This window comes from Malus sylvestris, chromosome 16 (genome assembly GCF_916048215.2).
Source record: "Malus sylvestris chromosome 16, drMalSylv7.2, whole genome shotgun sequence".
NCBI lineage: Eukaryota > Viridiplantae > Streptophyta > Magnoliopsida > Rosales > Rosaceae > Malus > Malus sylvestris.
The window spans coordinates 36,719,824-36,842,850 of record NC_062275.1 but is presented as its reverse complement, the minus strand read 5'-3'; the positions used below and the strand labels follow the sequence as shown (position 1 = coordinate 36,842,850).

General features: G+C 38.5%; 2 protein-coding genes, 5 long non-coding RNA genes and 1 pseudogene across 8 annotated transcripts in view; 5 read left to right on the top strand and 3 right to left on the bottom strand.

The window, feature by feature from the left end:
* Positions 1 to 9,688: 9,688 nt before the first annotated feature.
* LOC126606225 (protein ALP1-like) lies at positions 9,689 to 10,883 on the bottom strand. Its single transcript, XM_050273581.1, has 3 exons — positions 10,553 to 10,883; positions 10,234 to 10,459; positions 9,689 to 10,145 (listed from the first exon to the last, which is right to left on the bottom strand). The coding sequence occupies exons 1-3, from the start codon at positions 10,838 to 10,840 to the stop codon at positions 9,700 to 9,702; spliced, it is 960 nt and encodes a 319-aa protein (XP_050129538.1). The 5' UTR covers positions 10,841 to 10,883; the 3' UTR covers positions 9,689 to 9,699.
* Positions 10,884 to 31,889: 21,006 nt separating this feature from the next.
* LOC126609341 (uncharacterized) lies at positions 31,890 to 53,652 on the top strand (annotated as a pseudogene).
* Positions 53,653 to 65,630: 11,978 nt separating this feature from the next.
* Positions 65,631 to 66,918, bottom strand: LOC126609398 (uncharacterized). Its single transcript, XR_007618138.1, has 3 exons — positions 66,849 to 66,918; positions 66,099 to 66,161; positions 65,631 to 65,791 (listed from the first exon to the last, which is right to left on the bottom strand). It is a non-coding gene; the product is annotated as an uncharacterized LOC126609398 (long non-coding RNA).
* Positions 66,919 to 73,876: 6,958 nt separating this feature from the next.
* Positions 73,877 to 80,791, top strand: LOC126608057 (MOB kinase activator-like 1B). The gene is made up of 7 exons (XM_050275818.1): positions 73,877 to 74,041; positions 75,327 to 75,375; positions 75,866 to 75,974; positions 76,821 to 76,914; positions 78,017 to 78,150; positions 78,246 to 78,409; positions 80,287 to 80,791. Exons 1-7 carry the CDS (start codon positions 74,019 to 74,021, stop codon positions 80,359 to 80,361), a joined length of 648 nt encoding a protein of 215 aa, XP_050131775.1. The 5' UTR covers positions 73,877 to 74,018; the 3' UTR covers positions 80,362 to 80,791.
* Positions 73,996 to 75,055, bottom strand: LOC126608058 (uncharacterized). Its single transcript, XR_007617743.1, has 2 exons — positions 74,973 to 75,055; positions 73,996 to 74,256 (listed from the first exon to the last, which is right to left on the bottom strand). It is a non-coding gene; the product is annotated as an uncharacterized LOC126608058 (long non-coding RNA).
* Positions 80,792 to 93,628: 12,837 nt separating the features above from the next.
* LOC126607892 (uncharacterized) lies at positions 93,629 to 100,442 on the top strand. Its single transcript, XR_007617725.1, has 2 exons — positions 93,629 to 93,677; positions 100,356 to 100,442. It is a non-coding gene; the product is annotated as an uncharacterized LOC126607892 (long non-coding RNA).
* A 20,155-nt stretch (positions 100,443 to 120,597) lies between these two features.
* Positions 120,598 to 123,027, top strand: part of LOC126607890 (uncharacterized) — a 5,458-nt gene continuing 3,028 nt past the window's right edge. Inside the window, exons 1-2 of one of the 2 annotated variants that reach the window (XR_007617723.1) lie at positions 120,640 to 120,806; positions 121,169 to 121,357. This is a non-coding gene — a long non-coding RNA (uncharacterized LOC126607890). Of the gene's footprint in view, positions 121,358 to 123,027 lie in introns of both variants that reach the window. The other variant, XR_007617722.1, reaches the window with a different exon arrangement.
* The window catches only part of LOC126607891 (uncharacterized), a 2,506-nt gene continuing 2,450 nt past the window's right edge, over positions 122,972 to 123,027 (top strand). Inside the window, exon 1 of the long non-coding RNA XR_007617724.1 lies at positions 122,972 to 123,027. This exon is cut by the window's right edge and continues 182 nt beyond it. This is a non-coding gene — a long non-coding RNA (uncharacterized LOC126607891).

Here is a 123,027-nt window from a genome sequence, read left to right as displayed (position 1 = left end):
ACAAACTCCTAGTTAACATTAGCCAAAATACTTCATAGTGGAAAGCTAAGTTATAAGTCATAACCTAAGATTGTACAACAACAACAACAACAACAACAAAGCCTTTTCCCACTAAGTGGGGTCGGCTATATGAATCCTAGAACGCCATTGCGCTCGGTTTTGTGTCATGTCCTCCGTTAGATCCAAGTACTCTAAGTCTTTTCTTAGAGTCTCTTCCAAAGTTTTCCTAGGTCTTCCCCTACCCCTTCGGCCCTGAACCTCTGTCCCGTAGTCACATCTTCGAACCGGAGCGTCAGTCGGCCTTCTTTGCACATGTCCAAATCACCGGAGCCGATTTTCTCTCATATTTCCTACAATTTCGGCTACTCCTACTTTACCTCGGATATCCTCATTCCCAATCTTATCCTTTCTCGTGTGCCCACACATCCCACGAAGCATCCTCATCTCCGCTACACCCATTTTGTGTACGTGTTGATGCTTCACCGCCCAACATTCTGTGCCATACAACATCGCTAGCCTTATTGCCGTCCTATAAAATTTTCCCTTGAGCTTCAGTGGCCTACGACGGTCACACAACACGCCGGATGCATTCTTACACTTCATCCATCCAGCTCGTATTCTATGGTTGAGATCTCCATCTAATTCTCCGTTCTCTTGCAAGATAGATCCTAGGTAGCGAAAACGGTCGCTTTTTGTGATCTTCGCTAGATTGCTCCGGTCATTAGTGTGGATAAGTATATAAATGGATAGAGATAGGAAAGCAAACACAAGATGTACGTGGTTCACCCAGATTGGCTACGTCCACGGAATAGAAGAGTTCTCATTAATTGTGAAGGGTTTACACAAGTACATAGGTTCAAGCTCTCCTTTAGTGAGTACAAGTGAATGATTTAGTACAAATGACATTAGGAAATATTGTGGGAGAATGATCTCGTAATCACGAAACTTCTAAGTATCGGAGTGTGGTGTCGTCTTGACTTGCCTTATCTGTCTCATAGGTAGATGTGGCATCTTCTCTGGAAGTACTCTTCCTCCATCCAGGGGTGGTATCTTTAACTGGTGGAGATGCACAAGGTAATGTATCAATTTCACTTGAAGCTTACTTGTAGTTTCAGGCTTGGTCAAGCGCGATACAAACCATGTAGTAGGAGTCCCCCAAGTCACCGAGCTAGGGGGTCTGCTGAAAGAGGTGACAGACAAGGTAAGCAATCAGAGCTCCGACTGATTGTTCACCTTCTCCCCATCTTGCTGCAGCATGAAGGATAAAGAGAAGAAAAACGAGAAGAGATGATATGAGATACTTTTGCTTTTGAAGAAGTAACTTTCCACAGGCTTATTCTTGAACTGAGCTGGAGGGTTTTCTGGTTTCCTCCAGAGTATAAGGCCGACTGAAGAATTTGAGGGTCAAAACAAGTCCATCAAATCTAGAGTACGTTCCACCCTGCTGATATGGGATACTTTTGCTTTTGACAGAGTAATGGATGTATCGGCACGTGTGCTGTTACGCTTGTCTCCACATACTTCCTTGTATCCTTCGCACTTGCCCTATCTGTTCCTCAAGCAGATGCGGAATCTTCCCTGGAAACATAAGATGTTGAAGATGAGTACTCGAGAGCAATGCCAGGTAAGTAATCAGGTAAGGGGTTCCAGGCAGTCAGTTCCTGGCTGGAAGCTTGATTCCAAGTGCTGACTGATTGCTCTCTTTCTCCTTGTCTTGCAGGTAAAAACAAGGCCAAAGGAAAAGACAGGGAAAAAGCATGATATGGGATACTCTTGCTTTTAACCCTGATGATATGAGATATTCTTGCTCTAGTATAGCTTGTTTGCAGAGGTATTATCGGGGGGAAAGAAAGTTGAATATTTCGAAAGGCTTCGTTGGGAGTGCCCTCTCAGATATGATGAAGGGTTGAGCATTTTTGCAGGTATGCCTGTCTATTGGGGATGGAGGTCGACATATATAGGAGTCTCCCTAACAACAAGTAGTAATGCTATTCCTTTACCCTGCTTGGTCATAGCACGGTAGTGGGAGCTGCCAGTTTCACATGTTTTAACTCTGTCAGAGCACTTTGAAAAAGTGGTCTGTGGTATCTGGCTCTCGAGATTCGGAGAACGATGCCTCTTCGATTTTTGAGAAAGCAATCATGCTGGGGGTCTGGCTCTCGAGATTCGGAGAGCAGTGTCTCTTCGATTTTTGAGGAAGTAATCATGTTGGGAGTCTGGCTCTCGAGATTCGGAGGGCGGTGCCTCTTCGATTTTGGAGCAAGCAATCTTGTTGGGAGTGTTGTCTCGAATGTGAGTAAAGGTTGGGCATGTTTGCTAGTCTACCTTGCCACGAAGCACAAAGGTTGACACACAGGGACTTTCCAATTATCCAGCAATGGTACTGTTCCTTTACCCTCTCTTCGATTTTGAGAAAGTAGTCATGTTGGGAGTCTGGCTCTCGAGATTTGGAGGACGGTGCCTCTTCGATTTTGGAGCAAGCAATCTTGTTGGGAGTGTTTTCTCGAATGTGAGTAAAGGTTGGGCATGTTTGCTAGTCTACCTTGCCACGAAGCACAGAGGTTGACACACAGGGACTTTCCAATTATCCAGCAGTGGTACTGTTCCTTTACCCTTGTGGGTAATAATATGGTAGCTAGACCTTCAAAATTTATGTGTCTAAACATTGTTAGTGCTGTTTCTTTGCTATTCTTTTACCTTTCTTGGTCAGAGCGATGTAGTGGGAGCTGCAAGCTTCACGTGCTCAACTTTGGCAGAGAACTTTGGCAAAGTTATCTGTGGTACCCATGAGCTATTGTTGCGTGTGGGAAGTGGGTGATTGAACAGTAAGATTCATGTGCTTTCTACTTCACCAGAAGTCTTCGACAGAATGCCCATAATTTCTGCAAAGCTGAGTGTGCGTGTGACAGGTGCTGACAAGGCTAGAAAAGTAGGTGCCTCTTCGATTTCTGAGATCGGCCCTCGTGGTCTCTGAGCAGCCCAGCTTTTGAGAAAACGAGCGCCTCTTCGATTGATTTGGAGAACGATGCCTCATCGATTTTTGAGAAAACAATCATGCTGGGGGTCTGGCTCTCGAAGATTCGGGGAGCAGTGTCTCTTCGATTTTTGAGAAAGTAATCATGTTGGGAGTCTGGCTCTCGAGATTCGGAGGGCGGTGCCTCTTCGATTTTGGAGCAAGCAATCTTGTTGGGAGTGTTTTCTCGAATGTGAGTAAAGGTTGGGCATGTTTGCTAGTCTACCTTGCCACGAAGCACAGAGGTTGACACACAGGGACTTTCCAATTATCCAGCAATGGTAATGTTCCTTTACCCTCTCTTCGATTTTTAAGAAAGTAGTCATGTTGGGAGTCTGGCTCTCGAGATTCGGAGGACGGTGCCTCTTCGATTTTGGAGCAAGCAATCTTATTGGGAGTGTTTTCTCGAATGTGAGTAAAGGTTGGGCATGTTTGCTAGTCTACCTTGCCACGAAGCACAGAGGTTGACACACAGGGACTTTCCAATTATCCAGCAGTGGTACTGTTCCTTTACCCTTGTGGGTAATAATATGGTAGCTAGACCTTCAAAATTTATGGGTCTAAACTTTGTTAGTGCTGTTTCTTTGCTATTCTTTTACCCTTCTTGGTCAGAGCGATGTAGTGGGAGCTGCAAGCTTCACATGCTCAACTTTGGCAGAGAACTTTGGCAAAGTTTTCTGTGGTACCCATGAGCTATTGTTGCGTGTGGGAAGTGGGTGATTGAACAGTAAGATTCATGTGTTTTCTTCTTCCCCAGAAGTCTTCGACAGAATGCCCATAATTTCCGCAAAGTTGAGTGCGTGTGACAGGTGCTGACAAGGCTGGAAAAGTAGGTGCCTCTTCGATTTCTGAGATCGGCCCTCGTGGTCTCTGGGGAGCCTAGCTTTTGAGAAAGCGAGCGCCTCTTCGATTTCTGAGATCGGCCTTCGTGGTCTTTGAGCAGCCCAACTTTTGAGAAAGCAAACGCCTCTTCGATTTCTGAGATCAACCCTCGTGATCTCTAAGCAGCCCAGCTTTTGAGAAAGCAAACGCCTCTTCGATTTCTGAGCAGGCGCCTCTTCGATTTCTGAAGCTCCGTCGAGTGCAGATTTTTATAGGGGTTGGCATTAAGTTCCAAAGCACACTTGAATCTCCACCAGTAGAAGCTTCATTCTTGCATTTCTAAGATCTTGATTTGTCCGACCTCTTCTCTCTTCAACACCTTTGAAAATGTCTGGCCCCTCCGACCGTCGTTTTGACTTGAACCTTGTTGAAGAGGCAGCCCCGCCTTCTCCAGACAACATATGGCGCCCATCCTTCGTCTCCCCTACTGGTCCTCTTACCGTTGGGGATTCCGTGATGAAGAATGATATGACCGCTGCAGTGGTGGCCAGGAACCTTCTCACTCCCAAAGATAACAGACTACTTTCCAAACGGTCTGATGAGTTAGCTGTTAAGGATTCGCTGGCTCTCAGTGTTCAGTGTGCCGGTTCTGTGTCTAATATGGCCCAACGCTTATTTGCTCGAACCCGCCAAGTTGAATCATTGGCGGCTGAAGTGATGAGTCTCAAACAGGAGATTAGAGGGCTCAAGCATGAGAATAAACAGTTGCACCGGCTCGCACATGACTATGCTACAAACATGAAGAGGAAGCTTGACCAGATGAAGGAAACTGATGGTCAGGTTTTACTTGATCATCAGAGATTTGTGGGTTTGTTCCAAAGGCATTTATTGCCTTCGTCTTCTGGGGCTGTACCGCGTAATGAAGCTCCAAATGATCAACCTCTGATGCCTCCTCCTTCTAGGGTTCTGTCCAGTACTGAGGCTCCAAATGATCCCCCTCCGGTGCCTTCTCTTTCTGGGGCTCTACCGACTGCTGAGACTTCTCCTAAGCAACCTTTGTGAAGGCTCCCTCTTGTGTGTTTATTTTGACTCATGTATATGTATATATTTGTAGCTTATCGGGGATATCAATAAATAAGCTTTCCTTCATTTCAACGTATTGTGTTAAATACACCAAAGCCTTATTCGCTAAGTTCTTTGAATTTTCTTTTGTTGAAGCTTGTATGTTGAAGCTTTCTGAGTGGAGCATGTAGGTTGGGGTAGTGTTCCCTTAATTTTCCGAGTGAGGAAAACTTCTCGGTTGGAGACTTGGAAAATCCAAGTCACTGGGTGGGATCGGCTATATGAATCTTAGAACGCCATTGTGCTCGATCCTGTGTCATGTCCTTCGTTAGATCCAAGTACTCTAAGTCTTTTCTTAGAGTCTCTTCCAAAGTTTTCCTAGGTCTTCCTCTACCCCTTCGGCCCTGAACCTCTGTTCCATAGTCGCATCTTCTAATCGGAGCGTCAGTAGGCCTTCTTTGCACATGTCCAAACCACCGTAACCGATTTTCTCTCATCTTTCCTTCAATTTCGGCTACTCCTACTTTACCCCGGATATCCTCATTCCTAATCTTATCCTTTCTCGTGTGCCCACACATCCAACGAAGCATCCTCATCTCCGCTACACCCATTTTGTGTACGTGTTGATGTTTCACCGCCCAACATTCTGTGCCATACAGCATCGCCGGCCTTATTGCCGTCCTATAAAATTTTCCCTTGAGCTTCAGTGGCATACGGTGGTCACATAACACGCCGGATGCACTCTTCCACTTCATCCATCCAGCTTGTATTCTATGGTTGAGATCTCCATCTAATTCTCCGTTCTTTTGCAAGATAGATCCTAGGTAACGAAAACGGTCGCTCTTTGGTATTTCTTGATCTCCGATCCTCACCCCTAACTCGTTTTGGCCTCCATTTGCACTGAACTTGCACTCCATATATTCTGTCTTTGATCGGCTTAGGCGAAGACCTTTAGATTCCAACACTTCTCTCCAAAGGTTAAGCTTTGCATTTACCCCTTCCTGAGTTACATCTATCAACACTATATCGTCTGCGAAAAGCATACACCAAGGAATATCATCTTGAATATGTCCTGTTAACTCATCCATTACCAACGCAAAAGGTAAGGACTTAAGGATGAGCCTTGATGTAATCCTACAGTTATGGGAAAGCTTTCGGTTTGTCCTTCATGAGTTCTTACGGCAGTCTTTGCTCCTTCATACATATCCTTTATAGCTTGGATATATGCTACTCGTACTCCTTTCTTCTCTAAAATCCTCCAAAGAATGTCTCTTGGGACCCTATCATACGCTTTTTCCAAATCTATAAAGACCATGTGTAAATCCTTTTTCCCAACTCTATATCTTTCCATCAATCTTCGTAAGAGATAGATTGCCTCCATGGTTGAGCGCCCTGGCATGAACCCGAATTGGTTGTCCGAAACCCGTGTCTCTTGCCTCAATCTATGCTCAATGACTCTCTCCCAGAGCTTCATTGTATGACTCATTAGCTTAATACCCCTATAGTTCATGCAATTTTGTACGTCGCCCTTATTCTTGTAGATAGGCACCAAAGTGCTCGTTCGCCACTCATTTGGCATCTTCTTCGTTTTCAAAATCCTATTGAAAAGGTCAGTGAGCCATGTTATACCTGTCTCTCCTAAAAGTTTCCACACTTCGATTGGTATATCGTCTGGGCCTATTGCTTTTTTATGCTTCATCTTCTTCAAAGCTACAACCACTTCTTCCTTCCGGATTCGACGATAAAAAGAGTAGTTTCTACACTCTTCTGAGTTACTCAACTCCCCTAAAGAAGCACTCATTTCATGTCCTTCATTGAAAAGATTATGAAAATAACCTCTCCATCTGTCTTTAACCGCGTTCTCTGTAGCAAGAACCTTTCCATCCTCATCCTTGATGCACCTCACTTGGTTTAGGTCCCTTGTCTTCTTTTCCATTGCTCTAGATAGTTTATAGATATCCAACTCTCCTTCTTTGGTATCTAGTCGTTTATACATATCGTCGTAAGCCGCTAACTTAGCTTCTCTGACAGCTTTCTTCGCCTCTTGCTTCGCTTTTCTATACCTTTCACCATTTTCATCGGTCCTCTCCTTGTATAAGGCTTTACAACATTCCTTCTTAGCCTTCACCTTTGTTTGTACCTTCTCATTCCACCACCAAGATTCCTTTTGGTGTGGGGCAAAGCCCTTGGACTCTCCTAATACCTCTTTTGCTACTTTTCGGATACAACTAGCCATGGAATCCCACATTTGGCTAGCTTCCCCCTCTCTATCCCACACACATTGGGTGATTACCTTCTCTTTGAAAATGGCTTGTTTTTCTTCTTTTAGATTCCACCATCTAGTCCTTGGGCACTTCCAAGTCTTGTTCTTTTGTCTTACTCTTTTGATATGTACATCCATCACCAACAAGCGATGTTGATTAGCCACGCTCTCTCCTGGTATAACTTTGCAATCCTTACAAGTTATACGATCCCCTTTCCTCATTAGAAGAAAATCTATTTGTGTTTTTGACGACCCACTCTTGTAGGTGATCACATGTTCTTCTCTCTTCTTAAAGATTGGCTAAGAAGAGATCATATGCCATTGCAAAATCCAAGATAGCTTCCCCATCCTCGTTTCTCTCCCCAAAACCATGGCCACCATGAAAACCTCCATAATTGCCTGTCTCCCTGCCCACGTGTCCATTTAAATCTTCTCCTATAAATAACTTCTCCGTCTGAGCAATTCCTTGCACCAAGTCTCCAAGATCTTCCCAAAATTTCTCCTTCGAACTCGTATCCAACCCTACTTGAGGTGCGTACGCACTAATCACATTGATAAGTTCTTGTCCTATTACAATCTTGATTGCCATGATTCTATCTCCTACCCTCTTGACATCTACAACATCTTGTACCAAGGTCTTGTCCACGATGATGCCAACACCGTTTCTCGTTCTATTTGTGCCCGAATACCAAAGTTTAAACCCTGAGTTTTCTAGATCCTTTGCCTTACTACCAACCCACTTAGTTTCTTGTAGGCACATAATATTTATCCTTCTCCTCACCATAACTTCCACTACTTCCATAGATTTTCCCGTTAAGGTTCCTATATTCCACGTTCCTAAACGCATTTTGCTCTCTTGAACTCTACCCTTCTGTCCTAGCTTCTTCACCCTCCCCCGTCTAATAGGATCAAAGTACTTCTTTTGTGTGTCCCGGGTAAAGTTGATAGGAGCATATGCTCCCAAACAACTTTGAGTGGAGTCGTTCGAAAAGAAGTTTCTATGGCCCCCTTGCTCATTTAACACTGCATCCGGGTGCCGATGGAGATACAGCGACCCTTGCTCACTTATCACTGTGCTCGGGCCACACAGCGCGCCACTTACGGGTGACGCCCTAGCTTTAGCGCGATTTTGTTCTGGATTCATTTTCATAAGGATTCGACGTGATCATGGAGTGCCGGCTGTCGACTACCTGACGCCCTCCCCCTCCTCCTTTATCCGAGCTTGGGACCGGCCATGTAAGACATAGGCGGAGTTATAACCTAAGATTGTACGATTAATAAAATACATCCATATCAAAAGACACCACATAATATACTCATCCGCTTGCTTTGTCGCTTAAAAGCCTTTGGACAAACACTTTCTTGAGTTCCGGTTTGATTGCCCTGAACACTCCCACATTTTTTGGTTTATCCAAAATAAGAGACAATGCATCAATTTGATCCATAGGAGAAAGTCCCATTTCTTCAAGTTCGTTAGCTATGTCACTATGATCTGCAGTACCTTGAACTAAAGCTTCAGTTACCATTTGCATCCTCTTCCCACTTTCAACATAAAATTCTTTCAGTCCACTGATAATTGCCTCGGTTCCATCACTTGAACTTCCCACACCTCTTTTCCTCTTTCGTTGGCTATTTTCAGATGGGATGCTTTGTTGGCTTTGTTCGTTCATTGAAGAAACAACATTTTCACCTCCAATAACAATTGCACCAACCTGATCATGACTTTGTTCCTCCACCATTTCAGCAGGGGTTTCGGCTACATTACCCGTAGCCCGATCTTTTCCAAATATATATGCAAATCTATCATACAGTGGAAAAGGTTTGCTTCTCCATCCATCGGCTTCTTTATTTTTCTAAGATTATATCAACATAGCAAAACTAAAATTTAGCATGCGTAACAAATATAGCAGCAAGAACAAAACTAATGTATAAATAAAATAGGATATGAACCTGCACATAAGTTTGCCATGCGTCATCACTGTCAACTTCAACGCAGTTTTTGACATCATTCCATGCAAATCCACTTGTGTTTATCATGTCAACGACCATACTATATGTTTTTTCCCATTTCTTCAACTTTGACTCAATATGTGGAGTTGCCTTTATATTGGAATGAGGACATAAAACATTGACAGCTTTCGCTATTTCAATCAAAATACCTTGTTTGAAAGCACCGGTGTCGCACTGTTGCTTCCGAGCAACAAAATCCTCAAGAACGGATAGTAATACTTCTTCCTCAAATGCTTCCCATTTACGCCTTCTTCCTTTTGGCTCTTGAGTAGCATTCAAAATATTGTCTTTATCCATACCTAAACAAAAAATATTTGAATGTACTAAAATACAATACAAATAATCAATTTACATAATATCCAATCAATTTGCATAATATCCAAATAATTTGCATACCATCCAATCAATAAAAAAGTTTTAACATTCACTGATGAGCAATCTAATAATTATGCTAATATCCAACAAATGCATGATAAAAAGGAATACTAAAATAAAATGTTATCATTAACACATATAGCTAGTTCGGTTGCTAGTTCCTAATTGCTCTCCACTCATTATACATTTCCTGAGCCATGGCATTTCTCTTTGCAGTCCACTGGTCAGATGTTTCAACACTACCAACATATTCACCTTCTTCTGTATTTTGTCCATCTTGTATTATTGGCAAATTTTCCAGTGGATCTACAGACATCTCTTGCCTAATAAGATTGTGTAGTAGGCAACAAGCGGTAATTATTCGACCTTGTGTCCTTATCGGATAGAAAGATAGACTTCTTAGTATCGACCACCTTCCTTTTAGCAAGCCAAAACAACGTTCAATTACATTCCTTGCCTTAGAATGCTTCATGTTAAAATACTCTTCCTTATTAGAAGGCGTTCGTCCCTCCCATTCAGATAAATGATAAGGTATTCCTCTATAGGGTGCAAGGAATCCTTCACCATTTGTATAACCACCATCTACAAGGTAATAATAACCTAATAAAAAAAAACGTTATTAGTGTTTTGTCGTTGACAAACAAAACTAGACCTAACTTACAAAGTTGAGACTAACTAATACTCTTACCCGTTGGTACCTTAAAACCATTAGGCCTAGTAATTGCATCATGTAGCACTCTAGAGTCTGATGCGGAACCCTCCCACCCCGGAAACACATATATGAACTGCATATTTCCTGAACACACACCTAACACATTAGTTGCGACTCGACCCTTTCTTGTTCGGTATCTTGGTTTGTCAATTTCATGTACATGCACATCAATGTGTGTTCCATCTATTGTTCCCAAGCAATTCTAAAAAAAATTAAAAAAAATTAAGCTTTTGTTAATTTATACAAAGGGAATGAAGAGTTAAAGCTTAGGGAAAATGAAAAAAAATTATCATACCTTAAAACATCGCCACCTAGGATCTGTAGAATCAATAGGCACATGCTGAGGGACTTTTAGTAGGATAACTTGTAATCGCAAAATTCCTTGCAATACGCTATTGAAATACCTACTTATAGTCTCTCCCGACCTATAAAATCTACCGCCAACACTACGATTCTTAGTATGATGTGCTAGTATTTGTAAAGTCATACACACCTGCTCCTCTACAGACACCAAACCATCAGTTTTTACCCTCCCATCTTGACGAAGTAAGTCACATAATATGGCAAAAGTCCTTCTATCCATTCTCAATTCGTTGACACATTCAATATCAGTATTCCCTATTATACCATTTAAATAACACAAACTAATCTCTTGTCTAACAAGTGAACGGTTAGTCAAAGTGGGTCGTTCAACATGTCTCTGTTTGGCCCTTACCAACATCAACACAAGAATCGTACAAATGCAAATGGTCTCTAAATGAGACATCTCTAACAATAAGATCAATAAAAGCTTCCTTCGATCCATATCTATCCAAACAAAAAAAAAGGAAAATTAAATAAGGACATTATATATGTAATATTTACTGTTATTAAGGGTGATGGAAATGAAGTGATTATGATACGAAATGAACTAGATAAAAATAAACGGTATACAAAGAATTCTGAAACAAGTAACTGCATTAACAGCCCAAAAAATAACCAGCCAAGTCACAATTAATGTTGGATCAACAAAAAAAAATAACCAGTCAAGTCACAATTGCTAGGCATTGCATGTTAAGAGGGAAATTAAAGGACACCTGTAATGCAGTAGCCTTAGCCTTATCCTTCCGTTTATGCTCCTCTTCTCTGCAACCAACAACCACAGAATATTGCAGTTCAGCATACAAAACATTCACATTGTAATATCATGGTTATAAACTAAATACACACACACGCAGACACACACACTTACAGAGCACACACACACACTTCCAGTGCAGAATACACACACACACACACACTCACAGACCAACTAAAGATACACACACACAGAAACACACCAACTAAACACACCAACTAAACTCACAGACCACAAAAAAAACATCCATTCTAGTTCAAGATCAAAAGATGAGCAATTAAGTAAGGACAAAAATAGTTCAAACCGGACACTAATCTTTTGAATGAAACTCAACCGCAACATGAGGAGAAAAGCAGAGAGATTGTTGCAAGGAGGACTTCCAGTTGGAACAAAAATTCTAGACCAACCCTACCCCCTTCCCTGCCTCATCCTCTCTCGCTCCCCCCCCCCCCCCACGTTAATGAGTACACACAGTACATAAACACACACACACACACACACACCCCCCCACGCTAATGAGTACACACAAACACACACACACACACACAGTACATAAACACACACACACACACACACACCCCCCCACGCTAATGAGTACACACAAACACACACACACACACAGAGTACACAAATACATATACACACAGTAATGAGTACACACACACACACCCCCCCCCCCAACGTTAATGAGTACACACAAACACACACACACACACACACACACACAGAAATTACACACACACACACAGACAGTACACAAACACACACACACACACACCCCCACGTTAATGAGTACACACAAACACACACACACACACACACACACAGAAATTACACACACACACACATACAAATTACACACACAGTACACACACACACACACAAACAGTACACAAACACACACACACACACACACACACACCCCCCACGTTAATGAGTACACACAAACACACACACACAGACAGTACAAAAACACACACACCCCCCCCCACGTTAATGAGTACACAAAAACACACACATACACACAGAAATTACACACACACAGAGAGTACACAAACACACACACACACACACACACACCCCCCCCCCACGTTAATGAGTACACACAAAGACACACACACACAGAGTAATGAGTACACACACACACACACACACACCCCACGTTAATGAGTACACAAACACACACACAGAAATTACACACACACACACACAGTACACACACACAGAGAGAGAAATTACACACACACACACACAGTACACAAACACACACACACACACACACCCCCCCACGTTAATGAGTACACACAAACACACACACACACTGAGAAATTATACACACACACACACACACACACACACACACCCCCACGTTAATGAGTACACACATAAATTACACACACACACAGAGTACACAAACACACACAGTAATGAGTACACACACCCCCCCCATGTTAATGAGTACACAACCAGACACACACACACACAGAAATTACACAAACACAGAGTACACACACACAGAGTACACAAACACACACACACAGTACACAAAAACTTAAGAGAAAAGAGAAATGCACAATCAAGTTATCCATGCTCAGTGACATTAGAATATGCAAACAGAATAATTGACCTCATCATCCAGAAAAGTTAAGCTAAAGAAATGCAAATGTTTCGATATGAGCTAAAGCATACCAAAACAACTATGCCTAGTTATGTTCGATTAACCTAATTTGGCAGTGAAAGGCCTTCTAGTGAATGACATGACTTTAACACTAAATCGAGAAGAGGAAACTCTTCTACACTAACTCATCAATTCATCCTAATTTGGTAGATAGAAACATACAGTGAAAGAGGTGCTTGGAGAGAGTATGCTTGGAGACGAGGATTTTTGGTAATGACATACACATAAATTACACACACACACACACACACACACACACACACACACACACACACACACACACACACACACAGAGTACACTAACACACACACACACACACACACACGCAGACACACACACGCACAGAGTACTCCCATTGTTGAAACCCCAATTTTTTAAAATCGAAAACAACATGTGGGTAGGACTTCCAAGTTTTACAACTTTGACATCCTAAATTCCCAAGTTCCATCTCATCTTATGAAAAGCCCAAATTCTAATTTCAATTTCACCTAAATATCAAAACCCTAATTTATTCAAGTGCAGATCTCTATGATTCAAAAATTATCAAACCCAAAACAACAAAATCAAATAAAGCTCAGTAAAATTACCATCTGCAACACAAATACATGAAATTAATAGAAGAATCGAAGTTTACCATACAACTCAGATGAGGGCGAGCAGATGCAGAGATCGGAAGACGCAGAGATGAGGGTGAGGAGGACGAAGATGAGGGAGCACGACAAGGACGACGTTGAGGGAACATAGAGATAAGGACGAAGGGAAGACAAGACGAGGGAAGACAGGACGAAGGGAAGACGCAGAAAATCTCTCGGTTTGCTCTGGCTTACGAATCCGTCCAATTTTGGGGTTGCTCGTTAAGAACGGCTAAGGAGGCACTTAGTCCAAGCGAGTTCGGGTTAAGCTCATTAAAGCTAATCCGGATGCACACCAAACGTCGGACTATAGTCTAGTCCAGTCCAAGCCCTCTTAATCCTGTCAAACAAACATGCCCTACTAGACTTCAAAATCTAGGTGTAGTCCTTTAGATTTTAAAAGAGGTTGAAATCATGGTGTAGTCAAATTAGGATTTTAAAGGATTCTAAATAATACATTCAAATCCATGGGTAGTCAATTATGATTTTAAAAAGTCCACAAGAGTCTAGGTGTAGTGATAATATCCAATATTTGCTAGGATTTCAATGAACAAGGGATTTTGAGGGATTTGAGGGTCGGTGGTATAAATACCAATGACCTTAAACAATCCAATCTCCACCCCTAGGATTTCATTTCTTCTCTCTGGAGAGGAAGATGAACCATTTCTCAGCAAAGAAGACGACGACATACAAAGCTCCTTTCTCAAAAGGATGTCCACCCAATCCAAGAACCCATCACAAAATCCCCATTCCCAATTTTGCTGTGTATTACTTCTCTACTTTTTTTTGTCATTTTTTGTTTAGTCGGGTGTCTTAATTCTATTTGGTAGCCTAGAAAATGTAGGAACCTGTGGGAAAATGGAGAGTATTAGAGGGATTGGACTATGGGATTTTGGGGTTTTGAGTAACTTGGGAGTTGAGGTGAAAAATGGTGAATTGGGTTCCAAGTTTTTTAGTTCCGGGAGCTAAAACGGCAAATAGATGTAAGCTTTAGGATGATATTATTTTTGTCTTGTACTTGGAGTTGTTAGCTATTAAGAACAAATCCACCATTGCAAAGGCCCCTAAGGCAAGTCACTATTGAATAGCCTCTAATGAACAGTAACTGCCTTAATGAACAATAACTTTCTTTTGCATCTCCACCTCTACATTGAATAGCCATGGCAGTAGGTAATAAAATATTAGTATTTTTTATTTTATAAAATAATACAAAATAATTACTTGTGGGATTTCTTTTACTTTGACCGGCTCCCTCACCTAGCCCTCTTTCTCTCACTCTCCCTCTACCGACGCAACCCTTTCCCCTCATTTCTGAAACCTCTCTCTCTCTTCACAATAATTCCCTACCATTTCTTCACATCGTGAACTTAGAACTTGTATATTTGGACTCCTGGCAACTTTAGGAACATAACCGGGTCCTTGCATGCACCATCGGTGCACTGGGAAGTGCAGTGATCCTAGACCTGAAAGCTTCAAGCTCTAGCTTGTAGTTTCAGGTGAGATTTCCTTGTTCATTTGAATATTTGGGATTTTCTTGTTGGTGTTGTGATTATGAGTGAAGACTTGATGGTTAAATTTTGTTCTTTTTGCTGTGCATGCTTTCTGTTTCGTTTTTCCAGAATCTGGCGAGCTCCGTGACCAAACCTGGCCAATCTTGACCACGATTGTTACTCACAGTGGTAGAATCTTGCTCCTTTTAATTTTACCATCATTTTTGTGCTTAAATTACAGTTTTTTATAGAGTTTTAAGTCGAGATCGGAATCAAGATAAATCCCTGCCAAATATTCTGGTGTTCTCCCTCGAGGGGTCCGATGACCCATGTTTTAAATCGTGGCTGATGTCACCCTTGCATCATCTCCATCTTGGGCTCTCGGTCCAGCGATTCGTGTCGGGCCTATCGCTCGAGCCCTCTCCGGCGCTGAAGCCCACATGGGCTGGACTTGATTGCCCTATCGATTTGGTCCTGTTTTGTCCATGGTCTATCGGACTAAAGGCCCTGCTGGATTTGCTCTAAAGCAAAGATTTAATTTTGTATGCTTGGGTTACGTTCGAATAGTAGGGATTTAGCTTGGTCTAGATGTCATCTGAAACCAAGTTGGCAACAAAACAATCCCCAACCGTTGATCATGAATCATCTTTAGATGTGTACAAAAAGAAATTCATTTTATATTGTAGGAGTCCAATAAAAATCCTAAGAAATCCATGAAAAAAAAGGTAAATTACACAAAACTACCTCAACTATGGGTCGAACCACGATTTTATATCTCATGTTTTAAACATTGTAATGTCATATCTCAACTTATGAATTCGTTGCAATTTCAAACCTCCGTTAAATTTTATGTCAATTTAGCTGTTAAATGATAATGTGGCAGGAGCAGGTTCCACTTCTTTGCCAACTGGAATAAAAAATTAATTAATTAATAACAAACTATTAATTTTTATTGAACAATTAAATTTAGGGTTTAGGTCCTCGGGATTGTTCAATCTCTACCGTTCAACCCCAAATGAACGGTCTAGATTAATCCCCTAGAAAAGTTCTTTGCTTCCAACACCAAACCTCTTTCTCCGTGATTCTGGGGAGTTTTAACGAAAAGCCCCCGTACTGTTCACTTTAACGAAAAACCACATTTTTACACTAAAAAGTCAAACCTTGTACTATTCATTTTACCCTTTATTTTGTCCTTATCATTAAAACTCAAAATTTTCAAACCCTTTTCATTAGTTTTCCTTTGATTCTGATGACATTTCAGTCCCTTTTTCTCTCCATTATTTTTCTTTTGTCAAAATTTCTCTCAAAGATATCAATTGAATTGCCCCATTTTCTCTCCATTATTTTTCTTTTGTCAAAATTTCTCTCAAAGATATCAATTGAATTGCCCCATTTTCTTCGGGTTAGATTTGATGTGCTCGACGGTGGCGTTGCAAGCGCAAGGCAAGCTAGCTGCAACCTCTAGTGCTTCCATGGCAGAGAAGAAGACAGAGACACTGGGGACTAGCCCAGAATCCTTCCCCGACCTCCAGCGCTGCCTCTCCCTTAGATCGCCACTGACCTCGCCCACGGCCTCGATTACATCCACCACTGCTTCGGCCTCAACTCCACCTTCGTCCATAACCACATCAAGAGCTCCAGCATCTTCGTCTGCGCCAAAATATGCCATTTCGGCATGGCATAACTCTGGGGCGTACCCAAATCTGGAAGGTGGAGTCCAGTCGTTTTCCCCGCTTAGATCCGTTTCGGGTGTACTCCACTTAGATCCAATATTCCAAATTTGGCCGTGTTTAAGGAGAACAAGGAAGGAGGGGACACGGGAGGGAGTGAGGTGAGAACGAAGGGGGACGATTCTGGGGAGAAAGGAACATATAGTTTTTTTTGTAATTCATTTAAATTGTTTAATTGTTAAATAAAAATTTAATTTAATTTATAATTAAATTTAATTGTTAAATAAAAAATTAATAATTAAGTAATTTTTTGTTTTAGTTGACAAAGGAGTGAGCCTACTTTTGCCACATCATCATTTAACAGTCAAATTGATGAAAATTTAACGGAGGTTTGATATTGCAACGAAATCATAAGTTGAGCTATAACATTACAATGTTTAAAACATGTGGTATGAGATTGTGGTTCGACCTATAGTTGGGGTAGTTTTATTTAATTTACCCAAAAAAAATCTATACAAATCTAGAGAAACCTATAAAATAAAGGAAACTTTACCGAAAAGCTTCTGGTACTATTCACTTTAACGAAAAACCATATTTTTACACTAAAAAGTCAATCATGGTATTATTCACTTTACTATTTTGTCTTTATCGTTAAAACTCAAAGTTCTCAAGGCTCTTTTCATTAGTTTTTTTTTTTTTAAATAAACCCATATAAATCTACCAAAATTCATATAGAATTATAAAGTCCATTAAAGTCCTTTAAAATCTGTCACTTAAAACAATCCATTAAAATCCTTTGAAATCCAAATTGACTACATCCTAAATAATTTTGTTTCCTACAACCCAACTTGGTATTACTTTAGTCTAAAGTAGAAGGGGAGCGGCACTGTGCAATTTTGCCTCGATTTCATTTTATTTACGAAAGTGCCACTGAGTCTCTCTACCTCCTGATTTTATGTTATTTGCAAAATTGCCATTGGGCTTCAGAAAAAGGGTTTTAGGTCTTTTTGACGTTGGGCTTCAGAAAGGCTTTTGGGTCTTTGGGCTGGATGTGGCCTTTCAATTGGGGAGAGAGACGGAAAGTGAACAAGAAGGTTGACGTGTTGGAGGGAGAGGATCACCAAGAATTTTGGCTCGAGGGCTGGTGGGTGTGGCTGTAGGTGATGCATTCGTCAAAGGGTCGTTAGGGGATAAGAGGAGGGGGACAAAGGGACTGACAGGTTGGAGAGAGATGGGAGCTAGGGGTTTTGACTGGGTGGGAGAGAGATTTAGGGATTTTGTTGAATTTTTTAGACAAGGATGGAGAGTGAAAGAGAGAGCGAGGGCAAAAAGCATGATTTCGACTGAGTGGTAGAGATATTTAGAGATTTTTTTCATATTTTTTGAGAAAGATGGATTGGAAGAGAGAGAGAGAGGGCAGAGAGCATGTTGTGGAGCCTAAAATAATCCTGAATATTCTAGAGGCGACACGTGGACTTTTATTCAAGAAAGACAAGATTGCCCTCAATAAATGGGCAGTCTTCTCAAATGCTCCGACACGCAGCTCACACCCCTGGAGGTCTCAGTAAGTAATCCTAATTGAAGATTGACTCCAATCAAGTAAGTAATCCTAATTTAAATCAATTAGGTATAATTATCCCATTATCTCAAGATATTATCTCTTATTAAATATCTTGGGAATATTTAGAGAATATCTCTCCATTAAACACTATATGGCCGGCCTAGCACTATAAATACCCCATATTCTACAAAATGTTCAAAACTTTTGCAACCCTAAAAAAGCCCTAAAAACTTTACTCTCTCAGAGAAACTAACTTAGGCAACGGATATCCGTTGACCTAACCTCCCCCTCCTCACCTCGTGGGTTCGTTAGGCTTAGGTCTTTGATCAAAGATGTTGATTGTTTTGCAAGTGCATTTTCGTCAATATTGAAGACAGCAGAAATTTGCATCGACAAATTGGTGCTTTCATTGAGAGCTGATTCAAAATAATCGAAGAAGCCTCTTGCATTAGTTTTTTGAATTTTCTGTTACGTTGAATTTCTCACACGTCGTATCAATTATTTTTTCCATCAATCCCTGAAGAAAGGATAAAATGGTAGGAAATTCAGAAACTACGACGAATAGAACCTCCTATGTGTAAGGATTTGGACCGGAGAGTGGAGACGAGGACATAGCCTTACGACGGAGGTCTTCAAGGCCCAACACTGGAGGAGCCCTACCACCACGGAGCCGCGCCACCACAATCACCACCGTGACCCAGTAGCCATGGCAAGGCTATTAGGCCACGACGCCATTCCTACCACCGCTGCATCTGCAGCTTCACACCCTACCAAACCCTAGGCAAGAGGCCAAGGTCCATTTCTAAGCCCACGAGCAATAGGCCCAAAACTTGGCAGCTGCCACAGTAGGCCCAGGGCAAGAGGCCTAGCCTAATGTAGCAGCAGGCCATGATGTGGCAGCCTAACGACCATGTAGGCCCAAGGCGAGCAGGCGTCGGTCCAATGCTCCTCGCAACCCGCTTCAACGACCCGGCTCGCGACCCAATCCATTCCAAGGCCACCTCCAACGATCCAGATTTCGACCACAAGAATGCCCACTTTGGGCTCAAACTTTGTACCTGCAGTCCACTATACTTCCACCACACATGGAGAAGCCTATCATCTAGACTTTTCCAATTCAAAAAGCAAACACCACCTGCCATAGCAGGCCGCCAATTTGATGAAAGCCCTCGCGCAACAGACCACCTTGGTGAACCAACTTCTCAAGCACATCAAGATGCAGCATGCCCCAAATGAGGTGTCCTGAAGCAAGACAAAGGAGGAAGAACGTGACTCATTCCAGCGACGTCCCGGTAAAAAGCCGCTCAGCCCGCCATGAACCGTGCGTTCAGGTAGTGTGCGCTTTCGTTTGGGCTTTCGGGGAAACGTCTTCTGCTACCTAAATGCACAGAGAATCGTTCATTCCCGACTTAGCTCATAAGTCAATGTGTATTTGAGGTTGGGTTCGTACTCCAATGAGCACATAGGACATTCTGGGAGAAGCATCCACATGAGGCTAGGCCCACAAAGAGATCATCTTACGAGGCAACGGAGTAGGCTGCCGCATAATGCTCAGTGAAGAGCACGTGAGCAGTCCAGAGCGACAGCGAACAGCACAGGGTGAACCGCGTGCATTGCAACCGAGACACAGAAGAGCATGACGAGCGGAAGAGCAACATGGACCTGCAAATCTACACTGGGGGTAGCTGGAGGCTCCGCTGCCCCACCAGGCGTAAATCCAGGAAGAAGTACGAAGGCTTGTAGTAGAGCAGCTGCACGGATTCTAGCGCAGTGACACTACTGACGATGCCCTTCGTAGAGATATGGCCAATATGAGCAAGTCACCCTTTATAGACGAGATCGAGTAGTCGGATCTACCACGGAAGTTCAGCCCACCACATTTCACCTTATTCAAGGGAGATGAAGATCCGGATAGGCACTTGATGCACTACTGAAGTGCCATGACACTCTACACCAACGATGATGCTCTCATATGCAAGATCTTTGCCACGACGCTCGAAGGCGAGGCGTAAGACTGGTTCTACACCCTGCCGCCATGTTCAATCTGGAACTTCAACGAACTTTCTTTGGTTTTCACTAAGGAATATTCATCCTATCGCTCGATCAAGAAGAAGTTTGACCAACTCTTTTGCATGAAGAAGGACCCGAAGGAGTCACTGTGCACTTACGTTAAGAGATTCAAGGCGGAGAAAGCAAAGATAGTCGGATGTGATGACCGCATCGCATGCTCAGCTTTTCAAAAAGGGTTTCCAGCAGATCATCCATTTTTTGGGGAACTGATTATGGGCAAAAACCTATCCTTGGAAAACTCTTATGCTTTGGCAGAAAATCACTCCCTCTGGGATGAGGAAAAATGCTCCCAGAAGCTGCTTGAGCAAACGCACAAAGACGCGGAACAAACTCAGAAGAAGGCGAGTGATAAACCGCTCAACAACAAAAGCAAGCCAGGAGAAAAACGCAGAGACTGGTCCCTAGGAAAGGGAGGCACGACACCTAAGTCGTACACCAAGTTCTCAAATAGTAAAAGAATAAGTCTTTCGCCTCAGCAGTAGCAGCTGAAGTGCAGAAAGACGATTTTACCTCCACCAAATAGCAATCATAGTAGGCAGGTCAAGAAGATGGCGTCAAGGTTGACAATGCCCTAGCAGATGAATTAGGATAGAAACCCAAAGAAAACACTGAGCACATCTTCCTTGTCCCTAAGCAGCGGTCAGACCACGCTGAACATACATCCAAAAAAGATCTTAGTGATCCCGGATATGAAATCCCCCACTATTCTAAAGGAGATCTAAGGTCTGACCTGATGAGCAGCTGCATTCAGCCGATTCCTCTCGCTACCTACCTCCCCAACTATCCAAGCTAGAGGCAACGGAGGATCTATGTATCTATATAGCAGTATCTAAAGCAGCAATAAGCTCTACCCTCATACGATAAAAGTTGGGGGCGGGCCCAACCACCTGTATTCTACAGTTCAAAAGCTCTCCTCGATACGGAAGCCAGATACCCAAAAATCAAAACTTTGATTTTGATGCTAGTTGTTGCAACTCGAAAGCTCAAGCGTACCTTCAGACGTACACAGTCATCATTATGACACGATATTCCTCACAGCCCAGACGCACGATCTTAAAGGCGTGAAAATTGGCGGACATTCCGACGAGCGCAGCAACTCAACCCAAAAATGCTCTAGAAGCAGCCGAGCACACCGTAGCCGCACCAGCCCCACTTGCAAGAAATTTCTGACGTATCATCCAACTACCAGGGATCAGGAGCAGGCTTAGTTCTCACTACCCTGGACAGTTCAATGCTCGAGTAGGCGATCACTTTAAGCTTCAAGGCGTCAAACAACGAAGCAGAGTAGGAAGCCCTTCTAGCAGGACTTCGATTGGCGAAAGACCTAGCAGTGAAAAAGCTCGCGATCTATTCCGATTCCCAACTAATCACCAACTAAACCTCAAATGAGTACACAAAAAAGCATCCAAGGATGGCCTGATACATTGAGAATGTACGATAGTAGCTAGCTACGTTTTAGGCATACACACTCACTCAGGTTCCACAAGCAGAAAATACCCATACAGACGCACTAGCAAGCCTAGGCTCCACACTGGACCATCAGCTCAGGCGCTCTATTCCAGTCAAGTACTTGGAAATGCCAAGCATAGAAGATGAACCAGTAGTTAAGATGGCACATATCAGTACAACCCCAAGTTGGCAAAATCCAATCATCGACTACATAGTCAATGAAACGCTTACAGTAGACAGACTGGAGTTCAGGAAGCTCCAGATGAAGGCAACATGCTACTACATGTGGAACGACATACTCTTTCGAAGATTATTCTTAAGACCACATCTCCACTGCCTATCGCTTTCCGACGACCTGAAGATTCTTAGGTTAATCCATGAAGGCGTCTTTGGAAACCACTCTAGAGGCCACTCCCTGGCACAAAAAGCTCTCAACGCTGGCTATTACTAGCCAACCATGCATCAAGATGCCAAAGAGTATGTACAAAAGTGCGGCAGCTGCCAGCACTTTAAACCCATACCTGCACTACCTACCAATGAACTTCACCGAGCCCTTGACCATTCATGCAGTGGGCGATCGACTTGGTAGGACCAATGTCGCTTGCCATTGGGGGCAGAGGCATGATGATTGTAACAACCAACTATTTCACAAAATGGATCGAAGCCGAACCCATGACTACAATTACCCAAACGGACATATAACGCTTCATATGGAATAACATCATATGCTGCTTCAAAAAATATGGCATCAAGCAGCATATGTCCATGCCCTGGTATTCGCAGGGCAACGAACTGGGCGAGGCGTCCAACAAGACCATCATTGACTGCCTTAAGAAGACCCTCTCAAAAAAGAAGGGCAAGTGGTCAGACGAGCAACCGGTGAAACTCCATTCTCCCTAGCGTATGGTTCTGAGGTGATCATCCCTCCCAACGTCATGGTGCCAAGCATCAACACTATACTGCCTAATTTTGAGTAGAACAAAAAGGAGATGGCCACCAACTTAGACTTGGCAGAGGAAGAGCGCAAGAATGTTATCAACCACATTGTGGCCTATTAAGAGCAACTCCTCTCCAGCTACAACAAGAGGGCAAAAATCTGGTAGTTCCAGCCAAGAGACTTAGTCCTTAGAAAAGCCTTCATGACCACCCGACGGGAAGGCTCCAAAAAGATGGCTCCCATCTGGGAAGGTCCGTACAAAATCAGCCAAGTAGGCGGAAAGGGCAGCTACACCCTCACCACTACGAGAGACAAAGAAATCAACAAGCAGTGGAATGCCTACAACCTGAGAAAGTACTACGTGTGACCTCCCACCATTCCTTGGACCCTGTTCAAGACAAAAAAAGTTTGAAGACTCAAACAGCTCGATGAACAAGACCTCGCATGCCGAGAATTATCTGTTGTTATGCCATTACTGCCAAAGCTAATGAAAGCCTCTATTTTCAATGAAGATTGAAGGAATTATTCCCAAGCCTAGGCCAATGCATAAACAAATTGACCAACCCTGTGACAAGCAGAAGATGCCCATTGCCCCGCAGACATGGCGTAAGCTATCCAGCGCATGAGGGTAAACTAATTCCCCGATACTCATTTGGGTAATCTTTCCAACGCAAGAGGGTAAACTAATTCCCCGACACGCATCTGGGTAAGCTCTCCAGCACGAAAGAGTAAACTAATTCCCCAACACCCATCTAAGGTATGCTCTCCAGTGCGAAAAGGTAAACTATTCCAGAATATCCAGACGTGGATGGGTTGTACGACTGCTCAGTTCCCCCTGAATGCATTGACTATCTACGACAGACGACTCCCAGAATTGGCCATGATAGTCCTTCCCCTATAATAGACTTAGCCAACAGAAGGATTTAATTCTGCAGGATCCCAGGTCTCAAACTGGAAGAAATGTTTAGTGTAAGACCCTTGCCCATGAAAGAATTCGCATGATAAAATGGTCCATCCTAGATGTGCAAATCTTCATGAAGCGGCTTGGTTTTAAAGTATTGCAATACTAGTTAAGTGACCTATAGGATCAAAGTTGTGACTCGGAAGGATATAGCCTCTAATGAGCGACTTCACCTACACCTCACGCCAGAAAACTCCTCCGAGAGCCAGGGATGACGCCTGAAGTGGTTACCCAGGTTGTTTGCTTCTGTAAGTAAGACACCTAGTCGACAACCCGACAACTAAAAGCCCAAGGCAGCCCGTAAGCCTAAACTTACACCTGCTATGACTACGCGGACCTCCTCTGTTTCTTACGAGAAGCACAAGTCCGACCGACGACTCTATAAGTAAAAAATCTCGCAACATGCCTTAGGATGGCCAAAGCTCAAGAAGCCACTAAAGTCAAGTGTCACGACTATAACAACTAGGCAGACCTCCTCTTATTCCTACTAGAAGCATGAGTCCGATCGATGGCTCTATAAGTAAAAAATCTTGAAACATGCCCCGGAAGGGCCAAAGCTCAAGAAACAACTAAAGTCAAATGTCAAAACTATAGCAACTATGCAGACCTCCTCTACTTCCTATGAAAAGCATGAGTCTAGCCGACGGCTCTATAAATTAAAAATCCCGCAACATGCCTTGGGAGGGTCTAAGCTCAAGAAGCCACTGAAGTCGAGTGTCACGACTATAGCAGCTACGCGGATCTCCTCTGCTTCCTACGGAAGCATGAGTCTGGCCGACGCTCTATAAGTAAAAAATCTCGCAACAAGCCCATGAGGGCCAAAGCTCAAGAAGCCACTTGAAAGCCGGAATACAACCATAGTGGCCAAAAGAACTCCTCTGCTTTCTACGCGAAACACGTGTTCGAACGCTAGCCCTATAGGTTAAAAAATTTTGCAATACGCCCCAGAAAGGCTAAAGCTCACGAAGCTACCTAAAGTTAAGATTCATAGCTATAGTAGCTACGCGAACTCGTCTGCCTTCTATGGAGACAACGAGTTCGGCCACCGACTTTATAAGTTAGATATCTCGCATTTCTTCCTTTTGCAAGTAAAGCTCTAGAAGCCCCAAAGCCAAAACTGAAGCCTAAAGTGACCACATGAGTTAACTGCTTCATCAAAGTAGCCAACTCAACTGCCCGTCCTACGACAAAGTTTTGCAAGACGCCTCAAGCAGGCAAGGCTCTCGAAGCCCCGAAGCCGAAACAAAAACCTAAGTGACGACATGGGATCAACTGCTTCGTTGAAACAGTTCACCTAGCCGCTCGTCATACGGTAAAGTTTTGCAAAAGACATGGCGAATAGAAGGATGAAGCAAAAACAAGGAAAGTTATTTATTAAATTTCTAGCAAATTGATAAACCGACTTGAAGGCCAGCAAAGTTCAAATAAAGCAGAACAAAAAGGAAAAGAAGAAAACTCCTAAGTCTAAGTAAAAAGACTACTCCTTAGCAACTCGTACAACCACTGGTTCCTCGACTGCTACGCCTTCAGCAGCCATGCCATTCCCAGTAGCCAAAGCTTCCATCAGCTCATCCTCAGCCACCCCTGCCTGGACTGCCTGACCATCAGCTGCTCCACCAAAGGTAGCCTCAAACGAGAAATCAAGCAAATAAACTGGAGAAATGGAAAAAGTCTCGAAGTCCTTCTCGAAAAACTCATAATCCAACGGCCTACCCTGAAGATGGTCTATATAGCCAAGCTTGTAGAAATCGGCCTGACAAGAATTAAGTGGCACTTCGTGACCAGCTTTCTCATTCTTCAGATGCGCATTCTTATCAACAAGCCTAGTGTGAGCACCCTGCAGCTCATCCAGTTCCTTTTTCAGGTTCTCGCTAGCAGACAGCACACCTTGCAGATCTATCTCCTTGGACTCAAGCTTACTGGCAACCTCATTAAGACAAGACACTTCAGCATGCATGAAGATAAGTTCCTTGTCCTTGGCAAATCAAGCAAATCGTAGCTTCGAATTAACAAGCTCAAAGTCCTCGACCACCGGAGAAACACGACTGATTTCCTTTTCTGCAACTTCCAACATAGCTTGAGTCGCACTAAACCTAGCATTCAAATGGGCAACCTTTTGATAAGCTATCTTTAGCTGCAAATAAGTGGGGGCAGAGACATCAGACCCCTTTAAAACGGCGAGTTCAGATTTGAGCTTCTCAATATTTTCAGCAGCCGAGCAAAGCTGAGCCACCAACGCCACTTCGGCCTCCTTAGCACACTTGACAGCATCCTGATCAACACACATAGCCTCAGTTGCCAAGATCAAAGTCTTATGCATTATATCAATCAGGGAAGTCCTCATCGAGTAGGCAGGAAGCTTCGCAAAAGAGTCTGAGCAAACGACAACTTTCCTAACACTGTCAACAAACTTGGTACATGCATCGATGTCCTCAACTAGGTCAGCCTTCAACAGCGCACAAACCTCGGGAAATTCTCCAACCTCATGCTCAGTGGATCTCTCATAACTACCCGTGCAAGCAGATTTCCCCATTTCAGCAAACGAGTCAGTCATGGCAGAATGAGGAACATGCCTCGGCACCACCTTAATAGCATAATCCACCTTCCCGCTTTTCATAACAACGAGCCTCTCAGAAGCCGATCCAGACTTAGCTTCCGATGGACGCTTCGATACAAACCCGTACACCTAAGGCCCCACCAAACCCTTCTGTTGGGCAAGTCTCTCAGTGATGGAGGAAGTCACCTTCAAAGCACCAAGTTTTATAGGCTCAATTTCAACGGTCTTCTTCACCCCCTTGGGGGAAGTTAGATTAATAACAAGCTTTGCGGCAATAGACGAGCTCCCACGAGCAACAAAAGAAGTATTTGGCTTCTTCTCAGCTGAAGGCTCACAAGCAGGTAAGGAAGACCTTTTCTTTCCACCATCATTGGCAGCAGGCTTTATAGCAGCAATCAGGCGAGCACCTCGTCCTTTATCCGCTTTATCTCTTCCTTCGAAGGCAGGCCACTTTTCTCTAAACGAAGAGGGATGAGCAGCCAACCCCACTCACAGTACTCAGCAGGAATGCCTAAGGCAACGTGCACTTTCTTTACATCTGCCAAAGTCCTTGAAGTTGAGCCAAACTCCAAATCTACGCAAAGTAAGAAAAAATATCAATAAATTGAAGTCATGAAGGAACTCAACAAAAATTTAAGCAGGACAAGAATGAAGCAGTTCACTTACCATTGATAAAGGTAGTTGGGACATGCAACTCAGCAGAAGATTTAGACTCCTACTCTCCGCTCACCTCCAAGGTATCTCTCGCCCACTCATGGTCACTTTTGCTAGAAGCATCGAGCAGCCTATACCGAGAGCTCAGCTGCCCCACACCTTCCTTGTAGCCAATCTCAAAGAAGTACCAGAACTCATTTATGGTCAAGCCAAGATCAAAGAACCTGCTCAAGTTCGAGAACTCCATCATCGCACGAACTGCATTTAGGGAACATTGAGCAGGAGCGCATTTCAAGGAGCAAATCGCGCCTCCTGGAAAAGACGCGGCATGGAGGGAGGCCTGCTTCTCCTTCCCTTCTTTCTTCCGTGCTCAACGCGCCCCAAGGCAAGCCCAGGCCTCTTGGCCTAGGTTATGCACGCAAGAGAGTCGACCCATGTTGATCTTTCTCCTTCTCTTCTCGCTTGCATGGCCCAATGTCCAACAGCCTTGAAGAACCGGCCCAAGCCGGTCTCTCCACGCCCCAGTGCGCCGATCCCCTCAGCCTTAGCCGAGCCGTCCACCTGGCCCAAGTTAGCCGACCCATGCCGCACCACCATGCAGCCTTGAGGCATCCATGCCTTATGTTACCCACACCCACGACACTCGCCAAGCCAACTTTTCAAGTCCCAAGACTCCCAAAAAATTCAAGAAGAAGAAAATTCAAATTTTTCTTACCTTGGTGCGGCAAGGAGAAGAAGAACTACAACAAGAGACGACTCTTTGCAAGGGAAAGAGAAGAAGAACGCTAGGGGAGGGGGAATAAAAATTTCCTCTAGCTTCTCTTCCTTGTCGGAATAATTATTGTTTTCCAAATTTATTTAATCCGCTGCTTAAGGCAAAATTAAATAGGAATTGAGGGCAATTATATCAAGAATTCAAATTGGGAAGCAATTCTACAAGCCTAAGCAGCTTGGGATTCCTACACTTACTATCTTTTTCCTACATGCAGCACAGTAGGTGTAAGGGCTTTTGTGGAGCCTAAAATAATCCCAAATATTTTAGAGGTGAGACGTGGACTTTTATTCGAGAAAGACAAGATTGCCCTCAATAAATTGGCAGGCTTTTCAGATGCTCCCACGTGTAGCTCACACCCCTTGAGGTCTCAGCATCTGAACACAACTGCCCACAGCTCACCTGCCCTTGGCAAGGAATTAAAGATAAGGATTAATTACCCAAATCCTATCTTTAATACATTCCTAATTGAAGATTGACTCCAATCAAGTAAGTAATCCTAATTTAAATCAATTAGGGATAATTACCCCATTATCTCAAGATATTATCTCTTATTAAATATCTTGGGAATATTTAGAGAATATCTCTCCATTAAACACTATATGGCCGGCCCTAACCCTATATATACCCCATATTCTACCAAATTTTTAGAACTTTCGCAACCTTAAAAAAGCCCCAAACACTTTACTCTCTCAGAGAAACTAACTTAGGCATCAGAGATTCGTTGACCTAACCCCCCCCCCCCCACCTCGTGGGCATGTGAGGCTTAGGTCTTTGATCAAAGGTGTTGATTGTTTTGCAAGTGTATTTTCGTTAAGATTGAAGACGGCAGAAATTTGCATCGACACATGCCATGCATTTTTGGGGGTTAATGGGTTACCTCACGAGGTTGGTAAGGAGAGGATGTCTGAGGGGGGTATGGGAGATGAGAGGGTTTTCAATTTTGTCCTCTGATTCAACAGGTAAAACACTGTTAATAAATCATTGTTTATTGTTTGGTTTCCCATTTGCTTTGTTAAAACTGTGATTGACATTTTTTTTTGTTTCAATAAAATTGTAATGGATGTTTATAGCCTATTTAGTTGGGTATTAGGAAGATTGATCTGTTTAGTGCACTGTTTCCTACACTATTAAAGTCGGGTTTGTGTGTTTTTAACTTAGGGGGTTGCACTGTGCTCATTTATGTGTTTCTTCATGCTTTGCTGCTGTTTCCTTCTTAACAAATCGAATTGAGGTTCCTTTTCTGCTTTACATCCTTTGAATATCCCTCTGTTGCTAGATTGTTTCTCCATGCTTTGTTGCTTCTGTATTAGTGTGATAAGGGTGTTAGAAGCCTGTTTTACTTATTGTTTTGCTCCTTTGTTGATGGATTGTTTTTGCAATTCTTGCTTCCTTATGTATTTCTATGATAAATTTTTTATTTTTTTTCTTGACATGTATGTAGATCAAACACAAGTCTTGACAATTGGTTGCAGGAAGCCCTATATGCTCAAGGTAAACAATTTCAACCTTTTACTTCTAAACCATAGCTCTTAGGGTTTATTCACCCATGTAATTTTCAATCAAATGAAATAATTGGCACTGCAAGCTTTTAAGTTTGGAGGGATGTTTGATTATATGATGCAATGTGATGAACAAATCTTACGAAAGAAAAACTAACATTGAATAACTTATCACATACTGTCTACAACTACAAGGAAAATAATTTTGTGTTCTTAATTTATTTGATGGATTATCAAGTCCCTCCTACCATTGTTCCATGAGAAAAGAAAAGTACAACCCTAATTGAAACATGAATAGGCCAGTGTTTTTTTCCTTAATGAGCTCTTTTGTAGTTGCATCTAGGTTTCCCCTTGAGAACTCATCAATCTTGAGTCCTGATTCTTGCAAAAGAGTTGTAAATATGTTGTAAATATGTGTGAGTGGAGTTGTAAAACAGAGAGAGGAAATTAACTTTAAACAGGTGAAGGAAACAAAATTAGAGCAAAAACTTCCAATCTTTACAAATGTGAGATTTTTCAGTAGGTGTCTTTTGTAAAAAGGTTTTAATTTTTCTTAGAAATATAGCTTTCTCAGTTATGCAATACTTTGAATAGGCGTATTTTTATTTTTCCTGATTGCTTATTTGATTTGGGTTTTATTAAGAGTTTAATTTGGAGTTTCATTGAAGGTTTAATTTGGGTTTGTGGTTGGGGTTTAATTGGTTTTACTTTACTTAGTTATATGGAATTTTCACTACGAAGAAATGGCATTGAACACATTTAATTGACTGAATGCTGAAATTCTTCCTTAGGCACCAAATTGGATTAGAAAACAGAATCTGATTTTTGATGTTCTATTTTCATTTAGTCAATAGGGGAACTGCAATTTCAACGGATATCATTTTTGTTGCTCTTCCATGTATTTTATTTGTCTTTTTAATCTACCTCTTGAAATGCATTATTTCATGTGGTGGTGTTCTTTTCTTCCGTTCACATTTAGATGTTTGCACATTTTTTAGCTTTCAGTCTTTATGATGCCCTATCTTAATGTTTATGTTTGTGGCTTATGTGGTTTATGAGAGCTCAACGAGTCTATGTTTTTCCAAAAGGTCGATATTATACTATATATTTTACCTTATTTTTAGTATTAATTTATTGATTATTTTGGTAGAACTTTGATATTTTGTTATATATTTTCAATGTAGGACATTCGACTTCCTTTGGAGCAAAAAGTAACCAAACGGATGAATTTTGGAATGATTCCAATTGAAAGATGTTCGTGAGTCTTTCAAGAATTCCAAATTTTTCTATCAAGCCTTTTGACCGTGGTGAAGAAATAAAGGCCCAACGCGCAGTTTTCCCATATTGATGTTTCTGAACGTTTTGAGTATTTTGAAGGTCAAGATGACATATTTTGAGGAAGATTCCTTCTGAATATTTGTAGGGGACGTCTCCAGCTTTCAAAAGAGACTTTTTGGTACCAAATCGGAGTTGATTTGGTTAGTCAAAAGTCTGATTTTCTGAGAACTCCAAATTTTAGTTCAAATAGGAAACCTTTTATTTTCTCTTTTATTATTTTATCTGGTTAGTCAAAAGTAATTTGATGCAATTTTGGCGGAGGGTTGTCCTTGAAATTGGCGCTGGCTTCTTGTGGTTAATATGTGTAACTTCTTAGGATGGACGACATGTCTTAAGGGTTATATGGTTTTTCAAAAGGATTTCACAAAACTAAATGAGTCTTACATGTTCACATTTGATCTGGATGCCACGAACATGTTGCATGTTAGATATACATTCTATGTTGGAGGTTCCAAGTAGGCCATACTTTAGGAAAACCTAACCTTCAAATATGCATGTGTAATTCATAAGTAATTGGAAGAACTACGTAGGATTGTTAAGGTGACGGCGGAACCCTAGTGCTCAAATTTATTTTCAAAACTATTTTCTTTTGTTTTTTATTATGTTGCTAATTTATTTAATTGTTTTTAATTAAATTCATTTTTAATATTTTAGGTCATAAAATCAACCTCTTCCAAACTTTGTTTTCAAATAATTAATTAATATTTGGTATTTACATAAATTATTCATTAAATTCCTGTGGAGATCGACTTTACTTGAGCTGCTATACTACGATAACCTTTTACTCTTGCAAGTATTTTTAAGTGTTTTTATCCCTATTTTTGCAAGTGGTAAAATCCCTATCAAGAAATTGGTCAACTCTTAGTTAATTATTTTTGTATGTATATATTTTTTTATTTACTTGATTTTGATTTTCTTTTTTAGGTAGCAATTTGTTGATTTTGAGAGCATTGCAACAATGGATTGGTTTGGTTCCTCACAAGGAGCACCTACAATTTGTGGTATTTGCAATTTGAATACCCATGATATTATGTATTGTCCTCAAAGGCAGTATTTTCCAGAGTTTGTGCGGCGCCATATTAATATGAGGAACAATCTTCAAAGGCCTAGGTGCAATCCCTACTCAAATTTTTATAATCCATCATGGCCAGAGCATCAAAATCCTATGTGGGAACCTAGTCATCAGCTTTTTGGACAGCCTATTGTGCCAACAAAAGCTGATTGGGAGATTGCAATCTAAAACATGCCTAAATCCTCTGAATGCAACCTCCGTGAGATTCAAGATACCCACCGTATGATTCAAGATACCCAGGCTTCATTAGATAATCTGGTGCAACAAGTTAGGCAGCTCATGCATCAATGGGACGAACACGAGGAAGACGAGTTTCCTTGTCAACAAATTGATGGCCCACAAGATTCAGAGGGATGGTGTGTAATTCAAACACCCCAATGTGTAGAGAGTTATGACTACATGCAGAAAGACACCAGAATTGAAGAGCCCCCAGGCGAGGACTATAGCCTAATGGAGGAAACTGCTAATCTTGTAATTCCACCAGAACCTACTGATCCTAACATATCCCCAGAACTCATTCCTACCGAGACCTATATGCCACACGTCTAAATATCCCGAGGCTGCAAGGCAACCAACAAAGCTGCATGAATGCATTAAAATTGACATGTTCGAAAGGGTTATTCATATAAATTTAGATGTTGATCCAACACACGACCAACACTTGACACATCTACCAGATTTAGATACAGGGCAAACAACTCAAGATAAAACAATTTTTGCTGCTATAACAGACAGTGAACCAGCAAAGCCAATCATAATTGCATAAATTGAGGGCATGTCCATCAAGAAGGCTAAGACATACAAGGAAAATAAGACATTTTGTGGCAGCCAAATTCCTCATAGACAAATTCGGCCAATGCAAAAATTATGGGTATTAAATACAAAATTAAAGTCAATTCAACGGAGGCCAAAACATCGCTGAAAGGAACCTTATTTGCTTACAAAAATTCATTCACACGGAAGGGTGGACATCAAGGCCTCAACCAGTGAATTCAGATGCACAGTTGTTCACCATCTAGTCACTCGGTACCTACTATTAGAGCCCTTGATGTTGTCAAAGAGTGGTTGACTATAAAAGAACAAATCACGTGGTCACCAATTTCATTCCAATATGTCTAGTTGTAGACGTTAACTAAAGCGCTAATTGGGAGGCAACCCAATTTTTTAACTCTTTTCTTTTTATTTTCGTTTATTTAAGTTTCTTGCTTTTATTTCAATTACACAAATCATGAAGAAAAAAAAAGTCAGAAAATTGAAAATAATTAATTAATTATTGTTACTTTTCTTTACTAATCTAATTACGTTTCTGATTTGTGAATGTAGCTCAAGCAAGGTCGATCTCCATAAGGATTGAATGAATAATTTATGTAAATACCAAATATTAATTAATTATTTGAAAACAAAGTTTGAAAGAGGTTGAGTTTATGACCTAAAATATTAAAAATGAATTTAATTAAAAATAATTAAATAAATTAGCAACGTAATAAAAAAAACAAAAGAAAATAGTTTTGAAAATAAATTTGAGCACTAGGGTTCTGCCGTCACCTTAACAATCCTACGTTGTTCTTCCAATTACTTATGAATTACACATGCATATTTGAAGGTTAGGTTTCCCTAAAGTATGGCCTACTCGGACCCTCCAACATAGAACATATATCTAACATGCAACATGTTTGTAGCATCTAGATCAAATGTGAACATGCAAGACTCATTAAGTTTTGTGAAATCCTTTTGAAAAACCATATAACCCTTAAGACATGTCGCCCATCCTAAGAAGTTACACATATTAACCACAAGAAGCCAGCGTCAATTTCAGGGACAACCCTCCACCAAAATTGCATCAAATTACTTTTCTAAATATCCTAATGGTGGCCAATCATTAAGACAATTAGATAGTTTAAAGCACAGTGATTAATAATTCAAAACTTGCATGCATAATTTCATAAGCAAATTGAAAAGAAACTACATATTTTTGCTAAGACTCATGGCCTCGCCCTAACAAACGAAACTAGTTACGCATAATCATAAAACAAAATATTATTAAAAACATAGATATAAAATACCTTGAAAATAAACTTGAATCGTCAAAATGTCTCTAAAGCCAAAATGTGTGCGTTCTCTCCCCTTTCACCCTAATAGCTAAATATCTTATTTATACTAATACAAAATAAAATCCTAAAAGTTATTAGAGTAAAACTAGGAAACATGATAAAATAATAAAACAGAAAATAAAAGGTTTCCTATTTGAACTAAAATTTGGAGTTCTCAAAAAATCAGACTTTTGACTAACCAAATCAACCCCGATTTGGTCCAAAAATATCTCTTTTGAAAGCTGGAGACGTCACCTACAAATATTCAGAAGGAATCTTCCTCAAAATATGCCATCTTGACCTTCAAAATATCCAAAATGTCTAGAAACGTCAATCTGGGAAAGCTGCGCGCTGGGCCTTTATTTCTTCACCACGATCAAACGGCTTGGTAGAAAAATCTAGAAATTTGATACAATCATCTTGAAAGAATCATGAACATTCTCCAATTGAAATCACTCCAAAATTCATCCGTTTGTCTACTTTTTGCTCCAAAGGAAATCGAATGTCCTACATTGAAAATATATAACAAAGTATCAAAGTTCTACCAAAATAATCAATAAATTAATACTAAGAATATGGTAAAATATATAGTATAATATTGAAACCACAAAGAACTCTGAATCCTCAAATCTGGTTCTGCTCTTCGACTCTTTGCCCTACAATATAAAGTTTCAAGGTTTGATTTTTATTTTTGGAACTTTGATTTTATACGTATGTTAACAATTGATCGCCTTCTTTTGCATTTTGAGTTTGGTTAATTTGATGGGTTTGATGTGTACTTATATGAATTTATTAGTTAATTAAGGTGCTTCATTTCAAATTAACTCTGAGACTCTCTAGATTTCGAATCTAAAACTGTGCTTGGTTCATGAAGGAATAAGCTGCATTTTGAGTTGCTTGCTGCACATGCCCTCTCTGATCCTGGGCCTAGATTTGTCGTCGCATAGGCTCTCTCCTTTCAACCTGCATTGTTTCATGCATTTTGTAATTCTAAGTCTGCATTTGGATGCTTTACGTTAATTAGATATGGGTATTTGTGATTTTGAACGACAGGTGTGTAGAAACTTTCATGTTAGGTCTGTTTTATTGGGTTTGTTTTGTTTATGTCGTTTGAGTGAAGTATGTGATCTGTATTGATGTAAATAATTAACAGTTGCAAGGAAATGAGATATCAATGCAGATACTTTGGAATTTAATCTATTTGTGTTAATGTACGAATAGAGAATTACTGTAATTTGTAGTTTTCATGTTTAACATCTTTTCTTTATGCATTTGATTCAAGTGTTATTCATATTTTTACCCCATTTCCAATTTTGGGTAGCATTTTGTGGTTCATAATTGGATTTAAAACGAGAATTTTGAAGCTACTAAACTGCATTAGGATTTATATTTGATTTAGTTGGTTAACTTTTTATTAGTTGCTGATAATATATTACTGTGGAACTTTGAATCTTTGCGGTTGTTTCAGTGGTAGTTCTTGGGTATCTTGACATTTATGCATAATTAAGTTAATGACATTGGTCATGAAACAATTTTTTGTTTAGTTTAGGAGAATGGGGTTGGTTCAATGAGATTTGTATTCATGAGCTATGGACACAGATTCATGAATCGTATCTATTGTCTTGATATGTATAAGTGTGCGATGGAGATGTAAACAGATAGAATGAATGAGAGGGTTGAAATGGAATCAACCCCGTGGATGGAGACTGAACAGATGTAAAATGTTGGATCTGGTATAAATTGGATAATGGAGCATCCCAGTGTGGTTCTCTCTTTGGTTTTTCCGACAGAGCATATCTGTTGTGAGTGTGCTGTACTAATTGCTTTAATTTTTGACGACCCTTAACGATGGAGATTAAGCTACAGTGTTTTGGGATGAAAAGTTATCTGAAAATAATGAAAAGAAAATTTTCTGCATCGTGATTCTTAAATTGTATGATAATGTTTCTAATGTTTAAGATTACATTGATTTGTATTATTTTAAAGTATATATAAAGATTAGTTTTATAGGTGGAAGCATTAGGTATTAATTCATATATGTATTGGGTGGGTTGGTCGGGTTGGATTTCAGCAAGAGAAGAATTTTAAATTGTAATATGTAAACTTGGTTATTTACTTCTCATGCCTTTGAGCCACAGAAGTTGTTCCTGCACTCAGTTCTTTATGACAAGATCAAACAAATTTAATTTTCCTTTATAACCAAATGTGTCGAAGTGATTGTGGATTGTATGACATTAATTATGGCCTTGGCCGAGGCCTCTTGCTATTTACTCAACATTTCACCTAGGCCTTAAGCTTTTATATTCTTCGTTGAACCAAATTAGTTGTGTTGGATTCAAAATATTTCTTTTTTTTTTTTTTTGTTGTGTCTTTGGTCATTTAGCTAACTCCGTCTGTGAAAGTTTATCTTACATTGCCGGTACCAAGCCCAGATAAAGGAGGAGGGGGAGGACGTCAGGTAGTCGACAACCGGCACTCCTAGTCTACGTCGAATCCTTATGAAAATGAATCCAGAACAAACCGAGCGCAATGGCGTTCTAGGATTCACATAGCCGACCCCACTTAGTGAGAAAAGGCTTTGTTGTTGTTGTTGTTGTCTTTGGTCATTTAGCTAAAATTTCATTAGATTTGGTTTTTAAATTTGAAAGTCTACGAGTTGCTAACGGATTTACTTTGTTTGCAGATTTCAGAAATTTGGATGGTTGGAGGAAGAAGTTGGTTCCATGCCGTTTTGAGGTATATAATTATATGCCATCACTTTTATTCAAAGCCTAATTAGCTATCTACCTTTTTTATTTATATTTGTGAAGCTTTCATGCTTGGATTTTAAATATATAATTCAAATTTTGTCGTTTGAGCTTATATTGGAACTGAGTTTCTTTCTATTTAGTGTGCGTATCTATATTTGTGCATTTATGTCAAGGTTGAGATAACTAAGCATCCATTTGGTCGTTTGAGTTTAGAATGGAACTGGCCTGTATCTCTCTATTTATGTAAAGCTTGAGATAACTGAGCATGTATTTGTACCAAACCCCTTTCCAATTGAATGGTTGGTGTCTTTGTTCCAAACGCCATTCAAATTGGATGATTTGTTTATTTGTTCTAAACCCCATTAGAATTGTATTTGCTTGGATGGGCTGTTAGTATATGGATAGTTAGATTAGGAATTTTGTTTTGGCATTTTGTGATTGGGACTAATTACAGGTTCTGTGTTGCATGTCTCCATGTTTCAGTGTCTATCTTGTCTGTGTAGTTAGTTTAGGCTGTTTTTAGATTCTTAAATAGTGCTGCTTAATATTGTTTGTAAGGTTATTTTTACGACTTGGGGAGCAGGGGTACTGTAGTAACTGAACTTAGAGTTGTGAAGATAACTGAATTGAAAAGTAAGAAAATGAGTGGGAGTACTTTCATGGGTAAGAATAAGATCGCCATTTTTTGCATCCTTCTAGCTCAATTTGGTAGTTAGATGTCCCGTGAAGACACAGTCAAGGTTCAGATTCGATGTGTTTTCTATAATTTTGTTTTTCGGTATTAAACAAGCAAGGAGCCACCTTTCAAGGACTGAAACATATGTAAGAGAATACGTAAGACTGAAAGCCATTTATACAACAACAACAACAACAAAGCCTTTTCCCACTAAGTGGGGTCGGCTATATGAATCCTAGAACGCCATTGCGCTCGGTTTTGTGTCATGTCCTCCGTTAGATCCAAGTACTCAAGTCTTTTCTTAGGGTCTCTTCCAAAGTTTTCCTAGGTCTTCCTCTACCCCTTCGGCCCTGAACCTCTGTCCCGTAGTCACATTTTCGAACCGGAGCGTCAGTAGGCCTTCTTTGCACATGTCCAAACCACCGGAACCGATTTTCTCTCATATTTCCTTCAATTTTGGCTACTCCTACTTTACCTCGGATATCCTCATTCCCAATCTTATCCTTTCTCGTGTGCCCATACATCCCACGAAGCATCCTCATCTCCGCTACACCCATTTTGTGTACGTGTTGATGCTTCACCGCCCAACATTCTGTGCCATACAACATCGCTGGCCTTATTGCCGTCCTATAAAATTTTCCCTTGAGCTTCAGTGGCCTACGACGGTCACACAACACGCCGGATGCACTCTTACACTTCATCCATCCAGCTTGTATTCTATGGTTGAGATCTCCATCTAATTCTCCGTTCTCTTGCAAGATAGATCCTAGGTAGCGAAAACGGTCACTTTTTGTGATCTTCACTAGATTGCTCCGGTCATTAGTGTTGATAAGTATATAAATGGATAAAGATAGGAAAGCAAACACAAGATGTACGTGGTTCACCCAGATTGGCTACGTCCACGGAATAGAGGAGTTCTCATTAATTGTGAAGGGTTTACACAAGTACATAGGTTCAAGCTCTCCTTTAGTGAGTACAAGTGAATGATTTAGTACAAATGACATTAGGAAATATTGTGGGAGAACGATCTCGTAACCACGAAACTTCTAAGTACCGGAGTGTGGTATCGTCTTGACTTGCCTTATCTGTCTCATAGGTAGATGTGGCATCTTCTCTGGAAGTACTCTTCCTCCATCCAGGGGTGGTATCTGTAACTGGTGGAGATGCACAAGGTAATGTATCAATTTCACTTGAAGCTTACTTGTAGTTTCAGGCTTGGTCAAGCGCGATACAAACCATGTAGTATGAGTCCCCCAAGTCGCCGAGCTAGGGGATCTGCTGAAAGAGGTGACAGACAAGGTAAGCAATCAGAGCTCCGGCTGATTGTTCACATTCTCCCTATCTTGCAGGCAGCATGAAGGATAAAGAGAAGAAAAATGAGAAGAGATGATATGGGATACTTTTGCTTTTGAAGAAGTAACTTTCCACAGGCTTATTCTTGAACTGGGCTGGAGGGTTTTCTGGTTTCCTCCAGAGTATAAGGCCGACTGAAGAATTTGAGGGTCAAAACAAGTCCATCAAATCTAGAGTACGTTCGACCCTGCTGATATGGGATACTTTTGCTTTTGACAGAGTAGTGGATGTATCGGCACGTGTGCTGTTACGCTTGTCTCCACATGCTTCCTTGTATCCTTCTCACTTGCCCTATTTGTTCCTCAGGCAGATGCGGTATCTTCCCTGGAAGTATAAGATGTTGAAGATGAGTACTCGAGAGCAATGCTAGGTAAGTAATCAGGTAAGGGGTTCCAGGCAGTCAGTTCCTGGCTGGAAGCTTGATTCCAAGTGCTGACTGATTGCTCTCTTTCTCCTTGTCTTGCAGGTAAGAACAAGGTCAAGGGAAAAGACAGGGAAAAAGCATGATATGGGATACTCTTGCTTTTAACCCTGATGATATGAGATATTCTTGCTCTAGTATAGCTTGTTTACAGAGGTATTATCGGGGGGAAAGAAAGCTGAATATTTCGAAAGGCTTCGTTGGGAGTGCCCTCTTAGATAAGAGGAAGGGTTGAGCATTTTTGCAGGTCTGCCTGTCCGTTGGGGATGGAGGTCGACATATATAGGAGTCTCCCTAACATCAAGTAATAATGCTATTCATTTACCCTGCTTGGTCATAGCACGGTAGTGGGCGCTGCCAGCTTCACATGTTTTAACTCTGTCAGAGCACTTTGAAAAAGTGGTCTGTGGTATCTGGAAAGCTGATGTTGCGTGTGAAGATTACAGACAAGCTTTATCCAAGGAGATCCAGCTCTTGAAGTTGGGAAAGTGGTGCCTCTTCGGTTTTCGAACAAGCAATTTTGTCGGGGATCTGGCTCTCGAGATTCGGAGAACGATGCCTCTTCGATTTTTGAGAAAGCAATCCTGCTGGGGGTCTGGCTCTCGAGATTCGGAGAGCGGTGTCTCTTCGATTTTTTAGAAAGTAATCATGTTGGGAGTCTGGCTCTCGAGATTCGGAGGGCGGTGCCTCTTCGATTTTGGAGCAAGCAATTTTGTTGGGAGTGTTTTCTCGAATGTGAGTAAAGGTTGGGCATGTTTGCTAGTCTACCTTGCCACGAAGCACAGAGGTTGACACACAGGGACTTTCCAATTATCCAGCAGTGGTACTGTTCCTTTACCCTCTCTTCGATTTTTGAGAAAGTAATCATGTTGGGAGTCTGGCTCTCGAGATTCGGAGGGCGGTGCCTCTTCGATTTTGGAGCAAGCAATCTTGTTGGGAGTGTTTTCTCGAATGCGAGTAAAGGTTGGGCATGTTTGCTAGTCTACCTTGCCACGAAGCACAGAGGTTGACACAGGGACTTTCCAATTATCCAGCAGTGGTACTGTTCCTTTACCCTCTCTTCGATTTTTGAGAAAGTAATCATGTTGGGAGTCTGGCTCTCGAGATTCGGAGGGTGGTGCCTCTTCGATTTTGGAGCAAGCAATCTTGTTGGGAGTGTTTTCTCGAATGTGAGTAAAGGTTGGGCATGTTTGCTAGTCTACCTTGCCACGAAGCACAGAGGTTGACACATCGGGACTTTCCAATTATCCAGCAGTGGTACTGTTCCTTTACCCTTGTGGGTAATAATATGGTAGCTAGACCTTCAAAATTTATGTGTCTAAACTTTGTTAGTGTTGTTTCTTTGCTATTCTTTTACCCTTCTTGGTCAGAGCGATGTAGTGGGAGCTGCAAGCTTCACGTGTCTCAACTTTGTCAGAGAACTTTGGCAAAGTTATATGTGGTACCCATGAGCTACTGTTGCGTGTGGGAAGTGGGTGATTGAACAGTACGATTCATGTGCTTTCTACTTCGTCAGAAATCTTCGACAGAATGCCTATAATTTCCGCAAAGCTAAGTGTGCGTGTGACAGGTGCTGACAAGGCTGGAAAAGTAGGTGCCTCTTCGATTTCTGAGATGGCCCTCGTGGTCTCTGAGCAGCCCAGCTTTTAAGAAAGCAAGCCTCTTCGATTTCTGAGATCGGCCTTCGTGGTCTTTGAGCAGCCCAGCTTTTGAGAAAGCAAACGCCTCTTCGATTTCTGGGATCGACCCTCGTGGTCTCTGAGCAGCCCAGTTTTTGAGAAAGCAAACGCCTCTTCGATTTCTGAGCAGACGCCTCTTCGATTTCTGAAGCTTCGTCGAGTGCAGATTTTTATAGGGGCTGACATTAAGTTTCAAAGCACACTTGAATATCCACCAGTAGAAGCTCCATTCTTGCACTTCTAAGATCTTGATTTGTTCGACCTTTTCTCTCTTCAACACCTTTGAAAATGTCTGGCCCCTCCGACCGTCGTTTTGACTTGAACCTTATTGAAGAGGCAGCCCCGCCTTCTCCAGACAACATATGGCGCCCATCCTTCGTCTCCCCTACTGGTCCTCTTACCGTTGGGGATTCCGTGATGAAGAATGATATGACCGCTGCGGTAGTGGCCAGGAACCTTCTCACTCCCAAAGATAACAGACTACTTTCCAAACGGTCTGATGAGTTGGCTGTTAAGGATTCTCTGGCTCTCAGTGTTCAGTGTGCAGGTTCTGTGTCTAATATGGCCCAACGCCTATTTGCTCGAACCCGCCAAGTTGAATCATTGGCGGCTGAAGTGATGAGTCTCAAACAGGAGATTAGAGGGCTCAAGCATGAGAATAAACAGTTGCACCGGCTCGCACATGACTATGCTACAAACATGAAGAGGAAGCTTGACCAGATGAAGGAATTTGATGGTCAGGTTTTACTTGATCATCAGAGATTTGTGGGTTTGTTCCAAAGGCATTTATTGCCTTCATCTTCTGGGGCTGTACCGCGTAATGAAGCTCCAAATGATCAACCTCTGATGCCTCCTCATTCTAGGGTTCTGTCCAGTACTGAGGCTCCGACTGATCCCCCTCCGATGCCTTCTCTTTCTGGGGCTCTACCGACTGCTGAGACTTCTCCTAAGCAACCTTTGTGAAGGCTCCCTCTTGTTTGTTTATTTTGACTCAAGTATATGTACATATTTGTAACTTATCGGGGATATCAATAAATAAGCTTTCCTTTATTTCAACGTATTGTGTTAAATACACCAAAGCCTTCTTCGCTAAGTTCTTGAATTTTCTTTTGTTGAAGCTTGTATGTTGAAGCTTTGTGAGTGGAGCATGTAGGTTGAGGTAGTGTTCCCTTAATTTCCCAAGTGAGGAAAACTTCTCGGTTGGAGACTTGGAAAATCCAAGTCACTGAGTGGGATCGGCTATATGGATCTTAGAACGCCATTGTGTTCTGTCCTGTGTCATGTCCTCTGTTAGATCCAAGTACTCTAAGTCTTTTCTTAAGGTCTCTTCCAAAGTTTTCCTAGGTCTTCCTCTACCCCTTCGGCCCTGAACCTCTGTCCCATAGTCGCATCTTCTAATCGGAGCGTCAGTAGGCCTTCTTTGCACATGTCCAAACCACCGTAACCGATTTTCTCTCATCTTTCCTTCAATTTCGGCTACTCCTACTTTACCCCGGATATCCTCATTCCTAATCTTATCCTTTCTCGTGTGCCCACACATCCAACGAAGCATCCTCATCTCCGCTACACCCATTTTGTGTACGTGTTGATGCTTCACCGTCCAACATTCTGTGCCATACAGCATCGCCGGCCTTATTGCCGTCCTATAAAATTTTCCCTTGAGCTTCAGTGGCATACGGCGGTCACACAACACGCCGGATGCACTCTTCCACTTCATCCATCCAGCTTGTATTCTATGGTTGAGATCTCCATCTAATTCTCCGTTCTTTATAATTAAAAAAAAAGGGACGGATTTACGGGCCACATGAGATTTTGACATTCTGATCAAATATGTCATTAGTTGTAAATTCATACAAAGGGTAACGTTTATAATTAGGTTTAACTCAAATGTAAAGAGAAGGAAAAGGATATGTACCTGTGAGTTTGAATATCTTTTTCTTGAGTTGCTCTTTACAGGGCTCACAGTGCATGTTAACTTCGAGTTCTACAGTTACAATTCCACTAACCTGAAGCAAAAATAAACCACCTTTATAAGTCCACTGTTTTAACAAATGTAATTTTCTTGCCTCAGCCACTTGAATTGTGTTCATTTTGTGTAATTTGTAGTCTTCTTTTGTTCACCATAGAGTATTAATTTCACGGATACTTTCTTATCAAACAAGGCACAAGAATACTCTCAACATATATGAAGTTTAGCACTTTTTATAATCCAGCATCATTTTCCACTGCATAAAGTCCATTGTTAATATGTGCGTGCATGGGTAAATGGAATGGAAATGCATTTTCAAATTAGCTAGATTTGTATGCAAAAGAAAAATGTTTCAGTTAGTCTTAAGAACTATTCTCATGATGCCCTGAGAAAGCACGGTAGCATTTGTTTGTTTTATTGCCATTCGTACATTTTTTTGGGAAATGAGTGTTTAACTCTGCATGCACAGGGCTCTGTTCAACCAAGGGCTGAAGGGATTCTTGCCAAATGACATATCCAAATTACGTCATCTTCAAAGCATGTGAGTTCCTCTCTAAGACTTGCTTTGAACAAAGATAAAGTTTGTTAGCTTATGTTTGGCATCTTCGTTTTTTATTCAATGTGACTTGCTAAACGAAATGGTACTCATTGCATAAAAGAGATTAGAATGAAATCATTCCAATTTTTTGTGTATTTTTAAGTGAGGTTTGGGATATGGTATATATTTGGCCTGTGTGGGTGACACTCTGCCTAAGGTTTAATTAGCTTATAAATCTCTTTAACTGCCTTACTCTGTATAAATTTTGATTCAAATAAGCCATTTAGAATTGTTTTTAATATTTTTGAAAAAGAATTTAGCATGTTACTTGTTGTGCCCAAAACTTCTTTATTCCAAGTTGTTTGCTCTCAAAGAATCTGTAGTTGAACCAGCTACCAAGAAAAAGTATGAAGCAGTATCTATAAACTCATTAGTACCTAAACGAGAAAATAAGTAATCCATCACCAAAGAGTATAATTGCATTCACCCGTAACTTGGTTAACTGTATTGCATTCACGTGTAATTGAATCGTCTCAGCATAAATTTCCCTTTACCCTACGGAGGCGACAGTTCCCTCTCAAAATTTGTTATGCGATGACGATCAACAAAAGCCAAGGACAATCCTTGAAAATTGTCGGTTTGTATCTATCGCAGCCTGTTTTTTCTCATGGGTAACTATATGTTGCGGTGTCCAAAGTCATCTCAAAAAAGGGTCTAAAAATTGTTATTGCTCATGATTCCGACATGCCTTATGGTTATACAAAAAACCTAGTTTATAAAGATGTTTTAAAACATTACATGAAGGTATAAGTTTGCGTTATTATTTTGTGGTTTTGTTTATTTTTCTAAATATGACTCCAACATTACTTTGATAAATCAGATTATTCAGTTTTCATTTTAATTTGCGTCTCAATTTTTTATCTATCTAGATTGATGGAGGTGATGCCAGTTCATTGTCTGAGGCCAAACCAGCCAGTAAACAAAATCCAAATCAGGGTTTGCAGGATGTGGATCACAAAAACCATCGGAGATGATCCTCAGCCTCAAAGTCTTGATTGTGTGTTTGTCGATAAACATGTGAGAATTTTGCACCTTTTTCGTTATTGTAAGATGTTTACCATTTTATGTATCCAAGTGTGCACGGTGTGTTCTTAGTACGACAAATTTTTTGGTCAAACATTCTCTAAAGTTCATGAACTAATTGTTCTATGCATTTTGTTGCCCAATTATACATCGCTTCCACATGATTAACGTTTGTCTGATTAATTGTTTTATTGGATTCAATGATGGGCCTTAATATTAATTTTTATATTGGGCCAATAAATTCAAGAAATCAAAATTTCATCTTCTCCATATAATGGTATGGGTTACGATGCATTTTGTTCTTGCAAAAACAAATTTCAGAGTGTGTCGTTGGCACTTTTGCTCTCTTTGCATTTTATTGGAGAGATTATATTTTATTCTAGTTGAACAAGATTTTTTTTAATGTGCAAACGAAACTAAGTAGAAACCATCAATTCTTCTTTTTCTTAATTTATTTTGTTTGTTTTTTGACCCATGAAAATATAATTAAAACTTCTTTTACAAGGTTGCTTCGGTTGATTCTTAAAGCAATCTTTCCTATTATGGTGCATTTTATCTTAAATGTTGTCTCTATGGTCACTAGGCCTGGCAATTTCTGACACGACTCGATAACCCAACGCGACACGACACGAAATTAACAGGTGTTCGGGTCGACACGATAATGAATCGGGTCGTTATCAGGTAACCCGATAAGCACCTGTTAAGATAACGGGTTGGTTCGGGTATACACGTGGGTAACACGATACACGATAAGCAGAATATTAATTTAATAATTTTATAACCCTAAAAAATACTATAATTATATATATATATATATATATATTAAATTAACTATAATAATTATAATAATTATATATACTATAATAATTATACCCCCAAAATATTAACTATAATAATTATATATATAATTTTAAATTAAATATTATACCCTTAAAAACTATAATAATTATACGTACATAATAAATAGATTTAAATCTACTTAATAAATAAATATATATATATATATATATATATATATATATATATATATATATACCATTGAACTTGATGGGATATGAATTATACAAAACTAATTTTAACGATCCAACCGTCAAACTTGTTTGCATCATTAAAAAATCGCAAAAAACAAACATTCAGAGATCAAGTAATCGAACAAAACTTTTCAACGGTTATAAAACGAAAAATCATGATTTAACTGTTATTAATGATTTTTTACAGCTAAACTCCTTAACCCTATATGTCACAGCCCGTTCCAAAATATTACATTCGTGGCTGTGAATGGACGAAATTGCCCTTAAGAAATACTAAGTATGAGAAGCTCAAGTTGTTAATTATCTAGGTTCCTAAGTTTTGAAAATAAAATGGAATTTATTAAGGATGGAACTTAGATTTTTAGGTTAAAATTTTGTGGTTTGGAGTTGGGGATTGGAAAAGGACCACGAGGGATCCCCACATCCCTCAATCCTCTCCCTATTTTCTGCATACTGTCTCTCTCTCCTCCCTCACGAAACTCTCAGTTCTCTCTCCCTCTCCTTCGAACTCACACGGACCACCACAAAACCACCTTAAACTTCCACCAACGTCGGAGTTAAGACCACCATCAAACTCCTGGAACCTCCACGATCACGATGGTATCCATTTCAGGTAAGTTTTGCTTCGGAAAACCCTAGTTTCAAAGTTCCCGTGAAGAACACTGTTCATGATCTTCGAATTGACTTTGTTTTAGGTGAAACCAAGCTCACAGTGAGCTTAAGGAAGTCCCAAGGAAGCTCGGAGTGCTTCGTTGGCATGAATTGGACGTCGAGATCACCTAGTTCGAAGGTAGGCCGATTTCTTGAATTTTTGAAAGTTTGATCCCGTTGTTTTTAGACCCTAAAACTAGTCCAACGTGATAGTAGATGTTTAGGGCTTCAATTTGGTATAATCTACGTGAAAAATGGATGAAAAACGAAGGAGAATAGCAAGTTTGAAATTTTTCCAGAAACCGGCGAACAGTCGCCGGCGACCGGCGAATCGCCGGAGAAGACAGGGAATATTCCGTCAGTTTTGACGGAATATGCTAACGGCGTTGACTGACGCCGTTAATTATTAACGGAATATGCTAGGATTTAACGGAATATTCCCTAACTGCCGTTTACTGTGCCGTCAGTGTACACGACACGTGGCCGCGCGTGGGGGCGCGTAGGTCCGTGCCACGTCAGGCGCGTGGGGGCGCGTGAGGACTCCAAAAAATTATTTTAAAAATATGGGGATGATCCTGAGGTTGTGTAGGTCACGGTGGTATATTCATATACCCAATTTGAGCAATATATGAGGAGTTATTAACTAAGATTTGGGTTAGGCGTTAAATAACGTCAAATTGGTTACTCTTGTATAGGTGAGGTTTATGCGGGCATCGGGCATGGCCAAGGGATGCTCAGGGACTTACGAGACGTCGATGTATTCTGTGAGTGGGCAGTTTTGTTTTCCGTATATATATATACTTGACGTTTCCCAGAAATTGAATTGAAATGAAAATATGTTTAAAATGAAATGCATATGAGTTATGTGGAAAAACGGGAAGTGAAATACCATGCATAGAATTGATATGAAAAGTATATAGAAATGTGAGTTGAAATGCCATGCATGAATTAATATATGATGCATATGTATGAATTAGTGCGGTGGACGCACAGGTAAGAATTGATTTATGATGCATATGCATGAATTGGTGCGGTGGACGCACGGGTAAGAATTGATTTATGATGCATATGTATGAAATGGTGCGGTGGACGCACATGTGAGTATTTATTTCTGTTATGATGATGTTGATGTATATTGAGCTCAAATCCTGCACCATAGTTTAGTGCTTATAGTATTCACCGCATCGCACGCTCGTCTTGGATCCAAGTAGATGCTAGTCGTACAGTCCACGCGGAATGGGTACGACAGGCCAGTCGCGAGAGTGTTAGTGAGATTCCGACTGGTGGGTGACCTTAGATTATGTGCACAGATGATTTATGAGAAGCACTAGAGCGTAACTTATGTGCAGAAGGCCGGACAGGTCACGCGGAGTGACTCCGGCAGAGTGTGAGAGTGATAGATTTTGAGCTCTAGGTTCAACCGTGCAGGGCTATTAGAGGGCCTCCGGTTGATTACTTTCTTGCACCTGATATGATTATTGTTGATGCATCCATACTTAACTGTTGAATTAGACATGGCATGGCATGATGGATAAAGAAAAATGTTGAGATAGTAAAAAATGAAGTTTGAGAATATATATGTATATTTATATTTTACATTTCTGGGAAAGTATACAGGTTTTACGGAGAGGGGTTACAACGTTTTGAGAAATGTTTGGATTTGGAAAAGAATTGTTTTACTGACCCACTCAATTTTGGTTTTGCGCCCCTCCAGGTTCAGGAATCACAAAGGTGTGGTGACTACGAGGAATTCGACGGTGTTCTGACAGATTGGACAAAATTAGGACTCACCTTCGGGTGTATCAAATTATAAATTGTATCTTTAAAGCTTCCGTACTGTGCAAATGGTTACGTCACTCTCACGTGACGGCCAGCATGCCCTCCTTCGGGACGGGGTGTGTCACTATATGAATACAATGAATGAATTCGATCTTCAATTTAAAATATTTACACTAGTGGATATCTTATATTATACTTAATGAAAGTATGAATAAACTCTTAAGTGTTAGTGAATCTATTGTTTTGATGGGATACGCATTCTACGAAACTGGTTTCAATGATCCAACCCTCAAACATATTTGTATATACTTCGAGATCGCATACGTCAAAAATTGCAAACAAAGAAACATTCAGAGATTAAGTAACCGAACAAAACTTTTCGACGGTTATAAAACGAAAAATCACGATTTAACGGTTATTTTAACTTCGATTTTTATGATTTTTTTACAGCTACACTCCTTGACCCTATATGAATACAATGAATAAATTCGATCTTCAATTTAAAATATTACACTAGTGGATACCACAAAATCTTATGTTATACTTAATGAAAGTATAAATAAACTCTTAAATGTTAGTGAATCTATTGTTTTGATGGGATACGCATTCTACAAAACTACTTTCAACGATCCAACCATCAAACATGTTTGTATATACTTCGAGATCGCATACAGCAAAAATTGCAAAAAAAAACATTCAGAGATCAAGTAACGGGACAAAACCTTTCGACGGTTATAAAAAGAAAAATCACGATTTAACGGTTATTTTAACTCTGATTTTGATGATTCTTTACAGCTACACTCCTTGACCCTATATGAATACAATGAATGAATTCGATCTTCAATTTAAAATATTTACACTAGTGGATACCACAAAATCTTATGTTATACTTAATGAAAGTATAAATAAACTTTTAAGTGTTAGTGAATCTATTATTTTGATGGGATACACATTCTACAAAACTAGTTTCAACAATCCAACCGTCAAACATGTTTGTATATACTTTGAGATCGCATACGCCAAAAATTGCAAAAAACAAACATTCATAGATTAAGTAACGGGACAAAACTTTTCGACGTAAAAAGAAAAATCACGATTTAACGGTTATTTTAACTCCGATTTTGATGATTTTTTACAACTACACTCCTTGACCCTATATGAATACGATGAATAAATTCAATCTTCAATTTAAAATATTTACACTAGTGGATACCACAAAATCTTATTATACTTGATCAAAGTATGAATTAACTCCTAAGTGTTAGTGAATCTATTGTTTTGATGGGATATGCATTCTACAAAACTAGTTTCAACGATCCAACCGTTAAACATGTTTGTATATACTTCGAGATCACATACGCCAAAAATTGCAAAAAGAAAAACATATAGAGATCAAGTAACGGGACAAAACCTTTCAACGGTTATAAAAAGAAAAATCACGATTTAACGGTTATTTTAACTCTGATTTTGATGATTCTTTACAGCTACACTCCTTGACCCTATATGAATACAATGAATGAATTCGATCTTCAATTTAAAATATTTACACTAGTGGATACCACAAATCTTATGTTATACTTAATGAAAGTATGAATAAACTCTTAAGTGTTGTTGAATCTATTGTTTTAATGGGATACGCATTCTACGAAACTAGTTTCAACGATCCAACCGTCAAACATGTTTGTATATACTTTGAGATCGCATACGCCAAAAATTGCAAAAAACAAACATTCAAAGATCAAGTAACAGGACAAAACTTTTCGGCGGTTATAAAAAGAAAAATCATGATTTAATAGTTATTTTAACTCCAATTTTGATGATTTTTTACATCTACACTCATTAACCCTATATGAATACAATGAATGAATTCGTTCTTCAATTTAAAAAATTACACTAGTGGATACCACAAAATCTAATGTTATACTTAATGAGTATGAATAAACTATAATAATTATATACATTAATTTAACAATTTTATACCCCTAAAAACTAAAATAATTATATAATATAATTATATATATATATATATATATATATATATTAAATTATGTGTTTTAATGTTTTGAAGTAATATTTATGTGGCAAAGTGTGGTATGTGCAAATTTAAGAAAAAAATATATTTTTCTTAACAGGTCATAACGGGTTATAATGGGTCGGGTCACTTTACCCGTGACCCGACCTGTTAAGGACCTGTTAAGATAACAGGTGTGGCACGACACGACCCGTTAAGATAACAGGTGTTACACGAAAACGATACGAACATGACAGACACGATCCGTTTGCCAAACCTAATGACCACAATTGTGTTATCCTCACTGTTTTCGAGCTTCTTAAACCACATACATTATATGTTCTCCCACTAATTTAATAATCTGTCTTATTTTAATTTTCTCCTTCTAAAAGGGGGATGCAGTTCACGCGACCATGAACGCTCGAGACATCCAATTTTTTTTGGACCATTTGAGAGTCGGCAATGCATACGAGATCAGCAAATTTCATGTTGTTCACAATTGGACATCAAGCAAAGTTGTCCCAAAGCAGTGGTTCAATTTGATTGATCTTGATCAGCTTCGTAGGAGAATCAACAATGATGCTGAGCTTACAGGTAATAAATTTATTTTTCCGAGCTACACTAAAATCTAAAATCATTATTATAATTTTTTCATTGACTTCGATGTGCAATCATTTCCACCACAAAATATCATTCGCAAATGTATTTGGTTGCTTGACGGTTGTGCAATCGATTGAAGATGTCACTATCCAAAACTCACAAATTGCAAAGAAACGGAATCTTAGTCTACAAAATATCAAGTCATTCCTGTTTGCATTAATTTCTAATTGATTTACACATAGCACCATATTTATAATGTACAATAAAACATCACATTTTTTTTTAACTTACAGGGGGAAACAGTTAGGATCACCTTATGGAGAGAAGCTGCAACGAGTTTTGAGGACAGCAGAATGCAATCACTTCTACCACCCTTATTCAAGCCTCAAAGTCAAAGAATACAAAGGTTATACCTCAACATGCTTTATTTAATTGCTTAAACCTTTAATTTGTTGATTGTTATATTTTATCTATAGGAAACCCTGTACTTGGAAGCACGGGATCAACTATTTGTGTTTTCAATCCGGACATTCCACAGCTCTCCCAATACAAACAAAAGTAAATTGACAACCCTTCTTTTATAACTTTGGCGTTTATATTTCTTCGATTGATGTTTCTCAACCTAAACATGCACGACACAAGTTTGAGCATCTAAGATCACCTGTTCGAATCATGCGCACCTCAGCTTAGATGTATGCAGACCATGTTGTTGGTCCTAATTATGAGTCCAAAACGATCGATGAGTTGCTTCTACTTGATTCTGCTTTACACAAAGTTAGTCTTTTATCACCAACCTGTTAAAAAAAAATGACATCTTTTTAATAATAAAATTTTTGTAGTGCTTCTTCCTTGGTTATCTCTTGCTTTGGTTTTCTTTTATCATTTATATTCCATGTTTACAAGCTGATGGATAAATGTATTTCATTATTTAAAAACGGTCTAATTCCATAACATGATGCAAGTTTTGCATGCGAAGCGACTGTCGTTGGATTTGATTTGACAAGGGGTTGGTGGTACAAGTCATGCCCATCTTGCCATAAAGCTGTCAAGAAAACGTCTGGATCGTTTAAGTGCAATGAACATGGTTTGTTAAACAAACTACCCGAACCATGGTAATTTTCTTTTGCACCTATTTTACATCTAGCTTTTATATTAAGTTGCTTGGTCATTTTTAAATTTCTTGCAAATAAAATTGATGATTGATGATTGATGATGTTTTATACGTATCATCTTTTGTGCAATAAGATTTAATGCATCACAAAGGTTGCGTCACATATGTCTTTGCACTTAATAAAGAGATTGGTGTGCAAGTGTTATTAAACTACATTTTTTGTGTTTATGAATCATTAATCTTGCTACACCGAATAATGTCTTTCGGTTTATGTTTATACTTTATGACTCAATCTACAACCTCTTGAATTAACTCCGATATACATATGGATGGGAGTGTCTTTGATTGATAAAAGTTTTGGAATACTTATGGACTTTTATTCGAAGTTGTTTTTGTAAGCGTCTTTGTATTTGGAGTTCAAATTGTTGGACTTGCCATAGATGTCGGGCTATCAAATCCTCATCATAGCATGCAAAATTAAAGCAAAAATTTAATTTAATTGCATTTTAATAGTGCATCCCATCTGGAAAGTAAGTGCATTTAATGATTTTAAAGGGGTTGGGCCATCAAACCCTCATCACTCATGTATTTGATTCGAGCACAGGTTCTGCCAAGGTTTTGCATTTAGTGTGCATCCTTGAACTACGAATAAGAAATTTAGCTTATGAAAGTTAACATAATTACTCATATTTCATTTTCCAGAGTAAAAGATGATTATGGGTTTGCTTTTTTTTGGTTTGCATTTATTGTAAAACTTGCAATGTTTCAGTTGAGTAATCCTGAGTTTGTGCTCCATCTCATTGTAAATCTAAGATTAAGTGGTATCAGTTCATTCATTTTTTTTTCGATTTTTCTTGATGGATTACAATGCAAATCAGTTAGTTAAATGAGATGAAAAGGGGGCCTAATCTAAAAAACACTTGAAAGAGGTAATGATTTCCTATCTAAGAGGATGTAATAAAATATGAAAGTTCACTAAGTTTTCTAACTATGCTCTTAAGTAAGTTTTGTAGTAAGAACATCACCTATCAACTTGGTTTTGTGAAGTTTGATAACCTCCCCATAGATTGGTTTAGGAACAAATATATCAGATGTAACCCTCACTCTTCTACCGTTTAGGTAAACTTTGTTTTCATTTGTTGTGATGTCTATAGGGACATTGGTTTTTTGTCTTAATTTTTTATTGACATGCTTTTAGCAATCTGTAGTTTCATAATGTTATTAGTTGTAAGGTTTGCCTAACATGAAAATATCCAATCCTTGCGTATGTTCAAAATCAATCTTATTGTGGAAAATAGCACCAATAAGCACAACTTCCTCATGTTAGGAAGGCACGCCGAAAAGATACTTCGTGTTTCTTGCCACACTTTGGTAATAGAGGGTGGATATGACGATCCCTTTGTGGAGCCGCCTGCTCTGAAAAAATTGGTGGGTGAGACAAAAAGAGATTTCAACTGTTTTTTGGAAATCGAAACAGTGACTTCGTTTGATTTCCGAAAGACGAACTTCATCATTTATAGACTGCTTCAAGATCAGCTGCCCTTGAACCCAGCCATTGCCTCAATCGACCCACAAACACCTTCTATCACCGCAGGAAAACAAATTATAATTGAAGCGACCCCCACCCCAATGACACCTTCCTAGCAGCAAGATCAACAACCCCAATTAGTAGCACTTGCCAAGACTTCAAAAGGAGCGTTATTCATTGATCAAGCAAACAAATCCGACAGGTTAAGTTTTCCTCTCAAGTATCATCTCATGTGTAAATTTTAATGAATATGTTTGCTTATCTTGGGTATACATATGTGTTACGCCACTTATCAAAAGCTGTTATCCGATCTTTTTTGCACCACTCTTCACACTCTTTTCCATGCCTTGCACGATTCTCTCTAACCTTATAAATTTTACCTTCATTCAGCAAAACAACTCGCATCGGGCAAACAGAGACAACTGATTCAGCTAGAATTGCTAGAGAATTCCACAAACTGGTTGTCCCTAAAATTGAGCCCGTGGACAAAGAGCCGATAGTTGCACTCAAAACAAAATCTCAAGCAAAAAAAACCAAAGATAGGTAAATTACAATTTCTTTTTCGCATGCATGCTTGCATAACATCTGTTATACCAGTGTTTACTAAACTATTATTCATGTTTTTTACTATAGTGCTGAAGATGTCCACCCACCAAAAAAATGAATGATCGCAGTCTTTGTTATCAGCTGCTACAAAACCGCTCTCTATTTTTTTGGCTTTAAACATGTGTTGTTGAAAACTTACTTTTGAAACAACAACAGAACATGTTTTTTGGTTTTTTTTTAATTGCTTAAACAGGTCCCTGGCTTGTGAGGCATGTATTTTGCCACCTTAACTGCAAGGGCAAAATATGTGTGGACTGCATCTTCCTTCTGTAACTTATGGAAACAAGCATCCTGCATCTTTATTGCCTTGAACATTAGTACTTGAAAGGTTAGATGCTGAAACAAGAACGACCCACTTTTTTTGCTTTTTTGTTTAACTGTTAAAACACGTGCCTAGCCTTTCAGAACATATATTTTGTCATCTTAACTTCAAGGCCAATATAAGTGTTAAATGAATGTTGCTCTTGTTTATTTCTTAGAGAAATAAACCATTTTTTTCTAGTTGTATCTTTTGTAATTAGCTTAGTTGAATGTATGTAAAAGCCGAACTACTTATCCTACTAACACTGTTCACTCATCCATCCTTTTTGTTCTTTCATGATTTTTTGATTTTTTCAAGTTACATGTGTCTAATTCATGTGGTTAAAATTGGTGTATTCAAGTCCCGCAACAACACGCAAGCCTTTTATCTAGTTTGATCTAAATTTCCTATTTAAGTTAAAATTAGGGTATAATTGGAAAATTCAAGGACAAAAAGTTAGGAGTGGTGAATTCAATAGAATGGGGATTAGGGGTGGGCACTTTAAAACTGAAAACCGAAATACGAACTGGATCACACCAAACAACTTGGTTTTTGCGGTCTTGAACGGTTTTGATTTGAAGACGAATCGCAGCAAAGGAAATGGTTTGGTTTTGATTTTGATTTTGTCCTTTTGAAACCGAACCACACTGCAAAAATTGAAAAAATATTTAATTAAATACTCATGTTAGATGTTGTGTGATAATTAGTTGTTTGTTAGAGTCCATATATTTAATATATGTATTTGTTAATTGGCAGCCTCTGCCAATTTACGCCCTGAACATAATTTTAGCCGATTATCCCTTGACCTTTTATAATTAGCCAATTTTCCCTTGAACTTTAATTTTAACCAATTACCCTGCTAAACTTTTATAAATAGCCATCCCCCCCCCCCCCCACACCCCGGGAGACATTAGATTTTAAAAACCTTCATTCAATTTTTCATCCATCCAATTTTCTATCCCTTTTGCCCTCATATAGTTGTGATGTGTTGTTTCATGATTAAGATGGATGAAAAATTTTAAAATCTAACAAGAAACTACGTTTTCCAACCCAATTTGGAACTTATATTGCTAGTTAATAATAATCCCTTTTTCATGATTTGACGATATTTTTATGAAACAACATTGAAAGAGTATGGAAAGTTGGCAAGTAACTTAAGAAGAGGTGACGTTATTCTTTCATTTTGTTTGCAAATGGTTTGAAATCAAACCGAAACTGTTTGAAACCAAATTGAACCGAACTAAAGCAAAAAATAATTTGGTTCTGTTTCAATTTTAGCTTCAAAATCGTACTGAACTAAACTGCAAAAATTTTCAGTTTCAATTTCATTCAAAATTGCATGACTAGAACCGTGCCCACCGTTAATGGGGATGTGTATAAAAGACACCCTTCAATTTAGTCATTCCGTTAGAATTTCATCCATATTTTTCATGCTTACTACCAAATGTTTGAACTAAAATTTGAAATTCTAAATTAAACTTATGATTGTATTTATCAGAAACTTTACCAATATACATTAAGCTAATACACAAATTTTTATGTTCTCCTTTCATATTATAATTTTTTGTTCTTATGCTTATTTTAATATATTTACTAAATTCATTAATTGTCATAACATAATTAGGAATACAGCCTATGACTACTAAATTTGAACTTAAATCTACTTCAGTTGTTGCTATTGTTGTTTGCTTGTGATTATCCCATCTATCATCGTATATGTATACTAAAGTTTTTGTGCCTACTTGTGCTCTAGTTAATCCTGCTATTCCAATTAAGATTGTTCCTATGTGAATCTCACTAAAATGTGATTTTCTCAAATAGGTAAATGCTTTTTTACTAAGCAAATTAAGTTTAACTTCTTTATCAATACAACTAACTTCAGGTTGACTAATGCTACTTATAATTCTACTTCTATTTTCAAATAGACCTAATTGATACAAATTATATTTATTTTTTTGTGTACTTTCAAAACCTCTTCTAATAAATTGTTGTGCTTCTTCTTCGTTTGGATAAACATCTTTAGCTCTAACTACATCTTTTCCTTTTCTTCTAAAGAGTTCTATTTTCTGTTATCAAAATGATTTATCTTAGGTCTTCTAATATGATTATTTGTACCTACAGTTAAATTTTCTAATTTTTCTAACAAAGATGGTGGAAGTAATGAAGATGTGTTATGTAAAACTTGATTAATTTTTGCTATTTGTTCTTCAACATGATCTAATTTTTCAGCTAAATTTAAAACTAATTGGATAATTAAATTATTTTGTCTAATAGGGATATTACTACTAGTTACTGGTGTTGAAAAATGACACACCCCAACCCGGAATGTCCACTTGGACTCTGAATCGAGTTGTGCTGGCCATCACTCGAAGGTGACAAAGCAATAAAATGTAGTGATGTTTAAGATGTGAATTAATTTAAACTTAAAAGTACCTAAGTATAAGAGTGTGCTAGTGCGCGAGAATGAACCCATTTCACACGTTATGTCAGAGCATAAGTAAAGTACAGTAACGAAGGATGAGAATTATACCATCGAAGGTAATTTCCAATGCCAAGATTTGCCAAGAATCCTCGTCGATACGAAAGCTCAGTTACGAAAACCTGGAGGGGTGAAAAATAAAGGTGAGTGGGCCTAAAAATAAAGCTTTGTAAAAACATTTTCAAAAACATAATAACCCCTTACCGTAAAACAAGTATAGTTTCCAAAATATACATAATACGTATAGTAAGAAAATAGTTACCGTAGCTTGCAAAATCTCAAGAATTCAACATGGCACAATATTTCGTAAGTAGACACATGACGTCCGTAGTCGCATAATCTCGTATAAGCAAACATATCATATCAAGTGCTCATCGACACATATTGACACACAAGTTCATGTAGAGATATTCTGACATGAACATGACTAGGTGTAATAATGATTTATGCTCTAGTCCTACAATCATGTGAAGACTGGCGTTAAGTGCAGCATATACGAGTCCTAATTGCCTATAGTAATCTAGGACATGACTAGCACCTACAATGGATCCAAAGTGACGTATGGTGCGATGTGCACATACACGTGAAAGACTAGCCTTGGCTCGGGCGAGTACTAACACCAATGTAGCAAATAATGAGTAGATAACATAAATATAATCATGCCACAATGATTCGATAACTTTAGTCTACATAACATTATTCATAGCCGTAAATATAATTATGGAATCAATAATAATACGCATACCTATGCATCCTGTAGAACATAGCATAACTTCATAATTTCTATCAATGTGCTAAATCTTATAATCATCACGCTAATCTAGGCGTATTGTAGAAACTCTTTATGAAATGTATAAATGGAAACTAACAATTATATATATATATATATATATATATATACTATATAAAAAAAACGACCCACTCACAATTACTTGCGGTGTCACATTCGTTCGAGCTAGGAAGCTGGAGTCTCCGATAGTAAATCGCAGCTAGGCATAATATTAGGACCCATTAGTAAAACTCAATTAAAATGCTTGAATTTGAAGAAACGGATGGCGAATTCGGAATCAGTAAGTCAAAATACGCTAAGGAGGGTCCCATGCAATTTTCATAAAAAGTCAACGAAAAGTCAATGGTCAATTCTAAAAAGTTAACCGAGACGCACAGTGGTCAACTATGTTAAAACTTTCAAATTTCACAAAATGGATGTCAAAAACAGACTCAGAATGTCGAAATTAGCCTAGGAGGGTTCCCAAAAAAATTCTGAAAAGTCAACACAGAATATTTTAAAGAATATTCCAAGAATATTCTAAGCCCATTTGGTAATTGGGCCAATTGGGTTTAATGGGTTATGGGTTAATGGCCCAAAGGTTTGGGTCAGGCCGATTGGTTTGGATCCAGGCTTAGGCCTCTTTTTTTTTCCTTCTTCTTCTCCGGCCGATTGCTGCTACAACCGCCAGGATTTTACCCAGCTCCGACCACACGAATTCTTAACTATACCTAGCCTTTCAAAACGAAGATCGAGGAACACGGATTTGAATAGTACCATTGGTTTCCTTGGTCGTGGCTGGATCTCGCTGGAAAATACCTCAAAGCCGTCGGGTTTTCACCGAACTGATCTGCACCAAAACTTTGACATTTCTCTCAAATAAACCAAGAATCATGACAAAACAGTGATCTAAGATGATTGTCGTTAATTTCAAAGCTTACCTTAGTCGAAATCGTAGAAAATCCGTTGTTGGTCCGTCGGAGGACCACAGTATAGTGACCTCCGTCACTATTAGGGTTCTAAGGTTTTGGTCTAGGTTCGAGACAAGGAAGAAGGCTACGATGATGGCGGTGAAGTTCGTCATAGAGAGTGGTGGTGGTGGTCCGACGAGTTTCACGGAGGAAGGGAGAGTTAGAGTGAGAGAGATAAGGAGGGCTTGATGGAATAGAGGGCCGAGAAGGGGAGGTGAGGGATGAGAGAGAGAGAATCATGGTAGTCGACAGTGGTCCATGATTAGTCCTGATGGTGCACTCGCCGTTTCGGCGAGAGTGTGTCATGTGATCTCTGCGTTTGCAGAGAGAGAAGGTGACCAATGAGAGATAGGCTGAGAAAATGGGAGACATGGAAGAAATGGAGAAATAAGGGTGTGGGCCCCCCTTAGCACACAACTCAAAATCACTAATGAAAATATAGAAAAATATCTTCCGTAACGTGAATTTACCAAAACGCCCATTACGTTCCGTAGTTTGTAAAATCTTTGTTGTAACTCCAAATTTAGTTCCACTTGTGCCTACGCGTTCGTATCATCGAGTATACGCAAATACACCAAAAGAACGAGTCATACGTCTCTCTAAACAATGGTCAACGAAAGTCAAAATCCTTACCTCTAGGGCATTTCTGTCAATTCACACTTTTAAAATTTATAAAAACGTAGAATTAGGGGTAGGTTGTCACAATCTACCCACCTTAAAAAAAATTCGTCCCTGAAATTTGAAATCATTTGTTATACAAAATAGTGAAAAGACAATAGAAAAATAAACATGTAAAGAAGATGTCAATTTAGAATGGTTGCATAAAAGAGAATGTCATTCCGTCGTGATCATATTGCAGTGATTCATCTTTCATGCTTCCAAACTCAAACTTTGCATCTCCTTCAATACATTACTATAATATACTACCTTTACAAAAACATAAAGCCAAAACATATTTACATACGTATAACAACATCATGTCAAAGATACATACATACGTACATACATACATACATACATATATATATATATATATATATATATATTAACGTAAAGTTAAAATAATAGTACTAAAAATAAAACTGAACATAGAATATTTTTCACCTATTCACTCGTTGTGTCTCGTACTCTGAAGGTAAGTGTGTAGTATCTTTGGGTTAAGCCCAAACAATACATAACTAATTAAATAAGAAAATACAAATGCTAACGTAAAATGACCTACTTGTCCACTTGCTTAACAAACACAACGAATAAGTTATCAATATTACGGTTTGCAGCCTGTGATATCGATAGCTCATTGTTGTCTCGATAAGCAAGCAACAGATTCCCAATGGTGCAATATTACCATCTTGCCCCTCATTGGGAAACACATATAAATCATGTGATTAGCGCGTCGACTGTGCTCACATACTACCCTCTCGGGTGATAATGCAAATAGCACACAATTTCCTAAATTGTAATCTTGATCATTCAAATACCCGTTCGCAATACTCATATGTCAATCATGTTCTGTTCATAAACTCTCTATATCAAGGCTCAAACAGTACCGTTGCCAAACCAGAATAATAACTATCGTCGTACGCAACATAAGCAGAGATATGTGTCTAATATAACCGGCTAAACTGTAAAACCTACGAAGGTAATATGTTCTCTAAGGTTCGGATAGTTCATTCAGACTGGCCTTTAGTATGAGGGTGAAATGTGGTAGGTGACAAAACCTAATACACATGGCCTTCAAAAAGGCTTCCCAAGACTTGGAAGCGAGACGCGCATCACGATGGGTTATAGTAGTGTCGTGCATACTAGGCAATCGAACATTGTAATTCACATATGCCTTAGCAAATAGATTCATTATGAATTTCCACTTAGGTTTAGCGAAAAATTACGCCGAAAAGGCTAAATGAACACTCAAGAATTTGAGGGTCAAAACAAGTCCATCAAAACTAAGATACAAGATAACTAGAGTCAATGCATGACATCTTGCTACAACAGTAGCTTTCGGAATATTCAATCATCAACAGTAAAGATTTGTCTAGCAGAGTATTTGTTGGGTGATTGAGGAATTAATGGTCCAAACTCAAATTTCAAGGTCCGAGCAATTCTCCTTAATCACGTGTCTGTTTTAGAACAATACGAAGTTCAGTAGGGTAAACATGTATTCAAGGTTGACTGGAATGCCTTCCAGCACCAAGAGGTGAATATGGAATCACAGTTAGAGTAGATGTTGATCGAGATGCCAGAAAATCCGATAAATTCAAGAATGAGGAATTTTACCAAGTGGTCTAAAATGTAATCCTTCTAGGACCAACGAAAAGTGAGTTGACTTGTTGAGTCGGTTGATAATCACTGAAACATCATCATGATCTCCACATGTATAGGATACCTCATAATAGGAGCTTATGGTGATATTTCCCCATCTCCATTCGGATACAAGAAGTGATTACAACCACTTAAACGATTTCTTGATAATTCGGATATAACGTCAAATCAATGATTATGAACTGCAACTAGAAAGGGATAGGAAAGGCTAGAAATATTCAAGGGTAGTTATGTCTTTTGCTATGGTAAATAATAATTACGTTTGCACAATTGGGGTGATACACAATAGTGCAATCGTAGACGTTGATTTAGTTTTTCCATCACCAATGTCAAAAATCTAGTTCATTTCAATTGAAGATGTATTTGAAAAGTCTAAGGTTAATAATGATTTTGGGCATGTTTCTACATCGAGAAATGTCATCCGATTTTTCAATAAAGGTGATGATTGTTGACTCTAGGTCATGAATAAGATGGTTCATTTTGAACGATTTTAACTGTTGGGAAATGCAAGCGACAATTCGTCATGCTGCATCAACACAGCCAACATCCAAGGAAAATGTCATCGTGGATTTCGAAATTCTCGATGTTATTGAACGGTGTACGAACAAGGATAGGAAATAGACAACACCTCAGTTGTCACAACTTTAATCATATTCCACGTCTTAGCTAAACTGATTTTCCTCAGCCAACACGAAAGGAAAAATACCACCGCTGAAAAGTCACTAACAAACTGCTGATAAAAGCAACAAGGCCAAGGATGCCACATATTTCACAATGATGTGTGGAATACGAATTTTTCTACATTTGCAACTTTTTGGAAATTGACAAGAACGTCGTTTGCAAAGATCATGCTTCCCAAGAAAATTACTGATCTTAACAAAGGTAATATTTGAGGAATTTAGTATAAAGCTGGTTGTTGGTGTTCAATAAATATGCTCTCGTTGCTAGGGTAAGTGAGAAAGTCATTGGTAAGACCACTAATAATTCGACAAGCTACGGAAGAATACTCAAGCTCCACAAGTTGGTTGGAGGGACCATCAACTTGAAGTAAGGGTTAACGATTTTAATCATCACCTGATCAAGTTGCTAAAGTCTAGGTACAAACCTAAGGTTCAGTCTTTTGCCTTCGCATATAGGTTTGAAGTTCACTAGATAAAGTGTTTGGTTGGGTAAATTCCTAATCAGTAAGCTTTTGTAACTAGGTTCTCTGAATGACGTTGGATTTATTCAGTATGAGGTAGGGAGAGTAAGTGTGGTGTTAACAAGGTGGATCGATGGTATATTCTACTTTCCACTTTGGTGGTATCCCAGGAAAATTTTTGAGAAATGACGCCAAGGGTATACATCCTCAAAACGTACCATACCACTTTCTTTCACTACGCCACGTGCTAATAGGTCTTCATAGCTTTCTTGATACTCAATTCACCCTAACAGTGAGAAATTAACTCGTACTTCGATTCTACTGTCTACCTATGGAAGTGATAAAAAATGTGGCTAGTCGAATAGGTTTTGTTTACCTAGATAGGTGATAAGGTAAAAACAACCATAAGTTTACTGTCCTAATACAAAGCTTGCTCCTAAGTCTCCATGATTTAGTTTCTTTGGCTTAGGTAGTCACTGTTAATCGATCTATTAATCACGTCGCCAATTAACGCACATATGATATTTTGATATTGTTCGCTACCCTGAAACTGTGAACTGGTGTTCTAGCACAAAGGTATCATTCCCAGATACTAGCATGTATTCGGTATCAAAAATCATACCACCTGAATACTGGTTGATAGTTCCTAGATATCGAACAGTATCATCAATTAGTAGCGCCACCATAGGCTGATTACAGGTTAGAGCCCGTTTGGGTAGATGGTTTCAGATGATTGGTAAGGAACTGGTCATGTGAGGTGGTTTCATTAATTCTAGGGAAAATACTTACTACTTTGGGGATTTCTACTAACTGTAGGTATAACAACTCGTACACCTGTGCCTATGTTTATCAAAATGACAAGTACAACATCAAAAGGAATTCTGGGAACTAGTGACAATTGAAATGTCCTAAGGTCAAAAAAAGGAATTTACTAGTAACCTACTTTAGAATAGACTTAAATGGAATTCAATCTTCCTCATGAGGATCCGGAATGATCACTTATGCGTTTGAAAAGATTAGTGTTGTCGGGATATTGGACTTAGCCCAATAATTTGGTTGGGCTGGTTTTAGGATTGAGGGTCAAGTCGACCCGATTAGGTTCATGGGTCGTCAAACCCAACGAAGAAGAAGGCCGGATTTTAGCTGGAAAATTCTTCGAATCCATTTGGCTTCGATTCTCATCCAAATTTCACCATTTAAGTACCAAAATAAAGCTACAAGGATGGAGATTCGAGTCATACCACTTTGACTCACGACCGTGGCCGGAAGATGGCCTGAAAAATGTTTACGACTATTGGTCCAATCGTCGGAATCTGGGAAACAGCTTTTCCAAGTCAATTTATGTACCCATCACCACCAAATCAACCATATAGAACCAAGAATCAAACCACAACTTCAAAAGGAAAGAATTATGAGTACCCCGAGCTTACCTTAGTTGGAAAACCCAGAAATCCGATGGGACAAAATAAACTCTCCAAGGTTAGGCTCGGGTTTCCACTGCTTGGGTTCGAGATCGGAGGTTCATTCTTTTTTTTTTCTTATTTACCGGCGAAGGAAATGACGAGATGATGGTTTGCATAATGGTTTGCCAGAGTGAATGATGAGTAGTGATAGTGTCGTGGGGCTCGTTGTGGTACGGTGAGGGGTGGTGGTGGTGTGTCTGTTTACAAAGAAAGAGAGGGAGATAGTTGAGAAATAAGGGTGAGCTGAGAGGGAAAAGATGATATCTGAGGGGGGAGTCGTGGAGGAAGATTGTAGTCAAGAGAGAAAGAGAACTAATAGAAATAGAGAGAGAGAATTCTAGAGAGAGAAGTCACAGGAGAGGGGAAAAGAACACCCTAGAAATGGGGAGGGATTTCAACATGTGTCAGCAAAGGAGAAGTCCCAGATATAGAAATATCTCCAATGGTAAAATAACCAAAATGCCCATATCGTTTTGTTTCCCGAAATTTCTTCGTTTTAGCTCCAAATTCAACTTCACTTGTGCTCACGTGTTCGCAACGACGAGTCTTTCAAATGTACGCCAAGGAAGCGGGTTTTACGTTACACGACAAGGCGGTCAACAAAAGTCAACATTTTTACCTCGAAGGAAATGATGAGATGATGGTTGGCGCAATGGTTCGACGGAGTGAATGATGAGTTATGATAGTGTTGTGGGGCTCACCGTAGTACGGTGAGGGGTGGTGGTGTGTCTATTTACAAAGAAAGAGAGGGAGATAGTTGAGAGAAAAGGGTGAGTTGAGAGGGAAGAGATGAGAGTTGAAGGGAGAGTCATGGAAGGAGAGTGTCGTCGAGAGAGAGAGAGCTGAGAGAAATAGAGAGAGAGAGAGAGATAGAGAGAATTCTAAAGAAAGAAGTCACGGGAGAGGGGAAAGGAACACCCCAGAAATGGGTAGGGATTTCGACACGTGTCAGCCAAAATGCCCTTATCTTTCTGATTTCTGAAATTTTTTCGTTTTAGATGCAAATTCAATTTCGCTTGCACCCATGCGTTTGTAGCGACGAGTCCTACAGGTGTACGCCAAGGAAGTGGGTTTTACGTGACACAACAAGGCGGTCAACAAAAGTCAATGATTTTACCTCGAAGCGGGTTTTTCTTAAATTCTCGTATTAAAATATAAAAAATCATAATAATTGGGGACAAGTCGTTACAACCTTTGTGGTCGCTAGCGAGGTGATAGCATCGATCAACCTTTGCTGGTTGCGGCTCTAGGTTTTTGTTATGTCTGCTTTTTGCTAAATGAGCTTTGGATATCCCCCTTTATTGGGCTAGTTTGTTGTATTTGTATGGGGCCCTTCTCATTCAATGAATTTAGTTGTCCCTTGTCCAAAAAAAATAAAAGATAAAAAAAATTGGTGGTGGAACTCATTTAGACTCTTAATTTAGTATTCATTGTATAGTGTAGATCCTAAACTCATTCTAAGGGATAATTATATATAGGAATATTATATAAGGCTTAAGCCATTGCTCTTGCAAGCTCTTGGTACATTATTGTTCCAAGTATTATTGATTGGAAGAGTTATTGTTTCTTGTTAAAAAGGAAAAGGTTTTGAGTTCAGGAAGCTACAATGGCTTCATCATCAAGTTCAAATTCTGCAGTTCTTGGTTCATAGTTTTTCATGCTAATTGTTCTTTGTGAATTGTGATTCAATTTGTTGAACCTATGTTCTTTGGATTTTGTTTATAGTTAACCTTACACGTGGTATGAGAGCTTGAGATTCAGACCATTGAGTTCAATTCACCATTCAATTAATATTACGTAAAAAATCATAAACTATTAGCAAGTTTTAGGGGTTTTTAGTTAAAAAAAAAAAACATTCTAAACTGTGTCGTTTTCTAAAAGAGCCATTATAAATATAAAAAAGGTTCTTCTAATTTTTTTTTCCCATTGGAAGTTTGGGTTATTAGTTATCATTTTTTATGTTATTCCAGAAGTTTTCTTCTCTTTTCTCTTCTTTTCTCTTGGTATTTCTTCTAAATTAGAGTTTGATGCTGAGGTTAACAACTTTAAGTGACACGCCCCGATCCCGATGTCCTCGGGACATCAGGATGGTCACGTGTTGGGCGACACCCGAAGGGTGACGAAAGCCATTTAATTTAAGTAAAAGCTCATAAATAAGCTAAAACAGGCAGAAAGAACTAGCAACATAATACTAAACTTCAACTTCTAATTAATAAAATTAGGATCATAACATCAGTTCAGAGCATACGTCTATTACAGAGTACAAATAGAATTCAAGATAGAGATGTGCTATATTACAATAGATATCGAAGCAGAGGAAATATAGCATTGGATCACTTGTAGGGAAAGACCTCGTAGCTTAAATCGTAATCCTCGTTTGTAGGTCCTGAAGGGGGCGCAAAACAAACATGAGTGGACCAATTGATATAAACATAATAAAACAGTTATCAACATATTAACCCCCAGGCTTATGAAAACATATATATAATGTAAAACATAGGTTTTCCGAAACCTAACATGATGTGCAGTATCTCAAATCATAACTTGTATATATAATAGTCACTAATGAATTGTCCGATAACCCCATGGCCCCATGCCGGCTCCCCGTCTCTGAGCAGACAGTCAGAGGAAAATACACTACAGGCCCATTGCCGGCTCCCTGTCCCTGGTCTTAAATGCCAGAGGAAACACCCTCCAGGCCCTATGCCAACGCCAAACCGTCGCCCGGGACGGACCGGAATCTATCCCTACGTCCTGTAACGGAAATGCCTACTAGGTAAGTACAAAACCATTGAACATATCAATATTGAAAAACAACTTCATAGTATAAAGTCATCCATCATCTATACTATAAAGAGGTTTTCTAAACAAGTTCTAAATATCATCGTCATCCATCAGATATTCTATAAGAACATGGGTTATAGGAAAAATAGTAATAATTCAATCTAGCCTCAGAAAGCATATTATATCATAAAGTACTTTATAAAACATAGGTATTAAATCATGCTTTTCATGTATGCATTTCTATTATTAAAACATGCTTTTAAAGGGGTCCACTCACCGTACACCGATGGTGCAAAGCTGTACTAAAAAGGTATAACGGAATCACCGTTAATAATTGCACCTATTCACATAAAGAAGTACCTTTAGTCAAACCCTATTCAAACGATTGAATTTGGAAAAAACAGACTTCAAAAACGGGTCCAGGACGTCGAAATTAGCCTAGGAGAGGTCCTGAACGAAACCCCGAAAAGTCAACTCAAAAAGTCAACATTGACTGGTCAAAGTCAACTCTGATAGTTAACCGAGTCAACGTTGACCGTTTACCACGTCAATAGTCAAAGTCAACTGGTCAGAGGTCAAAGTCTGACTTGGGCTTGGATTGGGTTGGGTCGAATGGGCCTTAAGGGTTTTGGGTTGGTCTAAGGTTAATGGGTTTTGGGAAAGGGCTGAAAGCCCAACTTTCTAATTGGCCCTAAGGCCTTAATCCTAAAATAGAATTTAAATAAAACCTTAAAAAGGTTTTGGGTTGACTAATGGGCTACGACCCTAAACATAATGACCCGAAAAGCTTTTTGGGTCCTAAACTAATTAATTAAATAAAAACAATTAAAAGGAAATTGGGTTAGGATTTTGGGCTTGACTCCCCACGGGCCTAAGGCTTGCTTGACTTGGAACCGGCCTGGAAGGCCATGGCGTTGACGGAGAAGAACGCCGGAGCTTCAACAGCTCCGGTCGGCCTCAAAACACCACCCTAGACTCCGATCTAGGTACCAAAACAAAGATCAAGACAAGGGGAGTATTTTTATACATTCATTTCGTCGTGGAACGGCTGAAGATGGCCGGAAACTCATCTGACACCCTCGGTTCGCCGGAAATGGGTGTGCCTACACCCGCATTCAATTTCGTCCTAAAACCTCCCAATTTCACGAAATAAAACCAATTAAACCACAACCCACAAGATTCTAGGATGAAAAAGGGAAGATTTAAGGCTTACCTAACTGGGAAATTAGAAAAATTTGGCGGAGTTCCTTTCTGGGTTTTCTGGGTTCGCAGCACGAGAAAAGAGGGAGAGAGAGAGAGAGCAGGACGAGCTTGATGATGGTGATGGGTATCTTCCTTGAGCACTCGTGTGCCTCTGTGCGTGGGTGTGTTTGCGGTGTAGAGAAGAGAGATATGAGAGAGAGCCGAGAGGGAGAGAGACGGGAAAGACAGAAAAGAAGAAGAAGAATGAGGGTTCACGGGGGGGGAGGGATAGAGAGAGAAGTGGGGGGAGTGAAGGGGGTGCTACCACGTGGCAAATTTAGAAAAAAAGGAATCCAATGTTAAATTTCTGATTGGGTAGTCCAAAAAGGACCAAAATGCTAGATTTAAAATGTTGAGGGGATAATTACATACATATATTTTTATAACTAGGGGGTGGGTGTTACAATCTACCCCCCTTATAAAAAATTTTGTCCCCGAAATTATAACCTTAAGCAAATAAATACGGATACTGACTCCTCATCAGAACTTCTGTTTCCCACACCGCTTCCTCAACAACGTGGTTCCTCCATAGCACATTCACCAACGAGATAACTTTGTTCCTCAACACTTTATCCTGTCGATCAAGAATAGCCACTGGTTTTTCGACATAGCTAACATCCTGACTTACTTCTAGCGGCTCTAGCTGAATGATATGAGAGGAATCTGATACATATTTCTGAAGCATAGAAACATGGAAAACATTGTGAATCAGAGACAACTCTGGTGGCAACTCCAATCTATAGGCAACTGCTCCAATTCTCTCCGTAATCTGATAAGGACCAACGTATCGAAGACTCAACTTTCCTCGCTTACAAAAACAAACAACACCCTTCCAGGAAGACAACTTCAAGAAAACATAGTCGCCAACCTTATACTCTGGATCCTTGGAATGTTTATCCGCAATGCTTTTTTGTCGGTCTTAAGCTGCCTTGAGGTTTCTCTTTATCAGCTGGATGTTCTCATTGGTAGTGTCTAAAATCTCTGGTCCCAACAATACTAGCTCGCCGACCTCTGCCCAACACAACGGCGTCCGACACACTCTCCCATACAAAGCTTCATAAGGTGCCACACCAATACTCGAATGGTAGCTGTTGTTGTATGCAAACTCAACCAACGACAGATAACTATCCCAACTACCCTTCTAATGGAGAACAGACACTCTCAACATGTCCTCCAATGTCTGAATTGTCCTCTCAGACTGACCGTCAGTCTGTGGATGATAAGCAGTACTGAACAACAACTGAGTACCCATGGCAGTATTAAAAGCTTTCCAAAATTTGGAAGTAAATCTGGGATCTCTGTCTGAAACAATGGAGACAGGTACACCATGAAGTCTAACAATATTATCGATAAACAACTTCGATAATTTCTCCAGTGAATAGGTCTGTTAAACAGGCAAAAAGTGAGCGGTCTTAGTCAGTCAATCAAAAATTACCCAAATACCGTCCAATTTCGACCATGTCCTCGGCAGACCATACATGAAATCCATGGTGATGTCTTCCCATTTCCACACTGGTATCGGAAGATTCTGTATCAATTCTCTAGGTCTTTGCCTCTTAGCCTTCACCTGTTGACAAATGATGCATCTACTCACATAATCCGCCACATCCCGCTTCATTCTTAACCAATAATAGAATGGACAGGTACTACGATATAGTTTAGTGCTTCCAGAATGCATGGCATATGCTGATAGGTGTGCTTCATCCAGAATTGCCCTTTTCACTGCTTCGTTATCATGAGGAACATACAATCTGTTTTCCCACATCAAGGCTCCATCATTTCGAATAATAAAATGCTTCTCTTCTCCCTTTTCCACCGAAATCTTAATGTCGACACTCTCCTGATCAAGCTCCTGGGCTTCTATGACCATATCCACCAAAACAGGTCTAACCTGGAAATTTGCCAACCAAGCTCCCTGCTCACCCGGTCTCATCGACAACGTTGTTTCTCGAAGAGAAAATAGTAGCAGAACATGAATAACTTGAAAAGATGCAAGCTGTCTGTGATATTTCCGACTAAGGGCATCCGCCACTACATTGGCATGTCTGGGATGATACTCGATCGTGCAGTTATAATTAGTGATAAGTTCCATCCATCTTCTCTGCGTAAAGATATACTTGAGGCTCTTATGATCAGTAAAGATTCGACACTTCTCACCGTATAAATAATGTCTCCAAATCTTCAGAGTAAACACTACTACACCAAGTTCCAAATCATGAGTGGGATAGTTTGTCTTGTGGATTTTGAGTTGTCTGGAAGCATAAGCAATGACTTTATCATGCTGCATCAGTACACAACCCAAACCTGATAGAGATGCATCCGTGTAGATATCAAACTCACCGCTATCATCTGGAAGAGTAAGAATGGGAGCTTGAGTAAGACATCGCTTCAGCTCCTAAAACTCTGCTCACAATCTTCATCCCACTTAAACTCAACTTCCTTCCAAGTCAACTTATTCAAAGGTAAGGCAATGGCTGAGAAACCTTGAACAAATCTTCGGTAATAACCAGCCAGACCTAGAAAACTCCTCACTTCTGTAACATTCCTCGGTTGCTCCCACGTAGTTATTGCCGACACCTTCTGAGGATCCACACTAATCCCCTCAGCAGATACTACATGACCGAGAAAGCTGATTTGGTTTAGCTAGAACTGACACTTGCTAAACTTAGCATACAGTTGCTCACTTCTCAACCTTTCCAGCAACAACCTTAAATGCTTCTTGTGCTCGCTAAAACTTTTGGAAAAGATCAGAATATCATTGATGAACACAGTCACAGACCAGTCCAGATACGGTCTGAAAACTCTATTCATCAAATCCATAAAAGCTGCAGGTGCATTCGTCAATCTGAAAGGCATGACACGAAATTCAAAGTGTCCGTACCTAGTGCAGAATGCAATCTTCGGTACATCTTCTTCCCGAATTAACAGCTGATGATAACCTGAGCGAAGATCGATCTTAGAGAACACCTGAGCACCCTTCAGCTGGTCAAACAGGTCATCGATCCGAGGTAGAGGATAACGATTCTTCACCGTCACCCGGTTTAGCTACCGATAGTCGATGCGAAGTCTCATCGATCCATCCTTCTTTTTAACAAACAAAACAGGAGCACCCTAGAAAGACATGCTGGGTTGGATGTAACCCTTATCCACTAACTCCTGAAGTTGAACCTTCAATTCCCTCAATTCCGCTGGTGCCATTCGATAAGGTGCTAAAGAGATAGGGTCTGTTCCTGGAAGTAAATCGATGGTAAATTCAATTTCCCTCGCAAGCGGTAACCCTGGTAAGCCATTCGGAAAAACATCGATGAATTGCTTCACCACTAGTACATCTTTAGGACGCAACGAAGATTTATCCCTCGTCACTACATGGGCTAAGAATCCCACACATCCCCTACTTAACAATTTAGTTGCTTGAATAGCGAAAATAATACTACTAGGAAGGATTCGTCGCTCACCCTGAAATGTGATCGACGATCGTCCAGGCTGATTGAACGTCACAAATTTCTCCCAACATGTGACATAAGCACGATGGATGGATAACCAATCCATCCCCAAAATAACATCGAACTTCGCCAAATGAAAAGGACCAGATTAGCCTCCATCATTTCCCCTTCCACTATTACTGGGAAACTTTTATACTTCCACTGAGCACAGAACAGATCTCCTTGTGGCATTTGCACAAGCATATCATACCCAAGAGGTGTTGGTGGTGCATTTAAATTTGATGCAAAAGATGAAGACATAAATGAAAAAGTAGCACCCGGATCAATTAGAACCCTCACCCAATTACCACAAATAAGTAACATACCGGTAATACCTTGAGGATCCTGCTCAGCCCCCTGCTGTGTCATGGCGTTGATACGTCCATGAAACTGACGTCCTGCCCCACTATTACAGTTACCACGAGCCCTGAAACCTTGATTATTACGGCCTGCTCGATTCCCCTGAGAGCGGCTACTCGAAGCTGCACCAAACTGTTGCGGCTGTCTCTGAGTGGAAAATTGGGTATTTTGACTTCCACTTCCACTCCTACTCCCACCATAACTTTGAGTGTAATTGCCGCCATAGCTAGAACTCAGATTACTCCCTCCACCATAACTATGCATAGATGCATAACTCTCAGGAGGTTATCTAGAAGGGAAAAATCTGGCAATATGCCATGTGCCTCCACACCTGTGACACATAATCTGCGATCTGAAGTGACTGAAAGATCGCCTTCCAGATTCATTGCTTGAACCCTTGCTGGAAGAACTTGAACCCTGACCTTGACGTTTGAAGGAATGAGAGTGTCTAGGGCCAACAAAATTAGAGGAGCTACCAGATTCCCTCACACTCCGAGATCGAAAACCACGACCCATCTGGTTCTGGTTCCGAGGTTGTTCCTGATACTGTGCCTGCTACTGGTTATGAGTCTCCCACCTAGATTGCTCAATCCTTAAACAAGTCTCAATCATCTCCTCATAACTTCTGTGCCTTATGGTTGCCACTCGTTCATAAGTCCCTGCATGATGTCTCGACAGACGTCGATCAGTAACTGAACCATCTTCTCACTCGGGTTATCATAAGTCCCTGCATGATGTCTCGACAGGCGTCGAAAAGTATTATCCACCTCTGTGATACTCAGATCGCCTTGACGAAACTCCAAGAATTGCTGTCTCATCCTCAACTGATAACTGGGACTCAGAAAATGTGCACTGAAAGCTTTCTGGAATGCTGTCCAAGTCATCGAAGTACCTGGTGGACGAGCACGCTTCACTCTTTTCCACCAAATCTTTGCAGGTCCCTTAAGAAAATAACCAACAGTCTCCGCCCAATCACCTGGTAGACATCTCATACCTTCCAGAGTGTCTTCCACCTGCTCCAACCATTCCTCAGCCTTCGGACAAGCTCCCACTACCCAAAGCTCCGGAATACCATGACTGGTAGCAATCTCAATATAGGTGCGATTTGATGATCTATTAGTAAGGGCATTTCGTAAAACATTAGCCAATTGCTCAATTCCTCCCCCTATACCAGAACGAGCTCGACGAGGTACATTCCTACTAGCGGGATCCATAATTCTAATAAGAAACAAGAAAGATTTAGAACAACAGGAAATTAAGGATATAAAGAGAATTATAATTACCAAATGGTGGAAAAGAATCCTAAGTATGCTCTGAAAGAATCATGCTCTGATACCAATCTGACACGCCTCGATCCCGATGTCCTCGGGACATCGGGATGGTCACGTGCTAGCCGACACCCGAAGGGTAACGAAAGCCATTTAATTTAAGTAAAAGCTCATAAATAAGCTAAAACAGGCAGAAGGAACTAGCAACATAATACTAAACTTCAACTTCTAATTAATAAAATTAGGATCATAACATCAGTTCAGAGCTTACGTCTATTACAGAGTACAAATAGAATTCAAGATAGAGATGTGCTATATTACAATAGATATTGAATCAGAGGAAATATAGCACTAGATCACTGGTAGGGAAAGGCCTCGTAGCTTAAATCGTAATCCTCGCTCGTAGATCCTGAAGGGGGCGCAAAACAAACATGAGTGGACCAATTGATATAAATATAATAAAACAGTTATCAACATATTAACCCCCAGGCTTATGAAAACATATATATAATGTAAAACATAGGTTTTCCGAAACATAACATGATGTGAAGTATCTCAAATCATAACTTGTATATATAATAATCACTAGTGAATTGTTCAATAACTCCCAAGCCCCATGCCGGCTCCTCGTCTCTGAGCAGACAGTCAGAGAAAAATACACTACAAGCCATTGCCGGCTCCCCGTCCCTGGTCTTAAATGCCAGAGGAAACACCCTCCATGCCCTATGCCAACACCAAACCGTCGCCCGGGACGGATCGAAATCTATCCCTACGTCCCGTAGTGGAAAGGACCACTAGGTAAGTATAAAACCATTGAACATATCAACATTGAAAAACAACTTCATAGTATAAAGTCATCCATCATCTATACTATAAAGAGGTGTTCTAAACATGTTCTAAATATCATATTGTCATCCATCAGGTATTCTATAAGAACATGGGTTATAGGAAAAATAGTAATAATTCAATCTAGCCTCAGTAAGCATATTATCTCATAAAATACTTTATAAAACATATGTATTAAATCATGATTTTCATGTATGCATTTCTATTATTAAAACATGCTTTTGAAGGGGTCCACTCATCGTACACCGATGGTGCAAAGCTGTACCAAAAAGGTATAATAGAATCACCGTTAATAATTGCACCTATTCACATAAAGGAGTACCTTTAGTCAAACTCTGATAGTTGACCGAGTCAACGTTGATCGTTGACCGCATCAATAGTCAAAGTCAACTGGTCAAAGGTCAAAGTACGACTTAAACTAGACAAAGAGATCTAAAAAGAGGGAAAGAGGAGAAAGGAGGAAAAAAAAGTAAGAGATGATTGAAGGAAAGAGAAAAAAGAGGAGGATCGGACAAAATAGAGAGGAAGAGGATTAAGATAAATAACCGAGAGAATGAAGAGAGTGGAAGGAGAAACGAAAAAAGTAAAAAAAAAAACAAAAATAGAGGAGAGAAAGAAGAAAAATAGAGATAGATTTGGAGTAAGAGAGGATGATGGAGAGAAAAGAAACGAGTGAGTTTAAGTTTAAAAACTCATTTTTTATGTTTTTAGATAATAGATTATATTTTTGAGTTAGTTTTGAGTTCAGTTTTTGAAAATAATTCTAACAAATAAATTTTTAAGACCTAGAACTTGAAAATTGTTTTTAAGTTTAAAATATTGGATTAAAGTAGAGAAGAAACAGAACTTTTTTTGTTTGTTTCTTTCGAGTTAACAAAAAAAAAGTAAGGGCCTGTTCTTTAATCAACCCGATCGCATCTGAAAGAAAGGCGAAGCAATTGACAATACGCAAACCCCTCTTCCTTTTCTCTCTCTCTCTCTCTCTCTCTCTTTCAAGCTATGAGTCTCTTCGGTCTGGGCAGGCAAGTTCAAACTTTTCATCCCCCAACCCCAAGAATGGAGCTTTCTTCTATGCCCATTTCATTTCTGGTGTTATTTGGTTCTGAATCTTTTGATGGAAGTTTTTGTTTCGTTATTTTGATTTTTCTGATCAGTTGATGGCCGATGTGTTATGCTGGAGTCCCTGTCACTTGATCTTTGAAATTTGTGATTTGATGTCTTCTTTTGGAATTTTTTTCTGCCGGTTAATCTTTTTTGTTAATCTACCATACTGATACTGTAGGTGTTGTGTTAATGGAATATTGCTTGGTAAGGAAAGTCAATGATTCGTAACTATCCCGCCGTTGTTAGTTGTTAAATTTAAAGCATTTTTGTTGAGGGACTGTGGCTTATTCTACTTCAATCTCTTTGTACAGTTTGCCAGTTTATTATCTGTCCCTTTTTAGAATTCTAGTGAAGTGGCAAAATACTTAGCAGATTTTATACGCAATTTCTTGTTGGAAGGTATTGAGGTAGTGAGAAAGGATTGATTTGTTTGGGTGTAATATCTAGAAGGAAAGCAGAGGGTGGTTTAGGGGGTGGGTGATTTGGTCAAAGAAAAATGGGGAGATGCTTGTGTAATGACTGTGTAGGTTTCCTTTGGAGAGGGTTCTCGTCCACTGGAAAGTTTAAGGATTTTGCGCATGTAAAAGGGTTGAATTCTTATGCAGGTGTGATATGTTGTTTGATTTTTGGTGGTGTTCCTTGTCAATAAAAGGAGGATTTTTGACAGTTTTCCAGAGGAGGGCATGGAAGTTTGCAGGACAATGTTCGATTTGGGTTTTCCTTGTGGGTTCAGTCTATGGGCATTCCTTTTTCTGCTGTATACTGTTGTTTTTATAGGTTGCAGTTTTCTGTATTCAATTCTAGTGGTTTTTAGAATTTTAAAAAAATGTTTCTTAATAAAAAAATAACAAAAGAATTAGACTATTTGCTTCTGTCGGGGCTTCTCTGTCAGAACATTTTGTGATTTTCTTGATCGGAGGGGGAGTTTTGAACTGAGGGCTATTTAAGATGCTCTTCCATCAGTTGGTTTAGGTTTTTTCTTTGGTTTTTCTGTTTCTTATGTTGTTTTACTTGCCTTTATCATTACTTGTTCATGCTTCTTGTATTCCTCGTGTTTCCTCTTCATAAATATTGTGCTTGTTATTTTCCTGTGTTAGTATGTGCACGTACATAAATGCAATTTTATTTGCTTCTTAGTTGTTTAGTACATTATGATTTTAGTCACTATCAATTTTGTAAAACTGAAGTTTGCTAATGGTGCAGAAACCAGAGGACATTCCGCCCAAAAAAAAGTGCACCTTCAGGGAGCAAGGTTGTTCGCCTTTAATTAACTTGTTCTCCCTGAGTTTATTTATGTATCTAATATATACTGGTTCATTGTTCTTCCAATATACAAAAGTTTTATTGAGTTTTTGTAGCCGTTTATACCCATATTATATGGGCATAAGTTGTAAACCTAATTTTCTTATTTTCTCATCTGATTCTCCTTACTTAGAAATTGAATATATTTTTGTCCTTGCATTTAGCTACTACACGTATCTTCTCCTAGTGTTTAACCTCATGATGTGGGATTTAAAACTTTGAAACTTTTATGGTTTAAACCTGTACCTGTGAGTTTAAATCTCTTAAATGATAATATGGACAATTTGGAACAAGAAAGGAGCATGTTTAAACCTGACTTGAATCAGAAATTAACATTCATGAAGTTATAATTTAAAGATGCAAAGTGAAAGTAACTGATTTTATACTACATTCATATAGGTATAACTGAAGTCGTTAATTTTTTTTTTCTCTTGATGCAGGGTGCTCAGCTTAGAAAGCATATTGATGCTACACTTGGTAGCGGCAACCTAAGAGAGGCAGTAAAACTTCCAACTGGAGAAGATTTAAATGAATGGCTTGCTGTCAACAGTTCTCTCTCTCTCTCTCTCTCTCTCTCTCTCTCTCTCTCTCTCTCTTTCTCTCTCTCTCACACACACACACACACACACACACACACATCACAAACTGTCAATTTATAGTTTGTTTTGTCCATTAAATGGTTGATACGTGGTTAAAAGTTTTGTTTCTTATCAAAGGAAGAACATTTGGTTGCATAAAATCTCTGTTTAGCTTGTTGTGTGATGTCTTAGACGGTAAAAGTTTCTATGTAAAAGGATTTACATGAAAATGGGACTCTTTCCTCCGAATTTCTTTTGTTTGGATGCAACTTGAAATATTATTTGAAAATATATTTATGTTTTCATGTGTCTCTCGTAGAAAGGATTGTGAGAAAATAGCTAGAATTTAAAAGTATAGAATAATCAGTTGAAAGGGAGTGACTTTACTTCATAATATTACCGTGTTCCAGACAAAAACCAGAAATTTGTAGGGCTTGCCTTTGTGTTTCTTCCAATTAAAGAAGGGAAAGAGGAGAGAAATGAGGTACTGAGGAAAAATGAGAGTTGAGGATAAAAATAGTAGGAATAGATAAAACTAAAACTAAGTACAAAGACCATTTTACGTGTTCTTGCTCCTTCCTTCACATCTGATCTTGTGTTCCTCATGTCCCCGCATCTTGACTAAACGAGTAAAAAACACACAAAAAAGAAGAAGAAAAAGTGGCAACAATTGTGTGAATTTCATTTTCTAAAGTCTTTTAGGAAAAATAAACTTCGTTACAACAGTCAAGTACCTTCTTCCAGCAATTTTCTATTTGCTTCAATCTCTTTTGTGTACACTATTTCTGAATTGTTGTTGTCGGTGTTTTAATTTCAGCTGTGGATTTCTTCAATCAGGTCAACTTGTTGTATGGTACCCTCACAGAGTTCTGTACTCCAGAGAATTGTCCTACAATGACTGCAGGCCCCAAGTATGGGAGTGTTATCTTTTTTTATTAAAACCGTTTTGCTATTTGTTTCCTGAAATCATTAGTTTTGTTTGGGGTTTTACCATGTGTTACTGGCTTCTTGTCTTTCTACCAAAAGTCTCTGGGGAGCATGGAAACACACTAAGTACAAGGGTTTAAGAAACCTAGATTTTTTAATCCTGAAATTAATAGCAATTGGTTCCGTTTGCTAGTAGGTGTTCACATATTGATAGACTATAAATAAACTATTAATTTGACTCTCTAATACTGACATGTTTAACACAATTAATCAAAACTACTATGAAAAGGATTAAGTATTCAATATCAATATTATTTAGATAAGGTAGATCCGAAATTTTATACACGGAATCGTTTCAAATTTTTGGTCAATTATCACGATTCCATCTGGATTAAGTACAATTATCTTTGGTTTTTTTTGTGATTATCCTCTGAATTTAAGGGGCAAACGTACCGGAAAGTCGGATACTCGTATCTCAACAGTCAGATACGTGTATCCCGGCAGTCAACTACGTATCCGTTGACTCAGATACGTATCCACACATATCTGTTGCGTATCCGTATCCCTGTGTGTCAGATACGGGATACGGAGGTAAACCTCCGTGTCTGTGCATGGTAGGATAAGATAAATGAAGCTTCTACCTATCTCTACGCCTTGCACCACCCTGTCCCAACATCTGTGCTTCATGGGAAACCAACCTCCTCTTTTAAACAGTATGTGGACCTTTCATGCCTCAACTTCTCCTTTCTCTTTTGGATTTTATACCTTTCTTAGCACCCACAACCCAGTACTTGCATAATTTCATATACCATTCTGGTCATTCAGAATGTGGTTCGTCTGCTAACCAAGACCTGCCAGCTCTAGAGATACTATTACATGAAATCAGTTTTGGAATACTGTCAGCAACTTACTACACTGTTTTTCATGTAAAACTTCAGAAAAACTCTGTACGCCCAATTTCTCTTTTTACCCGATGGCTTGGACAATTTTAACGACTGGTCAAATTGTGCCTACAGTAACTTTTATTCTAATCCAGCTTCTGTTTTTAATTATGATGTTTCGTTTTTGTTTGTTAAAACTCTACAGGTATGAGTATAGGTGGGCCGATGGTGTACTAATTAAGAAACCTATTGAGGTTTCGGCTCCAAAATATGTTGAATATCTAATGGACTGGATTGAATCTCAACTTGATGATGAATCCATATTTCCCCAAAAGCTTGGTAATACTATTTATTACGATATCTTATTTTCTTCATATTTTGTTGTTCATTTAATTAATATAATTCATTGTCTGTTCACTTTCTTTGTCTTTCAGGTGCACCATTTCCCCCCAATTTCAGGGAGGTTGTGAAGACGATATTCAAAAGATTGTTCCGTGTATATGCCCACATATATCACTCTCATTTCCAGAAAATTGTGAGCCTTAAGGAGGAGGCCCATTTAAATACTTGCTTCAAGCATTTCATACTATTTACCTGTGTAAGTACTCTTACTATTGCAATAACTGTTTTCTTTTCTTTTTGAAAAGTATCTAGTTGTACGTTTGTTTAATTAATCATTGTATCTTGTTGATGACGTCAATAACATTCTGAAATTGATTATCGTCTTGCTTTGACTTAAATTGGCCCTTGAATTAGGCACCCCTTTGGGGGCAATCCACGTGCCCTAAACTTTTTGGATCTGTTCTTGGATTAAGTGAGCAGGACAAAGGATTGGTGGAAAGGGGTGGGGGTGTGGGGTTGGGAGTGGGAGTGGTTTGATTGTGGTCTAGCTGTTGGTAAGGGGTCAACTAAGGTTTTGATAAAATGCATAAAACCAAAACACACCTCTGACATCAGAGTCACAACTCTCAAACTACAGCAGCTTCCTGATGTAATTAATTTATAGTGAGTAAACTCTCTCTACGGGGTATAGAGGGTGAAGCCTGTAAGGAATCTGCGACTTTTCACAAACAACGTTGAATTGTAACTGAGGAATAACCCAAGCTAACCTGTGCAACCTCAACCAACTACTACCAGAGACCCCAATGTACATGCAAAATGTAAGGACAAGCTACTTCCAGATTCCGTCTCTCTTTTGCACAAAATACACCATTAGGAGACAGCCAAATATTGGATCTTCTCTGTATCGAATTGCAAGTGTTTGCTTTTCTGTGAGCTATGATCCTAGCCAAAACACAAACCTTAGAAGGAATACTAGACTTCCAAATCATTTTAGGAGACTGGAACGCAGATTGAAACTGCTTATCACGGTTGCAATCGAAAAATGTCGTACATGGGAAATAAATCTCTGCGAGCTAGTCCTTCAGCTCCCGAAGTACCTGATAGGGGTGAGTGATTTGGCTTTGGAAATCCAGAGAAAGATGTGTTATTTGTATTTTGCTAGGCTTGAGATCGAGGGAGAAAGGAAATTATCAAGGGCATCTGAAGCCAAGTGAAGATCCTTATGACTGAGCATGATGAGGTCATCAGAAATCAAATATGAGCGATTCTAAGCTTACTGCACTTCCAATAGAATTTGAAAGAATGGTTAGCGTGGATATTCTTTTGGAGAACAAGTGAAAGAACCTTTGTAATTCACAGTTGGCACAACCTGCTCTTGCTAGGTAATTCACCATTGACTATTGGAGAACTTAGAGGTAATGTAAGCTTGGATCCATCACATCATGGCTTGTAGGACTTGTGCGAACAACAAATGCAGATTGGTAATGAGTCATGATTAGTAGTATCGGGAAGAACAGCCTCGATTCCTATAGCAATGAGCTTTGAAATGATTTTATGTAGTGTATTGAAGCAGGAGATAGGCCTCAACTCGTTCACTTTGGATGTGTTGGGGGCTTTAGGAGTAAGAGTGCCATCGTTTATTTTCTGCTTTAGTAAGCATACCTTGGTCACGCTTCCATTTCTTGGGAAAAGCTGGTGGAAAGTGTCATACAGTTTGAAACGTCTGCTTTTGTGAAACTTAGATTTGATGTAATTCCCCAAAAATGTGGTAGGAAGACATGGATTATGTACAGTTTGATTGTATTCCCAAAAATGATGCTAGTGGGAAAAAGTACCAATAGCCCACTTGTATTCATCTTTGTATGGTTCATTAAATTGAGATGCTCAAACATTCAATTCAATTTTATCAAAAGTGCATAGACATGTAGTTGTCCAAACACCTGTCATGGCTTTATTGGTATCCGATAAAAATTATATTCCCGGCATAAGAACATAATAGTTAGGAGAGAACGATATTACTAATGCATAAGAGTCATGGCTTTATCTTACTTGATGGACAATACTTGTTGGCAAAGCCGTAGGCTGATTACATTATACTGCATCTTTTTTCTTTTTCTTTTTTTTTTTTTGCAGGAATTCGTGCTAATTGACAAGAAGGAGCTAGCTCCGCTGCAAGAGCTTATAGAATCCATCGTTGTTCCTTATTGAACACGGTTTGCAGATCCCAATAGGGAAGCATATTTGAGTCAAATAATCTCTACTCATCTTTACAGCCTGCTACGTTGCGTGTTATAAATACTTTTTGTGCATATGCTGTGTGCCTTAGACTGGAAATGTTTATTGGCTGCTAATTTATTTCCATCTAAGATAGTGTGGAAAGAAAACGGGCAGAAGTTGCTCTTTGTACAAGAGGCTGAAGCGGAAATGGCTGAAGTCGATCAGCTCAAGTTTTAGCTAGCTGGTTTTACTTTATAGAAACATAAATTGAGTGTTGTATTTGTATTTGTTGGTTTTACGTCAAAAGCTAGTGGCTCGTTAAATTTAGTTTCAAACAGATTCAGGAATAAATTATGAATTGTTTGAAGCAATGTGCTCCTTAAATTTCAATTCTATACAACTAAGGAAATATTTTAATTTATTTAAATGATTGTAAATATTCAATTAAAGTACTAATGTATCCTTATTATGTAAATGTTTATTGCAATTAAGGGTAAAATAGAAAAAATAAGGACACGAATGATATTTTCAGAAAATGGTTGACAAACAGTCTCTCAATAATATACTAGCAATTCTAGCATGCGTGTGCTTATTAAAATTTTGAAAATAAATTTACAAAGAGAAAATATATAATGGTCGCTAAAGCATCTTGGTGACAATCTTCAAATGATTTTTTTTGTCACTACAGAGGTTGTTCATATCTTTGCAACTGCTTCAGGATAACTATTTTGCCATTGAAAGTTTATTTTATTTGGGAGAAAAACAAGGACTAGAAAATGAGGGCAACTAATATGGTTGCTGGTTGTGAGGCTTTAAGAAAAACAATAAAATTATTTTGTGGTTAATTTACAATATTGCACATAACTTTTATTTTGGGTGTTATTCTTTAGTTTTGTTGACAAGGTTAATTTTGTCTTTTCACTCTTTTTTTTTTATTGACAAAGAGGTTTTGTTAATAAGTAGTATAGATTAATGTTGAAGCTTTTCCTAGTTTTATTATTATAAATAGATGATAATTTGTGAATTTTATTGTTCGGTTAACCTATATGTTTGGATGAGGGAAATAAAATCAGAATTTGAATAAAAGTCAGAATTTGTAAATTGACATACATCAATTCCCTTGTATTCATAAACATAGAATTTTAGTATTTCGTGTGGAAAAAAGCACTTGAAATTTGGGAGCTCCAATTTCCAAGTTTAAATTCCATGTAAAAATGTGTCATTACCCAAGTCCTATGATTGAGAGTTTAAAAATAACAAATTCCGTATTCAATTCCATCTTTTAGGTTAACCAAATAAGAAAATTCATAAATTCTAGAAAATAAAATTATGTCATTTTAAAATTCCTTAGTAATCTTTAATTTTTTTTCATCCAAACGTAGTGTAAAAGAATAATGGAATTGAATACATAATTTGTTATTTTTAAACTCTCAATCATAGAAATTGGGAAATGACACTTACATGAAATTTAAACTTGGGAATTCAAGGTCCCAAATTCCAAGTTTTTTTTCCACAAGGAAATTTTAAATTTCTAGGTTTATAAATCCAAATAAAAGAATTGGTGCATGTCAATTTATAAATTTTGACTTTTATTCAAATTCCAAGTTTTATTTTATAGAAACGATAGTAGATTGATGAAAAAGTTGTTACAATGGTTGAGTACAAAGCCAGTTTTAGGCGAAGAGGAATCCCCAACAAGCACATCTAGGATTATACTTGGAGGGGAATCAAATCATTCACAACCTTGAGTAATAGAAAGACCAAGATAGGCAAGACGATGAGCAACACCGTTGGCTTGGCGACGAACACAAGTAAATGAAGCTTCAATGATTGATGAAAGAAAGGCCTTAGGGCTGGTTTGGTATTGCTGTGCTTTGAAAAAAAGCTGCTGTGAGAATAAGCGGCTGTGAAATAAATCAGCAGAGTGTTTGGTAAACTTTTTTGTAAAAGTGCTTTTGAAAAAAAAAAGCAGTCTGATAGTGGGTCATTTCATTAAAGGAGCACTGTAGCTCCGTGTGCTTTGAAAAAAAGCCAGTTTTCCAAAGCTACAAATAGCAGCTTCAGCTTTTTCCTTTGATTTTAGCTTATTCTCACAGCAGCTTCCAAAATAAGCCCCTTTTTTTTCAGTTTACCAAACACTTAAAACCCTCACAGCTTTTTTTCATAGATGTTTTTTTTTTTAAGCACCTCACTCCCAAACTAGGTCTTAATGTCTTCAACAACTTACCCAACTGGCGACAAATTGGTAGAAGGATCAGACAAGGCATGCACAATCTAAAGTGAATTAGATTAAAAAATGATTGATTGTCGCCCAAACCACAGCCTTATGGAAGGCAGATGCTTTGGCTTGGAGAGGGGAGAAAATGTCAGAGTAACTGCCACTTTTTGCCACTAAGAAGTTCCCTGATGCATCCCTGTAAATGCATTCGAAGCCACCCATTTTAAGTTGCGGATTCCAAGCCCCATCCAAATTAATCTTCAGTGAACCGACCAGGGGAGGAGACCACTTCTCGATTTCAGGAGGCCTCGCAAAGGTGGGTGGCAGAGAGGCGTTTGATTGGACGAAAGATTGCCACCATTGGAGGCCGCGAACCACAATAGTTTCAGGGGGGTCACATGTACTACCCGACAACATGGATTTTCTAGCACCCCAGATGGCCCAACTAATGACCAAGAGGAATCAAAGTTGGAAAACGGCATTTGGTCAGCAATTTCCATAAACCAAAGTATAGGTGAGTGGGGATTAAATCCACGTGGTGGGATGCCCAAAGGGGAAGGTAACCAAGCACATCTAGCAAAGGGGGTAGTCCTTGAGTAGATGTAAAATTGACTCCTCTTGGGCATTACAAATTACACCCGATGGATCGCCCGTAACATGCCGTTTGGCTAGATTAGAACGAGTAGGCAATAGATTTTTGCATCTCCAAACACAAACTTTGATCTTCGGAGGGATTTTGGCCTCCCAAATCTTGTCCCAAAACCTGGCGGCAACGCTTGAGTTCAAAGAGGAGGCCCCATTGTTCGATGGGTTGACCCTAGACCTGTAAACGGGTCGGGTTTATTGGGTTTGGGTTGGGTTCAATCCGACCCGTTAAGTTAACGGGTCACCCGAACCCAACCCGTTAAGCTAACGGGTCATCCGAACCCGACCCGTTAAGCTAACGGGTCACCCGTTTCACCCGTTAACACCCGTTAACAATTATTATTATTTTTTTTTTTTGCACAAAATTTTTTTTTGTTATTAAGACTTTACTAAAATTACTAAAATATCCTCAACTAACGGGTGCTAACGGATGTTAACGGGTCTAACGGGTTGACCCAAAGTGACCCGTTATTTAACGGGTTGTTAACGGGTTCACCCGTTAGCGACCCAACCCGTTAAGCATCCACCCAAATACAAATATTAACGGGTTGGGTCGGGTCGGGTTAACGGGTTGGGTCCAAAATGCCAGGCCTAGTTGACCCATTCACAAGCAACCAAGTATGCACACTGCATAGTGAAGGGCCCTTTAGGATTATAATGCCATATAAGGGAATCAGGGGGGGTGAGCAGATACTCCAAGGGATGGCACGAATGGCTTCCACTTCGTCAACTGAGAATAGCGTCTGTAACATTCCAGGATTTGGAGATGGGGTCAATGAGATCACTAACCGTCGAGAGAGCACAAGCAACAGGATCCGGCAGAGAAGAGGATCGGAACCACGGGTCATTCCAAATAGGGAAATTTTAAACCCATCTAATCTCTTTCTACACCCAACTTACTCTCTTCACCCATATTGTTTTTTATTAAAGAATTAATTTCTCTTTAAACCCAAATTTATTACCTAAACTACCTTCTCAAACCCAATTCAAAATGTAAAATTATCTTTACACCCATTCTCTTTATAAAATAACATCTCTAATTGAATGTTTTTTTTTCTTTTCAAAGAGGCATCCTTTGCCCTTCTATAATTGCATATGCCGTATAAGACTAGCATTTCCATAGTTGCCTTTTTTTTTCTTTTTTTTTTCTGCTACCACAACCCATCCATGGACTTGGGATCCAAGAGATCATTCCATAGACTTGAATTTTCCAAGAGAATGTTAAGCAAGCTCTAGTTCAGTCCTTTTTAAATCGAGTATTTTCATGTATTTTTTAAGAAACTTTGAAGTGACATTGGGCTGGGTGTTTTGCTGCTATGTTAATAAACAAATAAACAAATTGGAGTTATTTTGAATAAAAAAAAGGTGTAAACATGCCACCCACTAGTTCGTGGTTAAGGTTGAGCAATCTTTATTTGCACCAAGAATCAAGTTTTATGTCTTTGTACTACTAATCAAAAGTCCTTGCTGATAGGAGCATATTTATGCGCCTTAGTTAGCTAGTTCTTATGCATCTTTGTTATGTTTTCTTCGTTAAAGTAGTCTTTTAAGCTACTTTCATGTGTTTTCAGGTTTAAAGGACATATTACATGAAATGATGCAATTTGGAGCTTTTGGAGCAAAATGTGAGCTTGGATCGAAAAGGACATGCTTGGAACACAAGGTTGGGATGAAATTGAAGAGTTGAAGATTTGAGGTTTCCTACTTGAAGTAGGAAAGCTAAGCCTAAAAGTTTCCATTTTGGGTTGATCTTTCCTAAATCGGAATTGGCAACCAAAGTTTCTAAAAGTTGGAAGTTTCTATTCTTGGGGGTTTCCATTTTCGTGAGTTTCTATTCTTGGCTTTGGGCTTTTAGATGACTTAAACCCTAATTCCTTGTGGACCCTAAGCCTATGCCGCACCCTAGGCCCCTTTCATTTAATTTCTGCCATGTTAAAGCCTAATCCATCTCCCTTAGGGTTTGGGCTGCACTTCTCCTATTCTAGAACACCAATTTCCTTGCCTTGCAAGGCTTTCTAGAAGCCCTAACCCTAGCCCACTCCTTGCCGCACCCTAGGCCCTTTTTCTCACCAAATTTCTGATTGTTTAACTTATTTTTCTGGTGGATTTGGGTTTCTAGAAACCCTAATCTGATTTGTTAGGGTTTTTAAGTGCATATATATTTAGTTTCTATACCTAGCCGCACCACTCCCCCTCTACACAAAATCAGAAATTCACCATCACCCTAATCCCCTCCTTGCCGCAGCCACCACCCATTCCAGCAACCTTTCCCACCTTTTGCCGCAGCTTCCATCGATTCCAGCACCATTCCACACATCCATACATCATTCTCCACCTCCATAAACCATTCCCACACCTTGCCGCACCACCATACTATCCTATCTACCTTTCAAAAACCCAAAAACACATCCAGAAAACTCCATTCACGCCAGAACCTGTCCCTCACCTTTGCCGAGCCCAACCTTCACCCAACTCCATATTTTCTGACCCCAAACCTTCCTAGCCGTGCCCTAAACCCAGCCTAGACATTTTTCCACCATTCTTCCTCGTCCAAAATCATCCAAAACTACCCAAAAATCCCCTAAACCCTCTCTGCCGCAGCAAGGAGAAGAAGAAAGAGGAGCTTGCTGTGCAGAATTCAAAGTGGAATTCTTTGGCTTTTTAGGTGTAATCTTTCTTATGTCTTCGATGTTTCAATTTAATAAACTTTGTGTTGTGAGTATGAGGAACTAAACCCCCTTAGTTGGGGGGTGATTCGAAACCATGTACATGCTTGCAATTTGATTCGATTACATTCAGTTGTTATTTCATAAGTTATGGATTCAATTCGTTCATCTATTTGATTGATAACTTATTTGTGTATGTTGATTGAGAGTGCACGCTTAGTTTTCATGCATGAATATGATGCTAGATTATGAGGGAGTTTCACCTAATAGTTACAATCTTATAATCACAAGTAGTGAAGATCGCTTGAAAACGATCGCGTTGAATGAATTCTTAGCATAAGTTTCATGCAATTCATAGTAACAAATGCTTCGTCAATGCTTATGTTTTTCATAGAACATAATGATTCTTGCTTGTATCTCTATTATGCAATTCATGTAGGGAACTTGTAGGGAATGTTTTGGGTTGTCGTATGCAATCATCCAACTTAATAACTTGTGGAAAAACTGAGGTTTAATTAGTGCAATTCACGGTTAACTTGGGGCGTTGAGTATTCGTAGTTTATCGGAAGAACAACTGAAAATCGTTTTGTTTGCAAGTGTGACATGTGTGGAGAAGAACCTCCTAACTAGCCTTTTAACCATCTATTTCACCAAAATCGTTTTTACAATCTGTGTTAATTAAAGTTTCTGTTTTGTGTTAAATTTTCGTCCAAAACAAATCCCCCTTTAATTTGAAGTCTTAGATTAGTTAGAAAGTGTTTTGATTTGTGTTTCTAAGTATTTTGATTCAAGTTTTCATCAAATTTCGTCCAAATTAGTGTAGGTGCTCAAAACTGCCCAGAAAGTGGTTTTTAGGCAGTTTTGAGCTTTCTAGTTGCTGTTTTGAGTTTTAGGTTTGTTTAAGTGTTTTAACCTTTACTTTTGCATTCTTTGAGTCTAGTTTAGTGTTTTAAACTTTGTTTTTGAGTTTTTAAGTCAGTTTCCAAGTGTTTAGCAATCCCTCCTAATCCCCGGTTTAGAACGATCCCTACTTACATCTTTGCTACAATTTGACAAAAAGAGGGTTTAATTTGTGTGCTTATCTATTTCGCATCAAATTTTTGGCGCCGTTGCCGGGGATTAGCAAATTTGCTAATCCCTTGGATTGTTTTTGTTTCTTTTATTTCACTTTGTTTCTGACTTTGTTTAAGTTTCTGACCTAATTTTGTTTCTTGTTTCTTAGGTACTAATGTATGACTAGAAGCTCTCAACCGATTCGTACAAACATCTTGGATTTTGACGACGATTTTGAGAGGAAGTTAAGAAGAGCTAGAAACCAGCAAGGAACAAGTCTTCAAGTTTAGGGTGATAAAATCCCACGAATTTGCATCTAAAACACTTAGTTACTTGCATTGGTGTTTTGGGGCGTATACAGACGGCAGAGAAAAATAAATACAATATAATATAAAAAGAATGAAATTTAATCCAAAGAAGAAGCAAACAAACAAAATATCCATAAATCGAGTCATACCTTAGTTGGAGGATTAAAAACTTCAAAATCATCATCCATCAATAGAAAAACTCGTTTTTCTCTATCAGAGCTATTAGGGTTTTAGTCGGAATGAACATAGGATAAACAAAGGGTGATGCTAGGGTTCAATTATAGTATGTGGGTCAATTGATAAATTTGATTTTTATTATTAATTTCATTTTGTACTTAATAGTAATTATACAATAGGGTAAAATAGACAATTAATGTCACAGCCCGTCCCGAATATTTAATTTCGACGATGTGAAATGACGGTTTTACCCTTGGATGTGAACGTGGTGGTGTGTTATGCTTGTTGATTAGGGGTTCAAACTAGCATTTTTCCCTAATTTTTTGAACAAATTGGAAAGGAAAATGTTTGGTGGTTTTGGTTGTTGACCACGTGGACACACACACACACCATCCCTCTCTCTCTTCTCTCCCGTACTTTCTCACTCTCGGACTCTCTCTCTCTCTTTCCCTCACGGACAGACGAGCACCAACTCACACATCCACGCACGGATCGATGTTTTTAAGGTAATATTCTTGTTCCTTGCAAGCTTCTGAGTTCATCTATACTAGTTTTAGGATTGGAAACCTTGAAAAACCCCGAGAACCATAACCTCTGTTTATGGCACTATTCATGTGGATGTAAATATGGATGTTTCAGGTGATTTTAATATCATAGGTAGCTTGAAGAGGTCCACACGAGGCTAGGAGTGGTTCGTTGGAAGAATTTGAACGTCAGGATAGCAAGAACGGAGAGTTTTATTTTCGGGCTTGAATATCGTGGAGTTTTCCGACAAATTCGGTGAGTTTTAGGGTGTGTAACAGGTATGGTTGTGTTCTATTTGAAGTAAGCTTTAATTCAGTTCAAGTTTCATACAATTTGGTTAAGAAGTGGATGAGAAATCACGGTTTTAAAAATTACCCAGTTTCCGGCGCCGGCGACGGTTGCCGGAGGTCAAGGTTAGGGATGACGGAATATTCTGTCAAGTTTGATGGAATATTCCACGGTGTCAGTTAAATTTAACAGATTCTGTTACTATTTGACAGAATATTCCTGACGGCGTTGACTGATGCCTTCGGTATGCCTGTCACGTGGCCGCTCGTGGGGGTGCGTATTGCCGTGCCTTGGCCGGCGCGTGGCGGCGGGTGGATGGTCAGAAAATTATTCTAAAAATATGGGGATGTTCGTGGAGTTGTGTAGATCACATTGGTATATTCAAACACCCCATTTAAGCATTGTATGAAAAGTTATTAGCTAGTTCTGCCTATGTGCTTTAAATAACGTTTTTATAGTTAATTCATATATAGGTGAGACTTATCTCGAGGACAAGCGCGTTCAAGGGAGACTCGGGGGCTACGACCCTTTGACATACTAGTGAGTGGGCTTTTGGTTTTCAGTATATATTTATATACTTGATATTTTCCTAGAAATATGTGTTTAAATGATTGTGGTGCTGTGAACGCTCAGGTAAGCTCAGGTGAGTTATGTTTGGTTATGTGAATTATCAATGGTGCGATATGGGATTGAATAACGTTGAGCTCATAAAACTGCACCTAGGGTGATTAAGATTTAGCCAGAGATATGACACAGGCTTGTTTATAATGTCACCTACCGCACCATATGCTCATATTGGATCCAATTTAGGTGCACAGTCTTGTCGTACAGACCTTCACTATGGTTTCAACTTGTAGGTGATTAGCGGTTTATCACCCAGCTATTATGTGAGAGTAGTATTGAACATAATTATATTACACCCAGTATTGTCGTACAGACTTTTTCATTTGGTTTCGACTCTTATGCAGTATATTACCGTATATTGCCGTATAGGTTATTGTAGTGACTCCGGCTAGATTGACTTTTGAGCTATGAATTCAGTTGTACCGACTACCTCAGGGGTTCCGGCTAACATGCTACATTTCTATGAAATTATTCTCACCTGAATTGCTTACTCTGTTATATCTTGGCATGACATACATATGAATATGATTATGTGAAGCATGATTTGAATTGATATAATTACATATAAATCTATGTATATGCTTATATCTTGATTTTGGGAAACATTATACATGTTTTACAGTGAGGGGTTAGATATGTTGATAAATGAAATGGTTTTGTAACACATTTGTTTTTGCCTACTCACGTTTTTTGTTTTGCGCCCCTCCAGGTTTTAGGTAAGCTTGCTGTCGTTGGCCTTGAGGATTTCGATGGTTCTGACCTATCAAAATAATTGTAGGACATCTTATGGTACTGTATAATTTGTACTTGTCCTACTGAACTGCACCTAGACTTTTTTTGCTCTAATTAGGAGTATTTACTTTTGTATCTTACTCCTATCACTTCTTGTTTAGTAGTGCACTTTAGTAGATTCGGTTTTAAATATTCGTATATTTCTTATCTTTAATGCTTCCGCACTGTGCACATGGCTACGTCACCCTCACGTAACGGCCAACATGCCTTGATCTCGATCGGGGTGTGTCAATTAACATTTAAAATTTAAGTTGGGTGTAGAAAGTGGTTAGATGGTTTTAAATAAAATTTCCCTTCCAAATATCAGTGGAAAAACCCCCTCCAATCTGCCACCAAGAACCAAGGGATATATATTTATATGTCTTGGGAAATTTAGAAAAATAATCAAATTTTAGACCTCATATAAAATTATAACCACTATTTTAATTTTATGATAATTATAACCAAAACTTGATGTAAAAGTATTAATATACCCTTAATACTAGGGTTTCTCATAACCACCACAACACAACCTTTAAACTACCATATAATGTTGAGGATTACTACAGGTTGAGGCCACTGAATTATAGAGGTGCAGACATATTGGTGTTAGCTTTCTCTTTAATTAGCAGGACAAGCTATGAGAATGTTCTTAAGAAGGTGCAAATTCCTTAAGAAGGTACTAATTCCATGGCTAATTATTATTTTTTAATTAGATACTTGGATTTGGTGTTTCACTGACTAAATTGTATACATTCCGATATATTTTTGCAGTGGATGAAGAAAGAATACGAAATTGCATATGCAAAGTGAATAGTGAAAACAAAAAAGTGATGAAGATTAATTTCTCATTTTAAGATGGGAACTATTATTAGCACTCCAAAAATCTTGTTCTACACTCCTTACAAATGTATTTTGCTTTCTAATTATAGAAAGTTTAGAGTGCGAAATGAGATTTTTGGAGTACTAATAACAATTCCCTTTAAGATAGTTTAAAAGTTTGTTTTGGTTGTTCTGAGAAACCCTAATATTAAGGGTATATTAGTACTTTTACATCAACTTTTGGTTATAATTATCATGAAATTAAAATGGTGGCTATAATTCCATATCGGATCTAACATTTGGTTATTTTTCTAAATTTCCCATACGACTTTGCGAGCAGTGCAAATACTTTTCTATCAAAAAAGGCATCTGAGTTCATAGGGGCGTTAAGAAAGGAGCAGTTGGGAAAATGTTTTGCTTTTAGAATAGTTGTCACCAAGGTTAAAAGCATAGAGGTTCCTAAAACCAAGATCCCGCTCCAACTTTGGAATACAAAGTTTGTCCCAAGAATACTAATGAATCCTGTGCTTGCCATCATTCCCGTTTCACCAAAAGGAAGCAATAAGCTTATTAAGGTCTTCCCATAAATGCTTTAGGAGAAGGATGCAACTCATAGTATAGTTAGGAATGACTTGAGCCACAGTTTCAACAAGTAACTCCTTTCCTGCCGAGCTAAGAAGTTTGCCCTTCCAATTCTAGAGACGTTTCCTAAGACGGTCCTTGATAAAACTAAAACATCAACTTCAATTCTTGCCCACTAAGGTAGGCATCCCCAAGTACTTCTCATGGCACTCCACACATTGAACACCAATAATGGAAGCCAAGTTAGACCAAGAGGGATCTTTAATGTTTCTTCTAAAACAAACTTCACTTTTGTGAAGGTTTATTTGAAGGAAATTTTGTGAAAAACATGTTCATTTGAGCAACATCTATAGCATGCAATTAACAATTAAAGGCGGAATCATGCTTGCATGCACTCAAAAACAAAACATTACCCATGAAATTCAAAGCCTAGTAGTTAGTGAATCAAGACTCAACTCAAGAACAAAGTGAGTTGAGAAATTTATACCTTTGTTGATTCCTCTTTGCATAAGCAAAGGATAATCACCCAAGAGATAGGGCCTTCATTCCTTACTTCTTAGCTCCATGGATTTGGATGGAAGAATTGGTTTCTCCAAGTTCTCATTTGGATGGAAGAATTGGTTTCTCCAAGTTCTCAAAGTTGAGAACCTCTAAGTCTCCACACCAAGGAAGGATTGATGAAGAAATGAGTGACCTAGAGGAAGTAAGATTGCTAGCTATGTTCCTCTAGGGTGACCGGCCTCTTAGAGAGCAAAGAGAGCTTTTGTTCTCATCTTTTCTCCCAAAAGAAACCCTAATGAAGAAAAGGCTATAAAGTCATATTTATACCTACCTTCATTGGAGTGGCAAACTTGTAATAAGTCCAAAACCCACTCCTTTATCAATATGGCCGGCCATAGGGTGTTATTGGGCTATTTGGGCCTTTGTGAACATTTAGTCATTAAGTTGTCATACAACTTAAGTCAATGGGCTTGACGTTCGAAGCCCATTGGGCCTTGAGGCCCAAAACTAACCCGAGGTCTTTAACGAACTTTATTCGTTTGATTAATTAACATATTAATTAATCCTTGCCATAAATAATTAAACCATTTAATTATCCTTACACATCTCCGTTGTTTCTTCAATCTCTGCCTTACACGGTGTACGATCCATTAGGTTCCTTTTAGCGAGGTAGTGGGCGATTAGAACTCTTTCAAATCGATTGTGAATTGAAACTTACTTTCAATTCTCCCTTTAGTGATTATACACATTTAGGGCTTCCACAAACCATGAGTGACACCTAGCAGTATGTCATGGTTACCCAAGCTAATCAGAAGAGGTGGAGAACCTATTCAATTTAGGATTACAATGCAATACGGTCTTTCTCTAATACAATACTCTTGACCACATTGTTTGATTTGATAGTTTATTCATGTCTACTATCCAATGTGATTCATTTACTTATATGATTACCTTGAATGTGATTTGGAATGACTTCTTAAATCTCATTCATACTTTGGCTAGAGATTCTTAATCATATTATAGAGTATTCTCCCTCAAACGGTTTGAAGGTTAGAGATCCCTTGTTGCGCATTCACTCGCCTCCATGGCTAAGTGGCTTAACCCCAACTATGCCGTGGATACCCTCGAATGGAGTGACTTTGACATAGTCAAAGATCAAGGACTTAACCACAAGACAACTATGATGCCTCAGGTCAAATGACTACTTTGCATTATCCGAACCATGAGTTCTCATGTGACATGAGTATGAGAACTCCTCGTTGATCGTGTTCAGTGGACTCATTCGCTATTGAGCACCTACATGCTTGTCTTGGTGTCAATTACACCAATGACTCGAGACCAGTCACTCTCCATGGGAGAAGACATAGCACGTACTGATCTTAACAGACTGTCAATGCCCAATTGGCAATCCTATGATCAGGAACGTTTAGGATATGTATAAGAAAGAGAATGGTCTCATAAATCTAACTTGTTTAAATTACATTCTCCTAAATACATATTCCTTGGACTTATCGTTTGAGCATATAACATTTATATGAGACGGCTTAAAACAATAATCTTTGCCCTTGATATTAAACTAGATTAGTTTAACATGTGAAATGTCCGTAAAGTATCATCACATGATTGGTTTTAGGGCACATTTCCAACATTATTTTCTAAACAGAGGCAATCTCAAACTCATGAAGAACCTAGGCAATATGATGACATTCCGTAGATTTGGCTCGGAAAAATAGGAGGTTGTAGTCGGCAAAGAGATGGTGACCTAATGATTATGTTTGTTGAAAAGAAAAAGGAAGGTCATGATGATGTTTGTAAAGGAATGATTATTCCTTTACTTTGGTTTTGTTTATTGGGTGTTTTAGAATGGATGAATGTGAGCATACGGAAGTGAGAGAAGAAGGAGTGAGCACCATTTTGTTTGAGAAGCCTATCTTTGAGAGAGCAAGGCAGCTGCAGAGAGAAGAAAACTGAGAGCAAAAAAAAAAGAAGAAGGTGCTCTTCTCTTTGGTTAGTAATCACCCACCAAGGTAGTTGTTGTTGTAATAGCTTTGAGCTTTGTATAGAGAAAAAATTAATCACTATATTTCTTTCTCTATTTGTTTCTTTGGTGTGTGGGAGCTATTGGTTGTATTGGGGTTTTTGGGTTGTGAGCTTGCCAACACTTTGTAAACTCCCATTTGGTTGATAGTGAATTATTGGGTGAGCTCCTACTGCTCCGAGGACGTACTTCAGTTACACTGACCGTTGAGGAACCTTGTTAAAATCTTGGTGTCCTTTAATATTTTGTTCTTGCATTTCATTTGATATATTTCCTGTGGGTTAGCTTGAGTTGGTTCCATAAGGTTTGGTGCTATCCTAGCACAACAATTGGTATTAGAGCACTGGTTTCTCTTGGGTACTGTCTAGTTGCCAAAGATATCAGACGGGCAAGATGAGAATCCTTTTTGAAGCACCTCCGGGTTTGCAAGAACTATGGTGCAAAATGCAAAGTTTGAAGTGGAAAAGTTTGATGGCATAAACAACTTCGGGATGTGGCAATGTGAGGTCAAAGATGTGTTGGCTCAACAAGATCTACTTGCCGCTTTGGGAGAGAAGTCGGAAGCTATGTCGAAGCCAGAATGGGAGAAATTAAATTTGTAGGCTTGCTCTTCAATTCGGTTGTGCCTTGCAAACACTCATAAGTATTTTGTGATGCGGGAGACAGTAGCAAATGTGTTGTGGCAAAAATTGGAAGATAAGTATATGACAAAGAGTGCAAAGAACCGGCTACACTTGAAGAAAAAGTTATACTGCTTCCAATACAAAGAAGGTACAAAAATGATTAGACAGAGTGCAAAAAACCGGCTACACTTGAAGAAAAAGTTATATTGCTTCCAATACAAAGAAGGTACAAAAATGATTAGACACCATGATGCTTTTAATAAGTTGATTGCCGACTTGTTAAATTTAGATGAGGATATTAAGGATGAAGATAAGGCCTTAATATTATTGAATTCCTTGCCGGACTCTTATGAGCATTTTGTTACCACTATTATGCATGGTAAAGAAACTGTGAAATTTGAAGATGTGTCAAATGCCTTGATGAATTATGAAATGAGGCATAAAGATAAAAATCATGATAGTACCTCTGAAGCTTTATTTGTTAGAGGTAGATCATTGGAGAGGAGGTCCTCTTCTAGTAGGAAAAAATCACACTCTCGACCTAGAGGAAACTCTAAAGGTAGAAAAACCTTGGAAAGGGATGAATGTGCCTTTTGTTATAATAAGGGCCATTGGAAGAAAGATTGTCCTAGGTTGAAGACCAAAGGAAAAGAAAGTTCTGAAGCCAATGTTGCTGGGGTTGAAACAGATTTTTTTTTTCTTTAACCATTTCCTCATCATTTGATTGTGCTACTAAATGGGTGTTGGATACGGGTTGTACTCATCATATGACTCCTCACAAGGATTGGTTTTCAAGCTTGAAGGAGTTTGATGGTGGTGTTGTGTTCATGGGAGATGACAATCCTTGTACAACAAAAGGGATTGGTACAATTCGTTTGAAGTTGCATGATGACATGGTTAAAGAGTTGACAGGTGTTCGGTATGTACCGAATTTAAAGAAAAATCTTATTTCTTTGGGCACTTTAGAATCCAAGGGCTTCAAGTTTCATTCAAATGGGCAGACATTGAAAGTTACTTATGGTGCACTTGTTGTTATGAAAGCTCCTCGATGTGGTCATTTGTATCTATTGCAAGGAAACATCGTGATAGTTGAAGCGTCTGTAGTCTCATAAAATATGGGCACATCCGATTCAGATACTATTAGACTGTGGCATATGAGATTAGGTCATGCCGGTGAGAAAGCTCTACAAAGGCTTGTGAAAAAAGGTCTTCTAAAAGGTGCCACGACTTGTAAGCTTGATTTCTGCGAGCATTGTGTCTTGGGGAAGCAAACTAGATTGAAGTTTGGTACTGCAGTACATCAGATGAAGGGCATTCTTGATTATGTGCATTCGGATGTTTGGGGTCCTACAAAGACTCCCTATTTAAGTGGTAGACATTGGTTCGTGACCTTTGTTGATGATTATTCAAGAAGGTCTTGGGTCTACACTATGAAGCACAAGAGTGAGGTGTTGAGCATTTTCTTGAGTTGGAAGAAAATGGTTGAGAACCAGACTGGGAGAAAGATTAAAATTTTGCAATCGGATAATGGTGGAGAATACACATCCGACCCTTTCTTTAAAGTTTGCAAAGAGGAAGGGATTGTGAGACATTTTAGTGTCCGGGGAACTCCACAACAAAATGGAGTTGCAGAAAGATTGAATCAAACCTTGCTTGAGAAGGTTAGATGCATGTTGTCTCAGTTGGGTTTGAGCAAGTTGTTTTGGGCAGAGGCAGTTACTTATGCATGTCACATTATCAACCGGTTACCCTTAGCTGTTATTCAGGGTAAGACAACAATAGAGGTATGGACTGGGAAACCTTCTACTGATTATGATTATATTCATATTTTTGGTTCACCTGCTTATTTTCATGTTACTGAAAATAAACTTGATCCTAGAGCCAAAAAGGCTATCTTTCTTGGTTTTAGTAGTGGTGTCAAAGGTTACCATTTGTAGTGCCCAGAGATGAAGAAACTTATAATCAGCAGAGATGTGACATTTGATGAAGAAAGTATGTACAAAGACTCTGAGAAGAATGTGTAAGATGTCCAACAGGTGGAGCTTGAGAAAGTTGCCTCTGGTTGTCGAAGCCACTACAAGTGAAGAAGTTGGAGACCATGAGGATGTTGAAGAAGTTGAACTTGAAGATTCCATTCAAGTTGAAGAGCAAGTTTCACCTCAAAAGTCTATTACCAAGAACAGAGGAAAAAGACAAATTACCAAGCTAGCTCGGTATAGTGACTATGTTGCTTTTGCTATTCCTATTATCATTGATGATATTCCATCCAATTTCGAGGAAGCCATTGAGGGTGAGGAGAATGAGAGGTGGTGCATGAAGGAAAATTTAGTGAAAACATGTTCATTTAAGCAACATCTATAAGCATGCAATTGACAATTAAAGACGGAATCATGCTTGCATGCACTTAAAACAAAACATTAACCATGAAATTCAAAGCCTAGTAGATTGGTGAACCAAGACTCAACTCAAAACAAAGTGAGTTGAGATTTATACCTTTGTAGATTCCTCTTTGCATAAGCAAAGGCTAATCACCCAAAGAGAGGGCCTTCATTCCTTGCTTCTTAGATCTATGGATTTGGATGGAAAAATATGTTTCTCCAAGTTCTCAAAATAGAGAACCTCTAAGTCTCCACACCAAGGTTAGATTTAAGTAGAAATGAGTGACCTAGAGGAAGTTGGATTGCTAGCTAATCTCCTCTAGGGTGGCCGGCCTCTTTAGAGAGAAATGAGAGCTTTGTGTTCTCATCCTTTCCCAAAAAGAAACCCTAAATGAATTTTGGCTATAAAGTCATATTTATACCTTAATTCATTGGAGTGGCAAACTTGTAAATAAGTCCAAAACCCACTCCATCTCCAAATGGCCGGCCATAGGGATTCATTGGACTATTTGGGCCTTTGTGAATCATTATTCATTAAGTTGTCATACAACTTAAGTCAATGGACTTGACGTTTGAAGCCCATTGGGCCTTAAGGTCCAAAACTATCCCGAGGTCTTTAACGAACTTATTCGTTTGATTAATTAACGTATTAATTAATCCTTGCCATCAATAATTAAACCATTTAATTATTCTTACTCATCTCCGTTGTTTCTTCAATCTCTACCTTATACGGTGTACGATCCATTAGGTTCCTTTTTAGCGAGACAGTGGGCGATTAAAACTCTTTCAAATCGATTGTGAATTGAAACTTACTTTCAATTCTCCCTTTAGTGTTTATACACGTTCAGGGCTTCCACAAACCAAGAGTGACACCTAGCAGCATATCATGGTTACCCAAGCTAATCAGAAGAGGTGGAGAACCTATTCAGTTTAGGATTACAAATGCAATACGGTCTTTCTCTAATACAATACTCTTGACCACATTGTTTGGTTTGATAGTTTATTCATGTCTACTATCCAATGTGATTCGTGTGCTTATATGATTACCTTGAATGTGATTTGGAACGACTTCCTAAATCTCATTCATACTTTGGCCAAAGATTCTTAATCATATCATAGAGTATTCTCCCTCAAACGGTTTGAAGGTTAGAGATCCCTTGTTGCGCATTCACTTGCCTCCATGGCTAAGTGGCTTAACCCCAACGATGCCGTGGACACCCTCGAATGGAGTGACTTTGACACAATCAAAGATCAAGGACTTAACCACAAGACAACTATGATGCCTCAGGTCAAATGACTACTTTGCATTATCCGAACCATGAGTTCTCATGTGACATGAGTATGAGAACTCCTCGTTGATCGTGTTCAGTGGACTCATTCACTATTGAGCACCTACATGCTTGTCTTGATGTCACACACACCAATGACTCGAGACTAGTCACTCTCCCTGAGAGAAGACACAGCACATACTGATCTTAACGGACTGTCAATGCCCAATTAGCAATCCTATGATCAGGAACGTTTAGGATATGTATACGAAAGAGAATGGTCTCATTAATCTAACTTGTTTAAATCATATTCTCCTGATTACATATTCCTTGGACTTATCGTTTAAGCATATAACATTTATATGAGACGGCTTAAACAATAATCTTTGCCTTTGATATTAAACTAGATTAGTTTAACATGTGAAATGTCCGTAAAGTATCATCATATGATTGGTTTTAGGGCACATTTCCAACAGTGCAATGCCATGGGTGATGAGATGAATTCTCTCTTGAAGAACAAGACTTGGGAGTTAGCTAAATTGCCCAAGGGCAAGAAACCTATCGGTTGCAAATGGGTGTATGCCAAGAAGGAAGGTGCTGATGAGAAAAACAATGTGAGATTCAAAGCAAGATTAGTTGCTAAAGGGTATGCACAAAAGGAGGGCATTGACTACAACGAATCTTTTCTCCGGTTGTGAAGCACTCCTCAATTTGCTTTCTATTAGCTCTTGTTGCACAGTATGATCTTGAGCTTGTACAACTTGATGTGAAGACGGCTTTCCTACATGGTGATTTGAATGAAGAGATCTATATGTGTCAAACAAATGGGTATACAGTGAAAGGGAAGGAGAATTTGTTTTGAAAATTGAAGAAATCACTTTATGGCTTGAAGCAATCTCCAGGACAATGGTATTTGAGGTTTGATAAATTTATGAGAGGCCAAAATTATTCTAGAAGTTGCAAGATAGGTCTTTCATTTATTTGTTGATATATGTTGATGATATGTTGATTTCCTCAAAGAATGTCGAAGAGATTGAGAAATTGAAGAAGCAAATGAAGAATGAGTTTGAGATGAAGGATTTTGGTGAAGCAAAGAAGATCCTTGGCATGGAGATCACTAGAGATAGAAAGAAGGGTTTGGTTAGTTTGAATAAAAAACAATACCTTGAGAAGTTGATCCGGAAGTTTGGAGTTCATGATTCAACCAAACCGGTTAGTACCCTTTTGGCTCCTCATTTTAAATTGAGTTCTCTACAATGTCCTAAAACTGATAAAGAGAAGCTGCAAATGAAAAATATACCATATGCAAATTTGGTTGGTAGTTTGATGTATGTAATGGTATGCTCTAGACTGGATATTGCTCATGCAGTTGGCATGGTGAGGCGATATATGCATAATCCAGGTAAAGAGCATTGGCAAGCTGCTAAGTGGATATTGAGGTATCTCCATGGTACTCGAGATGTTGGTTTATGCTTTGAGAGAGATGACTCTGGTATTGGTCATTTTGCAGTTGGTTATGTTGATTTAGATTATGCAGGTGATCTGGATGGAAAGAAGTCTACTACAGGCTATGTGTTTACTATGGCTAAAGGGCCAGTTTGTTGGAGGTCCATTTTGCAGTCGTCTGTTGCCTTATCTACTACAGAGGCTGAATATATGGTAGTTGCTGAAGCTATAAAAAAGGCCATTTGGATACATGGGCTGATTAGATATTTGGCGGTTGATCAGAAGCAGGTGGAGGTACATTGTGATAGTCAGAGTGGCTAAGTATCAAGTTCATCATGCGAGGACTAAGCACATAGATGTGCTTTATCACTTTGTGCATGAAGTCGTTCGTGAAGGAGAGATTATTCTCTAGAAGATTCCAACTAAAGACAACTCCGCTGATATGTTGACTAAGGTTGTTGGTGTAGCCAAGTTTGTTCATTGCTTAAACTTGGCTCACATTTTTCCTATATAAATTTGGCTCGGCATGAGTTGTTCTCTTGCTAGTGTTTGAGAGTAATTTTTGTGTTGATTGTGTTGGTTGGCTTATCATGGCATTTTCGGAACTTCGCCAAGGTGGAGATTGTTGAATTAGTGGCCAAGTGGCCAAAATGTGCATATAATAAAAAATGAAGAACATAATGATGTGGGAACATCATTATGAGGAGACAAATGATTATGTTTGTTGAAAAGAAAAAGGAAGGTCATGATGATGTTTGTAGAGGAATGATTATTCCTTTACTTTGGTTTTGTTTATTGGGTGTTTTAGAATGGATGAATGTGAGCATACGGAAGTGAGAGAGAAGAAAGAGTGAGCACCATTTTGTTTGAGAAGCCTATCTTTGAGATAGCAAGTCAGCTGCAGAGAGCAAAAAAATAAGAAGAAGGTGCTCTTCTCCTTGGTTAGTAATCACCCACCAAGGTAGTTGTTGTTGTAATAGCTTTGAGCTTTGTATAGAGAAGAAATTAATCAATATATTTCTTTCTCTATTTGTTTCTTTGGTGTGTGAAAGCTATTGGTTGTATTGGGGTTTTTGGGTTCTGAGCTTGCCAACACTTTGTAAACTCTCATTTGGTTGATAGTGAATTATTGGGTGAGCTCCTACTGCTCCGAGGATGTACTCCAGTTACACTGACCGTTAAGGAACCTCGTTAAAATCTTGGTGTCCTTTAATATTTTGTTCTTGCATTTCATTTGATATATTTCCTGTGGGTTAGCTTGAGTTGGTTCCATAAGGTTTGGTGCTATCCTAGCACAACTATTGAAACCAGTTTGTATGGATGGGTTGTATGTATGAGTTGTCATCCTCACTTTAGCTAAGTCATAGGCTAAAGTCACTTTCCATAGCTTGTCATTTACCTTACATCAACCTTTCCATAGCTTGTCATTCACCTTACATCAACCTCACTTTCCATAGCTTGCCATTCACCTTACATTAACCTTTCTTAGTTGCTTGTAAAAGCTTCTTTCTTGTAATTTGGTTTTTGCTTTTCCACTTGTTAAGGTAGATTTTAGGGATTGTGTTTGTATAGTTATCCTACAATCTATTGTAGCTTTCTTTTGGCTCTCTATAAAAGTTGCCTTCACTCTCTTGTAACATTTATAATGAAATATACAACAAATATTGAAACCAAAACTCAACATGGTATCAGAGCAGGAACTATAGGGTCTTGACTCTGTTTTTTTTTTTTTTTTTTTTTTACTTCTTCATTTGCTCATCATCGATAGAGATGGCAGAAGAAAATTTGTCTAGTGCCGACAGTGCCTCATCCTCCTCCCCAAACTTAACCCAAGGGGTTGAGAAAAATCCAAATCAACGACTCTGCTCGGTGCTACTGAACGAGTTCAACTACATTCCTTGGTCAAGAGCTGTGTCACTTGCTCTAGGAGGAAGATCGAAGTTAGGGTTTATCAATAGAAGCTCTGAGCCCCCCGAATCCACTTCACCAACTTACGATGCATGGCATACTACTGATTAGCTGGTCATGTCCTGGTTACTTAACTCCATAGAGCCAAAAATGTCTGAGCTTTTCAGCTACTCAGAGTCTTCCTTTCTTCTATGGGAGTCTATCAAAGACTTGTATGGCAGCCAAAACAACTCAGTTCGCATCTTTCAACTGAAGAAGAGTATGGCTAGTTTAAAGCAAGGTGATCACTCATTTGTTCAACACCTTGGAAGTATGAAATCCATGTGGAATGAACTCGATATGTATCATCCACACACGACTGATTTCGCTGTGCTACTGAAGAGGGCTGATGAAGACAAGGTTTTTTAACTCTTAGCAAGCTTGGGAGCGGAGTATGAAGACCTGCGTAGTCACTTGTTAATGACTCAAGAGCTGCCCTCCTTTACCATAGTGTGTCATGCAGTCCAGAGAGAAGAAACTCGATGAAGAGTGATGAACGTTGAGCCCAAATCCAACTCTAAAGCTAGGGTTTTCACGACAAATCACAAAGCAACTGGTGATAGGGTGCTTGGCAAGAAAGCAGATTGGAAATGTTCTTATTGCAACATGAAGGGACATTTGAGAGAAAAATGTTGGATTCTTCATCCGGAGTTAAAGCCTAAGTTTGATAGGGAAGGCAGGATGATCAAAGATGGGAAGGGTGGAGTCACTCCAAAAGCATTTCATTCAGCTTGTTCCTCAACTGATGGGATGGCCAATTTCTCAACAAATCTTGTGTCCTTGATCAACGAGTTTGCTGCTTTTCTTCAAAAGAAACAAGGAAGCACTGAAACTTATGAAATGACACCTGAAACCCCTACTGCAATGCTAGGGAAATTTGCTGGATTCTTGGCTGATTCGGAGAACACATCGAAAGGCAATATTCCAGGTATTATCAGTGCCATTTCCACTACTTTTAATGCAAATGTTACACATGATTTTTGGATTATTAACTCTGGTGCCACTGATCATATAACTAATAAACCCTCTAGTCTCCCCGATTTTCAAAGAACTATTGATCCAATTCATGTATATGTTGCAAATGGGAAAGGGGAACCTATTCTAGGGAAATGAAAGATTAGATTGCTAAGTGAGCATACTGATTCCACTGCTCTCTATGTACCTTATTTTCCTTTTCAGCTCTTGTCAATAGGAAAAAATCACAAAATCCTTAGACTGTCTTGCCATATTTTCCCCTCACAATGTCGTGTTTCAATACCGAGTTACTCAGAAGAAGATTGGTGAAGGGTTCTTCTTGAATGGACTCCACTATCTCTCAAATGAGTCCAATTTTCTCAAAAAGCTCAGTGTCAACTTAAGTCAAGTTTAGGAACACCAACTCTGGCATCAACGCCTTGCCCATCCCTCGGAACATGTGATGACCAAGTTGTTTCCCTTTTTTTGTAAAAACACATTGGAGTGTGAAACTTGTCAAATGTCAAAAGCCACTAGACTTCCTTTTGTTTCCTCTAATTCTAGAACTAGTAAACTTTTTGAGCTTGTTCACTTTGATATTTGGGGTCCTTCTCGTGTAGAATCCTTTGATGGGTATAGATATTATGTTACATTTATTGATGATTATTCTAGAGTAACCTGGTTGTATCTTTTAAAACTTAAAAGTGATTTGTTTGATGCTTTTAAGGACTTTCACAACCTAATCACCAATCAATTTTCATCTAAGTTATATATGTTAAGATCAGATAATGGTACCAAGTACACTTCCAATAACATGAGTAATTACTTGAGCAATCATGGCATTTTGCATCAAACTAGCTGTGTTGGTACACCACAACAAAATGGTGTGGCAGAGAGAAATAATCGAGACTTATTGGAGAAGACTCGATCACTTATGATCCAAATGAATGTTCCTAAGAAATTTTGGTCTCAAGCTCTACTCACTACCACGTACATCATTAATAGACTGCCAACTCGGGTGTTGAATACTAAATCTCCTTTTGAAGTCATGAAGGGCATGCCTATAAGCTTGTCTCACCTCAGGACCTTTGGTTGTACTTGTTTTGTGCACATTCAAGCTCTCCATCATGACAAACTTGACCTTCGAGCTGTCAAATGTGTGTTTATGGGATACTCCAGTTCTCAAAAGGGTTACAAAGTGTATAACCCTAACACGGGGAAGCTGGCAGTCTTTAGAGATGTGCGATTTGATGAATATTCACCTTATTTCCACAAAGGGTTGGAGACTAATGCTAATATGGAAGATCTTATGGACCTATTTCCACTACCTATTCCAGCAGAAATTCATGAAGTCACTCATGCTCATATCAGCACTGATAATTCTCAACTCATTGAGAGTGTAACTGATGCAGTGCCAAGCTCCTCTGAACCATCAAAAGCTCAACCAAATCAGCAAGCTATAAGTGCACCAAGAAGAAATCCTACACGAGATAGACATCCACCAGTGAGGTTACAAGAGTATGTTACTTACACTGCAAGGCATCCTATCTCTGCAGCCATTTCTTATCACAAATTCTCATCTTCTCATACTTCTTTCCTTAACAAAGTGTCCCACACTTTTGAACCAAGGAATTTTCATGAAGCCACATGCATGCCTGAGTGGCAAGATGCTATGACTAAAGAGCTTCAAACTCTGAATGACAACCAGGCATGGAGTGTGGTGGATCTTCCAAATGGCAAGAAGGTCGTGGGAAGTAGGTTGATATATAAGACCAAATTCAACTCTAATGGAAGCATTGAAAGACACAAGGCATGGTTAGTAGCTCAAGGCTTTACTCAAACCTATGGCATTGACTATAAGGAGACCTTTGTTAGAAATGTGCCCTAAAACCAATCATATGATTATACTTTACGGACATTTCACATGTTAAACTAACATAGTTTAATTTAAAGGGCAAAGAGTATTGTTTGAAGCTGTCTCATATAAATGTTATACGCTTAAACGATAAGTCTAAGGAATATGTAATTGGAAGAATGCGATCTAAAGAAGTTAGATTCATGAGACCATTCTCTTTCGTATACATATCCTAAACTTTCCTGATCATAGGATTGCCAATTAGACATTGACAGTCTGTTAAGATCAGTACGTGCTATGTCTTTTCTTAGGGAGAGTGACTGGTCTCAAGTCATTGGTGTGACTAACACCAAGACAAGTACGTAGGTGCTCAATAGAGAATGAGTTCACTAAATGCGATCAACAAGAAGTTCTCATACTCATGTCACATGAGAACTCATGGTTGGGATAATGCAAAGTAGTCATTTGACCTGAGGCATCATAGTTGTCTTATGGTTAGGTCCTTGATCTTTGACTATGTCAAAGTCACTCCATCCGAGGGTGTCCACGACATAGTTGGGGTTAAGCCACGTAGCCATGGAGGCAAGTGAATGCGTAACAAGGGATCTCTAACCTTCAAACTGTTTGAGGGAGAATACTCTATGATATGATTAAGAATCTTTAGCCAGAGTATGAATGAGATTTAGGAAATCGTTCCAAATCACATTCAAGGTAATCATATAAGTAAATGAATTGCATTGGATGGTAGACATGAATAAACTATCAAACCAAACAATGTGGTCAAGAGTATTGTATTAGAGAAAGACCGTATTGCATTGTAATCCTAAACTGAATAGGTTCTCCACCTCTTCTGATTAGCTTGGGTAACCATGACATACTGCTAGGTGTCACTCATGGTTTGTGGAAGCCCTAAATGTGTATAATCACTAAAGGGCGAATTGAAAGTAAGTTTCAATTCACAATCGATTTGAAAGAGTTATAATTGCCCATTGCCTCGCTAAAAAGAACCTAATGGATTGTACACCGTGTAAGGTAGAGATTGAAGAAACAACGGAGATGAGTAAGGATAATTAAATGGTTTAATTATTTATGGCAAGGATTAACTAATATGTTAATTAATCAAACGAATAAAGTTCATTAAAGACCTCGGGTTAGTTTTGGGCCTCAAGGCCCAATGGGCTTCGAAGGTCAAGCCCATTGACTTAAGTTGTATGACAACTTAATGACTAATAATGCACAAAGGCCCAAACAACCCAATAAAACCCTATGGCCGGCCATATTGATAAAGGAGTGGGTTTTGGACTTATTACAAGTTTGCCACTCCAATGAAGGTAGGTATAAATATGACTTTATAGCCTTTTCTTCATTAAGGTTTCCTTTGGTGAAAAGATGAGAACACAATGTCTCTCCCTTTCTCTCTAGGAGGTCGGCCCCCTTGGAGGAGATTAGCTAGCAATCTTCCCTCCTCTAAGGTCACTCGTCTCTTCTTCGAGTTTCTCCTTAGTGTGGAAAAATTAGAGGTTCTCAACTTTGGGAACTTGGAGAATCCTTTCAATCATCCTCATCCAAGAAATCCATGGAGCTAAGAAGCAAGGAATGAAGGCCCTCTCCTTGGGTGATTAGCCTTTGCTTATGCAAAGAGGAATCAACAAAGGTATAAGATTTCTCAACTCACTTTGTTCTTGAGTTGAGTCTTGGTTCACCCTTCTACTAGGCTTTGAATTTCATGGGTAATGTTTTGTTTTTGAGTGCATACAAGCATGATTCCGCCTTTAAATGTTAATTGCATGCCATAGATGTTGCTTAAATGAACATGTTTTTTCACAAAATTTCCTTCAAGTGGTATCAGAGCCTAGGTCTAGTAGTTGGTGAATCCTTTTGGGTTTTGTATTTTCATAGTTTATGATTTGAATGTTGTAATTGTTACAAGCTTTATTCTTGCTTTTTTGAATGTAAATTTTGTTAGAAAATTTGCCATCTCAAATGTTGTAGATGTAGTTCATATGAACATGAATTTTGGAGCTAAAATTTGGTGCCATGTTTTTGGGGAAATTCAGCCAAATCCAAAGGGTGGATTTTTGGGTTCATGTTTGTCTTGTTAAAAGTGTTTTAAAGTGACATTAGGAACCCCTAAGTACCCTAGTATGGTAATATGTTTTTTCCCTTAAGTTTGAGAGTTTTTGGGGTGTCTTTGGGTGAAAAATGTTCATGGAGCTCTTTTGGGTTTTCATGGATGTTCTTCATTGTTCTTGTTATGTTCTTGGCAAGAACAAAAAGGTTGGGAATTTTGATTCAAAGTTTTTGGTTGTTTAAATAACGTCTTATTTTGTGATGGATAATATGTTTTTTCAATCATCACTAGGTGTGGACACCCATACCTATTTTCTTTCAACACTTTACTTTCCCATGTTTCATGGAAATTACCTTTTTTCAAACCAACCCATCACCCATCACTTTTTGTTTTAAAACTTGCAAAAGTGTCTCACCCCACTCCTCTATACCAAAACCGGCCACCCTATTAAAGTAGGGTACTTTTGGTGCTTTTATGCAATTACATAAAGTTTTGACACTTTTGTGTATTTGTGTTTTGACCCGAAAGTTTACGTTTTTACGTAAAGGCCCAAAATCACTAAAGGACAAATTGTTTTGCTCCTTTAATGAAGTTTTTGTATTTGATGAAATTTTTGGGTTCTAGTTGTAATTACATGAAGTAGTGGACTTTTATGTTTTTACAAAGGGACCTCAAAATTTTATGTTTTGCAATATAGCCCAATGGTTGAGGTTATTGCTTTTCGGCCCAAATTAGTTGAGAACAAAATAGTTTTGTATCTTTAAATGAGAATTGGATTTTCATTTCATTTAGCTCCATTTAAATCAATTCTATGGATACAAAAACCAAATGAAAATGTTTCATTCAAGTTTAAAGAGTTAAAGCGTTAATTAATTAAAGAAATGGTGATTATGAACCTAGGCCTACGATAATTGAGCTATGTGAAAGGCCGTCTCAAATTTGTTTGAACCATGGGAATGTGTAGATTAGATTTTGGTTGTAATTTGATATGATCAAATATTGTAAAAGAGCATAAGCTCTTCTTTACTTTAAAGTAATTTGTTTTTATCAAATGTTGTAAAAGAGCATAAGCTCTTCTTTACTTTGAAGTACTTCTTTCTTGCTTTATTTGATATGCATGAAAATGAAGTAGAGGGTCCAACGCCCAATAAGAAAACACGCCTTAATGTGATTAAACGCGTAACTAAAATCAATCACCATCCCTAGACCGAGATTCAACACTAGGCTCGTTTTGGATCAAATCAAAGGTTCATAGTCATCCTAAGGCCCTAAGGCAACTATATAGTTCATCAATGAATGCAAACCTTATGTTAGTAGTACCATATACTCTTGCTTTACAAGCATAGTGGGAGTATTATATACAACTAAATCAATCACATGGACCAATAGTTGTAATAGGACCAAATTGTTTTAATCAGATTAAAATGCATGCTTATATGTGATGAGACCTAAAACCCTCAAACCAAACCATTATTAAGTTGATAAGCGTGAGAGTGCTTTGAACACTCTTTCGTGGCCTTCCACCGTGGTAGGCTTCGATCGTTTGTGACTCGTACACCGACTTCACCCTATCACGGGGGAGTACAAAGTGCGTGCTTACACTCAGGAGGAGTTATATACGCATACATGATGTTGTGAAGGTAGGCAACGACAATGATCAGCATCATATCATTGTGAGGTTGTTCTTGAACCCCTACTCGAACTTGCATGGTGGGAATGACTTAACTAAGTGCAATGGAGCCAACATCATATCATTGTGAGGCTTCATTCTCTAGAGGCCAAATAAGATGGGTACTTGCAAGAGATGCAAATAAGTAAGCGTACTCTCTCATTATTATTGATGCTAGCCAACATCATATCATTATGAGGTGGGCTTGGTAATGATGAGTCTCTCATACCCTACTAAGAGTTTCCTCCAAAACTCTCGAATTCCGATGAGGGATATGGAATTTGCCAAAAATAGTGGGTGGTGCTATTTGATTTAAAGACCCGGATCAAATGGCTTAAAATCAATCAATTTATATTCATTATGTATTTATTTACCAATATATTTGCAAATGCTATCCAAAACTTGACAAAGAAAAAGCCGAAAGCTTTAGTTTCCAGACTTGGTACTACAATCCCATAGATTGTCTTTAATGGCTTGTATATGTACCTAAGTAGTCTCATCCTCGCAATCTTCCAATTGATAATGTATCATTGGAAGAACATGTTAGATAAGTCTATCATAAAGAGGACAACACTTTTAATGTCATAATTCTTCTATTACAAATTGTTGTATGAAGAAGTAAGAGTTGCTTTGAACAACCCTTAGTTAACACAAACATTAGTGCTCGTTTCTTTGTTACATGAACAAGGAACTTGAGAAGTAAGCACAAGGGCATGGACACTTTATGTGCCATGATTCTTCACTTACAAATTGTTGTGTGAAGAAATGAGAGTTGCCTTGAACAACTCTTGAAAGTTTGTAATTATGTTTAGAACATAATGGTTGGTTGACAAAAATAGTCCATCAAAATGGACTTATGATGATTTTGAATCATTGAGTGTTGAAGTGTTAAACCACTTCACGAGATGGAAACTAGGCAAGGACTTCACTTTTGTGTCCCTATCCAAATGGTTCACTAAGTTTATTGTAAACTATATAGTGAACAATAACCACACGCTCTCCAAATTGTTTGATGTGTATAACACAATTGAAATGAGTTTCAAGAGAGATAATGGGAGTTTAGGGACCATGACTATTGTAGTTAAAGGAGAAGTCAAATGAAGAAGGCGAAATAACTCCAAGGGAACAAATTTTCTTTATGAAAGGATGGACATTGGAAGGGGTATTTGCAAGAAATGTCTTGCAAGTGTCAAGAACACACCTTTCGAAGGTGTTGTAAATTGTTCTTGAATAGTTCAAAACAGTTGGTTCTTCTACTTGAATGCTTGATTCCGTATTAGTAACTATGTTTTACAATTGTTGTAAAAGTGTGGCTAATAAGAAGTAGAAGATTAATGAGAGAAGAGAAAGTACTTCACATTCGGAACGTGAATGAAATGTAGATCTCTGCGAAAGAAGGTAGTACTTACTTCCTCATATGAACTACCAAAGAAAATGGAAAAACATAGATTGTCTTTACATTCCAATTGAATAAAGGAACTTAATTCCGTATGAGAAATGGATAAATGTTTTGTTTGACAAAACATTGTGCTTTATTAATGAATGATTAGATTATTGTAATCTAATTGATTATCTCTATAGTAGAGATGATATGGTAGTATAACTGTTTAGAATATAACGATGCTTAAAACCCAAAAGGTTGCAAGGTAGTGACTAATCCCAACTCAGTTGTGATACCTCTAAAACATAAATTATGAGTTGGTCATAGATGGATGCTTTGGATCGTTTTTATCCGGATCCAATGCCTTCTTGTTAAAATTGTATAGAGGCAAAATGTTTGAATCTTTATTCTTTTGGAAAGGAAGAAAGAATCACAAAGTTGTTGAGGTTAATTCACTTAGATGTTAGTGGCACTTGTCCACAACATAATACTACTCATGTTGTATGACATTCACCGAAGATCGCTCTCAGTTGGACTATGGTTTATTTTGAATAAACACAAGTCCGAATACTTTGCAAAAGGTTTCAAAGAATTCAAGAATGTAAGTTGATGAGTAAGACGTCTAAAGTATTTACCTCCTTAGATTTGATCCAAGGAAAGGTAACACTTTAGAACAGTTTCCTTGAAAGATATCAAGGAAAGAAGCATCATAAGATAATGGATTTCTCCATTAGGAGAAGAACGAACTTGAATAAGATTTAGTTTGTTGGATGTTATCAGTTACCCATATATAGGATATATACTTCTAAGACAATATGATTGTCAATTACAAGATCTTCCAAAATTTTCATGACTCCATAGGATGTAGTTGGAAAGAAAGATAAGTCTTAATCATGTTAAGATTTGGGGTTGTGTGCTAATAAGCAATATCTGTTTGAGAATTATCTTGTGGATATCCTTAAATTAACCTTTGGATATCACTTCTATAAACCAACTAACAAATGTTGTTTTGTTGGGTAGTTCATTGTAATCCTACAACATGATTTGCCTAAGCGCAAATGAACAAGAGATAGAACTCAAAGAATGGGTTCTTTGAGAGACAAGATGATAATCAACAAATATAACACATAGTTCCTATACCACAGGCTCCAAGGTAGTCGAGAAGGATTTATACACTGTCTCAATTGAATGGTTTGAACTTTATGACTATGTCATAGACTTACACCTCTTAATTCGAAAGAAATAAGAATGAAAATCCTTATGACTACATTGAGTGTATATACGACATATACTCAAGGAAATGGTAAAGTACCATTTGACCTGAAATAATGAAACCTTCATAGCTAATTGGTAGCTTAAGGTGACTGCAATCAAAGAGATTGGTTGACTTGGAAGAAACCATCTTTGACGTAGTCTTGGTTTCAATTAATTCAAAGATTGCTAGCTACAACTAAATGGTGATTCAATGTTTGGACATAATATGGGTTTCCGAAACCATTATTAAGATAGTCTTGATAATATATGTCTGAAACTATGAATCACAAGACATGTAAGTTGTAGAGATCCATCCATCATGAATCTTAGCAAACTAGTGGGAGCTATAAGCGTCTTATGAGAGAAAGATCAAATCGTTTGATTTATCATAAAGATGTAAGTGAATCTTTTGTTTACTAGGTTTACAAAAGATTAGTGGGAGTTAATCATGTTCCTAAATTTGAATATATATATATATATATATATATATTAATTTTGGAAATGAAAAGCATACTTTTTCGTTAAAGTTATGACTTTGAACATTCTATAACATGTATATGGGAGACATAGTCTATAAACATGGGATGGAAATCTATAATGATAGATTTCAGGATATAATTGGATTATATCAAGCCCTAATGATAGATAAAAGATGCTAGGAAGTTTCTCATATGATGATAAACTTCAATCAGAAGGACAACTCTAATGAGACTAGGAAGTTGCTCTTCTCAAAGGGAACGTACCCTTTTGACTCCTAAAGAAACATAATGAATAAATAGAATCCTTTATGCATATGCAAAAAGGTGATTTACGTATTTCATATTGTATGAAAAACATTGATATGAGTTGTACCTAGAACGGTACAAGACGATATCAGTGCAAGCCCAGGATCAGAACCATGGCAACTATCAAGTGAGTCCTTAAGTATTTAAGAAATACTAAAGGATATATTCCTCAAAGAATGAGGAAGAATTAGAGTAACGTAATGGAAGTGTAAATGTATTAGATTATGAATCTAATCCATCATTAGATGTTTCTTCATTATGAATGAAGAGATAATCAGATATCTTTTATTATGACTAAAGAGATATTTGGATGGAAACATTAAAAGTAATGACTTTAATGTGTTCCATTGTGAATGCAAAATATATTGCCATATAGAAGCTTACAACAATGTTGTTTGGATGAGAAAGTTCATTCATAAACTCTTTATCCGATTCCAACCAGAAAGTGTCTCTAGTGTGCCGACATTACAACACTAATGGGGCGATAGCTTAAGCCAGGGAATCAAAGTCTCATCATGATCCGAACTCAAATGAGAGACTAAACCACATGATTAAGAATCATGTATAATGGTGACGTTGTTATTCTCAAGATGCTTTTATGGATAACATATAGATATCCATTGTCTAGGCTTACTACTCAGCCATTTTTGAAATGACTACATAAGAGGTATCATCATTGATGACCAAGTTGATTGGCTCTAGTGCAAGTGGGAGATTGTTGGAAATGTGCCCTAAAACCAATCATATGATGATACTTTATGGACATTTCACATGTTAAACTAATATAGTTTAATTTAAAGGGCAAAGATTATTGTTTGAAGCCGTCTCATATAAATGTTATACGCTTAAACGATAAGTCCAAGGAATATGTAATTGGTAAAATGCGATCTAAAGAAGTTAGATTCATGAGACCATTCTCCTTCGTATACATATCCTAAACTTTCCTGATCATAGGATTGCCAATTAGGCATTGATAGTCCGTTAAGATCAGTACGTGCTATGTCTTCTCTTAGGGAGAGTGACTGGTCTCAAGTCATTAGTGTGACTGACACCAAGACAAGTACGTAGGTGCTCAATAGAGAATGAGTTCACTAAACGCGATCAACAAGAAGTTCTCATACTCATGTCACATGAGAACTCATGGTTGGGATAATGCAAAGTAGACCTTTAACCTGAGGCATCATAGTTGTCTTATGGTTAGGTCCTTGATCTTTGACTATGTCAAAGTCACTCCATCCGAGGGTGTCCACGACATAGTTGGGGTTAAGCCACTTAGCCATGGAAGCAAGTGAATGCGCAACAAGGGATCTCTAATCTTTAAACTGTTTGAGGGAGAATACTCTATGATATGATTAAGAATCTCTGGCCAGAGTATGAATGAGATTTAGGAAATCGTTCCAAATCACATTCAAGTTATGTTGAAGTTTTTCTTCAATAGTCCAAACTCTCAGTAGTACAGAAATAAATGATCATCCTTACCCGGGCTTTTGACACACGTCAATTGGATTTGGCACCGTGACATGAGTTGTGAGAGAGAGATGATTTGGCCAGGAAGAATAATATCATTCAGTGAGCGGCTTGGATGTATATGGGATTAGGGTTCTTGAGAAATAATGTACAGTCATCATAGAAATCTTCTTCTTGTTTTGGTTTGCTTTCTTTCTCTCTTGCAAATTTGCTATTTGTTCCACACACACACATGACGCATACGCATTAGTTCACACTTCCGCACAACATATTAATCCTATGAATGCCATGCTGACAAGTTAAAACAAATGATGGTGCATGATGGTGTCCAAAACCCCACTCGACGTAATTTTAATGAATAAACAAATAAAATATTACAAATCAAAACAAGGTTTGACAAACAAAATGAGAAAGGTTAGAAAAAGAATCATATAATGTACCATTTTCCATCATTCCTTTTCATTGAAGGCATTCAGAACAACTGCTTCCATCATTAGAATTTATGTTGTAATATAATATGTGGATGGCCCACATGAATAGTTTGTTACTATTCATCCAAAGAAAAATCAGATGAATTATTATTCATATGAAGAAAAATGGATGAGTTGCTATTCATGCACAATATTTCACTATTTATTTGAGGAAAGTTTGTAAAGTGAATAGTATTGCTATAGTAATCTTTTGCCTATAAGATGAGAGCATACGGAGAAAGGAAGAAGTGAGAAAGAAAAGAAAGAGATGAGAGAAAAACACATAGAGGAAAGAAAGAGGAGTTATGGAGGAAAGAAGAGAGATGCGGAAGAAATTACCAGTGAGTAAGGCTAGAGAGAAAAGAGAAAATAATGAGAGTTATTTTGTACTCCTATTATTTCAGATAATGAAAGAAAGTATTACTGCTGCCCCGAGGACTTAGGCACAGTTGCCAAACCTCGTAAAAATTTTGTCTTATTTATTTTATTCCACTGCACACATATCATCGACCTTACAACATGTTATCAGCATGAGAAGCTCTCGTGTCGGTGGAAAGCACAACGCCATAAATCCGGTGAAGCACTACCTACCTCTCACCTCTGTTGGCTAGAATCTCACAGATAAGAAAATCTTTTCATTTCATCTTCATATCTCTGTATGACTAATTTTCTTAAAGTAAATATACGTTTGTTTATATAAGTATTATTATTATTATTATTATTATTGGTAGAAAATCTGACAGCCATGTAAACAGCCTCTGAACTTCAACTTGCTAACCTCAGATTGAGATACTTCCTTCTTGAAAGTTGTTCGTCCGCCTAGTACTTATAACATATCAAAATTTCAGAAAATTCCAACATTGCAATCATCACAGATGTCTGAAAAACCAACCCAGTTTCCAATTCCGCAAAAAACTGGACAGCCATTTATGAGTACCGATACTCCTTTTTCAGTAGCTCAGATCGAAATTGTTTCTTCACTAAAGTTGTTCGGTATCCTCCTATCCATATCATATTAAAATTTGACCAAATTTAACGGTTTGATCTTCTCATAAGTTGTAAGCACTACTCTTGACTCCAAAACTTATGGGAACCGTTTCAATTTTTTCGAAACTCACCGGTGGAGGAACACCAATTAGGACTTATTGTTACTATTACTTCCTGGGTAACTAAAAGGACAAAAAAAAATGATGAAACAGAAGAAAGTGGCAGACAAAGAACAAAAAAAAGATGGAGACTTAATCATTGTCTTTTCTATTTTGGCATATTTATGTGAATGATGCTGGTTTAAAGCCCTATCACAATTTCTATTTATTTATAGTGGGTGAAATTATTATCCTTTTCCTTAAGCTTTGATATTTATGTGAATGGTGCTGAATCAAAGCCCTTGTCACAAGCTTTATTTACTTAAAAGCAATTTATTTACCATGGTTGTAATTATCGCCTATTGCTTTAATTTATTTAGTATACTACATTTTATGATGAGTATATAGAAGGACCCGAAGTTCCTTGATCAAATTAGAACTTGATCCTCATCATATAAAATGATTGGACCGGAAGTTCCACCATTAAAAAAGATCAAACCTGAAGTTCCTTGATCATCATTATATAAAAAAGATCGGACCCAAAGTTCCTTGATCAAATCAAAACCTGAAGTTTTTGAATCAACTGAGAGAATAACATTTCCTTAATTAAATTAAAGTGACAGCCATAAGTACCTCAGTCCACAGACTATTAAATGAGGGCCAGAAGTCCCTTGATTCATGTAAATGAGGACCATGAGTTCCTTAATCCATGTACATATTAAGTATGGGCATGAGCTTCAAAAATATGAACCTAAAATGATGTCAATGTTGAGAATAAATTTCGAGTCCATATGAATAATGTTTTGACCTGAAGTTGAAAATATGAATAATGATAAAAACTTGAAGTTCTAACATTTTGTGTAGACATGTGTTATATGTGGTATGAGTTAATTATCGCAATTTTTGTCATACCTAAATTTCTTCTTTTTGGGAATAAGGAAATGTTGAACTTAGCAAAACCCAATTTTGTGACCATCGACATCTTACACAAGAGATACTTTCATGAATTCATAATGCCCGAGAATTCATGTGGAAGCATATGATATTAGAAAACACCTTTGCTTAAAGGCTCATTGATTCATATTAATGGAACCAGAAGTTTCTATTGTTTCCTATATCTAACAAACTGAACCAGAAGTTTCAGGCATGTATAAAACCAGAAGAGAATGAATTTTTCTATATATGTATGTGTGTGTATATATATACACAAACATATGTGCATACACATGAGTTACAACTACAAAAACAAACAAATGGGGGGGAGGCTTCACAAAGGTTGCTCATGTGAAGCCTCAGTACTTGGTATTACCCTAAAAGAATGAGGCACTGGAGATTGATCATGTGACGCCCCAATACTTGGCAAAACACTAGAAGGGGAAGGCATCAGTTGCCTTCGAAATCTAGCCACGAATCTCTGGTGATCACTTTAAATCTAACTTTCAAATTCCTGCAGCTGGTCGAGCTTTCTTTTCATGCTCATCAAGTAAATATTTGCAAGTTTATGCAACTCTTTATTCTCATGCTTGAGCCCTATAATCTCTTGTCTAAGACTTGCCACCTCAGCCATTAATGTTTCGACTTGGTGAGTTCGACTAAGTAGACATTGGCCCATGTTGGATAAAAAAGAGTCGTGAACAGCCAATTCATCAAACCTCTTTGAAAGTATTCTTTTGTCTTCGGGAGTGAGAAGGTTCCTAACTACTACTGTAGCTATTATATCATCCCTCGTCACAGAGTCTCCAACCGTAAGAGGGTCATTAAAAGACAAAAAAGACACGGCTCGTGTGTATCTCCTTCGAGACTCAAATCTAAACAAAGGTTGGATGGGCAAGCCATTTTCAGAAATGATGAAAGAAAAGGGTTGGATAGAGTGAAATCTCATAAATACAACATAAATAATTTTCACAGGTGTGCAACCTTCAAAGTGTGCATTTTGAATACAATTGATACCACTATAAAATGAAAGGCAACACCAACACCTATTCAAAAATCGAAGAGACACTGCTTGTTGATTTTCAAAAGCCAGATTTTCCTGAATAAAGTTTGTCAACATTTCTCAGACGCAATCTCAGCTTTCTGGATATCAAGGATAACTCTGTCAAAATATCTCTGGCAAAGTCAAAACGCGTAAAGTTCACTATTCCAACTATACCACTATTACCGACAAGGGTAGGTGACAAGGCCACATCTGCACCACTACCTGCTATTGGGAAATCTCTATATATGTCGACCTTCATCCTCCATGGCAAAGAACACCTCCAAAACGCCTAATTCATCTTCTTTGCCAAGAATGCATATGCAACCAAACCTCTCAACATATTAAGTTGTCATTCTCTATGAGAATACCTCTTCAACCAAGCCCCTCAAAATGCCAAACTCATTTTCTCAGTAAGAAACCCCTTTCGATCAAAAAGTTTTACATCAGCATCAAAGTCTTCTACTGTTTTTCTTCAAGAGCGAAAGCATCTCATATCATCAGGGTAGAGAGCAAGAGTATCTCTTATCATGCTCTTTCCCTGTCTTTTCCTTTGCCCTTGCTCTTGCCTACAAGATAAAGATAAAAAAAAACAATCAGTCAGAACCTAAAATCAAACTTCCAGTCAAGAACCGACTACTTGTAACCTTTTCCTGATTGCTAACCTTGCATTGCTATCGAGTAGTCATCTTCAACTGTTGTTGGAGCTAGGTCTCAAGTCATTAACACCGCATAATAATTGGTACGTTGTTGGCTCTTTACACTGAAGCTGCCAAGCATGGATGAGTCACTAAGAAGTGATGGACCATCCAAGGGCAAAGATTGCGCACCACCTCTATTGGGCAAGAGATTGAAGCAGAATGATCAACGATGAGTCCATGGAAGTCTAAATGAAGAAAATTGGTGGCTGACTGAGTAAATGGAAGACCAAAGTTCAATGATGGGAATCTTATTCACAGCCTCATCAAACTCTACCAGTTTATATCATTCACATGATGTACAAAAGGGTAATGAAAATTACTAATTGATTACAAGTTACAGAAATGCTGCATGGAATGAAGTCTCAGTCAAACTCTCCACGGACTTGGCACTACTAAACTATTGCATGCCCGAAGCATTACAGTTGCATCATGGATTCAAGTTCCAAAAAGGATAATCCATGGACACGGAAATTTTAATATATTTTATATGCCTGAAGCATGATCGATTTGTAGGTTCCAATGATTCAACTCCCCGGAAGTGGAGATTAAAAATCCAAGCTCTATAATGCTTTAGAAGAGGTTATGATCCAAATTCTCAAACAATTCATCTAAGAAGAGATGATTGTCCTAGAAAAGACAATGTAAAGCCCCTGAAGAGGCAAAGATATCCAAAGTAATGAAATACTTATAAATATGCATGCGCATGCACATGAGAATTATGGGATCAAGAATTGATGATTACCAATGTTAATTTTGGTTTTACATGCTACTAAATTCATTAATGAGCTATGTTGATATTGAGCCACATTCTTTTGTTCGTTGACTAAAAAGAAAAATTATTGGCCAAAATGGAGAAAGGCAATTCCATTACAATTTATTAAGAACGTGGAAAAATGGACCTATAGTACAAATCGCCAAATGATATTGAACCCAAAAGGTTATATGGGCATTTGTAATACGGTGAAATACACTAACATGATATGACACATGGTTCCTAGTTGAAACCTGAAATTGTAATACACTCCTGGAAACATGATTTCTCATTGTGAAGCTTGTTCATTTCAGTGGAGAATTATACATGACCCGAAGCATATCTCCACAAGTAAATCCCTCAAGTATACATGAAAGCAAGTTGCTTTGTATAAATTCCAAAGGAGAATGTGTCATGAAGTGTAGAAAATCCCTGAAAGATTCAAATTGCTTGAAGAAAGCCCTAGAAGGGTAAAGCATAAATTATGAGGAAAACTAATGAAAATGGCTTCAAAACTTTAAGTTTTAACCAAAAAACACCTACTAACTTTATTTAATAATAAGGATAAGAGAAAAAAATACATAACAAAAGTTTGATCCAGGCTTGTCGCTGTACAAAGAATAACTTCCCACTCAAAGAAGGCAGCAGAGAGTAGGCTTTCAGCATTGCTATAAACCTCCTGAAAGCAGAATAAATTAATTGGAACAACTAAATAAAATGTATAGCCAGGATGTACAATAGTCCTTGGAACTAACTTATTGCTCCGATATCAAAAGAGGAGAAGCCAACTAATTGGCCGAATGGGCCACATGAGCAGTCAAGAAAAAGGTAGACTGACTTCCATTTTGCATTAAATCAGCATCAACTGGATTCTTAAATGCTGGTCTCATAGTTGAAAGAAGCAGAGCATCCGTCTCTCTTTTTTCCGCTCCATGTAAAACCTGAAATCATTCATCAGCAGAATGTAAGTATATTCGCTAACAAACACCACTAAGGATGTGCAACACAATAGAACATCCACCATCAAAAAGGTGATGCCCTTGAGGGCTTCGATTGTGCCCTCTTCTCCATTGGGCATGAATTCGCCACAGCCATCTGTAGCAGTCTCTCCTATGGCTGCTGCATAGTTCTTGAGGCACTCTTTGTAGTAAGTTTTCATAAACAGTGTCGTAAGTTTCATAAATAGTGTTGTAAGTTTTCATAAGTGGTGTAGTAAGTTTCATAAACAGTGTCCTAAGTTTCATAAATAATGTAATAAGTTTCATAAACAGTGTATTGTGAGTCTGCAAGTCAGATTTTTTGTCCTTTTTTTTTAAATTATGTCTTTTTCATTAAAATTTAAGTTTTTTTGTCCTTTTTATTAAAATTTAAGGGTTTTTAATTATAATTTAAGTCTTTTTAATTAAATAAAGTTATAGTATGGTTTTTTATTAAAATAAACTTAGCCCAAGCTGTAACATCCCACATCGCCTAGTGGAGTGATCCTTAAATGTATTCCCGTCCCTACCTAGCACAAGGCATTTTGGGAGCTCACTGGCTTCGGGTTCTGTAGGAACTCCAAAGTTAAGCGAGAAGGACGCCATAGCACTCCCAGGATGGGTGACCCACTAGGAAGTTGCTCGTGAGTTCCCAAAAACAAACCCGTGAGGGAATGGTAAGCTCAAAGCGGACAATATCATGCTACGGTAGTGGAACGGGCCCGAGATGTGGTGGACCCGGGCTGGGATGTGATACAAGCCCTTTTCATGAAAGTTCCCTAAATTATATACTCAATACCAATTAATGGTATAAATTGCCTTAATGAGTACTTTCATTATGATATTGTTGCAATACATTGAATCTCTTGCAAGAGTTGATATTAGATTGGAACTCTTGAAGAGTCTAGAAAGATTATAAAGTGTTGAAAGGAATATTGTCTCAAGCTACAGATCGAACAATATGTCAACACAAATCTTATCCAAAATGTTTATGGTATTAAAAAATCATATGGTTTGAAGATTATGAGTTGAATACTCAAATGATTAACCAATATTTAGACACTACGAAAGATCATTCATCCTCGTGAGGGAAATGATGAATTGATATTTGGTCCAGAAGTACCATATCTTAGTAAGGTATGTGCCTTACTATATTTAGTACAATACACTGAGTCAGATGTTACATTTCCTATGAAGCACAATACCAACATATGGTATTAGAATGAAGTAAAGTTTATATTTTGATAACTCCAAGAAATTATAGACATGTACTTATTCTATTCCAAAGAACTCAATAATAGCCATGGTCTTATTGGGCAACCAAAAATCTGAATATCTCTCTAGCCTGCATACAAATCGCTCTCAGAAATTATTTGTATTTACATATGGAAATAAATTGATCCGACAACAATCAAGGAAGCAACATTCATTGCCACATCTTCATATCTCTCAAAAATACAGGAGTTCGGTTAAAACCTGTGGCCATTAAAAATTGGAGCACATGTGAACCACCTTCAAAAGCAAACATTCCAACTATCATGAATGGTATCAAATTACATTAACATAGTAATCAGTCAAATTAAAGAATTCAAAATTAGGGAGAGATACTCATCAAGGGGAAGCATTGAAAACATATCAAGATTTTAAAGAGGCAACAAAAATTGACGTATGGCCATCAAAGGGAGTGTTGTAATATAATATGTGGATGGCCCACATGAATAGTTCATTACTTTTCATCCAACGAAAAATCAGATGAATTACTATTCATATGAAGAAAAAGAGATGGGTTACTATTCATGCATAGTATTTCACTATTTATTTGAGGAAAGGTTGTAAAGTGAATTGTTTTGCTATAATAATCTTTTGCCTATAAGATGAGAGTTTTAGAGAAAACGGGCCCTCGGCCCAAATCGTTTCCCCCGTTCATTATAGGGAGATTAAATCTCCACCGTTTATTTCTTAGGTTACATAGAATTCTCCAGACTTCACTCTCAGGCCTCTCGACTTCTCCCTCACGGTCTCTTTCTCCTAAACTTACACTCCGTCCCCGTCTTCGTCGATCGAGGTCCATCCTACCCACCACTTGACCACCATCTCCAGCGTCGATCGAGGTCCCTCCCACCCGCCATCAGGACGAGTTTGTCGATGTTAAGAATTTAAGGTCAATGAGCCCCTTGCTGCAATCTTGCTGCCAACTTTTAAAAAGCCCAGATTGGTTTTGATTTAGGTTTCTCGAGGGTTTTGGGATTTTGTTTGGGGATGTTTGGTTTTTTATGGGGTATTAGGGGAATTTTTTGATATGGGTTTTGGTTTGGGGGGTATTTTTGATGTGGGATTTGCTTGATTTTCTAATAGGATTTATGTGATTGTATAGATCCCCCACTCCCAGATTACCCACTCCCAGAATATTGAACTCGAGCACTTTACGGTCACACATTCATGACAAGAGATTGGAGTCTTGTTCTTCCTGTCCCCTACCAAGTATTCCATTTTGTTAATATTGATTTATTCTTTTGGTTTTAGATCGAGATAGTACTTGGGAAGTCAAAAGACTTTGATGACTTGATGGCCATTGCAGCTGCGGAGAAGCAAAGCTGAAAAAGGTTGCTTGTTTGGGGCTTCTCTTACAGTACCAGTTGTTCAAGACCATCGTTAACACCGCCACCAACCATTTCGTCGAAGAAGATCACCCTCAAGAGCTCGGATGTCAATGTTAGAGTATGAGTGTGATTCTTACAGTTTAGTAATAATCATTGTTATTTTAGATTGGTACAAAGAGGTCTTAATGTGTTTATAAGAGTTAATTCAACTTTGGTTTGGATTGAAACTCTATTGTTGGCTCGAGAATAGAACTCATACTTATACAAGGATTTGGTCTTGTATTCCTTGTAGGATTGTAATAGGGCAATCTATGTTTAGTATAAAAACATAAGCCACTGTTCTCACAAAACATATGCTCAATATTGAACTAAGACTTATTGTTAGTTTGAGTACTTTTGGTTTTGCAAGAGAGGAGAAGGTGCACTGTTTAGAAGTCTACTTTGGCTTCTTCTTCTGCTGCTTTTACGGGTTAGTATGTCATTGTGTTTATTAAATTGTGATTTTAATACTTATATAAATTTGTGGTTCATGAGCTTAATCTCTTAACTTATATTTTGATGAGTTTAATCTTACATGTGGTATCAGAGCCTAAGATTTTTGCTCTTGAATTCAAATTGAAAGTATTAAATTAAAAGAGCAAAATACGTGACGGTAAATTAGCAGGGTTCAGGCTTAGTTTGTGAGAAATTTTGGACTTTGAATTGAGTTTCTTGTAATGAATATCATGTTTGCCGCATATAGTCTTGTAACTTTGGCATGTTGCTGCCAAACGAATGAAAGGATAATGAATCAATTCAATTTGATAGACTTCGATTATAAATATGGTGTGCGGCATTATACACAAGTTTCGTAAGTATAAATGGTTGAGCGTATTATTTCATATCGGGATCTTGGTATATATAATTTATGGAACAACACGCTTCTTATTGTCAATTATTGATTTTCAATTGGATTGATTTATGTCAAGTTTGGATTGGAATTAATAGAATTGACTACATATCATGTATTATTTATACGGTTCAAATCCGTGATATTAATTTTCGTCAAATATGAAAGCTTGTGGGTGCTATGGAGCAACACATACAAATGAATATATAAGGTAGATGTTTTATTGACTGCCTACAATGAGTCTTGCGACAATAAACTTTTAGCCATTTACAAAATGTATATTCCATTATGAATCGGAAAGCAAATAATTATTTTGTCATCTTACTGGAAAATAATAAGATTAATGATATGTAGCTGTCATTATTTTCTCCAATGACTTGCTTACAAATATGTATATAATTGATGATGGTGTTGACAATGAATTAAAGGTATGAAGATTTTTAATTTGGATTATTGTCAACTTATGTTATCATGTATAAATCTTAGGATTAATAGAATTGTTATTGTACATATGTCAATATATTGAATTGCATATGTCGATATTGGAGGCCATGGTTTTGTGTCTTGATGCATCTAATGGTTAGTCTAATAATTAACCTTTTTATTTGTTGTGGTTATTAAATTAATGGTTTGATATTAGACTAATAAAGTATTAATGCATGTGACACAGTCGGTTTTGAGGCAAGAAGCTATTATTTGTAATTTTTATAAGGATTATCTTGATGTAACTTGTGTATTTGTAATTATGAAATATTGGTTTTGAGGTTTCTTGGTTTGAAGACATTTATATGTTGTCTAACATATTCTAAGAGATACTAATGTTCATAATTTTTTTTACGGGAATTTGTGTTGACGAGATACGGGCCGATAACTTTTGACGATGATTTTGGTTC

What these genes read in the sequence shown, in the direction of transcription:
- LOC126606225 (XM_050273581.1), bottom strand. Translation starts at nt 10,840, where the DNA reads ATGGATAGAAGGACTTTTGCCATATTATGTGACTTACTTCGTCAAGAT. An exon ending in CTAGGTGGCGATGTTTTAAG is followed by an intron (nt 10,460 to 10,552) that starts GTATGATAATTT and finishes AATTTTTTTTAG; the next exon opens with AATTGCTTGGGAACAATAGA. An exon ending in TGGTTTTAAGGTACCAACGG is followed by an intron (nt 10,146 to 10,233) that starts GTAAGAGTATTA and finishes TTTTTTTATTAG; the next exon opens with GTTATTATTACCTTGTAGAT.
- LOC126608057 (XM_050275818.1), top strand. Translation starts at nt 74,019, where the DNA reads ATGAGTCTCTTCGGTCTGGGCAG. An exon ending in ACAATGACTGCAGGCCCCAA is followed by an intron (nt 76,915 to 78,016) that starts GTATGGGAGTGT and finishes AAAACTCTACAG; the next exon opens with GTATGAGTATAGGTGGGCCG. An exon ending in ATTTCATACTATTTACCTGT is followed by an intron (nt 78,410 to 80,286) that starts GTAAGTACTCTT and finishes TTTTTTTTGCAG; the next exon opens with GAATTCGTGCTAATTGACAA.